At 43.5% G+C, this 144,179-nt stretch overlaps 1 long non-coding RNA gene across 1 annotated transcript; it reads right to left on the bottom strand.

Annotated features, from left to right (window-relative positions):
- Nucleotides 1-43,142: 43,142 nt before the first annotated feature.
- Nucleotides 43,143-124,195, bottom strand: LOC125465550 (uncharacterized). The gene is made up of 2 exons (XR_007250277.2): nucleotides 123,959-124,195; nucleotides 43,143-43,356 (listed from the first exon to the last, which is right to left on the bottom strand). It is a non-coding gene; the product is annotated as an uncharacterized LOC125465550 (long non-coding RNA).
- Nucleotides 124,196-144,179: the final 19,984 nt, after the last annotated feature.

Below are 144,179 nucleotides of genomic sequence, written 5' to 3'. Positions count from 1 at the left end.
AGATACAGTATCATCCCAGCCAATTAAATGTCTTTCCTGCCTCCATGGATGATACCCAAGAGAGCAGAAGACTGCAGTAGAAATGGTATTTTACCCTCTTGGCCCTGGCACAAATAAACAAACTCATTAGCAAACCAGTGCACGTGCCTGGAGGCTATAACTGTCAAATGCTTATGGTGGACAAAATCCAAATGTCATTCTGCAACAACGTCCTTCCATTGGTCTAATGGCCACCATCCTCCACAAACCCTCACCCACTGAGATTGGCATTGACAAATCACTAGCTTCACCACATCAATATGGTAGGCAAATTATTGGAAAGGGTTCTGATAGACAGCATTTATGATCACTTGGAAAGGCATAATTTGATCCGTGATAGTCAGCATGGATTGGTGAGGGGTAGGTCATGCCTCACAAACCATGTTGAATTCTTTGAAGAGGTGACCAAACACGTGGATGAAGGTGGAGCAGTGGATATGGTATACATGGATTTAAGTAAGGTGTTTGATAAGGCTCCCCGTGGTAGGCTCATGCAGAAGGTAAGGAGGCATGAGGTAGTGGGAAATGTAGCAGATTGGATTCAGAATTGGCTGACCCTTAGAAGACAAGGGGTGGTAGCGGACAGAAAATATTTGACATGGTGCTCAGTTATGAGTGGTGTACCACAAGGATCTGTTCTGGGTCCTCTTCTATTTGTGATTTTTGTAAGTGATTTGGATGAAGAAATGGATCGGTGGATTAGCAAGTTCGCGGATGATACAAAGGTGCGGCATGTTCTGGACAGTGCGGAGGGCTGTTCTAGGTTACAAAGGAACATTGATAGAATGCAGAGCTGGGCTAAAAAGTGGAAGATGAAGTTTAACCCTGAAAAGTCTGAGGTGATTCATTTTGGAAGGGCAGGCTTTAAATCAGAATACAGGGTTAATGGAAAGATTCTTGGCAGTGTGGAGGAGTAAATGGGTCTTGGGGTTCATGTCCTCAGCTCCCTGAGAGCTGCCACCCAGGTGGATAGAGTTGTTAAGAAGGTGTATGGTATGTTAGCTTCCATTAATAGAGGGATTGAATTCAAGAGCCGTGAAGTTATGCTCCAGCTATACAAAAGCCTGATTTGGCCACATCTGGAGTATTGTGTCCAGTTGTGGTCGCCCCATTACAGGAAGGATGTGGAAGCATTGGAAAAGGTGCAGAGGAGATTTACCAGGGTGTTGCCTGGAATGGAGGGAAGTTCTTACAAGGAAAGGTTGAGAGAGCTAGGGCTTTTCACTTTAGAACGACGAAGGATGAGAGGTGACTTGATAGAGGTGCACAAAATGATCAGAGGTATAGATAGAGTAGACAGCTAGAGACTTTTTCCTAGGGTGGATGTAGCTTTTATGAGGGGACATAGTTTTAAAGTGATTGGAGGTAGATATCGGGGAGATGTCAGAGGTAGGTTCGTTACTCAGAGAGTGGTAGAGGGGTGCATTGCTGGAGAGGGTAGCCTCATTAGGGGCATTTAAGCGGTTATTAGATAGGCATATGGATGATAGTATAAGGTAGGGGTGGAGGTTAGATAGACCTTAGGTTTAGATTAGATTAGGTTAGATTAGGTTTCCTACAGTGTGGAAACAGGCTCTTCAGCCCAACAAGTCCACACCCCCACCTTGAAACATCCCACCCAGACCCGTTCCCCTATAACCCACACATCCCTGAACACTATGGACAATTTAGCATGGCCAATCCACCTAGCCTGCACATGTTTGGGCTGTGGGAGGAAACCGGAGCACCCGGAGAAACCCCCGCAGACATGGGGAGAATGTGCAAACTCTGCACAGACAGTCACCTGAGGCTGGAATCGAACTGGTGCTGTGAGGTTGCAGTGCTAACCACTGACCCACCGTTTAGGGCAAAAGTTCAGTACAACATCGTGGGCTGAAGAGCCTGTACTGTTCTATGTTCTATGTTCTATGTTCTATGTTCTATGTTCTGTGTTCTGTGTTCTGTGTTCTATGTTCTATCTCCTTGATGCAGTTGGGCACCAGTTCAAGCCTTCAGCACTTCACTCTGAAGATCAGGCATACCCGGGACTTGAAAACTTCTGCCAGTCACTTTGCTTATAGAGATATGCAAACACATTCTGCATTTGCATGAATGCTGATATTTAGACCCTATTTGTTTGTCTGTGTGTAACGAGGAATTTGTAAGGGATTAGAGATTTAATTCACAGTGTTATATTCCAATGGTTTCTAAATGCTTAACCTAGCTGGTCTAAATATTTGAAATAAATAATAATTCTTATTAAATGTGGGATCATTGTCTGTGCTTCCCATCAAACTGAAAATCAGATAAATTGGAGAGTTTGCATTCTTTTCAAAATCTTTAATTCTTCTTTGTACTTTGGGGCTTTATTCTCAGGGTACCAGCCTAGTGAATTGTAACATGTGTAATAAAGGGCAAAAGACTCTTTAAATTCTGAATTGCTTTCCTCAGCTGCGTATTAACTTTCAGTGATTCATGAACAAAGATACCCAAGTTCCACTGAAGTTATGCCACATATGACAAGCCTGAGCAATTTCACATTGTCAGACAGGTTCACAGTATGATATACAGACATGTACTGAAAGCTGCATATATATTAATAGACAGGGCATTGGTCTATGCAAACAGAAAGAACACATACACACATTGCCCATTTCAAATCAATGAAATTGATGATAGCTGTTCACTGTTTCATTTCACAGGGCAATATCTTCACTAATTCGAGTGATCCTGCTTGGTTTAAAGTTGAGGCAAAGACGGCAGCTAATGTGAATAATCATGAGTGGATGCTTTTTCCATGGCAACACTTTTACTCATCGAAGTCCATTTTCCAACCAATCTGAGCTCTCCTTTAACATTGTACAAATATTGTTTTTTCCTTGAATTTGTAATCTTGTGATTTGTCCCATTGAGTACAAGACAAAATTCTTCAAGCAATTAGCACCTCATTAGACTACTTGTTGACTATCCGTAAAACATAGAAACATAAAAGATAGGAGCAGGAGGAAGCATTCAGCCCGTCGAGCCTGCTCCGCCAATCTGATAATGCAACTCAATCGTGTAATCCTGCTTTCTCCGCATAGCCTCTGATCCCATTCGCCCCAAGTGCTATATCTGGTCAGCTCTTGAATACATTCAATTGTATGTCACCAACTACTTCCTGTGGTAATGAATTCCACAGGCTCACCACTCTTTGGGTGAAAAAATGTCTCCTCATCTCCATTCTAAATGGTCTATCTTGTATCCTCATATTGTGACCCCGGATTCTGGACGCACCCACCATCGGGAACATCCTCCCTGCATCTCCCCTGTCCAGTCCTTTTAGAATTTTATAAGTTTCTATGAGATCCTCCCTCATTTATCTGAACTCTCACGAAAACAATCCTAACCCAGTCAATCTCTCTTCACACATCAGACCTGCCATTCCCAGAATCAGCCTGGTAAACCTTCACTGCACTTCCTCGAGAGCAAGAGCACCTTTCCTCAGAAAAGGATAACAAAACTATTCACCAAGTCTCTGTATATATCCCTGCTCCTGTGCTCAAAACCTCTCGCAATGAAGGCCAACTGTTTCTCTTCTTTACCACCTACTGCAACTGCATGCTTACCTTCAGCGACTGGTGCACAGGTCGTGCTGCATATTCGCCTCTCTCAAATTACAGCCATTCAAGTAATAATCTGTTTTCATGGTTTTGCTTCCAATGTGAATAACTTCACATTTATCCAAATTATACCGTATCTGCCATTGATTTGCCCAATCACCCGACCGGTTGAGATCATGCTGAAGATCTCTCCATCCTTGTCACAATTTACTCTCCCACCCAAATTGGCATCATCTGCAAACTTGAAGATGTTACATTTTGTTCCCTCATCTAAATCATTAATACATATTGTGAATAGCTGGGATCCCAGCAACGGTCCATGTGGCTCCCCACTTGTTACTGCCTACTAATTAATTTCTACTCTTTGTTTCCTCTCTGACAACCAGTTTCCTGTCCATCTCAGCATGCTTCCCCCAATCCCATGAGCTTTAATCCTGCACATTAATCTCTTATGTGGGACTTTGTCAAATGCTTTCTGATAGTCGAAATATACTAGATCAACCGGTGCCCCCTTGTCAACTCTACTAGTTACATCTTCATAGAATTCCAACAGATTTGACAAGCATGGTTTCCACTTCATAAATGCATGCTGCCACTGTCTGATCCTACCACTGCTTTCTAAATGCTCTGCTAAAAACTCATAGATGATGGGTTCAAGAATTTTCCCTACTACTGATGTTAGGATCACCAGTATATAATGTTCTGTTTTCTCTCTACCTCCCTTTTTGAATATTGGAGGGACATTAGCTGCCCTCCAAATTTTATGGACTGTTCTAGAGTCTATAGAATCAAGGAAGATGACCACCAAAGCATCCATTATTTCTAGAACTACTTCCTTAACTACTCTGGGATGCAGATTATCAGGCCCTGGGGATTTATTGACCTTCAATCTCAACAATTATCCCAGCAGCATTTCTTTACTAATATTGATCTCTCTCAGTTGTTCCCACATGCTAAGCCTTGCATCCTCCAATAATTCTTGTATTCGACTAGTGTCCTCTTTTGTGAAGACAGAACCAAAGTATATATTTAGTTCCTCAGCCACTTCCTTGTGCCCCATTTTACATTGCCTGTCTCTGTCTGAAGGAGACATACATTTGTCTTTACCAATCACTTTCTCTTCACGAACCTATAGAAACTCATTTTACATGCCTGCAGTATCAAAATGAGACCACACGTAAACTGGAGGAACAACACCTTATACCTCACCACAGGGTCTTACAGCCCAAAGGCCTCAATATAGAGTTAACCAGCTTCATAACTTCCCCAACTGTGGCCTCGTCTCATGTCTGGCCGTTCCTGTCATCCCCACCTCCTTGACCTGACACACCCTGTCCATATTCCTTCTCACCCACCTGCTCCACCTTTTCCACTGGCTAATCTCTGCAACCCCTTACCTGCATTCACCTGTCACCATCCCACTTACCTTCCCCCAGCTCCACCCCTCCTTCTATTTATTTATGAGCTCCCTTTCCCTGCTCAACCTTGATGGAGGGTCCAGGCCTGAAACGTTGACTTTCCTGCTCCTCTGATGTTATTTGACCTGCTGTGCTCCTCCAGCTCTACATTTTATTGACTATGGCTTCCAGCATATTCAGTCCTTACTATCTCCTAATCAATTATAATCAGGTTGGACTCATACTTGGCATAGCTAGAGATGGTAATTGTTGGAGGTCAGTCAAACCAGCTCCAGAACATCACTGCAAGAATTTGTCAGGAGAGTGCCAACACCCAATCATCTTCAGTTGCTTTATCAATGAGGTTCTCTCCATCAAAAGTCAGAATGGGGATGTTCACCAATGATTGGACAACGTTCATTGCCATTGGCAATTCCTCAGACACTGAAGCAGTCCATCTCCAAATGCAGCAAGACATGGATGATATCCAGATTTGGCCTGACAAATGGTGAGTGACATTGCATCACACAAATGCCAGGTATGACCGTCTCCAATAAGAAACAATCTAACCACTGTCATTTGATATTCATTTGCATCACCATCACAGATTCCTATCCTACCAACATCCTTGGGTTACTATTGACCAGAAATTGAATTAGACAAGCTATGTAAATACAATGGCTACAAGAAGAAGTCAGAGTCTAGGAATACTGCAATGTGTAACTCACCTCTTGACTCCCCAAAGTCTGCCCATTAAGGCATAAGTTAGGATTATGATGGAATATGCCTCAATTACCTGTGTGAGGACCGCTCCAGAACAAAACCGTTCTTTTGATTGACACCAGATCCACAAACACCCATGCCCTGTACCACAGAAGCGCAGTAGCAGCAGTGTGTACCATCTGCAATGTGCATTCCAAAGAATCTTTTACAGTACTTCAAAACCCATGATCACTTCAATCTAGAAAAACAAAAGCACTGGATACATGGAATCACCACCCTCTGTAAGTTTCCCTCCAAGCCACTGACCATCCTGACTTGGAAATATATTGCCATTCCTTCTCAGCTGCTGGATCAAAATCCAGGAACTCCCTCCCTAGGGCATTACAGGCCTATCTGGAGCACATGGACTACAGTGGTTTAAGAAGGCAGCTCACCACCACCTTATCAAAGACAGCTAGGGATGGGAAAGAAATACTGGACAAGCCAGTGATGGCCACATCCTGAGAATAGATAAACAAATCTAAAAACATAAATCATAGGATTTTCATTGAAATGCACCCAAAATTCCAATTGTCGTAAATCTTCTTAAACAGTTCAGACTCAAGAAAATGCTGAAACCATGACATTATATTTCATCTTTGAATCTTGAAACTTTCAATTTATTTATTCATCATTCAAGCACATCAGACACAGCAGGTTAAAGAATCTTCAATCAGCGAAGCATTTCCATTTCAAATGTACCTTATACTTGGCAATAAAAACACATGAAAGGAAATTGAAAATGCAGAGCAGAAGGCAGTGGGTCTAAGGATTTAAAAACGATCAAAGAATCACAACTAATAGGACAGAAGATTGATTTTGTTTTTTGCTTTACTTGGAATCTGGATTTGACCTCACTCGATCCCTGCAACTAGTGGGATCATGTTCCGTAGTGACCGAGATCGGTGAGTAGTGAAAATCGCCCCTTTATTGAGCATCTATAGTAGCACAGATCAAGGTGCTATTGAAATCCAAGGTACAGTGTTACAGTAGCCTCTTCATACACAGTTTTTACATACGTTATTATTTTAGCACTGCGGTGTCATACAAGTGTATTGTGCGCAAGTTTGTGTGACATCTGTCCTGAGGAAGCAGGAGATAGTTTAAGCTTTTGTTAAATGCTGACCATTACTCCTGATGGAATTACATTGTCTGTCTGGTCTGAGCTTGCATAATTAAGAGGTGCTGGTCCTTCTGTCTTTAAAGTTAGTAATATTAGTGAAAATGCTAGACCTACATGATCTAAATAAGAGAGAAATTATACGTGTATTAAATAAAACTATAGAAGACATTAAACTGAGCTCCCGCAGCTGGGTCATGAGATCTCATCTACTATTACACATTCATTCATGCAGCTTCATGGAAGTGCTGTTTTGATAGTAAGTTTCATAAAGCGGGTAGTGGCCCTATTTAATAAGTATTAGAAAAGCATAAATCTGTACAATAGTACATGATGGTAGTCCTAAGTAAAAGTTAGAAATAGGTAGTACAGTGTTTCAGAAATAGGTAGTGTGTAAAGAAATTTCAAACAGATAAAAAGCAGCAGACTGTAGGGACATGATGGTGGAGGAAACTGTTGTCCTGCAGCCGATTCAGGTCCTGAAGGATGGTCACTGAGGACTAATTAATGTTATAATCTTTCCATAGTTTCAAGTGAGGTATGGAGACACAGTTGCGGGGATAGCATTGTTCTGTGTAGGTATTAACACTTATTCAGGTGTAGCCTTTGATACAGAAACAGGTCTAAACACTGCTTGCAGCGCAGGGCCAATAAGAAATGAACGGTGTAAAAAACAGTAATGGGCTGGCAAGTAGGAAGGGATATTTAATTGCGTTTATCTTGTAAGAATAAAATGTGCTGCAAAAATGTGGTTTTATGAATGAATTAATGGAAATGTGGTATAGTAAATATAGAGCACTTGTAAGTGAGTTAGTAAAGAGAATCTTAAGACAATATCTCACAAACGAGAAGACATCCTTTGAGTGGCAATGCTGTATGAGGACTGAGCGTCATTCTAATGAAGAGCTTGGTTAAAAAGTAAAGGCACTGGGAATTGGATATTTGCAGTGACACTCATCAAAAATTGAAATGCTACAATCCACACTCCAAGACTGTGGCAATGGTTTGTAGCTGGATGCCTATTTGGTAAATGATAATGTATAGCACATGTGTACTTGGTATCCACTGTAAGTTTCTATTTTCACTAGAACAAATAGAAAATTTAAGGAATAAAAGCCACAACTCTGTGAAAATGAAGCAAACAACAAGCAAACAAACAAAAAAAACCCAGAAATTGTTTGAATTGTTCCGCAGGTCTGGCAGCATCTGTGGAGACAAGGCAGTTGATGTTTTGGGTCCAGTAACCCTTCCTTTGAATGAAACATATTTAAACTTATTTAAACCTCCTGAAGTACTTCACAAGAACATGTTTAAATAAAATACGACAATTTTCTGCCCAAGGAAGTGTTCAGCCAGGTGATCCAATCATTTCTTTTATTTCTACATGGGATGTGGGCATAACTGACAAGGCCAGCATTTGTTGCCTTCGAGTTGAGGCAACCACATTGCTGTGGGATAACAAAGTGTGGAGCTGGATGAACACAGCAGGCCAAGCAGCATCTCAGGAGCACAAAAGCTGACATTTCGGGCCTAGACCCTTCATCAGAAAAGGGGGGATGGGTAGAGGGAACTGGAATAAATAGGGAGAGAGGGGGAGGCGGACCGAAGATGGATAGATGAGAAGATAGGTGGAGAGGAGAGTATAGGTGGGGAGGTGGGGAGGGGATAGGTCAGTCCAGGGAAGATGGACAGGTCAAGGAGGTGGGATGAGGTTAGTAGGTAGGAAATGGAGGTACGGCTTGAGGTGGGACGAAGGGATGGGTGAGAGGAAGAACAAGTTAGGGAAGCGGAGACAGGCTGGGCTGGTTTTGGGATGCAGTGGGGGAAGGGGATGAGCTGGGCTACCTGCCACCTCATCCCGCCTCCTTGACCTGTCCGTCTTCCCTGGACTGACCTATCCCCTCCCTATCTCCTCACCTATACTCTCCTCTCTACCTATCTTCTTTTCTCTCCATCTTGGGTCCGCCTCCCCCTCTCTCCCTATTTATTCCAGTTCCGTCTCCCCATCCCCCTCTCTGATGAAGGGTCTAGGCCTGAAGCGTCAGCTTTTGTGCTCCTGAGATGCTGCTTGGCCTGCTGTGTTCATCCAGCTTCACACTTTGTTATCTTGGATTCTCCAGCATGTGCAGTTCTCATTATCACTTGCTGTGGGTCTGGAGTCATGTGTAGGCCAGAACAAGTAAGGATGGCAGATTTCCTTCCCTAAGGGGCATTAGCAAAAAAAAATGGGCTTGACAACGATTGATTGTCATTACTAAGGTTTGTTTTCACTTCTAAATTTTTCCATTAATTCATTGAGCTCGAATTCAATCAGCTGCTTTGTGGGACTTGAACGTGTATCATCAGAGAAATGGCCCAGGCATCTGGAGTAAGGCTACCTTAGCAAAAGAAGTAGGTGTGAGAAGTCATAACATAGAACATTGAACAGTACAGGCCTTTCAGCCCACGATATTGTGCCAACCTGTTATCCTACTAAGGTCAATCTACCCTGCATACCCTACATTTTATAAGTCTCTAAAGTATCTGATTCTACTACTACTGCCGGCAGCGCATTCCACATGCCCACCACTCTCTGTGTGAAGAACCTACCTCTGATATCTCCCCTATACCTTCCTCCAGTCACCTTAAAACTATGCCCCCTCATAATAGTCATTTCTGCCCTGGGAAATAAATCTCTGATTATCAACTCTATCGATGCCTCTCATCATCTTGTACACTAGCCTTTTAAAGGAAGAATGTGATTCTAGGGTTAGCCATGTGAGAAAGAAGTTCCGGAACGCAGGATGGAGGGAAGTGAAGGTGTGGCTAACATCAGTGGAGTAACTATAAACAAATTGCATGGAAATTCTCTTAAATAACCGACTTTAAAGAGAAGCCCTGGTCATCTCAGGCAAATATATCCTGGAGTTTCACCAGCTCTTCCACATAAATATATAACCTGAACTGAATGTTTATCAACGGCACTGAATAAACCTTTGTCCATCCACCTTGCATCAACATCAAGTAACCATCTGGGTGTTGCCTGCCTGTTTACACTTAAGAAATTAAACGACCAGCCTGTCTCATGCCTAGATAATCAGGTGTAGAGCTGGATCAGCACAGCAGGCCAAGCAGCATCAGAGGAGCAGGATAGCTGATGTTTCGGGCCTAAACCCTTCCGAAACATCAGCTTTCCTGCTCGGCCTGCTGTGTTCATCCAGCTCTACACCTTGTTATCTCAGATTCTCCAGCACCTGCAGTTCCTACTACCTCTGTCTCATTCCTGTATGGATTATGCCAGTAATTATAAACCTCTCATTAGGATCTGCACAAGCTACTGAATGAATGAATGAATGAATGAATACATTTTTTTTAACTCATTAACAAAGAAGTCAGGCAGGAAAATCATGAATGAACAAATATTTGTTAACCTTACAATGTTAGCAGCCCTGAAACTGGAACATTGACGATGTAAATAATTGATAGATAAGGTTAATGGCAAAATGTTTAACCAAGGTTCCAAAAGTTCAATTCTGTTCCAGTAATTCTATCCTAACTGTTTCGTGATTATATATTTATAGCCGAGATCATTGTCTGTGATTGATGTAAATTAGTAAGATTAATTTAGAATGAGACTCCTTAGATAATTGACAAGTTTGCAGCATTAGATTGCCAGTTTATTGAATAAAGTTGCTGATTGGAATTGAAGATTAGGAGAGAGATGCATAATGAGAGGTTGAATTAATATTATCCATCATGCAACATCCTCCAAATGTCTTTGCTGCTGCTTTTGTTTGTAGAATTTGTGTCATCTGACAATTGGGAGAGGGGAGAAATGCTCAAGTCCATCATATAACATTTACCAGCAAGGGACTGCGAAACATTAGCAGGGCCAGACAGAATCAGTTAGGCTTTACGAAAGGGAAATCATGCTTGATAAATTGACTAGTCTTTTTCAAGGAAGTAAACAGGAGAGTATGATGTGGATGAGGATAGCCACTTTTCTGGTTTACCTAGAAGAATCATGTTGAATGAACAATAAAAAAGTTTATTGTATCACTGCAAATGCCTACAGTTTACATGAATATGACTTACTCGCAGTCAGAGACCTTTAAGAGCACTCTGGTGTCACATCTGTCCCCTAATAGCTTCTTCTTGACTCTAACCAAATCCTTGAGACGCCATTACAGTTGTTGGTGCTTACAGTACTCTATCAAGTACTAACCTTTTCAGATCCATGTACATCATTAACCACTATCCCACCTCATTATGTTACTGCAACACAATTGTTTATATGTTCATATTTATCATGCCCTATCTCTCCCTATGTCCTTGACATTACCTGATTCAGACAATTAAGGAGTTTCATTATGCTCCCCGATCATATTATCTTTGAATTTCAGAGAATAGTAGTTTGTTGGGTAGAGGTTGTTGGACTGTCTTCTTGATAGCCTGATGCCTGCACTTCTCTCTTGAACTGGAGAATCTTTAACCTCTTGCATTTGTTTTGTACAGATCTTCAAAAATTTACACTCATTTTTACAAAGCATAGAATCACAGAATCCTTACATTGTGGAAGAAGGCAATTTGGCCCATCGCGTCCACACCAACCCTCTGAAGAACATCTCGCCCAGACCCACCCCCTATCCTATCCCTGTAAACCTGAATTTCTCATGGCTAATCCATCTACACATCCCTGGATACGATGGGCAATTAGCATGGCCAATCCACCTAGCCTGCACGCCTTTGAACTGTGGGATGATTCCAGAGCACCTGGAGGAAACCCATGCAAAGACGGGCAGAATCTGCAAACTCCATACAAACTATTGGCCAAGGCAGGAATTGAATGTGGTTCACTGGTTCTGTGAGGCAGCAGTGTTAACCACTGAGAAAACTTTATTCTTATTCCCTGATCTGTGCTGAAGAATGTAATCTTATTGCTTTAACTCCTTGGATAATTTGGGCTTCGTCCTTTTGTCTTAGTGATTGAATTGGTTTAGAAAGGCAATTTGGAAGCTTGCTGGGCTAAAGGGCCTGTTCCTATGCTGCACTGTTCTTTGTTCTCTGCATTGCATTGATACAGCACCTTCCCCCTTTAAGTCTATAAGTGCTTCATCGCAAATGAAGTGCTTTTTAAGAGTGTTCACTATAGTGATGTAGGAAAAACTGCAGCCAATTTCTGCACTGCCAGCTTCCACAAACACCAGAGAGAAAGTTGATCAGACAAAACTATTCTAGAAAAGCTGATTAAGAGATAATTATTGGCCAGGATGCCAAGAAGGATTTCCTCCCTCTATTTCTATTAATACCTTTCACATTCAGCCAAAAGAACTGATGTGGTCTTGATCAACATGATACCATGAAAGCCACCACCTCCATCAATGTTTCACTCCCAGGGCACTACGGTGAAGCCAAAACTTTGAGCTAAGTTTTCCAAAGCAGCTCTTGATTCCATAAGATTCAGACTCAGTAGTGAGAATCGAGTGCAATTGAGCTAATGCTGACAAGCTGGTTGAATATTATAGAAGAAAAAACCTCAGGAACAAGAAATAATCTTAACAATGTCAACATTTAATGGGAACTTCAGAACCTGATGGCCACACAAGATGTGACAAACACATTAATTATCAACCTGTAAATCCTTTCCACGTGGAAGGTTATGTGATGAGGCAGTATTAGTGAGAATCTTTTCTGGTTAGCCAGAAGCACATCGTGATTAATGGTGGCAGCAAAAAGGCCTGCCCTATATTAAAAACTTCTGCATAAAGGTTCTTGCTATGACGAGGAATCAACGTTGTTCTGAGGGTCTAGCAATCATACTCTGATTATTTGTGTTAACTGTGTTAGAAAGTGCAGTGATGAATGCTCCCATACATTATCAATTGAAGAATTTGCACTGAAATACCACATTCAACTTGACCAAAATTGAGAACATGTGGACTCCCATTTTTTAACCCTTTTCATTAACTTGAAGATTGAATAGCCAATCAATGAGATCGTTGTAGCTGTGTTATGTCAGTGGCTAGCTTCAAAAGCCTGAATTCAAACTATGTATCTCTCAAACAACTTGGACAGCATTCAAGTGAATATATCCAGCATGTCGAACTGTACAAACCATCATTTGCAAGATCACAAACTGTGTAAAATGCATTATTGCTGAACAATTGATTGCCTAGTGCTGTGTGGAACATTTAACAGATTCACATATGAAGTCTTAAAAATAAAATGCAAACTGATTTGGATTATCAACAGGGTCCATGAGAAGCAGTGCACTGCCTTCTAAATTGTAAATGACATTGCACTGCCTAAATAAGAATGCAATGCGTGGTATCAGATGGGGAAAAAAATACATTTTCTTTCCTTAGAAAATCCAATTTGGAACACATGCCACTCGGTGATCTTCTGTTCTCAACTGAGAATGGACTGGAAGATGGAGCCTCTGATTACTTCTGAAGGATTCTGCTCATGTTTGACAGGGGACCTGCACAGCTCGAACCCAGGAGATCTGAAACCTCATCAATCATCAGCCACTTGTTAGGTCCTAGCAATAGAGGGAAGAAAAGAAACTGAATTGATTTTAGAGTGGCTGAAAGATTGGTTTTTATATCAAAAAAATTGCTCTTACCTTGTAGCAGTTTGCACCACTCTAGAACTAATGGTAGTAATGAAAGATGTATGTTGATTGAAAGTATGGAGTACATTTAGAATAAAGCTTTAAAGTGGCAACACTTTCACATAATAAATAGATAAGGCACAGTATAATGCATTTAGAATGAGTTTTTTTTGAGACAAGAGAATTCAGTTACTAACAGCATGAAGTGTTTTCTAGGTTCAGAATATTGACTTGAGTAGAACCCACTGAAGTTAAGTTGTGGCTGTTATGTAAGACAAAACAGTGCACCATGGCCATGGGCTTTAGTCAGAGTGAAAGAATTCCTGTACCCATTTTTTTCCTCTTCCTCTTCAAGAGCCCCCTTCTCCTCCAAAACAAGCACTGATGCTGAATTTCCTTTCAAGGTAACAGTCACCAATCTGGAATCAAGGACTTAGAAGTGGAAGAGGTGATTTGGCCCATCAAACCTATTCCGCCCTGCAATAATATCAAGGTTGTGTATGGTCGTGATTTCAACTCCACATTCCATTCTGCACCCCATAATCATTGATTCCCTTTTCATTCTTTTCAGAGAATGATTATAGGTGAATTGCTCTGGCGATGAAGCACAATCTACCCAATGGGAGAAGCAAAAACTCCAATTTCTCTCTTAGATGCACAAAAAGGATTCCATTGAATAATTCAGTTGACTTCCCCTCGGTGTCCTGAACAATACTTGTCTTTCTCACAGCGTCAGCACATCAGGTTGATTGAATATGGGGAGTACTATTACACCAGAACTGACAGACACAGAGAAAGCTGTTTTCATTCGCAGTTTCAACTACAACTACAGAGATGCCAACAATACAGAATTCCTAGGCATACTGAAGACCAACAGCTTCAATGGAGAAACACAACAAACCGTAAGATAGTGATTCCGACACAGACAAAGAAAAAGTGAACTCAATACTCTCAACACATCTGAAAGGAATGCCCTAGAAGGGCTAAAAAAGGACAAGAACATCACAACACTACCAGCAGACAAAGGGCTTATTGACAGGAGTACTGAATAAACAGGACTTCCTCTCCAAGGCACATGCACTACTAGCCAACAAGAACATATACTGGCAAGTGCAGACAGACCCTATACAACGGCTGGGCAACCAGATTCTCAGCACTCCAAAGACACTCAACCAGACTGGACGAATCAACAAAACAGATTTCTTAAGAATGAAACCTGAAGGAACTAATGCCCCCCGATTCTACGGTCCCCCGAAGGTACGCAAGCTGGAAGTACCCCTCAGACCCATATTCTCCCTGCCAGACACACCATCACATAATCTAGCCAAGGAGATACAAAGGAGACTAAAGCACCTTGTCAGCAAGTTGCCCCACTCAATCCACTCAGCCTGAGAGTTCCTCAATTCCATCAAGGATATAAACATAGACGACAATGAGGCCGTGGTATCATTTGATGTTACTGCCTTATTCACGCAAACGTCGATAGACATAACACTAGCAAGAGAAACACTGACAACACTACTAAAGCAAGCATAAGACCCCAATGACACCATCTCCACAGGCAATATGCTGAAGCTACTGGACCTATGCCTCACCACCCACTTCACCTTTAACGGCCGAATATATGAGCAGATCAATAGGGCACCCATGAGATCACCCATCTCTGGACTAATAGCCGAAGCAGTGAAGCAGAGATTTGAAAGTACGGCCCTTCTGCCAAACCAACTAAAACTATGGATACGCTACGTAGATAACACCTTTGCTATTATTAAACAGACCAAACTCGAGGAGACACATGAGCTAATAAACAACACCCTCACCGGAATGAAATTCACCAGAGAAGAGGAGAAGAACAAATATCTCCCATTCCTGGATGTCATGGTGGAGCACAGGGCCAATGGGGAATTCCTAACAAAGGTACACAGGAAAGCCACACATACTGACCAAGTATTGAATTTCAACAACAACTACTCTAACACACACAAACAAGTTGCACCATAACATTATTTAAGCAGGCAACAACACACTGCAGCAGAACAGAGCCACACCAAGAAGAAGAATACCTCTTCCAGGTATTCAAGGACAATGGATATCCAAACAACTGGGTCAGAAGATGCCTATTGCACGAACAACAGGAAGATACCACACGCCCTGACGCACTCATCATGCTACCTTACATCAGGAACACAAGGCTCCAATGGGCATCAGAGTGGCACACAAACACACATCAATATCTTATCTGCTCATGCAGACCAAAGACCCACTACCCACTATGGACAGGACTAATGTCGCGCACAAGATTCCCTGCAAAGATTGCAATAAGCACTACATTGGACAAACAGGAAGGAAATTAACCAGAAGGATGTACAAACATCAACTGGCAACAAAAAGATACAACCAACACTCACTCATCTCCATCCACATGGATGAGGAGAACCACCAATTCGATTGGGACAACAACAGAATCCTGGGACAGGCAAAGCAGAGACAAGCATGAGAGTTCCTAAAAGCCTGATACCGCACTTAGAAAGCCATCAATAAACACATAGAGCTTGCCCCTGTGTACACTCCATTATGAAGGAAAACTGGAAGAGAGGCAATCCAGCTCAACGGACACCAAAGTTTAAATAACTGGTGGAAAACACAACAGCACTTCATTGGAGGCTGCACTGATGTTATTACCCAGCAGTATAATGAAACATCTGTGGAACAATGAACCAGCTCGGCAAGCCAAACAACCACAACACCCATAACCCAAGCTACAAATCTGCTCTAAAATCTTACAGAATCTATTTCCTGTTTCTAATTTCCCTGGAGAAGGTGTGGAGCTGTGTTCTTGATCACCTGCAGTCCATGTGCTTTAGCAACACCCACGCTGTTGTTACAGTGGAATTTCAGGATTCTGACCTAGTATCAGTGAAAGGGCGTCAATATATTTCCAACTCAGGATGGTGTGCAGCTTGAAAGGGACTTGCATGTGGTAGTATTCCTATCTACCTGTTGCCCTTGTCCTTCTAATCCAAGCAGGTAAAACTTCCAGTGACCTGACTGAAGGGCAGGGATGCCAATGTGCACAAAGTGCTTAACTTCTGTATACAGAGCATCGGAGAGATCAAACAGAGAGAATAAAAACCCTGAACTATTCAAACAAAAAGGAGTAAGAGATGATTTATCTTCATTTATCCCTTTTGACCAATGCACGACACGTCTTTGTTCAGTTTTGTGTTTATCTTAACGCATTTAAACATATCTGTACTGCTGTAATCTTTTACATCCAGTGCTCAATCATATTTACAGTTATATCCAATACCCTGACACTACATTTTCACACTCAGCCCACTATCTCTGCACAAAAACAGAGGTTGCTGGAAAATCTCAGCAGGTCTGACAGCATCTGTGAAGAAAAATCAGAGTTAACATTTTGGGTCCGGTGAGCCTTTCTCAGGGCTGATGGTAATTAGGAAAATGTCATGCTGTGGTTGGTTCACTCACCAAGCTGGTTTGTTACTTTGCAGACGTTTCATTACCCTGCTGTGTGACATCGACAGTGCAGCCTCCAAAGAAACGCCGTTGTGTTATCCCACGTGTTATTTAAATTCTGCGGCCCGTTGGAGTTGATTACCTCATTTCCAATTTTACTATGTAGTGGTGTGTGTATTATGGGCCTAATTCTAAGTGTTTATTGATGGCCTTTTTGGTGGACAACCAGGCCTCTAGAAACTGCCATGCTTGTCTCTGTCTGGTTGCCCTGGGATTCTGATGTTGTCCCAATCAAACTGTTGGTTCTTCTTGTGCATTAGTGAGGTAGACTTGTTTGTTATGTATTACTTTCATGTGCCCTTTGTCTGTGTGTATGGAAATGATTGAGCATTGGTCATGTCTTTTGTTGCTAGTTGATGTTCATGTATTCTTGTAGCCAGTTTCCTTCCTGTCTGTCCAATGTAATGTTTGTTACTGTCCTTGCACAGAATTGTATACATTGATTCTATCTACAGTGGGTAAGGGGTCTTTGGAACAAAAACAAAGTTGCTGGAAAAGCTCAGCTAGTCTGGCAGCATCTGTGGAGGAGAAAATATAGTTAAAGTTTTGGGTCTGATGACCCTTCCTCTTTGGTGCTTGTTAGCAGCTGGCGTGGAGTTGAGAGACAATGGGAACTGCAGATGCTGGAGAATCCGAGATAACAAAGTGGATGAACACAGCAGACCAAGCAGCTCTCTGATGAAGGGTCTAGGCCCGAAACGTCAGCTTTTGTACTCCTAAGATGCTGCTTGGCCTGCTGTGTTCATCCAGCTCCACACTTTGTTATGTGGCATAGAGTTGATATAGGTTTGTGTGCTACTCTGATGCCAGTGGCCATAGGAGGCTTGTGGTCAGTTCAGATACATTCTTGACGTACAGTAATATGACAAGTGTTTTGGGGCGTATTGTATCTTCCTGTTATTTGTGTGACAGGCATCATCGGACCCAGCTGTCTGGGAATCTGCTGTCTCTAAGTACTTCGTGGAAGTATTCTTCATTTTGGCATAGTTCTGGGTTGCTGTAGTGTGTTGTGGCTCATTTGAACAGTGTTTTTATGCATCTCTGTTTATGGGTGTTGGATGGTTAATGTTGAAATGTAGGACTTGATCCAAGCGTGTGTGGCCTTTCTGTTTCCTTTGGTCAGAAATTCTCTGTTGGCCTTGTGTTCTACTATCCTGTCCAGGGATGGGAGCTGTTTGTTCTTTTCTTCTTCCCTGGTGAATTTGATTTCGGTGAAAATGTTGTTTATAAGTTTGTGCGTTTCTTCTAGTTTAGTCCATTTGATGATGACGAAGGGCCGCTGGTGTTTCTCTTGGTAGCGATCGATGTGAATAGGGCTGGAACATCAAAGTAGACCATGGTCTCGTCCTTATCTATTCTAATGCCTTTGAGGGTTTTGAGGAAATCCTGAACCTAGTGGATTGAGTGGGGTGAGTAGTTGATGAGGTGTTTTAGTCTTCGTTGTAACCCCTTGGATAATCTATGTGCCGGTGTGCCTGGGAGAGAGGCGATGGGCCTGAGGGGTACTTCTGATTTTTGTACCTTTGGGAGGCCATAGAACCCCGGGGGTGTTTGTACCTTCAGCTTTCATTTTGACATTGTCTGCTCTGTTGATTTGTCTGGTCTGTTTGATATTAATTATAAATGATATTTTTCTCAGTTGCAGCGTCAAGTCTGTTTCCACTTGTTGGTATGTATTTTTATCTGTGCATTAGTGATTCCTCTATCTCTGTCCACTGTCACATTCAGCCCTCTATCCCTGTCCGTTTGTACAGTATTATTGTCATGTGCCCTTAATCGGCTTGTAGGGTTATGATGTTTTTGTCCTTTTTCAGTCCTTCGAGGGACTTTCTTTCTGCTGTGTTGAGTGTGTGAAGTTTGTGGCTTCTGGTCAGTGTCAGGAAAACTGTCTGCCTGCTGTCAAACCCAGCCCTCTACCTCGGTACACTCTCACACCCAGCACTCTACCTCGGTACACTGTCACTCCCAGCCCTCTACTTCGGTACACTCTCACACCCAGCACTCTACCTCGGTACACTGTCACTCCCAGCCCTCTATCTCCATACACTGTCCACTCCCAGCCCACTATCTATGTACACTCTAATGCCCAGCCCTCTATCTCCATACACTCTCACGCACAGCCCTCTATCTCCATACACTCTCACAACCCAGCCCCCTACCTCAGTACACTGTCACTCCCAGCCCTCTACCTCGGTACACTGTCACTCCCAGCCATCTACCTCAGTACACTGTCAAACCCAGCCCTCTACCTCAGTACACTGTCACTCCCCGCCCTCTACCTCCGTACACTCTCACTCCCAGCCCTCTACCTCAGTACATTGTCACACCCAGCCCTCTAACTCGGTACACTGTCACTCCCAGCCCTCTACCTCAGTACACTGCCACACCCAGCCCTCTACCTCGGTACACCCTCACTCCCAGCCCTCTACCTCGGTACACTGTCACTCCCAGCCCTCTATCTCCATACACTGTCCACTCCCAGCCCTCTATCTCTGTACAATCTCACGCCCACCCCTCTATCTCCATACACTCTCACGCACAGCCCTCTATCTCCATACACTCTCACACCTAGCCCCCTACCTCGGTACACCCTCACTCCCAGCCTTCTACCTCGGTACACTGTCACTCCCAGCCCTCTATCTCTGTACACTGTCACGCCCAGCCCTCTACCTCGGTACACTGTTACTTCCAGCCCTCTACCTCGGTACACTGTCACACCTAGGCCTCTACCTCAGTACACTGTCACTCCCAGCCCTCTATCTCTGTACACTGTCACTCCCAGCCCTCTACCTCAGTACACTGTCAAACCCAGCCGTCTACCTCAGTACACTGTCACTCCCAGCCCTTTACCTCAGTACGCTGTCACGCTGAGCCCTCTATCTCTGTACACTGTCACGCCCAGCCCTCTATCTTTATACACTCTCACGCACAGCCCTCTATCTCCATACACTCTCACACCCAGCCCCCTACCTCAGTACACTGTCATTCTCAGCGCTCTACCTCTGTACGCTGTCACTCCCAGCCCTCTACCTCTGTACACTGCCACTCCCAGCCCTCTACCTTGGTACACTGTCACTCTCAGCCCTCTACCTTGGTAAACTGTCACTCTCAACCCTCTACCTCTGTACACTGTCACGCCCAGCCCTTTACCTCAGTACGCTGTCACGCTGAGCCCTCTAACTCTGTACACTGTCACGACCTGCCCTCTATCTCTCTACACTCACAAACCCAGCCCTCAATCTCCGTGCACTCTGACGTGCAGCCCTCTACCTCCGTGCACACTCAGACCCAGCTCTCTACCTCGGTACACTGTCACTCCCAGCCCTCTACCTCAGTACGCTGTCACTCCCAGCCCTCTACCTCGGTACGCTGTCACTCCCAGCCCTCTACCTCAGTATACTGTCACTCCCAGCCCTCTATCTCGGTACACTGTCACTCCCAGCCCTCTACCTCAGTACACTGTCAAACCCAGCCCTCTACCTCGGTCAACTGTCACTCTCAACCCTCTACCTCAGTACACTGTCGCTCCCACCCCTCTATCTCTGACACTCTCACTCCCAGCCCTCTACCTAAGTACACTGTCAAACCCAGCCCTCGACCTCGGAATGCTGTCACTCTCAGCCCTCTACCTCAGTACACTGTCACTCTCAGCCTTCTATCTCTGTACACTGTCACTCCCAGCCCTCTACCTCAGTACACTGTCACTCCCAGCCCTCTACCTCAGTACACAGTCACACACAGCCCTCTACCTCGGTACACTGTCACTCCCAGCCCTCTACCTCAGTACACTGCCACTCCCAGCCCTCTACCTTGGTACACTGTCACTCTCAGCCCTCTACCTCGGTAAACTGTCACTCTCAACCCTCTACCTCTGTACACTGTCACACCCAGCCCTTTACCTCAGTACGATGTCACGCTGAGCCCTCTAACTCTGCACACTGTCACGACCTGCCCTCTATCTCTCTACACTCACACACCCAGCCCTCAATCTCCGTGCACTCTGACATGCAGTCCTCTACCTCCATACACTCTCACACCCAGCTCTCTACCTCGGTACACTGTCACTCCCAGCCCTCTACCTCAGTACGCTGTCACTCCCAGCCCTCTACCTCAATACACTGTCACTCCCAGCCCTCTATCTCGGTACACTGTCACTCCCAGCCCTCTACCTCAGTACACTGTCAAAGCCAGCCCTCTACCTCGGAACGCTGTCACTCCTAGCCCTCTACCTCAGTACATGTCACTCCCACCCCTCTATCTCTGACACTCTCACTCCCAGCCCTCTACCTCAGTACACTGTCACACCCAGTCCTCTACCTTGGTACACTGTCACTCCCAGCCCTCTATCTCCATACACTGTCCACTCCCAGCCCTCTATCTCTGTACACTCTCACGCACAGCCCTCTATCTCCATAAACTCTCACACCCAGCCCCCTACCTCAGTACACTGTCACTCTCAGCCCTCTACCTCTGTACGCTGTCACTCTCAACCCTCTACCTCTGTACACTATCACACCCAGCCCTTTACCTTGGAACGCTGACACGCCCAGCCCTCTATCTCTGCACACACACAAACCCAGCCCTCAATCTCCGTGCAGTCTCACACGCAGCCCTCTACATTGGCAACTCTCACACCCAGTCCTCTACCTCGGTACACTGTCACTTCCAGCCCTTTACCTCAGTACGCTGTCATGCCGAGCCCTCTACTTCGGTACACTGTCACTCCCAGCCCTCTATCGCTGTACACTGTCACTCCCAGCCCTCTACCTCGGTACGCTGTCACACCCAGCCCTCTACCTCAGTACACTGTCAAACCCAGCCCTCTATCTCTGTACACTCTCACTCCCAGCCCTCTACCTCAGTACACTGTCACACCCAGCCCTCTAACTCGGTACACTGTCACTCCCAGCCCTCTACCTCAGTACAATGCCGCACAAAGCCCTCTACCTCGGTACACCCTCACTGCCAGCCCTCTACCTCGGTACACTGTCACTCCCAGCCCTCTATCTCCATACAGTGTCCACTCCCAGCCCTCTATCTCTACCCCTCTCACGCCCAGCCCTCTATCTCCATACACTCTCACGCACAGCCCTCTATCTCCATACACTCTCACACCTAGCCCACTACCTCGGTACGCCCTCACTCCCACCCCTCTACCTCGGTACACTGTCACTCCCACCCCTCTACCTCGGTACACTGTCACTCCCAGCCCTCTACCTCAGTACAATGCCGCACCCAGCCCTCTACCTCGGTACACCCTCACTGCCAGCCCTCTACCTCGGTACACTGTCACTCCCAGCCCTCTATCTCCATACAGTGTCCACACCCAGCCCTCTATCTCTGTCTCCTCTCACGCCCAGCCCTCTATCTCCATACACTCTCACGCACAGCCCTCTATCTCAGTACACTCTCACACCTAACCCACTACCTCGGTACGCCCTCACTCCCAGCCCTCTACCTCGGTACACTGTCACTCCCAGCCCTCTATGTCCATACACTGTCCACTCCTAGCCCTCTATCTCTGTACACTCTCACGCCCAGCCCTCTATCTCCATACACTCTCACGCACAGCCCTCTATCTCCATACACTCTCACACCTAGCCCCCTACCTCTGTACACCCTCACTTCCACCCTCTACCTCGGTACACTGTCACTCCCAGCCCTCTATCTCCATACACTGTCCACTCCCAGCCCTCTATCTCTGTACACTGTCACGCCCAGCCCTCTATCTCCATACACTCTCACACCTAGCCCCCTACCTCAGTACACTGTCATTCTCAGCCCTCTACCTCTGTACGCTGTCACTCCCAGCCCTCTACCTCTGTACACTGTCACTGCCAGCCCTCTACCTTGGTACACTGTCACTCTCAGCCCTCTACCTCGGTAAACTGTCACTCTCAACCCTCTAACTCTGTACACTGTCACACCCAGCCCTTTACATCAGTACGCTGTCACGCCGAGCCCTCTATCTCTTTACACTGTCACGACCAGCCCTCTATCTCTGTACACTCACAAACCTAGCCCTCAACCTCCGTGCACTCTCACACGCAGCCCTCTACCTCCGTACACTCTCACACCCAGCTCTCTACCTCGGTACACTGTCACTCCCAACCCTCTACCTCGGTACGCTGTCACTCCCAGCCCTCTACCTCAGTACACTGTCACTCCCAGCCCTCTATCTCTGTACATTGTCACTCCCAGCCCTCTAACTCAGTACACTGTCACTCCCAGCCCTCTACCTCAGTACACTATCACTCCCAGCCCTCTACCCCAGTACACTGTCACTCCCAGCCCTCTATCTCTGTACACTGTCACGCCCAGCCCTCTATCTTCATACACTCTCACGCACAGCCCTCTATCTCCATACACTCTCACACCCAGCCCCCTACCTCAGTACACTGTCATTCTCAGCGCTCTACCTCTGTACGCTGTCACTCCCAGCCCTCTACATCTGTACACTGCCACTCCCAGCCCTCTACCTTGGTACACTGTCACTCTCAGCCCTCTACCTCGGTAAACTGTCACTCTCAACCCTCTACCTCTGTACACTGTCACACCCAGCCCTTTACCTCAGTACGATGTCACGCTGAGCCCTCTAACTCTGTACACTGTCACTCCCAGCCCTCTACCTCAGTACGCTGTCACTCCCAGCCCTCTACCTTAATACACTGTCACTCCCAGCCCTCTATCTCGGTACACTGTCACTCCCAGCCCTCTACCTCAGTACACTGTCAAAGCCAGCCCTCTACCTCGGAACGCTGTCACTCCCAGCCCTCTACCTCAGTACATGTCACTCCCACCCCTCTATCTCTGACACTCTCACTCCCAGCCCTCTACCTCAGTACACTGTCACACCCAGCCCTCTACCTTGGTACACTGTCACTCCCAGCCCTCTATCTCCATACACTGTCCACTCCCAGCCCTCTATCTCTGTACACTCTCACGCACAGCCCTCTATCTCCATAAACTCTCACACCCAGCCCCCTACCTCAGTACACTGTCACTCTCAGCCCTCCACCTCTGTACGCTGTCACTCTCAACCCTCTACCTCTGTACACTATCACACCCAGCCCTTTACCTTGGAACGCTGACACGCCCAGCCCTCTATCTCTGCACACACACAAACCCAGCCCTCAATCTCCGTGCAGTCTCACACGCAGCCCTCCACATTGGCAACTCTCACACCCAGTCCTCTACCTCGGTACACTGTCATTTCCAGCCCTTTACCTCAGTACGCTGTCACGCCGAGCCCTCTACTTCGGTACACTGTCACTCCCAGCCCTCTATCGCTGTACACTGTCACTCCCAGCCCTCTACCTCGGTACGCTGTCACACCCAGCCCTCTACCTCAGTACACTGTCAAACCCAGCCCTCTATCTCTGTACACTCTCACTCCCAGCCCTCTACCTCAGTACACTGTCACACCCAGCCCTCTAACTCGGTACACTGTCACTCCCAGCCCTCTACCTCAGTACAATGCCGCACCCAGCCCTCTACCTCGGTACACCCTCACTGCCAGCCCTCTACCTCGGTACACTGTCACTCCCAGCCCTCTATCTCTGTACACTGTCACATCCAGCCCTCTACCTCAGTACACTGTCACTCCCAGCCCTCTACCTCAGTACACTGTCAAACCCAGCCCTCTACCTCGGAACGCTGTCACTCCCAGCCCTCTACCTCAGTACACTGTCAAACCCAGCCCTCTACCTCAGAACGCTTTCACTCTCAGCCCTCTACCTCAGTACACTGTCACTCTCAGCCTTCTATCTCTGTACACTGTCACTCCCAGCCCTCTACCTCAGTACACTGTCACACCCAGCCCTCTACCTCAGTACACTGTCACTCCCAGCCCTCTACCTCGGTACACTGTCACTCCCAGCCCTCTACCTCTGTACACTGTCAAACCCAGCCCTCTACCTCAGTACACTGTCACTCCCAGCCCTCTATCTCTGTACACTCTCACTCCCAGCCCTCTACCTCAGGACACTGTCAGACCCAGCCCTCTAACTTGGTACACTGTCACTCCCAGCCCTCTACCTGAGTACACTGCCACACCCAGCCCTCTACCTCCGTACACCCTCACTCCCAGCCCTCTACCTCGGTACACTGTCACTCCCAGCCCTCCACCTCAGTACACTGTCACTCCCAGCCACCTACAGCCACATACAACTCTCTGTCATTCTGCACTTTCACCTGCAGCTCTCTAACAATGTATACCAACACACCCAGCCCTTTTATTTTATGCATGTTCCCCTGTTGCACTGTTTACTCTTTTACCGATTGATCTGTTTCATTTTACGCTCATATCTTTCTTGCTCACACGCTTTATATTTATAGCTATTTCTGTCTCGAAGTTCCACCCAGTGTTGTGTGTCACTTGATCATCTGTCTTTTTGCCTGATTTTGTAATTTCTTGTCCAGCTATGTCTGTTTCTAACTTGCTGTTACATCTCGCTTCATGTTTTTCTCATCTGGAAGTGATAAAATTGAGGAACTAATTATTAGGTTACAGTCCACAGGGGATGCATTGTCCACTGGCAGCAGACTGAGTCACTCTCATCTTAATGTAACAAATGACTGTCTGTCAGAATCAGTGAGGGAGAGCTTCACTGGCTGATTTCCAGCAAATGTAAGGATAACTGTTAGGAATGCACAATGCTGGAAAAAGTCTAGGCCTGGATTGCAGTTTTACTTCTTGTTGAGGAGCCAAAACCCAAAAATAACAAAATTTAACACAACAGAACAATCAAGGGCTGGGGACTTCAAGGTAGATATTAAGCTTCAACAGGAAACAAATGAGGTGATAATGGGAACTGCAGATGCTGGAGAATCCAAGATAACAAAGTGTGAAGCTGGATGAACACAGCAGGCCAAGCAACATCTCAGGAGCACAAAAGCTGACGTTTCGGGCCTACACTCTTCATCAGAGGGTGGGTGGGGAGAGGGTTCTGGAATAAATAGGGAGAATGGGGAAGGCGGACCGAAGACAGAGAGAAAACAAGATAGGTGGAGAGGAGAGTATAGGTGGGGAGGTAGGGAGGGGATAGGTCAATCCGGGTAGGACGGACAGGTCAAGGAGGTGGGATGAGGTTAGTAGGTAGGAAATGGAGGTGCGGCTTGGGGTGGGAGGAAGGGATGGGTGAGAGGAAGAACAGGTTAGGGAAGCAGAGACAGGCTGGGCTGGTTTTGGGATGCAGTGGGGGGAGGGGAAGAGCTGGGCTGGTTTGGGGATGCAGTGGGGGGAGGAGAAGAACTAGGCTGGTTTTGGGATGCAGTGGGGGAAGGGGAGATCCTATTCCCAATTCCTCTGCCTCCGCCGCATCTGCTCCCAGGATGAGGCATTCCACTCCCGCACATCCCAGATGACCATGTTCTTCAAGGACCGCAACTTTCCCCCCACAGTGGTCGAGAATACCCTTGACCACGTCTCCCGCATTTCCCGCAACACGTCCCTCACACCCCGCCCCCGCCACAACCGCCCCCAGAGGATCCCCCTCATTCTTCCATACCACCCCACCAACCTCCGGATACAACGTATCATCCTCCGACACTTCCGCCATCTCCAATCTGACCCCACCACCCAAGCTATTTTTCCATCCCCACCCTTGTCTGCTTTCCGGAGAGACCACTCTCTCCGCGACTCCCTTATTCGCTCCACACTCCCCTCCAACCCCACCACACCCGGCACCTTCCCCTGCAACCGCAGGAAGTGCTACACTTGTCCCCACACCTCCTCCCTCACCCCTATCCCAAGCCCCAAGATGACCTTCCATATCAAGCAGATGTTCACCTGCACATCTGCTAACGTGGTATATTGTATCCATTGCACCCGGTGTGGCTTCCTCTACATTGGGGAAACCAAACGGAGGCTTGGGGACTGCTTTGCAGAGCACCTCCGCTCGGTTCGCAACAAACAACTGCACCTCCCAGTCGCGAACCATTTCAGCTCCCCCTCCCATTCCTCAGACGACATGTCCATCCTGCTCCTGCAGTGCCACAATGATGCCACCCGAAGGTTGCAGGAACAGCAACTCATATTCCGCTTGGGAACCCTGCAGCCCAATGGTGTCATTGTGGACTTCACAAACTTCAAAATATCCCCTTCCCCCACCGCATCCCAAAACCAGCCCAGCCTGTCTCTGCCTCCCTAACCTGTTCTTCCTCTCACCCACCCATTGCTCCCTCCCACCTCAAACCGCACCTCCATTTCCTACCTACCACCTCATTCCCACCTCCTTGACCTGTCCATCTTCCCTGGACTGACCTATCCCCTCCCTACCTTCTCACCTCTACTCTCCTCTCCACCTATCTTGTTTTCCCTCCATCTTCGATCCGCCTCCCCCTCTCTCCCTATTTATTCCAGAACACTCACCCCATCCCCCTCTCTGATGAAGGGTCTAGGCCTGAAACGTCAGCTTTTGTGCTCCTGAGATGCTGCTTGGCCTGCTGTGTTCATCCAGCTCCACATTTTGTTTTCTAGGAAACAAATGAGGGATTGTTTTTGGAATAATAACATACAGTTATTTACCATGTTCATCTGGAAATATCAAAACCTGTGGTGGACATGTTTTATGTTATGCCAGGATGTATGGAGTTACAGGAGAGACCGGGCTGAGGTCTGTTTCCTTGAAACTGTGAAATTCATGGGATAGAAATTAGCACCAGTTGAGAAGTGAGCTGTGATGCTGAGTCATTAAGGCCCCAATACAGTTTAACAGAATCATGATTGAACCCCACTATGGCTTCACCAAGGTCTTGTTCCCTGCTTTAGTTCACACACCTGCTCACAAAGGTACAGTGTTCCATTTGTTGTTCAGTGCTACGTTTATTTGCGCGCACTTCAAAAGGTTCACAGTCAAGTTACTGTGCCACAGCAAAACTCCTTTTCAATAAGAAATAATTCACAGCGCACGGGCTTCACAGCTTTTGTTGCTTATTCCTAATTGTCCTTGAGAATGAGCCTCCTCAGTGAACCATCACACTCCAATTGGCACAGGCAGATCCACTGTGTCGTGGCCCTTTGAGCCTGCTCGGCCATTCAATATGATCATGGCTGATCATCTAACTCCATGTCTTGTTCCTGCTTTCTCCAAGAACCTTTTGATCTCTTCAGTCCTAAGAACGATATTACTCAACTACTTTCTGTTGTAGAAAATTCCACAGGATCCCCACTGTCTGGTGAAATTTCGCCTCTTCTCAGGCCTAATTGGCTTCCTTTGTGGCCTTAGACTGTGTTCTAGGTTCTGGACTCCATAGTTATTGGGAACATTCTTTCTGCATTTATGCTGTCCAGTCCTGTTATACCTTTATAGGTTGCATGAGATTCCTCTGAGAGGTTTAAAATTCTCTATCTCACTGAGGTAGCACAAGCTGCTAGCTCATCTTCATTGATGCCACTTTTAGCACGTAGCTGAATAAATCTGAACAGTGAGTCCCTGAAGACCAGGTACTCCTCATCTGAACTCTAACCTGCCTGGTTAATAGAAGCAAAAGTCAACGCTGATCAATCAAACCACAAAGACCTCTTCTAATCTCGGAAGAAAATGGATTGCCGTGGCTATGCTGGGAACTTTTTTAACACTCAAGGGCTTTAAGGGATTGTAAATGTGTTTGTGAAATCTTCTCTGTCCAACATTCCTCATAATGTTTCAGACATGTGTCATAGTTTGCAAAGTGTTTCGGGTTGCCTTGAAATTATGAAAAGTGCTGTAGTATAGGGAAAGTCTTTCTTTTAAACAGATTCTCGCGGAGCAGTATTTGGAGTTTGCAGTACCCAGTACACTGGAAACTTGATCCAGTGCAAGCAGTCTCAAATTGTTTAAATAGTCCAGAAAACCAGTATTTAACACGTTAGTGTGCTGACACTGTAAAATATGGGGCATGGACCCTGGTAAACACTTAGTGAGCAATGTCATAAATAGACTAACTTCAAGCAACTCATTTAGTAAGAGAAACCGAAAAGAACCGCGGATGCTGTAAATCAGGAGCGAAATCAGAAGTTGCTGGAAAAGCTCAGCAGGTCTGGCAGCACCTGTGAAGAAAAAAGATCAGAATCAATGCCTTGGGTCCGGTAGCCCTTCGTCAGGACCTGGCTCTGTTCTGAGGAAGGGTCAATAGGCCCAAAGTCCTGACGAAGGGCTACCGGACCCAACGCGTTAACTTTGATTTTTTTTCCTCTCAGATGTTGCCAGACCTGCGGAGGTTTTCCAGCAACTTCTGTCATTTATTACGAGGTTGCTTGCAACATTCACCAGTTAAAGTTTATCATTTGCTGGCTATGTATACGCAGCAAAGTTTGTTTTAACTGGCATCTTAATGAACCAGTCTTCTTGAGTGGCTGAGTCTGGGTGGGATGCTCTGAAGGTCAGCGTGGACTTGTTGGGCCGACCGGCCTGCTTCCACATAAGAGGGATTCTATGATATCAATGATATGACGTGGAATTTGTAAAGTTCCTCAGCCAACATAACAGATCGCAATGAGCACTTTGCATCTATGATCGAGAAAAGAAGAAATGTCCATTTTATTTGCGCTTGAATTCAGGAGGGAATCAGGTTAGGGATGCAGGAGATGTGGGGAGAATATCGGAAAAACATTGTCACACAGCAATTGGCATTGATTTGGAGCTCATTATTGATGAGAGTGATGAAAATGCAGATGATTAATGATCTCAAAAGAAAATTGGATGGGTGCTTCAAGGCATGGGACAAGAGAATTGGTACTAACAGGATATCTTTTCGGAGGGCCAACAGAAACTGGGAGTAGGGGTGTGAAGGGACTCGTCTGTGTTATATTACATGTATATACACCCAAATCTCCCGAGCAGAGTCAGAAACCCTACTTCTGGCCCAGATTAGACAATAAATGAGTGAATGGTGCATTGTGCCAGGTTGGTAAGGGAGTCAAATGATCGCTACGTACTGGAGGTAAGGTAGATGAGAGAGTAGGATGACTGGTGGGAATGGGTGAGAGGATAATGTGGCAGGTTGGGTGAAAGGGCAAGGTTGTACATGTGTAAGATGGTACTGTGGAAAGTGGCATTGGAGGAAAAGTGCCAGGTAGTTCAGTTCAATGGGTCAGCCATTGGAGAATTGAGGCATAGCTTGATGGGACTGATGGATAGGATGTTGACAGATTACCTTTGGGGTCGGATCCTGGCCCTGACAAGATATATCCAAGAACCCTGCAAGAGACAAGAGAAGAAATTGCAGGAGCCCAGGCTGATATATTTGCATCAACTTTAGCCATAGGTGAGGTCCTAGAAGGCTGGAGGGTAGCCAATGTTGTGTCCCTTGTTCAAAGAGGGCTGCAAAGAAAAACCTGGTAACTATAGACCATTCTACCTAACATGTGTGGCAGGCAAGTTACTTGAGAGGAATTTTAGGGATAAGATATGCATGCATTTAGAAAGACAGGGTTTGATTAGGAGTAGTCAGCATGGCTTCATGGATGGGAGATCATGCCTGACAAAATTATTAGAGTTCTTTGACAAAAAGACCTGGGAGGTTGATTGGGGCAGGGTGGTAGATAGAGCCTACATGGATTTCAGTCAGGCCTTTGGCAAAATTCCACACCGTAGGCTGCTTTGGGAGGTGAGATCACATCGAATCCAGGCAGAGCTGGCAAATTGGACACACAATTGGCTTGGAAGTAAGAAGCACAAGGTAATAGTGGAAGGATGCTTGTCAGACCGGACACCTGTGATTAGTGGTGCACCTCAGGGGTCACTGCTGTGCCCACTGCAGTTTGTTATCTATGTCAATGATTTGGATGAGAATGGACAAGACATGATTACTAAGTTTGCAGATGATACTAAAATAGGCAGTACCATAGCCAGCGAGGAGGGTTATGAGAAATTATGGACAACAAGGTGTAGAGCTGGATGAACACAGCAGGCCAAGCAGCATCAGAGGAGCAGGAAAGCTGACGTTTCGGGCCTAGACCCTTCTTCAAAGAAAGGCTTAGGCCTGAAGCATCAGCTCTACTGCTCCTTTGATGCAGCTGGGCCAGCTGCGTTCATACAGCTCTACACCTTGTTGTCTCAGATTCTCCAGCATCTGCAGTTCCTACTATCTATGAGAAATTACAGCAGGATCTGAATCATCTGGGGATGTGGGCCGAAATTTGGCAAATGGAGTTTAATATAGATAAGTGTGAGGTGTGTTTTGCAAAGTTAAATCAAAGTGGGAGTTTCATGGTGAGTGGGAGGGCCTTTAGGACTGTAGTGGAATGGAAGGACCTGGGAATTCAGGTGCACAGTTCTCTGAAAGTGGAGTCACAGGTAGACAGGACAGTGAAGAAGGCTTTTGGCACACTGTCCTTCATCAGTCACGGCATTGGATATGGAAGTTGGGAAGTTATGCTGCAGCTGTACAGGACATTGGTGAGGCCGCATTTGGAGCATTGGAGTACTGTGTTCAGTTTTAGTCAGCTTGCTATCAGAAGAATGTTATTAAATTGGAAAGAATGCAGGAGAAATTTACAAGGATGTTGCCAGGACTCAAGGGATTGAGTTATAGGGAGACGTTGAGCAACTAGGATTTTTTTTAAGGGAGTTGGAGATTGAGGGGTTTCTTAAAGACGTGTATAAGATCACGAGAGGCACGGATAGGGTGAATGCACTCAGTTTCCCAGGTTTACGGAGCCAAGAACTAGAGGGCATCAGTTTAAGGCAAGAGAGGAAAGAATACATGGGAGCGTGGGGGGCAGCTTTTTTATACAAAGGGTGGTTCGCATATGGAATGAGCTGCGAGCAGAAGTGGTGGAGGCGGGTACATTAACAACATTTAAAAGGCATTTAGATAAACACATGGATAGGAAACGTTTAGAACAATAGGGCCAAGTGCAGGGAAAGGGGGTTGGCGTGGATGGACATTTTGATCGACATGGACCAGCTTGGACTGAAGGGCCTGTCTCCGTGCTGTAGGACTCAATGACTTCATGACTCTATGAGTCATTCACTGGCCCCATACAGAGTGATACTGAGTTATGTGTTTATTCCCTGCTTGCTGTGGAGTTAATAATCTATAGCCGAGATTCAGAGAAAACCTGCTTGCAATCAGCACCTTTAAGGTAGAGAGGGGACGTGGGCTGGAGATATGACTTATAAACACAATGCAGAATGAAGCTTCTGGCTCCATGTTTGCTTCTGATTGCCTTCCTGCGACTGCTGTTGGGAAGTACACAGATATGGGTAATAAATCATGAATAAATAAAACCCAGTTGTGAAAGCTCTTGTGGTGCAGAGGTAATGTCCCTGCCTTTGATACAGGAGGCCTTGGTTGAAATCCCACCTGCTCTAGAAATGTGTAATAGTATCCCTAAGCAGGTTGGTTGGAAAATACATACGTTGCCTTCCCAGGGCGTTACATTGGGAACTGAAAATATTACATTAGGTATGGTCTAACAAGGGTTTTAAGCCCGTTGGAGCACAGTGGTAATGTCCCTACCCCGAAGCTAGGAGACCAAAATTCAAGGCCGATCTGCTGTAGAGGTGTGCAATGACATCAGTGAACAGGTTAGTTAGAAACAATCACAGATCCTGTGCTGAAAACGTCTGCAGTCATCTAGGTCACTAATACTGAATGATGAGATTCGCACATGACAAATTCACGTTAGGTGTGGCATAACAGTGTCATTTAGGGCATATTATACCAAACAGGAATCAGAGGAAGGATGGAGGAAAAGCTATATGCTCTGCAGATTGGGTCCGTCAGTGAGCAGGTGGCAAAAGGAGACTACCTTCTTCAGTGCAGATTTATTGTCAGTGCGCCGTGTCTGCACATTAACCATCGGACTCTGTTGGAGGCAATGGGTGAAGTTGCCTGAAAGTTGGAGGGCCCATTGGAGACCTATGTTTCCTCCAATGGGGAGGTGCTGCTGAACAACAAGCCATTCAGGCAGTTGAGAGGCCTACAATAGGCCTTTGCCCAGGAGCAGGGCCTGAGGGGGCAGTGGCCTAGCCAATCAAGAGCTGCCTACCAACTTGCTGTTCACAGCAGAAACCCTTTTTTTGGGGTCTAGGCCTAAAACGTCAGCTTTCCTGTTCCTAAGATGCTGCTTGGCCTGCTGTGTTCATCCAGCTCCTCACCTTGTTATCAACTTGCTGAGCAGTGTCACTGGGAGGTGGTCACTATTGTTGGATTGACAGCCACTGGAGGCCCAGGATTCCAGAGTAACTCAGAGCCATAAGTAAGTAATGGCAGGAAGAGTTTCCCAGGCGGGAGGTTTGTGGGGCATGTGGCCATGGATGTCAGAAGCGAGGACATTGATGTGCTGCACTCTCCCGTCCAATCATGTGCCCATCCCAGGTCCAAACACATCAGTAGAGAGGACAGAGGAAGGAGAGAGACAAGAAGAGAAAAAGAGAGAAGAAGGAAAAGAGAGAGAGAGAGGACAGAGAAGGAAAGACAGTAAGAAAGAAAGAAAGAGACGCTCAAATTAAATAACCACCAGTTTGTCTCTCACTAATCTGACTGTGGTGACTTTACCTTTTTGACATTTCCTTTATTATCTAATGAACTGATACATCATATCTAAACTACTGCTTCTCAATAAACTCTTAATCTTTCAGAACTCCCACAAATACTTCTCACTTTTCTTGAATCTTTTCCTTTGTGTCGCCTTCTCTCATAGATTTGCTCACAAATGCTTTTTGTTCATCTAACATCTTTCATAGCCTCACTAAGATGACCTTTTAAAATCCTTCGATAGTTTTCTATTAAACAGTTTGGGACTCATTAACTGAAGCTAATTGACCCACTCTGCTTTGTCAGCAGTTTTCCTTCCTCTAAGTTTGTTTTGATTCAACCAATTAAATATACAGGAGACCCAAAAATGACTGGCCATTCTCGTGTGCGGAATAACAGAATAGTGACAGCACAGGAGGAAGCAACTCCAGACGGAGAATGCTTATAAAGTAAACACAAACTGCTTTTCATTCAGTATTATTCATCCCTCTGCCAGTGATCTTAAATTAAGAATAAACCCAGACTTAACCCAAGAACTAGAAGTAACATCAAACCATCTGTCCACTCAACGCTGCGAAGGCCCTACTTGCTAACTTCTGCACCAAAACTGGGAGAGCCGTCTCTCAGTCTCATCAAACAACAGCCTGAATTTGTCATACTTGCACAATCACTGAAAAAGAGCCGATGGTGCACAGGGCTACGGGACATCCAACAACTTGTGGAGGTCAATGTTGGAAATTGAGACGTCACCCTCTTAAAATTAAACTGTTTTGGTATTCCATATTTAGTATTTCTTGTGTGCCATGAGACCTCATTTATCTGTGTCACAATAGTAACAAGCCTTCTCTCAGAATGCAAATCTCCAGCATATGTGAACAAAGGAAAACACAAAGGAATTACTGAGGACATAATGTTCCATCGATTGGGCATTGAGGATTTACTAGGCCTGCAGTTAGAAGGAGGTGGGCAAGGGGATAGCGGTCACCCCGGCATCATGAGTTACTGTCCATGGTCCATGGCCGAAAGGGTTAACATAGTCGATTGGTGCAGGATAGATTGTCAGCATCAAAATAATGTATATCATGAGAGAGAGAAAAGAAAGAAAGTGTCAGAGATAAATAAATAAATAATTGGACAGATAAATAGATAGATAGATAGATAGATCGATCGATCAATTGACCAACCTCAGCCTTTGCCTCAGGCGTGGTGACCCTCAAGTTAAACCATCACCATTTTCTGTCTCTCTGATCAGACTATGGTGATTTTATCTTTTTGTTCATACCTTCTTTACAGTCTAATTTCTGGTTGCAGCAGCAGCGCGAGCGGGAGCTTGGACCAGGGGCCTGGTGGGAAGCCGGCGAGTCAGAGATTTTGAATTTTTAAAAAGCTTACCTCGTGAATAGGCGGAGCGTACGCTGAGCAGGAGCGGACACGGGACTGCTGAGTAAGTGAAGTAATATATTTTTGTGGTTACGTCAGATTGGTAAGGTAACTAGTTTATTTTTTATTCTTTAATTTTCAACAGTCTCTTTGGGAATTTAGAATAATGGGAATGGAGGTCAGGGCAGTTGAATGTTCCTCCTGCAGAATGTGGGAGGTAATGGTCACCGCTAGTGTCCCTGCTGACTACATCTGTGGGAAGTGCACCCAACGACAGCTCCTCGAAAACGGCGTTAGGGAACTGGAGCTGGAGCTGGATGAACTTTGGATCATTTGGGAGGCAGAGAGGGTTATTGAGAGGAGTTACAGGGAGGTAGTCACTCCTCAGGGACAAGAAGAAGGCAGATGGATTACAGTCAGAGGACGGAAAGGGAACCGGCAGGCAGTGCAGGGATCCCCTGTGGCCATTCCCCTCAACAATAAGTATACCGTTTTGGATACTGTTGGGGGAGACGACTTACCAGGGGAAAGCAGCGGGCCACAGGTCTCTGGCACAGAGTCTGCCCCTGCTGCTCAGAAGGGAAGGGGAAGAGGAGCAGAGCAGTAGTCATTGGGGACTCCATAGTTAGGGGGACAGATAGGAGGTTCTGTGGGGATGAGAGAGACTCACGGCTGGTGTGTTGCCTCCCAGGTGCCAGGGTGCGTGATGTCTCTGATCGTGTTTTTGGGATCCTTAAGGGGGATGGGGAGCAGCCCCAAGTTGTGGTCCACATTGGCACCAATGACATAGGTAGGAAGAGAGATGGGGATTTAAGGCAGAAATTCAGGGAGCTAGGATGGAAGCTTAGAGCTAGGACGAACAGAGTTGTTGTCTCTGGTTTGTTGCCCGTGCCACGTGCTAGTGAGGCGAGGAATAGGGAGAGAGAGGAGTTGAACACGTGGCTACAGGGATGGTGCAGGAGGGAGGGTTTTGGATTCTTGGATAATTGGGGCTCTTTCTGGGGTAAGTGGGGCCTTGACAAGCAGGATGGCCTTCACCTGAACCAGAGGGGTACCGATATCCTTGTGTTTGGGAATTTGCTAAGGCTGTTCGGGTGGGTTTAAACTAATTCAGCAGGGAGATGGGCACCAAAATTGTAGTTCGACTATAGAAAAGGTTGAGAGTAGGGTGGTCCGAAATAAAGTTTCAGGGACACAAGATAGCACCGACAAGCAAGAAGTTGGTTTGAAGTGTGTCTACTTCAACGCCAGGAGCGTCCAGAATAAGGTGGGTGAGCTTGCAGCATGGGTTGGTACCTGGGACTTCGATGTTGTGGCCATTTCGGAGACACGGATAGAGCAGGAACAGGAAAGGTTGTTGCAGGTTCCGGGATTTAGATGTTTCAGTAAGAACAGAGAAGATGGTAAAAGGGGGGAGGTGTGGCATTGTTGGTCAAGGACAGTATCACAGTTGCAGAAAGGATGTTTGGGGACTCGTCAACTGAGGTAGTATGGCCTGAGATTAGAAACAGGAAAGGAGAGGTCACCCTGTTGGGAGTTTTCTGTAGGCCTCAGAATAGTTCCAGAGATGTAGAGGAAAGGATAGCAAAGATGATTCTCGATAGGAGTGAGAGAGACAGGGTAGTTGTCATGGGGGACTTCAACTTTCCAAGTATTGCCTGTGAACACTATAGTTCGAGTGCTATAGATGGGTCAGTTTTTGTCAAGTGTGTGCAGGAGGGCTTCCTGACACAGTATGTAGACAGGCCAACAAGGGGCGAAGCCACATTAGATTTGGTACTGGGTAATGAGCCTGGCCAGGTGTTAGATTTGGAAGTAGGTGAGCACTTTGGTGATAGCGATCACAATTCTGTTATGTTTACTTTAGTGATGGAAAGGGATAGGTGTATACCACTGGGCAAGAGTTGTAGCTGAGGGAAAGGCAATTACGATGAGATTAGAAGATAATAAAGTGTGAAGCTGGATGAACACAGCAGGCCAAGCAGCATCTCAGGAGCACAAAAGCTGACATTTCGGGCCTAGACCCTTCATCAGAGAATGATGAAGGATCTAGGCCCGAAACGTCAGCTTTTGTGCTCCTGAGATGCTGCTTGGCCTGCTGTGTTCATCCAGCTTCACACTTTATTATTTTGGATTCTCCAGCATCTGCAGTTCCCATTATCACTGATACGATGAGATTAGGCAAGATTTAGGGAGCATTGGATGGGGAAGGAAACTGCAGGGGATGGGCACATTAGAAATGTGGAGCCTATTCAAGGAAAAGCTCCTGTGTGTCCTAGATAAGTATGTACCGGTCAGGCAGGGAGGAAGCTGTAGAGCGCCGGAGCCGTGGTTTATGAAGGAAGTGGAATCTCTGGTCATGAGGAAGAAGAAGGTTTATGTTAGGATGAGATGTGAAGGCTCAGTTAGGGTGCTTGAGGGCTACGAGGTAGCCAGGAAAGACCTAAACAGAGAGCTCAGAAGAGCCAGGAGGAGACATGAGAAGTTGTTGTCGCATAGGATCAGGGTAAACCCTAAGGCTTTCTATAGGTATTTTAAGGAATAAAAGAATGACAAGAGTAAGATTAGGGCCAATCAAGGATAGCAGTGGGAAGTTGTGTGTGGAGTCAGAGGAGATAGGGGAAGCACTAAATGAATATTTTTCAACACTCTAGAAAACGACAATGTTGTCGAGGAGAATACTGAGATACAGGCTACTAGACTAGGTGGGATTGAGGTTCACAAGGAAGAGGTATTAGAAATCCTACAGAGTGTGAAGATAGATAAGTCCCCTGGGCCGGATGGGATTTATCCTCGGATCCTCTGGGAAGCCAGGGAGGAGATTGCTGAGCCTTTGACATTGATCTTTAACTCATCACTGTCTACAGGAATAGTGCCAGACGACTGGAGGATAGCAAATGTGGTTCCCCTGTTCAAGAAGGGGATTAGAGACATCCCTGGTAATTATAGACCAGTGAGCCTTACCTCAGTTGTTGGTAAAGTGTTGGAAAAGGTTATAAGGGATAGGATTTATAATTAACTAGAAAAGAATAAATTGATTAGGGATAGTCAGCACGGTTTTGTGAACGGAAGGTCGTGCCTCACAAACCTTATTGAGCTCTTTGAGAAGGTGACCAAACAGGTAGATGAGAGTAAACCGGTTGATGTGGTGTATATGGATTTCAGCAAGGCGTTCGATAAGGTTCCCCACAATAAGCTATTGTACAAAATGCGGAGGAATGGAATTGTGGGAGATATAGCAGTTTGGATCAGAAATTGGCTTGCTGAAAGAAGACAGAGGGTGGTAGTTGATGGGAAATGTTCATCCTGGAGACCAGTTACTAGTGGTGTACCGCAAGGGTCGGTGTTGGGTCCACTGCTGTTTGTCATTTTTATAAATGACCTGGATGAGGGCGTAGAAGGATGGGTTAGTAAATTTGCAGACGACACTAAGGTCGGTGGAGTTGTTTATAGTGACGAAGGATGCTGTAAGTTGCAGAGAGACATAGATAAGCTGCAGAGCTGGGCTGAGAGGTGGCAAATGGAGTTTAATGTGGACAAGTGTGAGATGATGCACTTTGGTAGGAGTAACCGGAATGTAAAGTACAGGGCTAATGGTAAGTTTCTTGGTAGTGTAGATGAGCAGAGAGATCTCGGTGTCCATGTACATAGATCCTTGAAAGTTGCCACGCAGGTCGACAGGTCTGTTAAGAAGGCATACAGCGTTTTAGCTTTTATTAATAGAGGGATCGAGTTCCAGAACCAAGAGGTTATGCTGCAGCTGTACAAAACTCTGGTGCGGCCGCACTTGGAGTATTGCGTACGGTTCTAGTCACCACACTAGAGGAAGAATGTGGAAGCTTTGGAAAGGGTGCAGAGGAGATTTACTGGGATGTGGCCTGGTCTGGAGAGAAGGGCTTATGAGGAAAGGCTGTCGGTCTTGAGGCTGTTTTCGTTAGAGAGAAGAAGGTTGAGAGGTGACTTAATTGAGACATATAAAACAATCAGAGGGCTAGATAGGGTGGATAGGGAGAGCCTTTTTCCTAGGATGGTGATGGCGAGCACGAGGGGGCATAGCTTTAAATTGAGGGGTGAAAGATATAGGACAGATGTCAGAGGTAGTTTCTTTACTCAGACAGTAGTAAGGGAATGGAACGCTTTGCCTGCAACGGTAGTAGATTCGCCAACTTTAGGTACATTTAAGTCATCATTGGACAAGCACATGGACGTACATGGAATAGTGTAGGTTAGATGGACTTGAGATCGTTATGACAGGTCGGCACAACATTGAGGGCCGAAGGGCCTGTACTGTGCTGTAATGTTCTATGTTCTATGTTCTAATGAACTGGTACATCATATCTAAACTATTGCATCTCAACAAACTATCTGGAAATTTCTTCCAAAGGTTGACTGCCTATATTAGGCAACACTGATCACAAATAGCCCCAAAATGGAACACCAATGACTTGCAAACTTTCTCCACAGATATCCAACCATCTGGGTGGATTCCATGGACAGCCAAGCATTACAAGGTCATAGTGGCAGTCTGTACTCATGAGAGTCACAGGGACATCAAAGTCTGCACCACAGATAAAGATCCTTTGGCCTCTTAACTTTGTGCTAGTCTGAACAAACACCTAACTATTTTATACTCATAACAAGTCTAGCAATAATAATCTGGTACTAAATATGAATCTGATTATTCAAATGATTATCCTCTTATTCACAGTCAGATTTATTCTCCAGCCTCTATGCAACACATTATTTGATCATTATCACATTGCTGTGTGAGGGAGCTTGCTGTATGCCAATTCGCACTCAACTTTCCTGCCTTACAGCAGTAAATAATTCATTGGCTATCAAGTACTTTGGGATATCACTTGCACTATATCAATGCAACTGTCCCTTTCTTTCTTGAGAAATCCAAGTGACTCACTCATTTTGTTCTAACTTGATCAAACCCATTGAGATTCCAATTCCACATTGACATGCTCCCCTCATCGCTGCCATCTGAAGTAAGCCAGCAAGTCATTCGGTTAAGGCAACTAGAGATGGACAATATGTTTTGCCCTGATCAGCAACACCCACATTCTCAAAATGAATCTCCTTATAGTGATAACAAAGTGTGAAGCTGGATGAACACAGCAGGCCAAGCAGCATCTTTGGAGCACAAAAACTGACGTTTTGGGCCTAGACCCTTCATCAGAGATGGGGTTGGGGAGAGGGTTCTGGAATAAATAGGGAGAGAGGGGGAGGCGGACCGAAGATGAAGAGAAAAGAAGATAGGTGGAGAGGAGAGCATAGGTGGGGAGGTAGGGAGGGGATAGGTCAGATTACAAGAGAGTTGCAGTGGGAGAGAGATTGCCTGAGGTTGGTCCGGAGGGAGGGGGGTAACTTCTTCAGGTTAGGCATCCCTGGAAGAGGCTTTGCAGTGAAGTTAAAATTGTATCAGTTATAATGGGAACTGCACATGCTGGAGAATCCAAGATAACAAAGTGTGAAGCTAGATGAACACAGCAGGCCAAGCAGCATCTCAGGAGCACAAAAGCTGATGTTTTGGGCCTAGACCCTTCATCAGAGAGGGAGATGGGGAGAGGGTTCTGGAATAAATAGGGAGAGAGGGGGAGGCAGACTGAAGATGGAGAGGAAAGAAGATAGGTGGAGAGGAGAGTATAGGTGGGGAGGTAGGGAGGGGATAGGTCAGATTACAAGAGAGTTGCAGTGGGAGAGAGATTCTCCTCTCCACCTATTTTCTTTTGTCTCCATCTTCGGTCCACCTCCCCCTCTCTCCCTATTTATTCCAGAATCCTCTCCCCATCCCCCTATCTGACGAAGAGTCTTGGCCCGAAACGTCAGCTTTTGTGCTTTGGAGATGCTGCTTGTGTTCATCCAGCTTCACACTTTGTTATCTTGGATTCTCCAGCATCTGCAGTTCCCATTATCACAACCTCCTTATAGTGATACAACGTTGTTGGACCTAATGGCAGGAGAGGTGTGTTTCTAGGATTCATTAAGCTGCATGTAGCATAGGCTGAAACATCAGTATGGCAAGTGAGTTAGAGTTTCCCAGGCTTGAGATAAACAATAACACTCCAATGAACCCTTCTCCCACCCCCGATAGAGATCTGGGCCATGAAATAATTGAGAGAAGTCCTTCCAATGGACAATTAAGGGAGTTAATAAAGTGCCTTTTGGTGGGGTGTTCAGCAGACAGGAGAAGCCACTGCTTCCAGTTGATGGAATTGATAGCTATTCACAATGCATATGGAATGGTTTGGTACAATCTTTGCTTGATTCATTCAAATAAGAAGGTTGTCCTGGTCCTATACCAGAGCCTCAGACTCTATTGTCCACAAAGGTAATGATTTATTTTTCTAATCATTTGTGCGATATGGGCATCGCTGACTGGCCAGCATTTCTTGCCGATCCCTAGTGGCCCTTGAGAACGTAGTGGTGAGCTGCCTTCTTGAACTGCTGCAGTCCACCTGCTGTAGGTTGACCCACAATGCTATTGGGGTGGGAATCCCAGGATTTTGAGCCAGTGACAGTGAAGGAACGGCAATATATTTCCAAGTCAGCATGTGGCTTGGAGGGGAACTTGGATGTAATGGTGTTTCCATGTGTCAGCTGCCCTTGTCCTTCTAGATGGAACTAGTCATGGGGTTGGAAGATGCCTGTCTGAGCATCTTTGGTGAATTTCTGCAGTGCACCTTGTAGAGAGTATACACTGCTGCAACTGGGGGTTGGTGGTGGAAGGAGTGAAAGCTTGTTGGTGTAGTGCCAATCAAGCAAGTTGCTTTGTCTTGGATGGTGTCAAGCTACTTGGGTGTTGTTGAGTCTGCACTCATCTGTGTAAGTGGGGAGTATTCCTTCACACTCCTGACTTGTGCCTTGTAAATGGTGGACAGGCTTTGAGGAGTCAGGAGGTGAGCTACTCATGGCAGAATTCTTAGCTTCTGACCTGTTCTTGTAGCTGCTGTGTTTATGCGGTGAGTCCAATTGAGTTTCTGGTCAATGATATGGCATGGATTGAAGCCTGAGAAATCTTGGAGCTTAGTTTTTCTGCATGATTCATGTCATCAGGTTTGATCTGCCTCGTGGAGCTTGCACTGAACTAAAAGGACATAAAAGACTATTAGTTGACGTGACATTTATAGCTAATGCAGAATTAAGCTTCACATTACATTTCATGCTTTTCCAAGCTCGGCTGGCAGCCTGGAGGTCACTGGTAGGGCAGTGCTGCTCACAAGGTTAACACTATAATGGATCATATCTTTATGGTGAAGAAATAGCAAACTGGAACAAGTGAATAAAAAGAACATTGAACAACTGGAGCAGGCAAACTTGTCAAGAGAGCTGCGTGGAAGAATACAGCTAAATCTTTAGAATGCAAACCTGACAAATGTAGTGAAAACTATTGAGTAGAACTTTCAATGAGTCACTGAAGGGAAGAACACTGTCTTTCCCAATGGGTTAACAATGATTTCCTTACTTTGAATCCTGAAAGTAGTCAGAAAAGTCAGAGCTGTAGAGCTGGATGAGCACAACAGGACAAGCAGCATAGAGGGGCAGGAAGGCTTGCACTTCGGGCGTCGACTCTTCTTAAGAAAAAAGAATAAAAAAACAGGAGAGGTCCTTTGCAGGTCTGAGTGAGGGAGGCCCTGAGCTGGGGTAGGCTTGATTGTACTGCCAGGAGATACTGCAACATTACTGTGAGTGTGTGCTTCAGGAGTCGCTGGGACTAAAGCTTCTGAAGGATCTCAATGTTCTGAATGTAGACATTGTCATGGTTGGGGAAAAATTGGGAAGGCCTGAATGTGGACTGTAGCCCATTGGGGATAATCTTGTTCTGTAGGCAGGTACTAAGAAAGCTGATGTGGCTGTAGTGCCTGGTTTGCTTCAGGATGTGGTCGAGCAGTTTCAACGCCGAAGAAATTACAAGAGAGTTGCAGTGGGAGAGAGATCCACTGAGGTTTTTCCGGAGGGAGGAGGGTAACTTCTCTGAACATTTTCTGAAGAAAGGCCTAGGTTTGAAACGTCAGCTTTCCTGCTCCTTTGATGCTGCTTGGCCTGTTGTGTTCATCCAGCTCTACACCTTATCTCAGATTCTCCAGCATCTGCAGTTCCTACTATCTCAGAAAAGTCAGAGAAGCTCGAGGATGGAAAACTGCCTACTCCCATTTTGAGTGGGTCGTTTGAAGAGGGCCATGATGGTCAACAAAATGTTTGCTTACTTTTCCTTGTTAAATGCCAGTTCTTATTATTAAAGCAAACTACAGAACTCATTTGTTACTTTCTTTTACATGGCTTGCTGGTCTGAGATTTTAATTTTCCTTGTTTTGATTCCATGTTTTTAAAAAAAAGTTTTCATTGCTTTGATTCCATCTTCTCACCGTAGGGCCAGGAGTTTCAGAAATAAAGGCCAGTAGGAGCAGGTACCATCCACTGGGTAGTGTTTGTGCAAAATAAGGAGTGAGGACATTATTCTTCGACACCAAACTGAAAAGACAAAAATGGCATAATTAACAAAAACAAAATCTGACATTGCTGGTAAAGCTCAGCAGGTCAGGCAACATTTGTGGAGAGAAATCAGAGTTAATGTTTCTGGTTGAGTGCCCCTTCTCCAGTTAACACACCTCTGCATGGAGGTAAACTTCTTCAATTCGGAAACTGCTCTTTAATAATTTTTAAAGGTAACTTCTCTACAAACAGGAAGGTTCTGTGTTGAAACAGTATATATCCTTTAACTGCCGTTTTTACTTTTAAGTCTCTAAGAAGCAGGCTGCTACTTTTTAAATAAACAAGAGGAAGGACAATTGGTTTGAAAGGACTGAAATTTTAGGTAGAAAGAAGATAAGTCTGCCCTGAGTTTTTAATTTGCAGGTACACTTTCATAAACTTGATGCATTATTACTCTGAATATTTTGAATTTCAGGGCTGACTAATCTTCCATGAAGGTTCCAAGTAGCTGCAAATGAGATCTTGGAGACTTTTATAAACTGTGCAAGTAACTGCAGTTTATTGTCTGTTGTGACCATGATCTGATCTGCCCGCATTATCTGTGGATACAATTATGAGCTTTTTGCTTTCAGCAGGGTATTTGTACGTGAAGAGTCAATATTTATGCTAGTTTCCATAACATAAGAACTAGAATTGGGTAATGCAGTACTGAAAGATTTAATAGACATTTATTACACCACTTGGTATTATTAACTATTACAATCGCAGGCAATGTCATTTCTGGGCTAGTACTGATCAATCAATTTCAAATTGTAGCACTCTCCTCTCAGCATGCCATACTGCAAAGTAGCCCCAGTAAGATAGAGATAAGATTGAAAAATGTTGGATTCTCAAGGGGCTTGGACGGGGTAAATGCTGAGAAGATGTTTCCCCTCATGGCGGAGTCTAAGACCAGAGGTCATAGTCTCAGAATAAAGCAGTGACAATTTAAGAGTGAGATGAGATGGAAATTCTTCTCTCAGAAGGTTGTGAGTCTTGGGAACTCCTAGCTACAGAGAGCTGTTGGGTAGCATCCCTGTGTATGTTGCATACAGAGACATTGCATATAGAGACATTGCATACAGCGTGCTCCTCTTATAAGGGAGTTCCATTGAATCTTAAGAGCTTGTCACTGAACACAGTTACTGTCATTCTACAGCAGAGGAAATAAAATGCCACGTTGAGGACTCTCAGGTTAATTGCTGCAGCAGTGAAAACTCTTACTCATGGTGGTGAATAGAGAGAGGGTGGGAATCCCACAAGTCATTCAAAGGGAATAGAAGAAGGTCACAAATGAGGTCAGTATATGGAGTCAGGCTCTGAGGACCTGACAGCATTGCCACAAGGTGATGACTGATCTCATGCTGAGCAATGCTTGGCGATTTAACTTCTTTCATCTTTGGGAAGTTTGAAGACGCTGCTCATCTCTCAATGCTTTCACTCCTCCTGGACTAAAAAGCATTTGCAGGCCACAGGGGCTGGCAGTCTGTTGCTGAGCACTGAAGGCTCAGTGAGCTGAGAAAACAACATGAGCCACACAGAGACTGGCAGTTTCAAAGTCAGTGCTGAAGCCAGTGAGTATGCTCAGGATGCAAAGTGAAGCAAACAGAGGCAGGCAGTCTCCAAGTAGGTGCAGAATGAGTGACCACCATTAAACAAGCCATCAGCCGTGAGATGCATCCTGTACAGCTGCACGAGATACATGTAGGTCCCTGCTTGCAAAATGATCTGCCATAAGCATTCACGTCATTGGTGTCCCTTAGCTCCAGAGTAAAGTGGGTGGCTTGGTGGCGAGCACTGCTGCCTCACAATGTCAGGGACCTGGGTTCAAGCCCAGCCCTTGATGGCTGTCTGCGTGAACTTAGTATGCTCTCCCTGTGTCTGTGTAGGTTTCCTCCTGGTGCTCCAGTTTCGTCCCACAATCAAAAGTTTAGATGGGATTAGCATAGTAAATATGGGGTTACAGGGATAGAATCTTGGAGTGGGATGCCCTTCAGAGGGTCAGTGTGGACTCAGTCTGAATGGCCTCTTTCCACACTGTAGGGATTCTATGATTTTTAAAGCATTGACAGCGTGAAGTGGTGTCTGAATTGCTCTGGGAGCAAGCATCATCATCAAAATGTGGTGAGCCCAGTGGCTTGGTCAATGAGGACGTGTGTGGACAAAATGTTAAGAAGGATGTTCTCCAGGGAATATATTTTTACACCATTCTTGCCATTCCTTGTGGCACACCAAAAGAAACTCTATTATTTCAGGTCAAGCTGACTTTCAGTCAGAATAAATTCTTGTTTTGCTCGTGATTCTTATATCCTATGAATTAATTTCAAAGGAGCATTTTGAGCTGGTGTCTTTTCACAATCCTGATATCTCAGTAAAAAACTCCAAGATGAGAATGTTACCACTGGAAAGTTGACACATATATTAACATAGAATCTATTAAACAAAATTTAATGCTTATTTTCTGCAATATCATTGCAAGACGGCAGAGTGTCCTGGTGATTTTCATACTGATTTAAATGGTGCTCTGGGAAAGACTTGAGCATGCTTGATGAATGGCACTCTGTGCTTGATCCATTGCTGCACAAAGCTTGGACAATATAACAATCAATCACAGAATCAATTCCATCAGGTGAGGACAGATTAGTTTGATCAGGAATGTGGTCACAACAGTTCATCACTCTCACTGAAATAGCATTTGGGACCACATTGATGTCACATGCGAAGAAGAGTATAGTGAAAGCTGTAATCACTGAATATAACTGTTCGATTCTTCATGAGGTAGACTGTCAGAGGCTCTGAACAACAGACACGGTGGAAGCAACAATGAACCATGTTTCTAGAAGGCAAAAATATACCAAAACAGACAAAGGAGTGTAGTCAGTAAGGGAGATAATCAGCAGCAACTAGAATATTTTTACCAAATCAAGGGCTATATCTTTTACAACTGAGTAGCAGCACACTGCAAGTGGGAGGAGCAAAAGAAAATGTGGTGGAAATGGGAGACTGTTTAGTGATGGGGATTGACACCTTTCTCTGCAGATATGAGTGTAAGGTCAATCGGTTGTGTTGCTGCCCTGTGTCGTGCTTCAGGGCATTCACTCCGAGCTGAAGAGAAAGTGGGAGAACGAGGGCCCAGTTGTCATTCAGGCACCAATGTCATAGGCAGAACGAATACAGAGATTCTGCACAGTCTGTATGAGGGGCTAGATACCAAATTTAAAAGCAGAAACTCAATGGTCGTAACCTCTGGATTATAACTTGAGCCACATGCAAATTGCCACAAGTCAATTAACGAGCTGGATGCATCATTCAAGAACTGATGTGGGAGGAATAGCTTCTAGTTCATGGAGTTATGGTTGAAGAAAGTTGATCTATCCCGATGGGATGGTCTCCACCTGAACTGTCCTGAGACTGGTACATAACCTCACATTTTCCCACGTTACATGTCCACTTACTCAACTTGCCTATAGATTTATTACTTTAGAACATTAATTTTGTCATCTTGAAACATTAATTCTGCTTCTGTCTTCACAGGTGCAGCCAGTCCATCTCCTGCACTTTCTATCCTTACTATGAGTTAAGTGATACAACTTAGATGCTTCCATTGATATTCAAGCAGGAGGTAGCTGACGAAGATCATAGACTCCCTATAGTGTGGAAACAGGCCCTTTGGCCCAACAAGTCCACACTGACCCTCAAAGCATCCCACCCTGACCAACCTAATCTCCACATCCCTGTACACTACGGGCACTTTAACATTGCCAATCCACCTATCCTGCACATCTTTTTACCGAGGGAGGAAACCAGAGCACCCGGAGGAAACCCACGCAGGCATGGGGAGAATGTGCAAACTCCACACAGACAGTCGCCCGAGGGTAGAATCGAAACTAGGTCCCTGGCACTGTGAGGCACCAATGCTAACCACCAAGCGGCCGTGCTACCCGTTTGCAAGCTCCCATGTTAAAACAAATACAAATTCTGATCATCACATTGCAATATGATTAACTTCAGCGGGATTGAGGCGAGATTGTACTGACTCTTAGTTTAAAAAACACTGGTTTATTGTTTTCTGTGTCTGGTTCTCAGCCTGATTACTTTGAATCTACAAGCGTACGCATTGTGTCGTACTATTTTAGTTACTGATGATCCTTACAGACTCAAAAATTCTACATGAGCTTTGCAAATGAGCCTTCAAAATCCCTAATAGGCAGCACTTCTGAGGCATGAAGCTAATCCTCCAACTGGTGATGTACACTATGTACAAGTATCTAACGACAGTTATAATCAAAGCAAATATAACAACATAGAAAAACACAAGAAAAAGTAAGAGTTTAAACAGATTACACCGACATGTATATCTCATTCCACCGTGTATGGTTTCCTAAGGTATAATTCCATTATAGAGTCATAGAGTCACACAGCAGCATGGAAACAGACCCTTCGGTCCAATGAACCCATGCTGACCATGCTCCCAAACTAAACTAATCCCACTTGCCTGATCTTGACCCATATCCCTCCAAACATTTCTTATTTATGTACTTAATCGCTTCCTCCGTCAGTTCATTGTTGTTTTGCACTGCAGGCACCTTCCAGACATAGAGGACAACTTCTCACAGGACAGGAGATAGATAGAAACAACAGTTGAGCTATTTGATTTATCCACACTCTCACAATGCTCTTTGTTTGCTGTGGAGGATGTCTGCACACGCTCTGAACTATCCACAATGCTGAAACAGAAAAAAACAGCACATCACACCTTTTCATGCTCCAGATCAACAAAGCTTCCAAACTGTTTGAAGTTTTACTTTGCACTGCTGATCATATCTTTCCATCCCCACCATCCATGTCAATATACATCTTGTACAGCGCTGCTCTGAATTTGCTACTGTCAGCCAAACATCTAGCTTTGCAAAGAAACATCCAAAAATGTACGCAGAGTGTTGAATCCCAAAATTCACACTGGGGCAATCAATTGAAGAAGCCAACTCTCCTTGGTAGTCTAATTCCTTGTTTTCCAGAGTTTAATCTGTAATGACCACAACAGATTCAAAAGATATAGTAAGAACTGCCAATGCTGGAGTCTGAGATAACAAGGTGTGGAGCTGGAGGAACACAGCAGGCCAGGCAGAATCAGAAGAGCAAAAATGCTGACAGAAAACATAGAACAAAGAACATGGAACATAGAACAGTGCAGCACAGTACAGGCCCTTCAGCCCACGATGTTGTGCCAAACTTTTACCCTAAACCTAAGGTCTATCTAACCTCCACCCCTACCTTATACTATCATCCATATGCCTATCTAATAGCTGCTTAAATGCCCCTAATGAAGCCGTCTCCACTTTACCCTCTCTGGCAATGCATTCCACGCCCCTACCACTCTCTGAATAAAGGACCTACTTCTGTTGTCTCCCCTATATCTATCTCCACTCACTTTCAAACTATATCCCCCCGTAATAACTACCTCCACCCGAGGAATAGTCTCTGGCTGCCCACTCTACCTATACTTCTGATCATTTTGTATACCTCTATCAAGTCACCCTTCATCCTTCATCATTCTAAAGAGAAAAACTCTCTTAACCTTTCCTTGTAAGACCTTCCCTCCATACCAGGCAACATCCTGGTAAATCTCCTCTGCACCTTTTCCAATGCTTCCACATCTTTCCTGTAATAAAGCAACCAGAACTGGACACAAAATTCCAGACACGGCTGAACCAGGTTTTGTACAGCTGGAGCACATTTCAGGCCGCGACCCTTCTTCAGAAAAAGACTCAAAAATATGCTCAGAAATTAGCTATTTTGACACACATCCATTGTTGCCAGCAAAGACAGGGAAATTCTTCCTATTTTCTTTACTTGAGATGTCCATTGCAACACAGACAAAAGGGCACAGTGTTAAGATTCAGAGTCATGCAAATCAGAAACCAAGTCTGCCAAGTTCAGCTTGAAGCTATTCCTCCTCAAACGTACATTGGATAGAATGCCATGAATCTTAGGAATATGAAATGTCTCAATGACTTGGGCTATATGGGACATGTGGCAGAATTGTACAAGGAATCCCACAAGACTTACTGCAGCCTGAGGAGCAACTCGTTGCACCTTTTAAGTACATCATGGCGTGATTCGCTCCAGGCAATAGCAAATAAGTCTATCACGGGGTTTGCTGCTTGTTAATGCGCTTATTAACTGTCCAGCGCACCCCATTAATATGAAAGATGCCCCATTCTCCCTCCCACCATGATGTGACTAGGCACCATGATTCCTGACATGGATGGCAGAGCAGGTGCTTAGTGACTTCAGCTCACTACTACCTGAAAGAACGCCCATTTTACTCACCACATGACAGCATTTCAGGGCACCATCTGCAACCAACCTTCATCCATAGGCATTGGCATCTGATATTTGACAAACCCCCTGGATTATCAAGGCACCTCTCTGCTCCATTTGCAAAATACTTACAAAGTACAGAGCTGCTTTGCAGGCAGACAATAGATAATAGACAATAGGTGCTGGAGTGGGCCATTCGGCCCTTCGAGCCACCACCACCATTCATTATGATCATGCCTGATCGTCCACAATCAGTATCCTATACCTGCCTTATCCCCATAATCCTTGATTCCACTATCTGTAGGAGCTCTATCCATCTCTTTCTTGAAAGTATCCAGAGGCTTAGCGTCCACTGCCCTCTGGGGCAGAGCATTCCATATATCCACCACTCTCCGGGTGAAGAGGTTTCTCCTCAACTCTGTTCTAAATGGCCTACTCCTTATTTTTAAACTGTGTCCTCTGATTCTGGACTCACCCATCAGCGAAAACATGCTTCCTGCCTCCAGAGTGTCCAATCCCTTAATAACCTTACACGCCTCAATCGGATCCCCTGTCATCCTTCCAAACTCAAGTGTATACAAGCCCAGTCGCTCCAATCTTTCAACATATGATAGTCCCGCCATTCTGGGAATTGACCTTGTGAACCTACGCTGCACTCCCTCAATAGCCAGAATGTCCTTCCTCAAATTGGGAGACCAAAACTGCACACAATACTCTAGGTGCGGTCTCACCAGGGCCCTATATAGCAGTAGAAGGACCTCTTTGCTCCGATACTCAACTCCTCTTGTGATGAAGGCCAGCATGCTATTAGCTTTCTTCACTACCTGCTGTACCTGCATGCTTGCTTTCATTGACTGATGTACAAGAACACCTAGATCTCGTTGTGCTATCCCTTTACCTAACTTGACTCCATTGAGATAGTAACCTGCCTTCCTGTTCTTGCCACCAAAGTGTATAACCGCATATTTATCCACATTAAACTGCATCTGTCATGCATCCGTCCACTCACGTAGCCTGTCCAAGTCACCCTGTATTCTCATAACATCCTCCTCACATTTCACACTGCTACCCAGCTTTGTGTCATCAGCAAATTTGCTAATATTACTTTTAATGCCTTCATCTCTATCATTAATATATATCGTAAACATCTGCGGTCCCAGCACCGAACCTTGTGGTAACCCACCCGTCACTGCCGGTTATTCCGTAAGGGACCCGTTTATCACTACTCTTTGCTTCCTGTCAGCCAGTCAATTTTCAATCAAACTCAGTATTTTGCCCCCAACACCATGCGCCCTAATTTTGCTCACCAATCTCCTGTGCGGGACTTTATCAAAGGCTTGCTGAAAGTCTAGGTACACTACATCCACTGGTTCTCCCTTATCCATCTTCATAGCTATAACCTCAAAAAATTCCAGAAGATTAGTCAAGCACGATTTCCCCTTCGTAAATCCATGCTGACTCTGACCTATCCTGTTACTGCTACCCAGATGAGTCATAATTTCATCTTTTATAATTGACTCCAGCATCTTTCCCACCACTGACGTCAGGCTAACTGGTCTGTAATCTCCTGTTTTCTCTCTCCCTCCTTTCTTGAAAAGTGGGACAACATTTGCCACCCTCCAGTCTGCAGGAACTGTTCCTGAATCTATAGAACATTGGAAAATAATTACCAACGCATCCACGATTTCTAGAGCCACCTCCTTAAGTACCCTGGGATGCAGACCATCAGGTCCCGGGGACTTATCGGCCTTCAGACCTAACAGTCTATCCAACACCATTTCCTGCCAAATATAAATACCCTTCAGTTCGTCCATTACCCTAGGTCCTTCAGCCACTACTGCATCTGGGAGATTGCTTGTGTCTTCCCTAGTGAAGACAGATCCAAAGTACCTATTCAACTCTTCAGCATTTCCTTGTTCCCCATAATAAATTCACCCGTCAGTAAAAGCTGCCCCTCAGGTCTCTTTTAAATCTTTCCCCTCTCAGCTAAATCCATATCCCCTAGTTTTGGACTTCACTACCGTGGAGAAAGGACCTTGGCAATTCACCTTGTCCATGCCCCTCAAGATTTGCGATGTTTTACTTCTTCTTTTTTATCTTTATACAGTCCTCAACTTCCCTCGTCAGCCACGGCTGCCCCTGCCTCCCCTTAGGATCTTTCTTCCTCTTTGGAATGAACTGATCCTGCACCTTCTGCATTATATCCAGAAATACCTGCCATTGTTGTTCCACTGCCATCCCTGCTAGGGTATTGAACCATTGAACTTCTGCCAGCTCCTCCCTCATAGCTCCATAGTTCCCTTTGTTCAACTGCAATACTGACATTTCCGATTGTCCCTTCTCCCTCTCAAACTGCAGATTAAAACTTTTCATATTATGGCCAACAGTTAGGATTGAATAGCTGCTGCAAAGACACTTTAGGCAAACGGACAGGCATCAAGTGTACAGCATCTCAGGGCTGTTCCCTTGCTCACTTAGCCCTCACCCACTTAGCACCTATCTGCATGTTCACAGTCTTCGTATCTTGCCATACCTGTTAACGCATTGGCATTTCAGCCAGGGCCTAAAGTGTATCAGTACTGCTGGGGTCTTTAAAGCAGAGACACTGCTTGTCAGTAAGGATCTGTCCAGTGTAATGGGTGGGGTGTATATCTTGCTATATGGCACACAGGGACATTAATCTACCAGTCACAGCATGTGACAGCTGCCTGTATAGTAAACATACTGCACTTCCATTCAATTCACTGACCATGTTGGAAAGTGAGTGAGGGGACTCCTCAGTCCAGTAAAGGGGCTGGTTCCTGTATGTTAACCATATACACAGCCCACATACAGTCCAGGGGTCAGTCCATAGTTAGTCATCCACTCAGACTGGCCATGGTCAGAGGATATGTCTGACGATAGCCTGGAGGATGGGCAGCGGTCAGTCTTGTAGGACCATCGCACACTCACAAGGGAATCACATTTTGTCAGTCAGGAAACTGCAAGGACTTTGGTCAGGAGGTCTGGTCTGTCTGACAAGGCTTTGCCCATCAAAGTCAGCCAAAGATCTGGAGAATGTATGGACCTCGCTATTCCAACATTGATTATAAAAAAAAACAAAACCTCAATTTATATTGGGAAGTTTGAAAATGCAGTGATTGCAATGTTTGAGGAAAGCTAGAAGTGTGTTAACACAGCAATCATGACTCAAATTGAAACAATTAATTGGTACCTTTTGTTCTTCAGAGCCTAACTCCTAATTGCAGCAAACCAGGTCTGGAATAAACGTAGCAAACTGAAATACTTATGTGTACATGGACTACCATTGCCAATCAAGTTCAGACATTGAGATATGCAAACAGAGCAATGATGATGAAGAGCAATCTCAATGGTAGTCAAGCCACAGAGTCATAGAGATGTACAGCAAAGAGACAGATCCTTGGTCCAACCCATCCATGCTGCCAGATATTCTAAACTAATCTACTCTTATCTGCCAGCATTTGGCCAATATCCCTCTAAATCTTTCCTATTCACGTGCCCATCCAGATGCCTTTTAAATGTCATAATCATACCAGTCTCCACCACTTTCTCTGGCAGCTCATTCAGTACATGTACCACCCTCGGTGTGTAAAAGCTGCCCCTCAGGTCTCTTTTAAATCTTTCCCCTCTCAGCTAAATCCATATCCTCTAGTTTTGGACTTCACTACCGTGGAGAAAGGACCTTGGCAATTCACCTTGTCCATGCCCCTCAAGATTTTATAAATGTCTATAAGGTCACCCCTCAGCTTCTGACACTCCAGGGAAAATAGCCCCTTCAGCTTTTCTCTGTAGCCGAAACCCTCCAAATCTAGCAACATCCTGGTAGTTCTTTTCTGAATGTTTTCAAGTTTAACAACATCTTTCCTATGGCAGAGAGACCAGAGCTGCATGCAGTATTCCAAAAATGGCCTAACCAATGTCCTGTACCGCTACAACTTGACCTCTCAACTCCTATGCTCAATGCACTGACTAATAACACTTATGAAGATATTTAGTATAATCTTGCCGTCCTTTGAGGGAGTGATTGTATTGAAGGAATCCAAAAGAGATTCACCAAGGTATTTGCTGAGATGGTGCATCTCAGCTTTGAAGACAGGCTGGATAAATGTGGGTTGTTTTCTTTCGAGTGGAGAAGGTTCAGGGGGCACTTGATTGAGATGGAGAATGTTATGAGGGGCATGGACAGGGTGAGTAGAAAGTAGCCATTTGCCTTAGTCAAAGGGTCATCAACAAGGGGACATACTTTTCAAGTGAAAGGCAGGAAAATTGGAAGGGATCAGAGGAAAATACTTATCATCCTGCAATGCATCAAGTGTAGTTGAGGTGTGAAACCACACCACATTTAGAAAGTACTTTTTGAGCACTTGAAGTATTATAACATTCAAGGCTTTGGCCAGGTGTGAGAAAATGGGACTAGAGTAGGTAATAGTGTTGGTGGTACAGACTTGATGGGCCAAAGGGCCACTTCTGTTCTATATAGTCCAATGATTCCATGTGGGCAATAGCAGAAGTTTGTGAGAACACAGCGAAAATGAAAAGACTAAATTATTGAAGGAAAAATAGTCTGATTTTCCCCATAAGGTTTCAACTCCAAGATAAATATCTCAGTAGTAACTTGTCCATAATGCTAACTTGTCCATAGTATTCAGGGATGTGTAGCTTAGGTGGGCTTATAGAGGGGTGAGTCTGGGTGGGATACTCTGTGGTTTGGTGTGGAATTGTTGGGCCGAACGGCCTGTTTCCACACTGTAGGCATTCAATGATTCAGTGAGGACCTTATTGCCATGCACTTACGCCTCACTATTAACTAATATGGCCTCAATAACATGGCATCCACAATCCTCTCAGGCACTGATGCAAAATTAAACAACATCAATATTGACATCAATACCCGACTTGAAAGTCAGTGATGTGACTTGACCTGGAGGTGCTGAGGGAGTTAGGAAGAAGGGGACAAAAAACAAAGTTGCTGGAAAAGCTCAACAGGCCTGGTAGCATCTGAAGGAGAAAACAGAGTTAACGTTTCGGGTCCAGTGACGCTTTCTCAAAACTGAGGAAGAAGGGAGTTCAGAAGAAGGGTCACTGGACTTGAAGCTTTAACTCTGCTTTTTTCACACAGATGCTACCAGACCTGCTGAGTTTCTCCAGCAATTTCTGCTTTTGTGTAGAAATCATGGGGTGAGTTGACTATGGCAAAACATTCACCCCCTTCTCATCACCGAGGCAGTTAAATGCTGGAGAAAAAGACCCAGACAGGACTTCCATGACTCTCTAACAATTAAAGCTCTTCAGTGGTTAATTCGTGGCTACTTCAGGGCTTCAAAACCCCCACCTTCCTGCTTGCTGCTGGGAGGACATTTCCCTTGTTTTGCCTGCTCTTGCTGCAGTATTGTTCGGGGGAAATTTTCCAGTTACTGGTCTCCACAACAATCCTTTCACACAGCAATCAGCTTAAAGTTCATTCCCTTACAGTGTCAGCCCTGAGCCTTCTTGCTGGTAAATTTAGTGCATTTGAATGGTTCAAGGCAGAGTTTACCTCCCACTGTGTTCACACCTTATGGTACTTCCTGAAAATTCAGGTTGCTTGGCAAAATGACTCATTAACTGGCTCATTTAACCATTTCAAATCGGAGATTGCCATTGGCCAGCAGATTCCTGATACCACAAGGGAGGCAATGGCCTAATGGTATTATCTCAGGACTGTTAATCCAGAGACCCATAATGTTCTGGGATGGACACTCAAGTTCACAGCAGATAGTGGAATTTGAATTCAATAAATGTCTGGAATTAAGAATCTAATGATGACTATGAATCCATTGTCGATTATTTAAAAACCACATCTGATTCACTAATGCCCTTTAGGGAAGCTGGCCTCCATGTGACTCCAGACCCACAGCAATGTGGTTGGCTCTTAACTGCCCTCTGGGTAATTAGGGACAGGCAATAAATGTTGCCTAGCCAGCGAAGCCCGTCATCCCATGAATGAATAAAGAATAAGAACTTGTTCTAGCTACAGCTGGGAGTCCCAGCGGTAATATAGGAATCGAGAGGTGGGTTTCTAATTAATGCCCTGAGAGTATTGGTTCAAATGCATCAAAGCAATTGCAGGAATTTAAACTCAGTTATTAAAAATAAAAGTGCACGGCAGTGCAAAACATGTGTATTACAGACAGAAAGGACACATTTTGTTGAAAATTTCCATCTGTCTGTACTGTAAATGATTATTCTTACAGCTTTCATAGAAATTCCTGGACTTTAAGGAAAAATTTAGTCTCATGGTAACAACGACAACTATCATTGCTGGCTTAAAAAAAGACACTAACATTGTCCAGGTAAAGAAATTTTACCTGGCCTGGCCTATATGTGACTTCAAGCTCACACCAGTACCTTAATTGCCCTCTGAAATGGCTGAGTAAGCCATTCAGTTTCAGGGAAATCCAAGAGTTGGCCTTGCCGTTAATTCCCAAATCTCATGAAAGAATTTCTTTAAAAAATGGATGACTACATCGACTTTATGGTGCCTTTTCCGGGGTCTAAAGTTTTCTTGGATAGATTGTTTTTACTTTCTTTCCTTTGAGAGAGAAATAGTTTGCTACTTTTTCATTTACTAGAATGGTAGTTTATCAATCAGCCTTTCTCCAAGGCTTTAATTTGTTGGGTACAGTACGACTAGCACACATAACTAGCTGTGCTTGAGTGGGCACCAACTGAGTAGGTGTTAACTTTTTTGTTTGTGCTTTTAAAATTGTGTGTAGGTGTAAATATCCATCATGCACTGATGCACTTTTCAAGTGTTCTTAAAGGATTGTTGAACAGGAATTAACAATGAGTAGCAAAGTTAGGCCTAAATATTCCAGAATCATAAAATCCCTACTTTATGGAAATAGGGCATTCAGCCCATTGAGCCCACACTGACCATCCAGAAAGCATCTCACCTAGACCCACCCCCTTCTTCCCTAATTTCCCATGAGCAATCCACATGACCTGAAGATCCCCGGAGAATGTGGGCAATTTAGCAGAGCCAACCCATCTAACCCGCACATCTTTGGACTGTGAGAGGAAACAGGAGCACCAGAAGGAAACCCACGCAGAGACGGGGACAACATGCAAACTCCATGTAGACAGTCGCCCACAGGTGGAATTGAATCCATGTCCCCCGTGCTGGGAGGAAGCAGTGCTAACCAATGAGCCACCGTTCCACCCCAATTCTGCTATGGATCTCTGGGCCTTCTGCAATGACACTGGTAGGAAACTGCTGAAGCCCCATGAAACTGACCAAGGTCCATAAGGATTTGAGGTGTTCCACTTGTCACCCCTTAGAAGTTTAGGAGAGGTAGCATGGAATTTCAGGGCTATAATCCAGACAGTAAAGCACTATGCAGCATGGAGACGAAGGTGAAGTGGTTAAAGGAGAATTTTTCTTTTGTTCAACTGTCAGCATGGCAGCAACATCAGGTGCTGCATCCTGTGAAGGGGAAGAGGCTGCAGCATTCGGAGACCATCATGTCTCTCGAGGCTGAACCCCTGAGATGGGCAGGATCAGGGATAATGAGGGAGGTGCCAGGTTCTGGAAGGGCATCCAGCACACCCAAGGGTGGGTTGGGCATGAGAGGTGGGGTACATACCTCGTGAGGGAGAAATGTTGTCAATAAAAGGCCCAGGCTACTACTAGGTGGGTCTGAGGAGGTGGAGTGTGAGAAACCGTGACACAGACCAGGGTCTCCTACAACCTTGGCAAGAACAACAACCTCACCCCAGCGAAGAGTCAAATATTCTTGTTGATTAGACTGAATGATAATTGTATGTGGTAGGAATGTTCACCTTAGAAGGTAATTCATTTTAAGAAAGCGTTCACAACAGCTGTTAAACAGCGATGTTGTGTGCAGGTCAGTCTTTGTGGTAGTGGAGTTATGCTGCCTGTGTTTCCGTACATTTGTACTACTTTAGTCATTGCTCTTCAAAGTAACCAATTCATGGCCTTTGAAATGTTTCTAATAGGTTTTAGATAATTCTAAGTCTTTACTTTCGTCTTCTACTCTTGGGGGCGTCTTGCATGCTGCAGTTTGACACCCCACTTATCCAAATACGATAAGTGTGCTTTAATAAAGTATCAATGGTTATGACTCCTTTCTAAGCAAAGGAACAATGACATTTGATTCCATTGAAGTCTCCACTGCCACTGGCCATTTACTTTCCTGGGTCTGTGTTAGAAATAAATGCTCCCGCATCTGAATGTGCCTCTGAGGGAAGCAGCATCAAACTGAAGTAACACAGACTTGCAGCGTCGCCTTGAACTGCTTGTTATTTTGTACAGTTCTGTGAACAAATTGGAAGAGACAGCAGCAGCAGCTTTCCTGGAAAACTGATTTCCTCCGTCCCGATATCCCACCTGCAGGGTCCAATTTGCAATAAATCCTGACTTGATGCGCACACGGTTTGTACAGATGATGCTTGTGCCTTTATGCTTCCTTTTACACAGGCAAACAAAACCTTCCACTCCCTGCACATCAATGAAATCGGCAGAAGTAATCTGCCATGAAAAGAATAAGGTGTACATTCAAAACCGGATGCCACTGATTATGGAAGATATGTGAATGAGAGAGTGAATGGAAGAGAAACAGAAAGAAAGAAAATGAAAGGTGGTGCATTTAGATAGCACTGTTTGCATCCTCGAGATGCCCCACAGCACTTCACAAACAATGAAATATGTTTGAACTTCGGCCATTGTTAATGTAGGAAACACAGCAGGAAATTTTCAGACAGCAGCTTCACATAAATGGCAATGTGACAATGACCAATGACCTATCATCTGTCCTCGTTGTGTTTGGTTGAGGACTGAATATTGGCCAAGAGCAGATGCTGGAGAATCTGAGATAACAAGGTGTGGAGCTGGATGTACACAGCAGACTAAGCAGCATTTTAGGAGCATAAAAGCTGACGTTTGGGGCCTAGGGTCTAGAGTCTAGGCCCCAAACGTCAGCTTTCCCACTCCTAAGATGCTGCTTGGCCTGCTGTGTTCACCCAGCTCCACACCTTGTTAGCTCGGATTCTCCAGCATCTGCAGTTCCCATTATCTCTGAGGACTCTCCTGCTGTTCTTCAAATAAAGTGTTGCACCCAGCTGAGAGATCAGGCAGTGCAATGATACGTGTCATAAACTGTTACTTCACACAGAGGGTCATGGAAATCAAGGAATGTTTCCATTGATGGAGAGCCCAGAATCAGGGTCACAGGCCAATGGTACAGGGTAAATCATTTAGAACTGAGAAATGAAGTCATTTCTTCACCCAGAGAAGTGGAATTCTACCATGGAAATCAGCCATGGTCAAAATATTGTATAATTTGAACAGGGAGTTGGAAACAGTTTTTTAAATAGCTTTTTATACACTTTTTTGTGCCAGTATGTGGATAGTCCTAAGAGAGATGGGGCAATGCTAACCCTTGGGAATGAAGCCAGTCAACAGGTTGAAGCATCAGTGGATGAACATTTTGAGCATAGTGACTGTAACTCTGTTAGTTTCCAAGTCGTTGTGGGAAGGGACAAAGATAATGAAGAAGTTACGCATGTAAATTGGAGGAAGGCTGATTTCAGTATCATTAAACATATCGCTCCACCCACCACATCCACAGCCAGCAGCTCCCAGCCCTGCCAAGTCTTCACTCTCCCCGCAGACCTTCCCCTTACTGAGGACAAACAGTCAGGCCTCAGTAAGAGGCTCACCTTTGTACCCCTCCCACCACACATCAACGAATACCGCTCATGCTTGGACGTTGAGCTGTTTTTCTACTGCCTCCACGCTTACTTCTTCAATCGTGACCCTAACCCTCCCTCTACTGACCCCATCACCTACCTCCAACACACCCCCTCCTCCTCCTGGACACCACCCCAAGGCCTCCTACCCTTCCTCGACCTCTTCAGTTCTAATTGCCATCGAGACATCAATCGCCTCAACCTCTCCACCCCTCTCATCCATTCCAACCTCTCCCCCACAGAACGTACAGCCATCCACTCCCTCCGTTCCAATCCCAACCTCACCATAAAATGCATGGAGAAGGGAGGCACAGTTGTAGTATGGCGCACTGACCTTTACATCGCTGAGGCCAGGTGTCAGCTCTCTGAAACCTCCTCCTACCGCCCCCTTGATCATGACCCCATCCCTGAGCACCAAACCATCATCTCCCAAACCACCCACAACCTCATCACCTCAGGTGACCTCCCATCCAAAGCCTCCAACCTTATCGTTCCCCAACCATGCACCGCCCATTTCTATCTCCTTCCCAAAATCCACAAACCTGACTTTCCTGGCCCATTGTCTCCACCTGCTCCTGCCCCACTGAACTTATCTCTACTTATCTCGACTGCATTTTCTCTCCCTTGGTCCAGGATCTGCCCATCTACATCTCTGCTCCGCTATCCACCTCCTCCAGAACTTCCAATTCCCTGGTCCCCAACACCTTATCTTTACCATGGACGTCCAGTCCCTATACACTTGCATTCCTGATGCAGATGGCCTAAAGACCCTCCACTTCTTCCTGTCCTGCAGACCCGACCAGTCCCCCTCCACTGACACCCCCATCTGCTAAGCTAAACTCGTCCTGACTCTCAACAACTACTCTATCAAATCATCCTACTTCCTATAGACAAAGTGGGTGGCCATGGGTACTTGCACGGGCCCAAGCTATGCCTGCTTCTTTGTAGGATACGTGGAACAATCCTGTTCCGTACCTACACTGGCCCTAAACCCCACCTCTTCCTCCGTTACATTGATGATTGTATCGATGCTGCCTCGTGCTCCCACGAGGAGCTCGAACAGTTCATCCACTTCACCTACACCTTCCACCCCAACCATAGGTTAATCTGGACCATCTCTGTTACATCTCTCTCCTTCCTGGACCTCTCTGTTTCCATCTCTGGCAACCACCTGGAAACAGATATCCATTTCAAGCTCATGGTCTCCCACAGCTACCGAGAATACACCTCCTCCCACCCACATCCCTGCAAAAATGCCTTACTCATTTCCAATTCCTTCACCTCCACCACATCTGCTCAGTGAATGGTCATTCCACTCCTGAAAATCTTAGATGTCCTTATTTTTCAAGGACCGCAACATCCACCCTTCAGTAGCCAAGAACCCACCCCGCCACTATGACCCCACATTTCCCACAACTCATCCTTCACACCTGCTCCCCGCAATAACAACCAAAACAGAATCCCCGTCATCCTCATGTACCATCCCAACAACCTCCGGATCCAACGCATCATCCTCTGACACTTCTGCCATCTACAATCCGACCCCACCACCCAAGACATTTTTCCCTCCCCACCCTTAGCGCGTTTCTGGAGAGGCACTCTCTCCATGACTCCCCTGTCCAGTCCATGCTCCCCTCCAGCCCCACCACACCCGGCACTTTTCCCTGCAACCTCAGGAAGTGCTACACCTGCCCCCATTCCTCCTCCCTCACCCCTATCCCAGGCCCCAAGAAAACTTTCCACATCAAGCAGATGTTCACCTGCAAGTCTGCTGATGTGGTATACTGCATCCGCTGTACCTGTTGTGGCTTCCTCTACATTGGGGAAACCAAGTGGAGGCTTGGGGACCGCTTTGCAGCGCACCTGTGCTCGGTTCACAATAAACAACTGCATCTCCCAGCTGCAAACCATTTCAACTCCACCTCCCACTCATTAGATGACATGTCTTGTCCTGGGCCTCCTACAGTGCAACAACAATGTTACCTGAAGGTTGCAGGAACAGCAACTCATATTTCGCTTGGGAACCGTGCAGCCCAATGGTATCAATGTGGACTTCATAAGCTTCAAAATCTCCCCTTCCCCCACTGCATCGCAAAGCCAGCCCAGCTTGTTCCCACCTCCCTAACCCGCCCTTCCTCCCACCTATTCCCTCCTCCCACCTCAAGCCACACCCCCATCTTCTACCCAATAGCCTCATCCTGCCCCCTTGACCTGTCCATGCTCCCTGGACTGGACCTAACTCCCCACCTACTCTCACCTTTACTGGCTCCATCCCCGCCTCTTTGACCTGTGAGTCTCCTCTCCACCTATCTTCTCCTCTAACCATCTTCTCCCCACCTCCCCCTCTCTCCCTATTTATTTCAGAATCTCCTTCTCCTCCCCCATTTCTGAAGAAGGGTCTAGGCCCAAAATGTCAGCCTTCCTGCTCCTCTGATGCTGCTTGGTCTGCTGTGTTCATCAAGATCTACACCTTGTCTTAATTAAACATGATTTGGCAAACATAGACTGGGAGTAGCTACTTGCAGGTAAGTCAATGTTTGGTAAATGGGAATCTTTTAAAAATAGTATGGTAAGAATTCAAGGCCAGTGTGTTCTCTAAGGGTGAAGGGCAAGGGTGGCACATTCAGGGAACCCTAGATGTCAAGGCATATCAAGATTTTGATGAAGAAAATAAAGGAAGCATAGATCAAGTACGGTGCGTTAAAAAATAGGGGAGGCACTTCAAATACAGGAGGTTAAAAAGGAAATTAGGAGGGCAAAGAGGGGCAATGAAATATCTTTGGCAGCTGGGATCAAGGAAAACCCCAAAGCTTTTAATAAACATATAGAGATCAAGAGGTCCCTATTAGACACCAAAGGGACAACCTGTTCATGGAGCCAGTGAATGTTGGTGAGTTTTTAAATGAATATTTCTCATCTGTATTTACAGACAAAAAAGATATTGTATCTGGGGATTTCATGGGGTTTTAGAGGTCTAGAACACTGTAATGTTAATAAGGAGGAGGTATTAGCTGTTTTAGCTGGCATATAAGCACAAACATCCCCAGGATCTGATTAAATGTGTCTCAGGCTGTTATGGGTAGCAAAGAAGGATATAGCTGGGGCCCTGGTAGAGATATTTAATACTTCACCGTCCACAGATGAAGTGCCAGTTGGCTGGAGATAGCTAATGTGGTTCTTTAGTTCAGGAAGGGAAGCAGGGATGGGCCAGGTAATTACAGACCAATTAATCTGACATAAGTGGTAGGAAAATCCTGGAAAAAATTCTGTGGGATAGGATTAATCTGCCCGTGGAAAGGCAGGGATTGATCACGGATAGCCAGTATCGATTAGTTAGAGGGATGTCCTGACTGACTAATTGAGTTCAGTTTTTTGAAAAGGTAATAAAATAAATTGACGATGGTAGCACAGTTGATGTGGTTTACTTGGACGTCAATAGGACATTTAACAATGCCCAACATTTGATTGATTTATTGTCCCTAGGGAGTACTGAGGAACAACAGGACCTTGGTGTATAAGTCCATAGGTCACTAAATATTCCAGTACTGTTAGAAGGCTTGGTGAAGAAGATATACTGGATGCTTGCCTTCATTAGCCAGGGTGTAGGTTATAGGAAGTCTTGTTACAACTTTATAAAACATTTGTTATGCAACAGTTCTGGTCACCAGACTTTTGGAAAGATGTGATTGCACTGGAGAGGTTGCAGAGGAGATTCACTAGGATATTGCACGTGATAAAAAGTTTCAGTTGTGAGGAGAAACTGGATACATTGGACTTGTTTTCTCTGGGGCAGAGGAAGCTGAGACGGGATCTGATAGGTGTGCACAAAATCATGAGAGATGTAGATAGAGTAGACCATGAGAATAAAAACCAAAAGAACTGCGGGTAGCCACTGGACCCGAAACATTAATTCTGTTTTCTCCTTCACAGATGCTGCCAGACCCGCTGTGCTTTTCCAGCAATCTTGTTTTTGTTGTTGTAGACCAATGGAATCATTTCCACATGCAGACAGGCCTCTTAGACCTGAGGGCAGTCATTTAAGGTGGAGTGGCATGGTGGCTCAGTGGCTAGCAATGCAGCCTCACAGTGCCAGGGACCCAGGTGCAATTCCACCCTCAGGCGACAGTCTGTGTGAAGTTTGCACATCTTCTTCATGTCTTTATGGGTTTCCTCCCACAGTCCAAAGGTTTTCAGGCTAGATAAATTGACCATGCTAAATTGCCCGTAGTGTTCAAGGATATGTAGATTAAGGGGATGAGTCTGGGTGGGATGCTCTGAGGGTTGGTGTGGACTTGTTGGGCTGAAGGGCCTGAATCCACACTGTAGTGATTCTATATAAAAAAACTGAAAAAGGATGTTTTTCACCCGCTGCACGATAGAAATATGGAAAGTGCTGCTGAGATGGTGGTGGAGGCAGGTAATCTTGCAATGTTTAAGAAGCATATGATGAGTATTTAAAATACCAGGGCATAGGATGTTATTGACCAAGTGCAAGTACATGGGATTGGCGTAGTTTGTTGCCTATTGGTCAGCATAGACATTGTGAGCAGAAGGGCCTGTTTCCCTGTTGTAGGACTCTCTTACTCTGTGACTCTATTGCACTTGGGGCAAAAGGGATTAAAGGAAATAAGGGAAAACGGGAACTGGTAATTGAGCTGGATGATTAGCTATGATCAGAATGAAAAACAGTGCTGGTTTGAAGGGCTGATTGGCATTTTCCATACCTCTATGTAAGCACTTTGTTCCCAAATGATAGTGAGGTCCAGGCTTAATTGAATTAAATATCAAAACTAAGACTGAGATTAATGTTAGGCAAAACTATTAAGCCTTATGGAAACAATGCAGATCAATTGAATTCAGGTTGTGATTAACCATTCAGTTAGCAAAACAGATCAGAAGGGTTTAAGGGCAACCCCTCCCATGCTTTTTCTATGGTTAGGTACAGGATCATATGATTGAAACAAGGGATTAAGAGGGATAAGAGAGGACATGAGATATTGCTGGCAAATATAGCTAAGGAAAATCCGAAAGCCTTTAATTCATATATAAAGAGCAAGAGGGTAACTAGAGAAAGGATTGGCCCACTTAAGGACAAAGAAGGAAAGTTATGCGCTGATTCGGAGAAAATGGGTGACATCCTTAATGAGTACTTTGCATCGGTATTCACCAAGGAGAGGGACATGACAGATGTTGAGGTTGGGAATAGATGTTTGCTTACTCTAGGTCAAGTTGACATCAGGAAGGAGGAAGTGTTAGGTATCCTAAAAGACATGAAGTTGGACAAGTCCCCAGGTCTGGATGGGATCTTTCCCAGGTTTCTGAGGGAAGCAAGAGAGGAAATAGCCGTGGCCTTAGCAGATATCTTTGCAGCATCCTTAGACACGGGTGAGGTCCCAGAGGACTGGAGACTTGCTAATGTTGTCCCCTTGTTAAAGAAGGGCAGCAAGGATAATCCAGGCAATTATCGACCGGGGAGCCTAACGTCAGTGGTAGGGAAGCTACTGGAGAAGATACTAAGGGATAGGATCTATTCCCATTTGGAAGAAAATGGGCTTATCAGTGATAGGTAACATGGTTTTGTGCAGGGAAGGTCATGTCTTACCAACTTAATAGAATTCTTTGAGGACGTGACAAAGTTGATTGATGAGGGGAAGGCTGTAGATGTCATATACATGGACTTCAGTAAGGCGTTTAATAAGGTTCCCCATGGCAGGCTGATGGAGAAAGTGAAGTCACATGGGGTCCAGGGTGTGCTAGCTAGATGGATAAAAAAACTGGCTGGGCAACAGAAGACAGAGGGTAGTAGTAGAAGGGAGTTTCTCAAATTGGAGACCTGTGACCAGTGGTGTTCCAAAGGGATCTGTGCTGGGACCACTGTTGTTTGTGATATATGTAAATGATTTGTAGGAAGGTGTAGGTGGTCTGATCAGCAAGTTTGCTGATGACACTAAGATTGGTGGAGTAGCAGATAATGAAGGGGACTGTCAGAGATTACAGCAGAATACAGATAGACTGGAGAGTTGGGCAGATAAATGGCAGATGGCGTTCAACCCGGGCAAATGCGAGGTGATGCATTTTGGAAGATAAAATTCAAGGGCGAACTATACAGTAAATGGAAAAGTCCTAGGGAAAATTGATGAACAGAGAGATCTGGGTGTTCAGGTCCATTGTTCCCTGAAGGTGACAACGCAGGTCAATAGGGTGGTCAAGAAGGCATACGGCATGCTTTCCTTCATTGGGCGGGGTATTCAGTACAAGAGTTGGCAGGTCATGTTACAGTTGTATAGAACTTTGGTTCGGCCACATTTGGAGTACTAAGTGCAGTTCTGGTCGCCACATTACCAAAAGGATGTGGATGCTTTGAAGATGGTGCAGAGGAGGTTCACCAGGATGTTGCCTGGTATGGAGGGTGCTAGCTATGAAGAGAGGTTGAATAGATTAGGATTATTTTCATTAGAAAGATGGAGATTGAGGGGGGGACCTGATTGAGGTCTACAAAATCATGAGGGGTATAGACAGGGTGGATAACAAAAAACTTTTTCCCCAGAGTGGGGGACTCAATTACTAGGGGTCATGAGTTCAAAGTGAGAGGAGGAAAGTTTAAGGGAGATATGTGTGGAAAGTTTTTTACACAGAGGGTGGTGGGTGCCTGGAACATGTTGCCAGCGGAGGTGGTAGACGCAGACGCGTTAGCGTCTTTTAAGATATATTTGGACAGGTACATGGATGGGCTGGGAGCAAATGGACACGGAGTGTTAGAAAATAGATGACAGGTTAGACAGAGGATCTTGATCGGCACAGGCTTGGAGGGCCGAAGGGCCTGTTCCTGTGCTGTAGGTTTCTTTGTTCTTTGAACTAATCATTATCTGATTTAATCCTGATCCTTATCACATGCACTCCAGTATGTAGCACTTACAGCCCGTACTGTTAAAGCAGGTATGGTAATTGTTTGCCAATAGCTAGCACACCTCTTGAAAACAAGAGATGGAGCTCCAATTTTTACTGAAAGCCTCTGATTTCAGATGTTTGAAGTTGACAGCTATACAAATGCCAATGAGAAAGAGAAGCTTTTTGAAGGACCAATCACAAGCCAACTCTAATTTGACCTAAAAGTAATCATTGTTTTATTCAGAGGAAAAAAATCCCTCAGATCATAAGGCCTCAGGGCAAATGGATATTTAACAGATCAAGATCAAAAATAGAAAATGTAATTATAATATGGCGTCAGATGTTTTGCTGCAAGCCATGCTCCGGACGTGTTAGTATTCTGTCTATATAATGAGCAAAATCTCATCTTCAATTCCTCACATACTGTCAGTTTTGGCTGAGAGTATGTTTCATTGCAGAGAAACCAGGCACCAAGTTTATTAACTGTTCCCAATTACACTTCTTTCAGAATTAAGTGTGTTTGCCTTATTCCCCAAGATGCTTTTTGCAACCCTTTCCCTTTCCATTTGGTTCCATCTGGGATTCATTCATCGTCCTCATTGCAGATTGTTGGTCATGTTTTGTCACAAATAGTTGGCTTCAGGGCTCATTCGAGAAGGCAAGGTAGATCCTGTATGGCACTCATACACTTATTGGCAGCTGCTTCTGGATAGACTTCATCCCCTCGCTACCCTATGGAAAATACTGAAATAAACTTTAGCTGGTTGAATATTGAATTAAATGCAAAGTGTTGCATTTTGTTAAGATACACGAGGACAGGAATTACACAGTTAATGGTAAGTCCCTGGGGAGTGTTGTTGAGTGGTGAAGAAGGCATTTGGCACACTTGCCTTCATTGATCTGAGCACTGAGTGGGTACATCATGTTATTGCTGTACTAGACAGTGGTACGGCCACATTTGGAATACTATGTACAATTCTGTCCACCCTACCATAGGAAGGATGTTTTTAAACTGGAAAGAGTGCAATAAAGATTTACAAGGAAATTACCGAGTCTGGAGGGTTTGATTTATAAAGACAGGCTGGATAAGCTGGGACCTTATTCCCTGGAGTGTAGGAGGCTGAGGGGTGACCTTATAGAAGTTTATAAAATCATGAGGGGCATAGATAAGATGTATGACTAAGGTCTCCTTTTACCCCAGGGAAGGGGAATCCAAAACTAGAGGACATAGTTATAAGGTGAGTAGGGAAAGATTTAAAAGGGAATTAAGGGGCAACATTTTCACATAGAGGGCAGTGTGTATATGGAACTATTAAGCCTTATGGAAACAATGCAGATAAATCGAGTTAATGTTGTGATTAACTATACTCCACGCAGTTGGCAAAACAGATCAGAAGGGCTAAAGGGACAACCCTCCCATGCTTTTCCTGTGGTTATGTACAAGATCATATGATTGAACTAATCATTATCTGATTTAATCCTGATCCTTATCACATGCACTCCAGTATGTAGCACTTACAGCCCGTACTGTTAAAGCAGGTATGGTAATTGTTTGCCAATAGCTAGCACACCTCTTGAAAACAAGAGATGGAGCTCCAATTTTTACTGAAAGCCTCTGATTTCAGATGTTTGAAGTTGACAGCTACACAAATGCCAATGAGAAAGTGAAACTTTTTGAAGGATCAATTGTAAGCCGATTCCTGTTTCACCTAAAAGTAATCATTGTTTTATTCAAAAGAGAAAAAAAATCCCTCAGATCATAAGGCCTCAGGGCAAATGGATATTTAACAGATCAAGATCAAAATAGAAAATGTAATTATATTAGACCATAAGACCATGAGACATAGGAGTGGAAGTAAGGCCATTCAGCCCATCAAGTCCACTCTGCCATTTAAATCATGGCTGATGGGCATTTCAACACCACTTCCCTGCACTCTCTCCGTAGACCTTGATTCCTTCTGAGATCAAGAATTTGTCGATCTCTGCCTTGAAGGCATCCAAAGTCCCGATATTGGTATGGTATCAGACATTCTGCTACCAACCATGCTCCAGAGGTGTTAATATTCTGTCTATTCTGCCAGAGAAAGTGGTAGAGATGTGTAGATTTAAAACATTTCAAAGATATTTGGACAGATACATGGATAGGAATGGTTTAGTCGGATATGGTCAAATGATGGCAAATGGGAATATCTCAGTTTTGGATGAACTGACCTAAAGACTCTGCTTCCATGTTGCTTGACTCTATTGTCAATCAAGAAAAGACTAGTGCTAACCAGCCAAGCACAGAGAATATTGATTAAAAAAATGAGAGAAAAAGAGAAAACTAGTTTTGAAAGGGTGTTTTGCAGGAGGCACAGTGATTTTGGAAGCTCCTATGCTGGCTATTCTGTTTTGTTCTTTCTATTTTTTGCTCCAGTTATCAAAATGTTGAATGTTCTGAGAAAAGAACCAGTCTGCAAGAAACAAGTTAATATTACTGGAAAGCTATCAGCATTCACTGATGACTTCGAAATTTGAGAAAAAAAATAGTATTATGTGCCAACTCATTGCCCAAGGATTTCGTGAAGATTCGGTTTAGATAATAGATATAATTATATTACCACTTTGTTTATCTCTGTTCTGCTAAAGTTGCATTATTCATAATAATTTGCTAATTTTTATTTAATTTATAAACTTTGTATTCAATATCTGTTATTTGGAAAGCCTAGTTAGGAACAATTAGGCATTGACAGTCATTGAATGTTTTAATTCTAGTTTGTTGAGAATCCGAGATAGCGAGGCTGATTTATTTTGGCTTGCTGTTGATCTGCTGTACTATGTAAGAGATCAGAAGGCACAATCCCCATAGGAATAAGTGCTAGTGCCCTGACAAATAGTTATTGCTCAACTAATACCATCAAAACAGATTATCTAGTTATGTCACATTGCTCTTTGTAGAATCTTGCTGTGCACAAATTGGCTATAAAATACTATGCAACATCCAGAGGATCTGTATAAATATGCATCTATCCACCAAGCAATACACACATCTTTCAGCGGACAAATGCAGACTAAGACATGGCCTTGTCCACAAATTATATTGATCTGCATCGTGATGGTCATACCTATATCAAATCACAACTTTCTCAGAGACCTCCTTTTAGTTACACACTACCATTTCAGATGTTCTCTATCATGAGGAGCTATTTAATGCTCCTTAAGCTGAACTGATATCAGAAGGTATGAATCCAATACACAACTAAGTATTATATCTCATTATGTTTTGTTCATTGTCGCATAAAAGCAATGAACTAATAGAGAAAAGGCCATTGCCCTTGAAGCCCTGTGCCAGCCACTTTACAACAATCTAGCCTGTCCCATTTCCCTGTTGTATCCCATATATGTTGATTTCCATCAAGAGCCCATTCAATTTTCTTTTGAAATTGTATAATATTTCTGCTTCTAATGCTATTGTAGATAGAAATGTCTAGATTATTACATCCCTCTACTTAGAAAAATGGCCTTTCTCTTGACCCCTTGCCCTAAATTTTATATTTTTCTGACATAATTTTTGTACTTAATGAATGGAATTTCTTCACCCAGAGAATGGTGAATCTGTGGAACTCCTCGGTCAAATGGCATAGCAGACTTAATGAGCCGAATGACATAATTCTGCTCCTATATCTTATCATCTTATAGTCCTTATGGTTAACTCTCCCAGGGTGGCATAGTAGTTCAGTGGTTAGCATTGCTGCCTCACAGCACCAGAGGCCTGGGTTTGATTCCACCTTGGTTGACTGTGTCGAGTTTGCACATTCTCCCCGTGTCTGCATGGTTTAGGATACTAATTGTGGATGATCAGCCATGATCATAATGAATAGTGGTGCTGGCTCAAAGGGCCGAATGGCCTACTCCAGCACCTATTGTATATTGTCTATTGTCTATTTGTTTCCTCTGGGTGCGCTGGGTTTCTCCCACAGTCCGAAGATGTACAGTTTAGGTGGATTGGCTGTGCTAAATTGTCCATAGTGTTCAGGCTAGGTGGGTTAGCAAGTTCACAGGGATTGGCTGAGGGGAGTTGGGTCTTGCTGGGATGCTCTTTGGAAACTTGCTGTGGACTCAATGAGCCAAATGGCCTGCTTCCACACTGTAGAGATTCTATGATTCTCCCCTTACTTTCCCTTCCCTGAAGAGAAGTACCCTGGCCTCCTTAATAAGAACTGAAGTCCCTCATTCATGGCATTATTCCATCAAAGCTTTTCTGCTCCATTACCAAGCTTTTGATGTCCATTCTGAAATGTGGTGCTCAGAATTGGATAAAATGAACCAGCTCTGGCCTAATAAGGTCTAAACATCTGAAGCTACCTTGAGAAGAGAAGTGCAGCGATGATTGTCACCAGGGGGATAAAAGTTCTTAACGTAAATAAAACAAGAAATTCAATAAATACCAAGTTTATTAGAGCTAATTTAGAGTCACAATTGCTGTAGGAATAGCAATATGTGAATCTTTTAACTTTCTTTCCTGTTTAAATGCTGGTTTAATTGCAGTTCTCAGATACATTGAAAAAAGCTGGAAGCAAAAGTCTTGATAATGAAAGCTGGAAAATCTGAAAATAAAGGTAACTCACATTTGACTGCTAATAAATTTTGAAAAACTTAATAAGATAGCTTTGCCTGTGGTCAAAGTGCGTCAGATTTCAGCCAGAATCTCAGTTGAAAACTTTTAAAGAGAAATGGCCTCCAAACACAATGAAAGTGTAATTACATTATCAGTTTTCAATAATTGAACAATTTGCAAACTACAGGCATTTATTTTCTTGAAAAACCAGAGTTTCATCTTCCAAGTGCTCGTTTGGAGTTGTCCACATGAGATTGTAAGTGTTCCCTACAAATGACTCCTCCTCAAAGACAAGGGGAGATGAACAACTTATGTTATTCTGGTTTGCTATTTGTTATTTACACTTACTGTCCTTGCAGAACGAAAAACATCAATTATTAAGTTCGTCGATGATTTGAATACATCGTGATTTTTTCATTTAGATTTCTCCCAAAGGTGAAACGGGTTCCTGTGCAGACTTGAAATCATCTCAAAGGCAAAGTATTGAAGTTGCTTTTGTGCGATATTCTTGTGTGAAAGTTTAATGAGTTTGCATCATGTTCATTTGTTCCCTATAATAATGGATATGAGCTCCTTCATAATGTTAGCACTCCCCTTGATGTAACTGATTATTGAACGTGATGCACTTATCATAGCCAAACTTCTTTTGGTGCAGTCATAATGTCCTTAGTTCTGATCTAGAAGGCTCGAGCTCAAAGTCCTATGTGTTTCAGTAGGTGTGTCATAACACATCTGAACAGGTTGGTTACCTACAAATGCAGTGGAGATCTGTAAAACATAATGATAGAAGTCACTTGTTGACCTGATAAGCAATGCTGTAGCTTTTTAGATTTTCTTTCAAACTGAGAAGTCGGCAGGTGAAGATCTGTTATAGTGCCACAGCTTGTGTCAAGGGAAATTCATTCAGTTTCTTGGTGATGAAAGCTGTGCTATGTAATTCAATGTGATGTTGCTTGAAATGAGTGCAGCAAAAAAGTATGTCCACAGTAGCTAATTTAAAGAGACAGGAAATTCATCCACAACTACCTGATACAGAAGGAAGTGAGACAGAAGGAAAGGTAGCAGAGGAGGCCATTGTCTTCAAGGCAAAACAGCTTGTTTTTATTCTTAATGGATTTAAATTAACTTAATGAACTTAAATTAAGCAGATAGATTGAAGAAGTTATGATTGTTCTCCTTGGAGAGGAGTCTGAGATGAACACAGACAGAAATTACTGGAGAAACTCAATGCGTCTGGCAGCATATGTAGAGAGAGAAACAGGGGCAATGTTTCAAGTCCAGTGATCCTTTGTCAGAATGTTCTCCAGAGATACTGTCTTACCTGCTAAGTTTGTCCAGAAATTTTTGTTTTTGCTTCAGATTTCCAGCATCCACAGTTTTTATTTGTTTTATTCTTAGTTTGAGAGGCCATTTTATAGAGGTTTCCTAAACCAAGAGCAGACTAGACAGATTAGATAAGGAGATGCTGTCCCTGCTTGTAACAAGGCAGCATAGATATAAAGTGATGTGCAAAAATAGCAAGGGTGATATGAGGAAAAACTTTTTCACTGAGTTGTTAGGTATGGAATGCATTGCCTGGAAACGTGGCAGAGACAGATTTGATTGAGGCATTCAAGAGAACATTGGATGATTGCTTTTTCCTTTATTCATCCATAGGATGAGGGTGTCACTGGCTAGGCTGCATTTATTGTTTATCCTTAATTGCCCAGAAGGTACTTTAGAGTCGCCAACATTGCTGTGGATCTGGAGTTACGTATAGGCCAGACCAGGGAAGGATGGCAGTTTCCTTCCCTAAAGGACATTAGTGAACCAGATGGGTTTTTCCCAAAAGTTCGCAATGGATTCATGGTCATCATTGGATTCTTTATTCCAGATATTTATTGAATTCAAATTTCACCATCTGTAATGGCAGGAATCAAATCCAGATGTCCAGAACATTATCCGGATCTCTGGATTAACAGTCCAGTGATGATACCACAAGGCAGTTGCCTCCCCTTTATTTGGATAGAAATTGTGTACAAGGTTATGCGGGAAATGGAGAAGATTGGCACTAGTTAATAATGCTCATTTGAAGAGGCAGTGCAGGCACAATGGACCAAACAGACTCCTTCTATGCTTCACTAATTCTGTGAAATTGCTCCTTTCACCACCTCAGGACACGAACCCATGCTGTTTTTAGTGATATCGGTGGGGGGTAACTATTAGCCAGGACACCATGGAAACCCTGCCTTCTGCTTCTTCCTAATTTACTTTCATAGGAACTTTTATGTCTACCCAAGAGGACTGGTGAGCCATATCCAAAAGATGGCACAAGGGACATTGACCACGTAAAGGGTATGATCATTGTGGAAGCTACCCTTGGCTGTGAGTACCACCTCGGGTAGATCCAGGGAGATGTTCCTGATGGTGAGTGTGTCCAGAGCTGGGGCTCATAGTCTGAGAATTCGAGGCAGGCCATTTAGGACAGAGATGAGGAGACATTTCATTAGCCAAAAAGTGGTGAGCCTGTGGAAGTCATTACCACAGGAAGTAGTTGATACTGCAACATTGAATGTATTAAAGGTACGGTGGGAACTAGCACCTGGGGTGAATGGGGTCACGGGTTACAGGGAGAAAACAAGATTCGGCTATTGAGTTGGACAATCTGTCATGATCATGATAAATGGCAGAGCAGGCTCAAAGGGCTGAATGGCCTTCTCCTATCTTCAATGTTTCTATCCACTGTAAGGCACACCTCAACCTTGTGTGTAGGCTGAATATAATAGTGAATACATAGATTTATTTAAAAGCTGAGGGGAATGATCAAGAAAAAAGCAAGGGAAAACTGTTATGATGAAAGGATGATGGAAACAGTGAAATTGAAGGAGATGGGTTTCCTGCATTGCAAGGCAAGTGTTAAAGGAAAAAGGCAGGGCAGTTGGTCTGAAGAGATAGCACTGACAAATATGAGCCTAATGGCCATCTTCTGTGTTGTATGTTTGTATATGCCCGTCAAACATTTGGATTTTAGTTTTGACAACTGCTGTAGGACAGCGGGGAATTTGGAATGCAATGTGTAGTTGCAGAATACAAATATTTCTGTCTACTTAACCATCAGAACAAACATCTCCTTTCATCATCAGCAATTAGGACAGTTTAGGAAAAGTGTAGTTTTACATAAGGAGACAGCTAGTTAATGAGACTGACAGCAGCAGAGGCTAATACACGACAACTACAGCAAGCATAGAATTTCTGCTTGGCTCTCCTTCAACTTTCAGCATCATTGCAGGAAGCGACTGGAAAATCTACACAGATATTGGTGTATAAATAGCAGCTCCGAATGTTTCCTTGCAGAATTATCATCCACATGTACCTCCTGAAACTCAGTGTTTCATGTTTACATGAGTAGCCCTCTCAGGGCTCCCATCGCAAACTTTGCTATCATGTCCCTGACAGCCAGGTTAATTCTAAAGGAGCAGGGATTCATACTGTGGAAACTCGATGGAGTTACAAACAGGACTACCTGTATGCCAAGCAACATATGCTGCAAGTGACACAGCATTTCAGTCTCAGGATCTGGTTGAAGTTGCCCCAGTTAGCATGGTGATAATCATGGAACCATAGAAGCCCTATAGTGTGGAATCGGGCCATTTAGCTATAGAGTTATAGAATCATACAGATGTACAGCATGGAAACAGACCCTTCGGCCCAACTCGCCCATGCCGACCAGATAGCCTAAATAAATCTAGTCCTGTCTGCCAGTATTTGGCCCATATCCCCAGCAAATCCTTTCCATTCATTTACCCATACAGATGCATTTTAAATGTTGTAAACGTACCAGCCTCCACCACTTCGTCTGGCAGCTAATTCTATACAGCAGCGCTCTCTGTGTGAAAAAATTATCCCTCAGGTCCCTTTTAAATCTTTATCCTCTCACCTGAAACCAATGCACTCTGGCTTTGTATTCTGCTACCCTGGGGAAAAGACCTTGGCTACTCACCCTATCTATGCTCCTCATGATTTTATAATCCTGTATGAGGTCACTCCAGCCCACACCTACCCTCCAAAGAGCATCACACCCAGAACCACGCCATCCTTATAACCCACTGCTAATCCACCCAGCCTGTGCATCCCTGGACACTGGGACAATGTAGCATGGCCAATCCATCTAACCTGCACATCTTTGGACTGTGGGAGGAAACTGGAGCACCCGGAAGAAACCCACGCAGACACAAGGAGAATGTGCAAACTCCACACAGACAGTTGCCCGAGGCTGGAATTGACCCCGGGTCCCTGGCACGGTGAGGCAGCAGTGCTAACCACTGAACCACCATGCCTCACAAGGTCACGGAGGGTATTCTCACTCTGAAGCCAGGAGTTTGTCACCACAAGGAGACAATACTCAGCCTTGAATACAATTAAGAACTAGCCTCAATGGTGCTCTAAATTTCCACAGATTGACTAGAAAAGTCAGTGTAGATACATGCAAGTTAAAGGGAAGTTAAAAATGCCCTTTCCTAAAGGGCATTAATGAATCAGATGGGTTTTTTAAGTTATCATTTAGGTCGTCACTAGACTTTTAATTACGGATAATTTACAAATTCAAATTCCAAGTCTGCCATGGTGAGATGTGAACCTGTATCCCTGGAACAATATTGGGTTGTTGACTACAAAAATATTAAATAAACGTACGACAATACAATCACTTCCTGTGCTCATGATACTGCTGCTATATCATAGCATAGCCAGAGGGTATAAAGGTCTCAAACTTGATCTTAAATACAGCCACTTAAAGCATGACCTGGTAATGAAAGCATACTACTATTTGTTGCAGAATAGCCAAATACTCGCCCAGATTGGGCATACAGGTTACTCTGCATAGGGGGTGCACAAAACAAGGTCAACATTAACAAGATCAACTTTATTGGAAGTTGGAGAGTCCATTCAGCAGTCTAATGACAGCAGGGAAGAAGCTGTTCTTGAACCTGTTGGTGCGCGTGTTCAAGCTTCTGTATCTTCTCCTTGATGGAAGACATTGTAGGAGAGCATTACCAGGGTGGGAGGGGTCTTTGATGATATTAGCAGTCTTCCTGCGGCATCAAGAGGTGTAAATGGAGTCCATGGATGGGAAGTTGGCTTCCATGGTCTGGGCTGTGCACACCACCTTCTGTAGTTTCTTACGGTCCTGGGCAGAAGAGTTGCCGCACCAGGCCGTTATGCTCCCGGACAGTTTGCTTTCACCGGTGCATCTGTAGAAGTTGGTAAGGGACATTATGGACTTGCCAAATTTCTTGTGCTGTCTGAGGAAGAACAGGTGTTGTTGTTCCTTCTTGAGTGTTTCATCAACAGATTATTGGTTGTCGTCACTCCGAGGAACTTGACATTCTCCATGCTCTCAACCTCCCCTCTGTCGATGTAGATGGGGCCGTGTTCGCCTCCTTTCTTTCTGAAGTCAATCATCAGTTCTTTAGTTTTGCTGACACCAAGCCCTCCACGACACCAAGCCCTCTACTTCCTTTCTCTATTCTGGCTCTTTGTTGTTAGATATCCATCCGACCACAGAGGTGTTGTTTGTAAACCTGTAGATGGTGTTCATTTGGAATTTGGCGACACAGTTTTGGGTGAACAGAAAATACAGGTGGGGGCTTAGAACATATTCCTGGGGGACTCCAATGTTGAGGGCTATCATGGAGGAGATGTAGTCATCTATTTTCACCGATTGCAGTCTATTGGTCAGGAAGCTGAAGATCTGGATGCACAGGCTGGATCATGGAGTTTTGAGATTAGTCTGGAGGGGATTATGGTCTTGAAAATGGAACATCCTAGTCAATGATTAGGAGCCCAATCAGGCCTGTGGTTCATAACCCCAGCCTTCCATCCCCCCAGGCTCAGGGCACAGCCCCCAGACCCCGCCTCCCATCACTCTCTTCCAGGTTCAGGACTCATCAACTCTCTCATCACCAGTACAACCCCTACTCCCCACATTTTCCTCCTCCCCCCCACAGACTTGCGGCTCACCATCACCCAGTCATTGCATCCCAAGCTACTCCCCAAGTCTCAGGGCTCAGTGTTGCCTACAATCTCTCCTCTCTTGCCCTCAGGCTCAGGAATTACCACAATCCCACCTCCCTCCAGACTTGGGCTCCCTCCCACCCTGCCCTAACCTGACCTGTCCATCCTTGGGGGAGGGGAGATTTTGAAGCTGGTGAAATCCACGTTAATAACTTATGGATTTCACAAGCTTCAAAATCTCTCCTCCTCCCACTGCATCCCAAAACCAGCCTGGCTCGTCCTTGCCTTCCTGACCTGTTCTTCCTCTCACCTATCCCCTCCTCCCACCTCAAGCCGCACCTCCATTTCCTACCTACTAACCTCATCCCGCCTCCTTGACCTGTCCATCCTCCCCGGACTGGCCTATCCCCTCCCTATCTCCCCACCTGTACTCTCCTCTCCACCTATCTTCTCCTCTATCTATCTTCGTTCCGCCTCCCACTCTCTCCCTATTTATTTCAGAATCGTGTCCCCATTCCCCTTTTCTGATGAAGGGTCTAGGCCTGAAACATCAGCTTTTGTGCTCCTAAGATGCTGCTTGTCCTGCTGTTTTCATCCAGCTCCACACTTTGTTATCTCGAATTCCATGTTTAGGCCATCGAGCTGTAGGCTCCTGAGGTGAAATATGAGGTGTTGCTCCTCCAGTTTACGGGTGGTGTCATTCCCATGTCCAACCCTCCCTCTCATCCTTGCCTCCTTGACCTGCCCATCTTCTCTCCCCTACCTGCATGCACCTATCACGATCCCACCTGTGTTCCCCACCCCCACCCCTACTCTCTTCATTTATTTCCCAGCACCCTTTCTGTTCCCCATTTCTGAAGAAGGGCCCGGACCTGAAATGTCAGCTTCCCTGCTCCTCTGATGCTGCCTGGCCTGCTGTGTTCCTCCAGTTCCATAAAGCATCTGCAATTCTTTCTATCTGACTCTTGCCTGTTGCTGGGTCAACATCCTAGAGTTGCACCATGCCAGCACTATAGTTATCCCTACACCACTCAGACTGCAACAGCTCAAGGAGGCAGCTCACTATCTTCTCAAAGACAATTTGGGATTGACAACAAAACTTGAACTTGCTGAAGCTGCCTTGGAGGAGGGCAAAGTCATCTTTTAGTGGTTTTTAAACCAGATAATTCTTGCTTGGAAAATGAAGTTGCTTTTAAGAGGGATCTAAAAGGAACGGAGAAAGACAGAGTATCTAGGGTGAATGTGAAGATGTGAAGCTGCTTAAAGTGCAGCTTCCCCATTCTGGAGTAAATTGAAGATACTCAAGGAGAGGAATAGATGGGGCAGAGGGATCTAATGGAATTTTAGAACTGGCGAAGACTACGAGCTAAACTAGCACAAGCACGATCATTTTAAATTTGAGATGTTAATCTCCTTTAACAAACGATAGACTTGTGTTTGACATTAATCAGGTAGCAACCTACCCACAGCCTAAATGGTGGTCCCAATATGGCAAGATAATATTTCTGTTACGTTGTGGGCAGAAAAATGAGTTCCAAAATTCCCTTTCCATTGCTTTGATAATTTGGCCGATAATCATTCCCAACCTATAGTCTTCATTCTTACCAAGGGCCCATTTTCAAACATATCTTTAAATCTCTGGTACTAGGAGATAATTGTACCTCATATTAATCTCTTAAAATACATCATTATAAATTTGTATTGAGGATTTTTTTTAAAAGAGGGGGATGTAAAACTGGTTTGCTGGTAGTTTGAATAATTAATTCAAATTGTTCTGCTGATATCTACCATAATAAGCCTTTTTATTAAGCATCAAGATAGATTGTCTTTCTGAAATTAAACATGTGAGTTGTCAACTCAATAATTTAAATAAAGATCCACTTGCTCTCGTGTCAACGTTAATGGGTAAAGTTTGTCAGGTCATTAATGATTGTCACAGAGAGGCGTTGGCAGTTTCATTGTCCCAGGAGGGCAATGGCTATGTAATAAACAGGTTTATTGAGTGACAATAGTTTAAATGGACTTCACAGGCAGTAAACTGACCTTCTCGAAGCTAAAATCTTTGCAGAACACTTCCTTAGTCAGCTTTTCCTACCAGGAGTCAATAACACATTCTTATTCATGGGCTGCCTTCTCACTCGGCAGGCACGCCAAGGTGAGTTGGACTTGATTCAATGACTTTCTTCTAATTATATTGTCTTGCCTTGTTACTGTTTTCAGTCTCCTGCAGTTAAATGCAACTGGTATATTGATAGATCCCACGTCCATTACATTCTACCATATCTGTGCGGTCTAGATGATACGACAGCATATGCCTGAGCACCCCTTGAAACTCCAGTAGGTAAACTATGCTTTGACACTCAATCAAACAAGCCACATGCTTTTAAGCTCTTTAAGTCAATCTTTGGCTTGTGTTCTGCAGTCTGATCTCAACTAAGGCGACGAATTAAGGAACAATAAAGAGCTTCCACCCCATAATAGGAGCTGGGGAATATCAGACAAAGTATAACCACTACAGCTCAATAGGCAGTACAGGTACTATAGCCCCATAGGAGGGAGATGATCGATGGTGCCTTCACCTCAGACAAGGAGAAAGTTTGCAAAAGCAGCACCTTCACAGTAACCTCACCCAGCTTGGGAGTTGGACCCACACTGTTAGTATCACTTTACATTAAAGAACAGGCTTCCAACCAACTGAGGTAATCAGAGTGTAGGTGTGTAAATAGAATTAGGCTTTACTTCCTTGAGATTGACGGTTTGGTTTTATTGGTTAATTCTTTAGATCAGAAATCACATGTGTGCTGCAAGAAGCTATTCTAAGTTGGCTATCTTGGTGTTAAGGCACAACAGAAAATTGTTTCCAAACATTTCCAATTGAAAATGGAATGATTCAGGTGAATGGACTTTCCATACTTTCCTAACATTTTCTGCGAACTGCTGTCTCCAAGAGATCACCACAAAATAACTGCTACTGTGTCAGCTATTGTTGCTACAAAAATGCAGCTTGTTTTTTGTTTCCCATTCCTTGGCATGACTATTATGGTGCACTTTATCTTTAACCTTGCCCTATGAACGTAAGGCACAGCTTTCGCTCTTCAATCAGTAATGAATTTGAATTTAATCAATTTTCTCAGCATGCCTTCTGATTTTGGCCAACTTACCAGACCCAAGGCTTCCCTTCAAGCATTGGAAGTCCACTTTGAAATGTTGAACATCATTCAGCAGTCAGAGTTTGAAGCAGCTAATAAGATCAGCTGATACCCACCAATCTACCAGGTTCATTCCACTTTCTCCCCAATTGTATTTGAATGAAGGCAAAATATTGCAGATGCTGGAAATCTGATACAAACACAGAGAACATTGGAGAGACTCAACAAGTCTGGCAGCATCAGTGGAGAGAAAAAAAATTAATGTTTTTCATCCTGCGTGGCTCTTCTTTGCAGTGTTCACTTTACTGAGGAAGAATCATAGACGATTCAAAACATTAACTTTGTTTTTCTCTCCACAGATGCAGTCAGATATGTTGAATATGTTGGCTTTTCTGATGAAGGGTCTAGGCCCGAAACGTCAGCTTTTGTGCTCCTGAGATGCTGCTTGTGTTCATCCAGCTCCACACTTTGTTATCTTGGATTCTCCAGCATCTGCAGTTCCCATTACCTCTGTTGAATTTCAGTGTTTGTTACAGGTAAATATTGTTTGCTGCTCCAAAGTAAGTTTGAGTAGAGAGATACATTCGGATGCATGGACTTGCAGAATTAGAAGTTAGATTATTGAAACATTTTGGATTCTTAAGGGGCTTGGCAGGGTAAATGCTGAGAGGATGATTCCCCTCATGGGAGATTCTAGGACCAGAGAGCATAGTCTTAGAATTAAGGAGCATCAATGGAAGACTGAGATGAAGAGGAATTTTCTTCTTTCAGAGAGTCTTTGAAACTCCTGACCACAGAGGGATAGAGTCCTTCTGTACATTTAAGGCTGAAATAGATAGATTCCTGATCAGGAGGGAAATCAAAGGTTATGGTGACAGGGCAGGAATGTGGATGTGAGGAATGTCAAACCAGCCATGGTCCTATTGAATAGAGAATCAGGGTCAAGGGGCTGAATGGCCTACTCCTGTTTCTATTTCTTATGCTGTTATGGATCCTTTTAAACCCCTTCTGATTCCGTTTGCTGGTACCTGCGCGAATGGTAGCCTTTGGTGCACAAAATGTGTAATGACATTTTCAATACATGCATCCCTCTCCTTGTTAGAAAATTGAGAAATACAACACATTTCAATGGGTAAATTAATGGGCCTGAAAATTGATAACACCCTGGGACCTGATAATTTATATCCCAGAGCGTTGAAAGAGATGGCTATAAAGTTAATCGATGCACTGGTGATTATACTCCAAAATTGTATAGATTCTGAAATGATTCCTGCAGATTGAATGCTTGCAGATGCTACCCTACTACGTATGAAAGAAGCGAGGGAAAACAAACGGGGAATCAACAGACTATCAGACATAGATTAGTCATGGGGGAATCTCGATTGATATAATAAATAGGTACTTAGATAAAAATGTGATCAGAGATAATGGGAACTGCAGATGCTGGAGGATCCAAAATAACAAAGTGTGAAGCTGGATGAACACAGCAGGCCAAGCAGCATCTCAGGAGCACAAAAGCTGACGTTTTGGGCCTAAACCCTTCATCAGAGATTTTTTTTATGGTGACCACTCAGCTAGTTCCAATTGCCTGCATTTGGTCCATAGACCTCTAAACCCTTCCCATCCTATCCGACTACTTTTTAAAATGTTATTATTGTACCTGCCTCAACCAGTTTCTCTGACAGCCCATTTCATACACAGACTACTCTCTGTGTGAAGAAATTGCCCCGCTTAAATCTTTCCACTTTCACCTTAAACCTGTGCTCTCAAGTTTTCAATTCCCCATCCCTGGGAAAAAGACTATGTGCATTCATCCTACCTTTGCCTCTCATGATTTATACACCTCAATAAGGTCAGCCAATTTCTTCTTCAACGCAAGGAATAAAGTCTTATCCTGGCCAATCTCTTCCTATAACTCAAGCCTACTAGTCTGGCAACATCTTCATAAATAACAAAGTGTGAAGCTGGATGAACACAGCAGGCCAAACAGCATCTCAGGAGCTCAAAAGCTGCCTGATCAAGGGTCTAGGCCTGAAACACCAGCTTTTGTGCTCCTGAGAAGCTGCTCGGCCTGCTGTGTTCATCCAACTTCACACTTTGTTAACTTAGATAAAAATGATTTGATCCTGGATTTGTCAATGGAAATAATGATTGACAAACTTATTGATTTTCTTGGGGATGCTACAAACATCTACCAAGAAGAGTGATTGAATGCAGTCTATTTGGATTTGCAGAAGGTTTTTGATAAGACCTCACACAGGAGGTTGGCCAGCAGAGTTAAAGCACATGGTATGGGTGGTAATGTACTGAAATGGATTAATAATAGGCTCTCTGATAGGAAGCTGAGCAGAGGAATGAATGGGGGTGAACTTTGTCTTGGTAGATTGTGACTAGCAGGGTACCCCTGCAGTTCACAATATATATTAATGACTTGGATGTCCAGGCTAAATATAAAATTTCCAAATTTGCCTGATTGTATGTTATGTAGAAGATGTAAATTGTTTTCTGGAGGATTTGGACTCAAGCCCAACGAGAATTTAAGGGGCTGGTAAAATGATGTTTTTTATCGTGCTGATAAAATGGGGGGAGAAGTGAATGAAACAGATTGGAAAAGTACCCAGAGAAAAAAAAACACAACATGACTGTGACTGGTAGTAAAGAACTAGTATAGAAAAGGAGTAGTTGTTAATGGCAGGTGATAACAGCAGAAAATAGGTCAACTCTGCAAAGAGCAAATCTTACGTAAACAAAACACTGGGAGCACTCCACACTCTGGGGAGAAATGGGGTAGGATTGGGGGGATGTTGTTGTGAATCAGGTCATAAAGAGAGTAAATTAAAATTGAAGGCAGAGTTCAAGTTGTCTAATTCAATGCTGAGATCTGAAGAAGTTGCAAAGTGCCTATGCTGAAAGTGAGGTGCAGGTCCTCTCGTTTATGTTGTGTATCACTAGAAAGGTGTAACAGACCTAAAACAAAATATTTAGCATAAGAGCAGGATGGTGCATTGAAATGACAAGGGCCTGGACATTTAGGGCCATGTGTGGTGGAAAGAAGTGGATTCCTTAAAGCAGTTATCTAGTCTGTGTTTCATCTGGCCACAGAGAAGAGGTCACATACTGAATCATCAATATCATTAGAATGAATGGATTTACAAACAAGTCACTGTTTCTCCAAGCAGTTGGGCATTGGACAAAGAGGAGAGAGGAGCTAAAGGGAAAATATATTACCTCTATGATTGCAAGAGATGGTGGATTTGTAAAGAATAATTGTGAACCTCTCATTCTTAAAAATAGAAATAGAGAATCACAGAAGGGAAAAGTCAGAAACAAAAGCAGAAATTGCTAGAAAAGCTCAGCAGCTCTGTCAGTATAGAACATAGAACGTTACAGCACAGTACAGGGCCTTCGGCCCTCGATGTTGTGCCGACCTGTCATACCGATCTTAAGTCCATCTAACCTACACTATTCCATGTACGTCCATATGCTTGTCCAATGACGACTTAAATGTACCTAAAGTTGGCGAATCTACTACCGTTGCAGGCAAAATGTGGTGACCAGAACTGTACACAATAATACTCCAAGTGCAGCCACACCAGAGTTTTGTACAGCTTCACCATAATCTCTTGGTCCCGGAACTCGATCCCTCTATTAATAAAAGCTAAAATACTGTATGCCTTCTAAACAGCCCTGTCAACCTGGGTGGCAACTTTCAAGGATCTGTGTACATGGACACCGAGATCTCTCTGCTCATCTACACTACTAAGAATCTTACCATTAGCCCAGTACTTTGCCTTCCGGTTACTCCTACCAAAGTGCATCACCTCACACTTGTCTGCATTAAACTCCATTTGCCACCTCTCAGCCCAGCTCTGCAGCTTATCTATGTCTCTCTGCAACCTACAGCATCCTTCGTCACCATCCACAACTCCACCGACCTTAGTGTAGTCTGCAAATTAATTAATGCATCCTTCTACGCCCTCATCCAGGTCATTTATAAAAATGACAAACAGCAGTGGAGCCAACACCGACCCTTGCGGTACACCACTAGTAACTGGTCTCCAGGATGAACATTTCCCATCAACTACCACCCTCTGTCTTCATTCAGCAAGCCAATTTCCGATCCAAACTGCTATATCTCCCACAATTCCATTCCTCCGCATTCTGTACAATAGCTTATTGTGAGGAACCTTGTCGAACGCCTTGCTGAAATCCATATACACCACATCAACCGGTTTACTCTCATCTACCTGTTTGTTCACCTTCTCAAAGAACTCAATAAGGTTTGTGAGGCACGACCTTCCCTTTACAAAATCGTGCTGACTATCCCTAATCAATTTATTCTTTTCTAGTTAATTATAAATCCTATCCCTTATAACCTTTTCCAACACTTTACCAACAACTGAGGTAAGGCTCACTGGTCTATAATTACTAGGGTTGTCTCCACTCCCCTTCTTGAACAGGGGAACCACATTTGCTATCCTCCAGTCATCTGGCACTATTCCTGTAGACAATGACGAGTTAAAGATCAATGCCAAAGGCTCGGCAATCTCCTCTCTGGCTTCCCAGAGGATCCGAGGATAAATCCACCCGGCCCAGGGGACTTACCTACCTTCATCCTCTGAAGGATTTCTAATACCTCTTCCTTGTGAACCTCAATCCCACCTAGTCTAGTAGCCTGTATCTCAGTATTCTCCTCGACAACATTGTCGTTTTCTAGAGTGAATACTGTTGAAAAATATTCATTTAGCACTTCCCCTATCTCATCTGACTCCACACACAACTTACCACTACTATCCTTGATTGGCCTAATCTTACTTTTGTCATTCTTTTATTCCTTAAATACCTATAGAAAGCCTTAGGGTTTAGCCTGATCCTATCCACCAACAACTTCTCATGTCTCCTCCTGGCTCTTCCGAGATCTCTCTTTAGGTCATTCCTGGCTGCCTCGTAGCCCTCAAGTGCCCTAACTGAGCCTTCACATCTCATCCTAACATAAGCCTTCATCTTCCTCTTGACCAGAGATTCCACCTCCTTCGTAAACCATGGCTCCCGCACTCTACAGCTTCCTCTCTGCCTGACAGGTACATACTTATCAAGGACACACAGGAGCTTTTCCTTGAATAAGCTCCACATTTCTAATGTGCCCATCCCCTGCAGTTTCCTTCCCCATCCTATGCTCCCTAAATCTTGCCTAATCTCATCGTAATTGCCTTTCCCCCAGCTATAACTCTTGTCCAGTGGTATACACCTATCCCTTTCCATCATTCAAGTAAACATAACAGAATTGTGATCGCTATCACCAAAGTGCTCACCTACTTCCAAATCTAACATCTGGCCAGGCTCATTATCCAGTACCAAATCTAATGTGGCTTCGCCCCTTGTTGGCCTATCTACATACTGTGTCAGGAAGCCCTCCTGCACACGCTGGGCAAAACTGACCCATCTGTAGTATTTGAACTATAGTGTTCCCAGTCAATATTTGGAAAGTTGAAGTCCCCCATGACAACTACCCTGTCTCTCTCACTCCTATCGAGAATCATCTTTGCTATCCTTTCCTCTACATCTCTGGAGCTATTCGGAGGCCTACAGAAAACTCCCAACAGGGTGACCACTCCTTTCCTGTTTCTAACCTCAGTCCATACTACCTCAGTTGACGAGTGCCCAAACATCCTTTCTGCAACTGTAATACTGTCCTGGACCAACAATGCCACACCTCCGCCCCTTTTACCATCTTCTCTGTTCTTACTGAAACATCTAAATCCCGGAACCTGCAACAACCATTCCTGTCCCTGCTCTATCCATGTCTCCGAAATGGCCACAATATCGAAGTCCCAGGTACTAACCCATGCTGCAAGTTCACCCACCTTATTCTGGATGCTCCTGGAATTGAAGTAGACACACTTCAAACCAACTTCTTGCTTGCCGGTGTCATCTTGCTTCCCTGAAACTTTATTTCGGACCACCCTACTCTCAACCTTTTCTATAGTCGAACTACAATTTTGGTGCCCTTCCCCCTACTGAAATAGTTTAAACTCACCCGAATAGCCTTAGCAAATTCCGCTCCCCCCCCCCACCCCCCCCCGCAGGATATCGGTACCCCTCTGGTTCAGGTGAAGACCATCTTGCTTGTAGAGGTCCCTACTACCCCAGAAAGAGCCCCAATTATCCAAGAATCCAAAACCCTCCCTCCTGCACCATCTCTGTAGCCACGTGTTCAACTCCTCTCTCTCCCTATTCCTCGCCTCACTAGCACGTGGCATGGGCAACAAACCAGAGACAACAACTCTGTTCGTCCTAGCTCTCAGCTTCCATCCAACTCCCTGAATTTCTGCCTTAAATCCCCATCTCTCTTCCTACCTATGTCATTGGTGCCAATGTGGACCACGACTTGGGGCTGCTCCCCCTCCCCCTTAAGGATCCCAAAAACACGATCAGAGACATCACGCACCCTGGCACCTGGGAGGCAACACACCAACCGTGAGTCTCTCTCGTCCACCCAGAACCTCCTATCTGTCCCCCTAACTATGGAGTCCCCAAAGACTGATGCTCTGCTCACCTTCCCCCTTCCCTTCTGAGCAGCAGGGACAGACTCTGTGCCAGAGACCTGTGCCCCACTGCTTTCCCCTGATAAGTCGTCCCCACCAACAGTATCCAAAATGGTATACTTATTGTTGAGGGGAATGGCCAAGGGGATCCCTGCACTGCTTGCCGGTTCCCTTTCCGTCCTCTGACCATAACCCATCTGCCTTTTTCCTGTACTTGAGGAGTGACTACCTCCCTGTAACTCCTCTCAATAACCTCCTCTGCCTCCCGAATGATCCGAAGTTCATCCAGCTCCAGCTCCAGTTCCCTAACACGGTTTTCAAGGATCTGGAGTTGGGTGCACTTCCCGCAGATGTAGTCAGTAGGGACACTCGTGGTGACCCTTACCTCCCACATTCTGCAGGAGGAACATTCAACTGCCCTGACCTCCGTTCCCATTATTCTAAATTCCCAAAGACTATCTGAGGAGAGAAAACAGAGCTAACATTTCAGGTTCAGTGACCTTCTACAGAAGAGTCAGAGATGGACCAGGTGAAGGTGAGGGAAGGATGGGAACTAGGATCTAAGGTCACATCTTCAGGGTAAAGGTCTGATCCTTGAAAATTGAGATCAAGAGGAATTTCTTCATACTGAGGATTACTAATCTTTGGAGCCCGTTGTGACTGAAAGCTGTGGAGGCCAAATCACTGAGAGCATTTAAGACAGAGATAAGTCAGTTCTCGAATAGTAAAGGGGTCAAGCGTCCTAGGGTTAAGGCAGGAGAATACTGTTGAGAAAAATATCAGCCATGATCGAATGGCAGACCAGATTCAGTGGGCCAAATGGCTTAATTCTGCTCCTATGTATTACAGTGTTATAGAAATTGGAATGAAAATTGATTAACATTTTTTCAATTCCAGATGAGAGCAGGAAGCAGTACTAATGATAGCTTCAGTGGACCAGAGAAAATGTTGTGGGAAGTGCTTGGAATAGGACTGGCTGAAGGAATGTTCTACCATGTGGGAATTGACGTGAACCATTTCAAACAGCAGTTGATAAGAGTTCAGAAAATGAAGGATAGGTATAGCAAGTCACGCCAACTGTGGATGACCAGGGAAGCTATGACCTTGGTCATACAGGAAAAGGAAGCATATGTATGGTCTAGGAGGATGGGACCAGATGTGTCCCTTGAAGTATATAAAGAAAGTAGGAAAGAACTTAACAAGAAATTAGAAGGGCTAAAAAGGATTACAAAAAGTCACTAACAAACAAGATTTTGCAGAATCCCAAGACTTTTTATACTTACATAAAAAGCAAGAAAGTTAACCAGGGAATGCGTTGGCCCACTCAAGGACAAAGGAGGGAATCTGTGTGTGGAGCCAGAAGATGTAGGTGAGGCCTTAAATGAATGCTGTGTCGGTATTCACCACAGAGAAGGAATTGGTGGAGGATGATCTCAGGGAAGGCAGTGTTGAATTTCTAAGCCAAGCCACTATAAAAGGAAGAGGTGATGTGTAATATAAGATAGATAAGTTATTGTACCCTGATGGGATCTATCCCAGTATATTGAGACAGGAAAGAGACAAATTGCTGAACATTGACAGACATCTTTCTATCTTTTATGGCCAGAGGTGGGTCCCAGAGGACTGGGGAATAACTAATGTTGGTACATTATTTAAAAAGACTAGCAGAGATAATTCAAAAAATTACAGGTCCGTGAGCTGCATATCAGTGGTAGGGAAAATTATTGGAAAAGATTATTGCGTACAAGATCTATGAGCATTAAGAAGCAAATGGAGTGATCAGCTATAGACCCCCAGCATGGTTGGTTTTATCTGGGGAGGTTGTGCCTCACTAACTTGATTGAGTTTTTTGAAGAGGTGATAAAGATGATTGATGAGGGAAAAATGGTTGATGACGTTTACGTGGACTTCAGTAAAGCCCTTGACAAGGTCCCTCCTGGCAGACTCGTGCAAAAAGTGAAGTCACATGGTAATGGGGTGAGCTGGCAAGATGGATACAGAACTAGCTTGGTCACAGGAGACAATGATGGAAGGATGCTTTTTGGAATGGAGTGCTGGGATCTCTGCTGTTTGTGATCTACATAAATAATTTGGAGGAAAACATGGCTGGTCTAAGTAGTATGTTCTTCGATGATACAAAGATTGGCAGAGTTGTGGATAGTGAGGAGGACTGTTGGAGGACATAGTAGATCAGTTGGAGCATGGGCAGAAAAATAGCAGATGGAGTTTAATCCAGACAAATGTCAGGTAATGCATTTTGGAAGGTCAAGGAAATTATACAGTGAATGGCAGAGCCCTTAGGAACTTTGATATGTAGAAATAGCTGGGCATGCAGGCCCACAGATTACTGAAGGTGCAGCACAGGTAGATAAGGTGAGCAGTGTGATGGTCTAGTGGTATTATCACTGGATTGTTAATCCAGAGATCCAAATAACATTCTAGGGACCTGGGTTCAAATCCGCCCACAGAAAGTGGTCAAATTTGTAGTCAATAAAAATATCTGGGATTAAGAAGCTAATGCTGATTGGCAGGGAAAACCCCATCTGGTTCACCCATATCCTTTTAAGGAAGGAAGCTGGCATCCTTGCCTGGCCTACATGTGACTACAGACCCACAGCAATGTGGTTGAGTCTTAACTGCGCTCTGGGCAATTAGGGATGGGCAGTAAATGCTGCCTGTTTAGCGACATCCTCATCCTGTGAATGAATAAAGAAAAAAAGGCCTATGGCATGCTTGCCTTCATTGGAAGGGACATTGAGTATGAAGATAAGCAAGTTATGCTGCAGCGTTACAGAAGTTTAATTAAGCCACACTTGGAACATTGTGTACAGTTCTGACCGCCATACTACTACAAAGATGCGGATGCTTTGGAGAGGGTACAGAACAGGTGTACCAGGATGTTGCCTGATGTGGAGGATTTTAGCCATGAAGAAAGTTTGGATAGACTGGATTTGTTTTCACTGGATGACCTGATAGAAGTTTATAAATTGTGAATGGCATGGATAGTGTGGAAAGTATGAAGCTTTTTCCCAGGGTAGAGGGCTTAATTACTAGGGGACACAGGTGCAAGGTGCGGTGGGGGGATATTTAAAAGAGATGTGCGCGGCATGTTTTGCACACAACGGGTGCTAAGTGCCTTGTGCGTGCTGCCTGAGGAGGTGTTGGAAGCAGAGACAATAGCCGCATTCCAGAAGCACCTGGGCAAATCCATAAGTAGGAAGGGAAAAGAAGGATACACATTCTGAAGAAGGATCCTGACCTGAAATGTTAACTTTCCTGCTCCTCTGATGCTGCCTGGCCTATAGAGTTCCACCAGCTCCGCACAGCGTTATTTCCGACCCCAGCATCTGCAGTCCTTACTATCTCCTGTAAGTGAAGACAGTTTTAAAGTGGAAGGGCAAAATGTTTCAATGTAGGCCTGGAGGGCTGAAGGACCTGTTTCTATGCTATACTGTTCTTTGTCCTTTGTTTATTGCATACCCCACAGAAAGGACAGGTATTACTTATGCAGGTACCCATAGTCAGTTTTCTCATGTTGGAGAAAGTGATAAAAATTGAAGGAGAAGTTGTTCAAAGTGAGAACGAGCTCAGGAATATGATTCAGGAGCTTGAATAGGCCATTTGGCCCCTCAACACAACTGTGCCATTTAAAACAATCATATTTGAACTTATTTTAACCCCAAATCCACACTTCCAACTGCCCTTATTAACCTTTCACCTCCTTACTTAACAAGAATGACATGGTGGCTCAGTGGTTAGCACTGCTGCTTCACAGCTCCAGGGCCCTGAGTTCAATTCCATCTGTAGTGACTCCATGTGGAGTTTGCACATTCTCCTTGTGCCTGTGTGGGTGTTTTCCAGCTGCTCCACTTCACTCCCACAGCCCAAAGTTTAGGTGGATTACCCACAGTGTCCAGGGAATTGCAGGCTACTTGATTTCACTGTGGTTCATATGAGTATCAGGTGGGACCATCTTCAGGGGGTCAGTGCAGACTTGATGGGCCAAATTGGCCTCTTTCTGCACTGTTGGGCTTCTAAGAATTTATCTAGCTCTGACTTAAAAACATTCAAGGGCTCCATATCCACCATTTCTTCTGGAAGAGAGTTCAGAAGAATCACAACCTTTGATAACGAAAAAGAAGTCTTCTAATCTCTGTTTTGAACGGGTGATGTCTGGTTTTTAAACAATTACTCCAGTTCCAGATTCTCTCATAAAAGAAAAATCTTCTCCACATCTATCCTGTCAAGACCTTTCAGGATGTCAAATATTTCAATGTAGCACTCTTCAAAACTCCAATGGATACAAGCCTTGTCTGTCCAAGGATGCAAATAAATCAGTCTCACAGGAGATTTGACAGTTGCCAACTGAGAAATCACTTGTAGCTGCGAGAGAGGAGATATACTCCGACTCCCATAACTTGCTCTCAGTTGGAGCTGTGTATATCACCCCTTTCAAAATTTATATAAATCTTGTGGCTGCTCCATTAGATCTTGGCTGTAGGATGTGATTTTTCAGTGAGTGAAGACTAGATAGCTCACAGTTTACTGAATTCATCTTTGCTGAATCAGGGCCCATTGTCATCTCTCACCCTTTGAAGCCCTCTGAACAAAGCAAAAAATCTAGTCAAGCTTTGACATAATTGCTCTTATTGAAGTAGATGGAGCTATTTCTATAACCAGAAATCTGTTGTACTCAGAGATGCTTGTCAGTGTGAAACTGCAAAACTAACACTAACTTCAATCCATGCTCCTGGAGATAGCTCAGAGCCCTTGGCAGGGTCACAAAAATTTGACATTATACTTACTTGACATAGCAAATACTGATTAGTGATCTGCGCTAAACATAAAAGCTAAAGAACTGTAGATATTGGAAATTAGATATACAAATAGAAATTGCTGGAGAATCTCATCAATTCTAACAATATCTGTAGGGAGAAAGCAAAGTTAACATTTCCGGTTTAGTGACCCTTCCTCAGGGCTGATGGTATTTAGGAGAGGGCAGGTATATTTCATTCACAGGATGAGGGCCTTGCTGGCGAGGCAGCATTTATTGTCCATCCCTAATTGTCCAAAGTGCAGTGAAGAGTCAGTCACATTGCTGTGGTCTGGAGTTACATGTAGACCAGACCAGGATGGCAGATTCCTTTCCTAAAGACATTTGTGAATCAGATTGATTTTTCTGACTTTTGCAATGGATTCATGATCATCATTAGATTCTTGATTCCAGATATTTTTTAAATTCAAATTCCACCGTCTGCTGTGACAGAATTCAAACCTGGATCCCCTGGGTGTTATCTGGGTCTCTGGATTAACAGTCCAGCGATAATACCACTGGGCCAAAATCTCCCCTTAAACATATGCTGAAGGGGAGGTGGTGTGCGTGTTGTGGGGGGTGGGGGTGGGGTGCTAGTAAATGATAGGTGGAACTCAGAGAGAGAGAACAAGCTGAAGAAAGACATCTTGTGGAATTTTCTCATCCTGCACTTATCAGGACAATTTGCTTGAATACTAATGTAAAGGGAAAATAAGAGCTGCCTTCTTGAACTGCTGAATACCATTTGTTGTAGATACAGCCACAATTCTGCTAATGACGGAGCACTAAGATTTTGCTCCAACAAAAGTGAAAGAGCACTGTCTGGGTATCTACAGCCTATGACGACAAACATTACCAGTTTTATTTCCACACTAGAGAGACTCCATCTACCGTGTGTAATTTGGCTCCTGTTCTTCATCCATTGCAAAATTTATTACATCTCAAAAGTGCTCCATTGCCTGGAAACAATTTTGATATGGCATGAGGTAGACAATGTTGCAAATGTGGTTCTTATTTTGAAGATCCAACAGAACATTAATGGGCAAAATGGCCTCATGTGCACTAGGACTTTACACTACCCAACCAACCATCAGTAACTGCATGTCTCACTCTTACTGTGTTCTTGGCAATTTTGTAGACACCCAAAGAAGCATCCCTTTTGCAATATGACTGGATTGATAGATAGATTATACTGATAGAGAGACAGACAACCAAAAGGACTTTCAAAGAGTAGTTGCGATTGCAATGTCAGAAAGGTGGCAGTCCATTTATGCTGAACAAGCCAGATAATTAATTGTTTAGTGATGTTGGCTTATCAAGCAGCATTAACCAGGGCAAAGGAGAGAAGGGTCTAGGCCCGAAACGTCAGCTTTTGTGCTCCTGAGATGCTGCTGGGCCTGCTGTGTTCATCCAGCCTCACATTTTATTGTCTTGGATTCTCCAGCATCTGCAGTTCCCATTATCACTGATACAAAGGAGAGAAGTCCTCTCTTCCAACTTTTGAAATTGTTGCATTTACCCAAGAGGGGTTTGGCATTGGTTCTCATTTAAATGAGGCGTTATGATTTTCCAGATACCATTAATGACACTCAGAACATGGGAATGAAAGAGCAGGAGCAGGCCATTTAGCCCCACCAGCTGGTTCCACCATTCAGTCAGACCACAGCTGATCTTTATTCTAACTCCATGTGCCTGACTTTGGCCCATTTATATCAATACATTTGCTTAACAAAAATTAACAAAAATGGATGAAGCACAGGAGCCAAATTACACTCAGTAGATGGAGCCTCTCTAGTGTGGAAATAAAACTGATAATGTTTGTCATCATAGGCTGAGGATATCCAGACAGTGCTCTTTCACTTTTGTTGGAGCAAAATCTTGGTGATCCTTCATTAGCAGAATTGTGGTTGTATCTACAACAAATGGTATTCATCTTAGGTTTAAGATTCACACCTGATCCACCATCCACTGCCATTTGTGGAAGAGAGTTCCAAACATCTAACATTTGAGTGTAGAAGGGCTTCCTAACATCTCTCCTGAATGATCTGGCCCTAACTCTCAAACTTTGACCCATAGAATTTCCAACCAGTGGAAATAGTTGATATATATCTACCCTGTCTTTTCCTGTCACTATCTTGAAGAGATAACCAGAAATAGAATCATTGCTGCCCTCAGCAAGTGCACATTGTTAATTGTTAATTATCTACTTTTATGAGTAACTATAAAGCAAGATGGAATTTAAAGTTATTCTACACACTGAAAGATATTCTGGGCCTAAAGTATTAATAATTCATCCCAACACCTTGCCCTCTTATTTATCTTGAACATAATTGTATCTAATGATGTTTATTGCATCTGCCTTGGGGATTCCTTGAATGCAGGAAATCATTACCACACTCTACAAGTAGAGCTTATAGGGCAGTAACAGAGGGATCACATCACATCATATTATTCCTCAAAATGAGGGTCTACAAAGGGAACTACTGGACCTGAAAATTATGTTTTGAGACATGGATAAAAATGCTCAGAAACAAGGTGTACATCACAGGAATTTTTAAAGGCCTCATCCCTGAAAAGCAGAAACAGAACTGGCTGGCCAACAGAAGACAGCGAGTGGTAGTAGAAGGAAAATATTCTGCCTGGAAGTCAGTGGTGAGTGGGGTTCCACAGGGCTCTGTCCTTGGGCCTCTACTGTTTGTAATTTTTATTAATGACTTGGACGAGGGAATTGAAGGATGGGTCAGCAAGTTTGCAGACGACACAAAGGTCGGAGGTGTCGTTGACAGTGTAGAGGGCTGTTGTAGGCTGCAGCGGGACATTGACAGGATGCAGAGATGGGCTGAGAGGTGGCAGATGGAGTTCAACCTGGATAAATGCGAGGTGATGCATTTTGGAAGGTCGAATTTGAAAGCTGAGTACAGGATTAAGGATAGGATTCTTGGCAGCGTGGAGGAACAGAGGGATCTTGGTGTGCAGATACATAGATCCCTTAAAATGGCCACCCAAGTGGACAGGGTTGTTAAGAAAGCATATGGTGTTTTGGCTTTCATTAACAGGGGGATTGAGTTTAAGAGTCGTGAGATCTTGTTGCAGCTCTATAAAACTTTGGTTAGACCGCACTTGGAATACTGCGTCCAGTTCTGGGCGCCCTATTATAGGAAAGATGTGGATGCTTTGGAGAGGGTTCAGAGGAGGTTTACCAGGATGCTGCCTGGACTGGAGGGCTTATCTTATGAAGAGAGGTTGACTGAGCTCGGTCTCTTTTCATTGGAGAAAAGGAGGAGGAGAGGTGACCTAATTGAGGTATACAAGATAATGAGAGGCATGGATAGAGTTGATAGCCAGAGACTATTTCCCAGGGCAGAAATGGCTAGCACGAGGGGTCATAGTTTTAAGCTGGTTGGTGGAAAGTATCGAGGGGATGTCAGAGGCAGGTTCTTTACGCAGAGAGTTGTGAGAGCATGGAATGCGTTGCCAGCAGCAGTTGTGGAAGCAAGGTCATTGGGGTCATTTAAGAGACTGCTGGACATGCATATGGTCACAGAAATTTGAGGGTGCATACATGAGGATCAATGGTCGGCACAACATTGTGGGCTGAAGGGCCTGTTCTGTGCTGTACTGTTCTATGTTCTATGTTCTATGTTCTAACTCAGAAAGTTTAATTTCTTTACACCAGGCCAGTTTGGATCACCCAGATCCCTGTTCCTCTCTTCATTTTGTTTATTTGTTCTTGGGATTTGGGTGTTGCTAGCGGGGAGAAGATTCATCGCCTGTTCTAGATTTCTCTTGAGCAGGTGGTGCTGAGCTACCTCTTTGACCTGCTGCATGTAATGCACCTACAACCACAGTTCTGTTAGGGATGGAGCTCCAGGATCAAATTCCAGTGAAATTATTCCCCATAAGGATTTTGTGTGACTTGAAAACATACACACATAGGTAATGGGGTTAAAAATAGACTATTCATCTCCTCAAGCCTACTATGTCATTCAATAAGATCGTGGCAGATCTGTCTGCATTTCAAATTCCCCATTCCCACTACATAATGTTGTGAATGCAACAAGGTCAAGCAAGTGGCCCTCATAGAATATGAGGCTGTTAACCTGGTCCAATTAGGGAACTCATATTTGATGTGGTCCACCTGACTGACCTTGTTGCAATCTCTACAATAGGGGCATAGGAATAGGAACAGGCCATTCAGCCCCTTGAGTTCCTCTGTTCCATGGTCAGCTAGATAGACGTCATTGAATATGAGGCTGTTAACCTTGTCCAGTCAGGGAACTCATACTCTATGCGGTCCATCCAGCTGACCTTGTTACAATCACTACAATAGGGACATAGGAACAGGAACAGGCCATTCAGCCCCTTGAGCCTGTTCCACCATATAATGAGATCGTGACTGATCTGTGGCCTAACTCTATCACCCTGTCCATGTCCCTTAATGTTGGACAGTCCACCACTAATTGAGTTTCCCTATCCTATTGAGGGCTGGTGTCCACCTCAACTGAGAGACGGGCAAGTAATACAAGAGGTGAAAGTGACTGGTACAACCATTCCTGCCAGTGTGGGAGGGAGGTGCTCCAAACATGTGAGCAGACAGTGCAGAGAGCATGCAGGATTAGTGGTGTCAGGGGTTGGAGTGGATGACACACAATGAGTGAAAATGTTACAGATAAGAGTGAAAGTGATAAAGCATAATGAAGGTGAGTGCAAAAGCAGAGATGGAGTGAGTGTGAAGTGTCAGAGAGAAGATGGTGGAAATTTGTTGACAGATGATGTGGAAGTGCTGGTGTTGGACTGGGATGGACAAGGTCAGAAATCACACTTATAGTCTAACAGGTTTATTTGAAAACGCAAGCTTTCAGAGCCTCAGTCCTTTTTCAGGTGTTAGTGAGAGACATAGTGTCAGGCACAGAATTTATAAGTTAGAGATCAAAGGGTCACACCACTGATAAGGATGCATTAAACAAACCTAAGATACTGTTAAATCTTTAATCAGTTAGAAGGTTTTAAATGATTAATATCTATATGTAAATCCCCAAATTCTTTTCAAGTCACGGTCCTGAGAGAACTAAAAGTTTCATCAGTTTAAAGAAGAGATAACATTTTAGAACTGACATTGTTTAGAATCTGTTTGTGTTTTAGTTTGGAGTCAAACTGGTTTTATTTCTAAAGTAGATATTTATAAAAACCCCATATTGACTGACTGTCTATAAATTGTGTGCTTTTTGAACAGAATAAAATGTATCTACAAATGCACATTCACCCCCATAGATTCACATGTGTGTGTTGGGGGTGGAGGCTGGGTGGGGAGAGAGACAGAATGTGTGTGAGAGTGTGTGTGAGGGAGAGAGAGTAGAGAGAGGAAGAGAGAGAGAGAGAGAGAGAGAGAGAGAGAGAGAGAGAGAGTGTGTGTGTGTGTGTGTGTGTGTGTATGTGTGTGTGTGTGTGTGTGTGTGTGTGTGTGTGTGTGTGTGTGTGTGTGTGTGTGTGTGTGTGTGTGAGAAACAGAGTGTACAGTGCGGTGGGGTCACCTGCAGTGCGACATGAACCCAAGATCCCGGTTGAGGCTATCCGCATAGGTACGGAACTTGCCAATCAGCCTCTGCTCGGGGAGTCTGCATTGTTGTGTATCCCAAAGTCCGCTTTGGAGGACATTTACCGAAAGAGCCAAGGAAGAATGAAAGTGTCATTCTCACCTGGTTTGGCCTACATGTGACCCACAGCAATGTGATTGATGCTTAACTGCCCTCTGAAATGCCCCTAGCAGACATTCACTGGGGAGGTGATGACCTAGTGGAGTTATCGCTGGACTATTAATTCTGAAAATCAGTTAATGTTCTGGGACAGCCTGGTCCAAATCCCACCATGGCAGACGGTGATCAGAGATAATGGGAACTGCAGATGCTGGAGAATCCAAGATAACAAAGTGTGAAGCTGGATGAACACAGCAGGCCAAGCAGCATCTCAGGAGCACAAAAGCTGATGTTTCGGGCCTAGACCCTTCATTGAAACATCAGCTTTTGTGGTCCTGAGATGCTGCTTGGCCTGCTGTGTTCATGCAGCTTCACACTTTGTTGTCATGGCAGACGCCGAAATGTGAATTAAGGGTCTACTGACAACCGTTAAGCAATTGTTGGAAAAACCCATGTGGATTTACCAATGTCCTTCAGAGAGGACAGTCTGCTGTCCTTATCTGGCCTGGCCTAGATATGTGCACAGATCCACAGCAATGTAACCACATTCTTAACTGCCATCTGGGCGATTAGGAATGGGCATTAAAATGTTGGCTTATCCAGAGGTGCCCACATTCTGTGAGTGGACAAGAAATAAATTCCATGGCAGAGATAGGCAACAAATGCTGGCCTTGCCAGTGGCACCAGTATGATGCCATGCAAAGAATAAAATAAAAATTTTGGCACCTTTGAATAGAGTGTGGGAAAGTCAGCAAGCGCTCTTTCTCTAATTCCTATCAAATGATATTTGTGCAGGTGTATGTCTGCCTGAATTTTCAATGGCGTAATGCGAAGAGGATTTGTAACACCCACTGTCAAATTGCTTTCAGCCTCTCAATACTTACACAGATGTTTTGATACTGATAAGTAGATACACTGCCATATTTAGAATAATGTATTGTCTTACAGAAGGAGGAGAGAAAATTATCAGGTGGTTTGAAAAGTCATTATCAATGTCTGTGTCATTAACTGACTAGCGATCCATCATCACATCCTGATATAGTTCAGAAAATTGCAGTTTTATCTCACCTGAACAAGTTATAGGTGATTTTCAACAACAAAAACAAAGTTGCTGGAAAAGCTCAGCAGGTCTGGCAGCATCTGTGAAGGAAGAAACAGAGTTAACGTTTCGGGTCCGGTGACCCTTCCTCAGAACTGGGGGAGTGTCACTCGACCTGAAATGTTAACTCTAATTTTTTCCTTCACAGATGCTGCCAGACCTGCTGAGCTTTTCCAGCAACCTTGTTTTTGTTCCTGATTTGTGGCATCCGCAGTACTTTTGGTTTTTATTAGAGGTGATTTTTCACTCAGACAATCATATCATGACCTCTTTGGGGTTTTCTGTTCAATATTCATTGTTTACTTCCAAAGTGAAGCTCATGCCACATGTGTACCTTACAACCTGAATAGCATCATGGGACAGAGGGGTAGGAAGGCTGCCCACAGGTTGTTCTGCTCTGGAACTATTTGGAGCAGAGATGGTTGGGCACTTGGTACCCATCTGTCACCCTCCCACCCAATTAAATGCCCGTTGCCACCAAGATTGTCTTGGAAGAAGAGCACCATGCTTGTGTTGTGTCATTGAAGATGTGATCCACATTGTCTGCTCTCTCACTAACTGCCCTCTGAAATGGCCTTGTGAGTATTCATTTCCAGGACACTTAGAAATGGTGAACAAAAGCTAGCCTTGCCAGTGACATCACATGCAAAGAATAAAATTAATAAAATAACTTATTTTTAATTATAAATCCAATTTCCTTTTGGAAGTTGCTTTTAAATCTGTTTCATCCATCCGGTCAGGTATTCCTGATCATAATGAATTGCTAAATTAAAAACTTCCCCCATCTGGTTCTAACAGAAAGAAATCACCACTGTCAGCTGCTTTCTGAATATACCAAGCACCACCAGATGATCTCCTTGTGAACAGACAATTGCACCCCTGTCTCTAAAGAAGAATTAAGCTATAGAGTGATAGATGAATGTCATTAACATTGAACGGGTAAATAGACAGAATCCACCACAAACACTACAGTTGCAATAACTGCAAGTTTACAAAACCTTACCTAGAAGTGCTCAAACAACAGTCTCTTCCTAGCTCTGTAACTATGTGGCTTTAGATAATTATAGACCATCATATGAAGGGATGGTGCCTGGTGGTATTATCACTGGACTGTTAACATAAAGATCCAGCTACTGTTCTACACGCTCAGGCCTGAATCCTGCCACAGCAGATAGGGGGATTTGAATTCAAAAAATAAAATCAAGAATTAAGAGTTTAATGAATCCACTGTTATTGAGTCATACAGTCATAGAGTCCTACAGCACAGAGACAGGCCATTTGGCCCAAACTGGTCCATGCCAACTAAAATGTCCATCCACGCTAACACCATTTCCCAGCACTTGGTGCAAATCCTCTTCATCCTTTTCTTCCATGTATTGGTACAAATGACTTTTAAGTGTTGTAAATGTACCTGCCTCAACCACTTCTGCTGGTAGCTCATTCCATATGTGTACCACCCTCTGTGTAATAAAGTTGCCCCTCAGGTTCCCATGTATTCTTTCCTCTCTTACCTTAAATTGTTTCCCTCTAGTCCTCGATTCCCCAACCCTGGGAAAAAGATTGGGTGCATTCACCCTATCCATGCTTTTTATGATCTTATACACTTCTATAAGGTCTCCCATTAATCTTTTATGCTCTCAACAAAAAAGTCCTAGCTTGTCCAACCTCTGCCTATTACTATATCGCTTGAGTCCTGGCAATAACCTTGCAAATTTCTTCTGCAATCTTTCTAGTTGAACAACATCTTCCAATAGCAAGCTAGCCAAAATTGAACTCAATATTCCAAGTGCAGCCTCACCAACCTCCTTACAGCTGCAATACAACTCCCTAACTTGTACACGCAGTGCCCTGACTGATGAAGGACAGTGTTGCAAAAGCCTTCTTCACTGCCCTGTCTACCTGTGACTCCATTTTCAGAGAACTGTGCACCTGAACTCCAAGGCCCCCCTGTTTCATTACACTCCTTTAGGCCCTACCATTCACCATGAAATTCCTAACTTGATTTGATTTTCCAAAATGCAACACCTCAGACTTATCTATATTAAACTCCATTTGCCATTTCGTGGCCTACATCCCCAGGTGATCACAATCCTGCTGCAACTTCTGTGCCATTTCTTACTGTCCATTGATATGGATAACGAACAGCAATTAGCCCAGAGCATATCCCTGAGGCTCACCACTAGTCACAGACCTCGAGCCAGTTAAGCATTCTTCCGCTATTACTCTCTTCTTCCTACCATCAAGACAACCGTGCATCCAATTTGGTCTATAGTTTACAGATTACTCTTTGCAGTCCTTCTTGAAAAAGGTCGCAACATTTGCTACCTTCCAGTCTTCCAGATTGTCACTTCTGACTAACGATGATGCAAATATATCGGCCAGGGCCCCAGCAATTTCTTTTCTTGCAGGGTTCTTGGATATATCTTGTCAGGGCCAGGAGATTTATCCACCTTCATACCTCCTAATACTTTCAACACCTCTACTGTGATATAGACTGTCCCCACGATATCGCTGTCAACTTCCCTAAGTCCCCAATCTTCATGTGTTTCTCCACAGTAAACACAGAGGAGAAATATTCATTGAGGACCTTGCCCATTTCCTGTGGTCCCACATATACATGTCCACTTTAGTCCTTGAGGGGTCCTATTCTCTCTCTAGTGATTCTTTTTCCTTTAATATACTTAAAAGATCTCTTTGGATTTACCCTAATCTTCTCAGCCAAAGCTATCGCATACCCCCTTTATGTCATCCTGATTTCCTTCTTCAGTAAACTCCTGTATCCCCGATAAAATTTCAGGCATTCCCTTGATCCAAGCTGCCTGTTCCTGAACAATGTCTCCTTCTCATTTGTGGTCAAAGCCTCAATATGTTTTGACCTCCAGGGTTCCCTATTCCTGCCAACCTTGCCCTTCATCATCATAAGAGCATATAGACCTTGAGCTCTAGGTATCATATTTTTAAAGGCCTCCCACTTAGTGCAGGTCACTTTGCCTGGAAAGAAACTACAATCAACCTCAGCAATCTCCTGTCTAATTTCATCAAAATTAACCTTGATCCAACATGGGACTTCAACCTGTGAATCAGTTTTGTGCTTCTCCATAATTATTTTAAAACTAATAGAACAATGGTCACTGGTCCCAAAGTGCTCCCTCACTGTCACCTGTCCTGCCCTATTCCCCAAGAGTAGGTTGAGTTTTGCTCCTTACCAAGTATGACCCTCTAAATACTGCTTGAGGAAACTTTTCTGAACGCATTTAACAAATGCCACCACATCTAAGCCATTAACACTATGGCAGTTCCTGTCTATGTTACGAAAATGAAAATCCCTCATGTTGACAACCCTATTACTCTCCCCGCACATTTGTTCCTCAAATTCCTGTTGACTATTTGGAGGCCATAGTACAATCCCAATAACATCACCACTCCCTTCATATTTCTTAACTCAACTCACAAAGCCTCACTGGATGTTTCCCCAATTATTTCATCTCTGACTACTGCTGTGATACTCCCTGAACAAAAAATGCAACTTCCCCTCCCCTCTTTCCTCCACCTCTGTTCCACCAGTACTCTGGCACATTAAGGTGCCAATCCTGTCCCTCCCTTAGCCACGTTTCTGTAATGACTGTGATATCTCAGTCCCACTTACGTATCCACATCCTGAGTTCATCGATCTTACCTGTCAACCCTCTTGCATTGAAATACATGCAATTTAATCCAACAGTCATTCCTCATTCCTTATTCTGGTTCATCCTGACCTGTCTCTTCAACTTGCTGTTTCTGATTACTGTATTTCCTTCCAGCCTCATACGTGCCTCAATGCTGTTTAGGATTCCACCACCACAGACCATCAATCCCCACCCCGCCAATCTAGTTTAAAGCCTCTCTTGCAGCAACAGCAAATCTGTCAGCCAGGATATTTTGTTTCCCTCCAAATCAGGTGCGTTGTTAGGGAAAACCCGTCTGGTTTGCTAATATTCTTCACATTCTTCTAAACTGAAGCAAGCTAAAGCTTTTCTGATGAAGGGTCTAGGCCTGAAACGTCAGCTTTTGTGCTCCCAAGATGCTGCTTGGCCTGCTGTGTTCATCCAGCTCCACACTTTGCTATCTCCGAATCCCCAACATCCGCAGTCCCCATTATCTCTAAAGCTTTTCAATGTCGCTGTGTCCAATCATAAGAACTTCACATAAACAAATTTCCATTTACACTCCAGGGACTCTTTCTCCCTCATACTGATTTAAAAGAAAACAATATTCTATAACACTAACAAATTAATCAATAAGGCGCCTCCCATACAGACTAAAACCAATATTTCAATAATTTGAAACAAAAACTCCAAAATAAATCACAGCTTACATCACCCTACAATGATCAAGGTCATACTGTCTTGTAGTTTGAAAATGGATTAACAGCTCCAAAGTGTTAAAAGGTCTTTGAAATTAAACTATGAATATAAATGCTTGTTTCTTTAATACATAAAAGGGAGTTAAATGAAATGAATAGTTTTGTTTTCAATCATTACGTGCTTTTTTGTAAAATGGCAAATTCACCCACAGACACATGAACTTTATTCAGTCTCAACAGGGGTGTTGAGGATTGTATATGTACAATACTGAGTTAGCTTCCATTGAAGTTTAGTGGAAAAGGGTGATGGATCGGAGTCATTGTTGGTATGAGTTGGCACATGGGCTATGTAGGGACTTGGATTGGGTAAAGAATCCTAGTTTGGTATAAGGGCTATGAAGGACCATGAATAACAGATAGAGAGGAATTGGTTAGCGTAAAACTAAGCGGATAGAAAATGTGAATTAGGATAGATGGAGCAAGGGGAAGTGATGGGATAAAGGTGTGAAGATAAGAGGGCTGGTTGATGTTTTAGTGTTTGTATTAAAGCTGGGACAAAGTACCAGAAAACAGAGGCAAGTCTTTTGTACAGCATGCTGCTGCTCAATGCAGCTCCATTATGGGATCAGCAGGCCTGATTCCAACTTTATCTGCACCCAATCCTAAAAGAACAATCCATTTCTTTGGCTAAATTTTCCCGGATCAATTTTGCTGCACAGCATTCCCAGCTTGGGAGTGAGAATTCAGGCACATGAGTCAATGATCTTCCAGCCCACCAAATTGATGTCCTCCCAACCTTACAAACACAACAATTTACGAGTGACAATTATGCAAAAAAAGTGCCAAGAAATGTTCTTAAGGCATACTTGAACTCGAAAAGATTCACATGATTTTGGGCACGTGTCTAGATTCATCTCTCAGACGCAACTAATAAGTGCTCCTACATTGTAGACATGAAAACCATGAATGTCATAACTAAAACGAAAAGACCTTATAGGTCACCCAAGTGAGACAATGAAATGCTTTAATCTTGTCACAAATATGCATGAATGTTTGAACAACTTGTCATTTATCGTCTTTTCTTAACAATATGTTGTTCCACATCCTATCAGAAAAGAAGCTGCACACTTTAATTGTGTGGATGGGTGTAGCCAATACCTCTTGGAAAGCTTGGTCCCTCTATTCTAAAAGCCTTCGTGAAGCTGCATTAATGCACATTTCATTAGTAAGAACGCAATTCTAATCTCGTTAGGAAGGAAAGAAAGGTAATAATACAAAGCAATACAAATGAGACATTTTATCTGTGTTGAACAAATGGTGCATTGACATGAGAAATTAGATTAGAAGAGATGATGTTATAGCAAAAGGAGAATGTATATGAGGAAATGTGGGATTTTTGCAGAATATTGTGGGCAGGATTGAAAGGACAATATTGGACAAATATTGAAAATGTCTCATTGGTTATAGAATAGCTTCTTGGATTCATTGTAAAAAAAGTGAGGATCATTGTATTAAAAAGCATATTTCACCATCTCACAATATCCCAGGGCATTTGCAGTTGAAGAATTTAGTTTTGATTGGAACTGTAAGTGCAGTTTATCATTGCCACCTTGTAGACTAATGGAGGGTGACTCCTTTGAGTTTGAGAAAGAGATTGGCCATGATAAGACTTTATTCCTTGGAATGTTGGAGAATGAGGGGTGTTCTTCTCGAGGTGTATAAAATCATCACGGGCATAGATAGGATGAACATGTTTAGTCTTTAACCAGGAATGGGGAATTGAAAACTAGAGGGCACAGGTTTACGGTGAGAGGAGAAAGCTTTAAGAAGGACCTGAGGGGCAACTTCCTCACACAGAGAGTGGTGCATATATGTTATGGGCTGCCAGATAAAGTGGTTGAGCCAGGTACAATAGCACCACTTAAGAAACACCTGGATGGGAAGGATTTAGAGAGATATTGACCAAATGTGGGCAGTTGGAACTAACTGAGTGTGCACCAGTTTGAGCCTGTTTCCACGCTGTATTACTCTATAACTCTTTATCAAAGTTCATTAATAAATTCATAGAATGGGAACAATACAGAAGGAGACCATTCAGCCTGACATACCCATGCTATTTTTCTGTAAGGTTCATTCAGCTAGTCCCACTCAATTGTCTCTTTCCCATGCCCCTTCAACATCATTTTCTTAGATAATTGCCAATTGGATACAAAATTGTCTCGATGGCAGAAGTCAGACAGTGGTGGTGCAGGGTTGATTTTTGGCCTGGGGGATTGATACTAGTGGTGTTCCACAGGGATTGGTGCTTGGTTCACTTTTGTTTGTCATTTATGTAAATAATTTGGATGAAAATATAGAAGGCATGGCGAGTAAGTTTGTGGATCACAGCAAAATTAGTGGCATAATAAACAGTGAAGAAAATTATCTGAGATTACAAAGAGATCTTGATCAAACGGGTCAATTGGCTGAGGAGTGTCAGACGGAATCTACTTTGCAATTGTTCATTAAGTCGCCGAGCTGATTGTTCTGTCATGTGCAGAAGTTTCAATATCTTTGTAGGTAACATCATCAGTGCGACCTCTAATCAAAGCATTAGTGTTTTGCATCTTTCTGGATTAATATGATCCTCTGGTGTGATGGTCTTGTTGTTTCTGGTTCTGTTGTTTTAGCAGACGTCTGTATACAAAGTCTATTTAAATATGTTTGTTAATGGAGTCCTGTGTTGAGAATCAGGCTTCCAGAAATTCCCTTGCATGTCTGGTGTTCTCTTGTCCCAGTATGGTCACTTTGTCCCGGTTGAACTGATGGCCCTTATTGTTTCTGTGTGTTGAGACAAGCGAATATAGGCCTGCCTTTTTACTGCCAGCTGCTGTTCGTGTATCCTGGCATCAGTTTCCTCCCTGTTTGTCCAATGTATTATTTATTGCACTTGCTGCATGGTATTCTGCATATGGCCTTGTTTCCTGTCAGTATGGAGTCTTTAGTCTTCGATAACATTTGGCATAGTGTTGCTGTAGGTTTGTGTGCAATCATGATCTTATGCAGTGTTTGGAGTCTGGTAGTCATTTCAGTTATATTTTTGATTTAGGGTGGTGTCGCTAGTGTCTTCTATTGTACTGTGTCCTCTGATTGTCGTTTGTTTTGTAGGCATCTGCTAACAAAATTTCTTGGGTATCCATTCTCGGTGAAAACTTTGCATCGGTGTTCCTCTTCCATTCTCCAGAGGTCTGGGGTGTTGCAGTGTGATGTGGCTCATTTGAATGGTGCCTTGATGCAGCTCCGTTTGTGTATGAGGGATGCTTGCTATTGAAGATAAGGATTTGGTCCGTCTGTGTGGCCTTCCTGTAAACTTGGTCCCGAATTTGCTGTTAGTCAGTCTCTCTACCACTACGTCAAAGAATGGGATCTGTTTGTTGTTTTCTTCCTCTCTAATGAAATTTATATTTACAAAGATGTTGTTAAGAAGTTGGTGGGTTTCTTCTACTTTTGGGTATTTATTTATTACAAATATGTCGTCCACGCAGCTTACCCACAGTTTCAGTTGGATTTTAGGAAAGATTGTGTGTTCCAATCTCTGCATCACTGTTTCTGCGATGAAACCTGAGATAGGTGGTCCCATTGGTGTGCTGTTGATCTGTTTGCATATCATTGAATTTATTGCATTTTTGTAAAACAAACAAGTGAAGGATGTACACAATTAAAAGTAGGGCCTTGGGTAGTGTTATAGAACTGAGGGATCGAGGAGTTCAGATACATAATTCTTTAAAGTTTGCATCACATGTAGACTGGGTGGTTAAGAAGGCATTTAGCACACTTCCCTTCATTGCTCAGACCTTTGAGTATAGGAATTGGAGCATCATTTGAGGTTGTACAGGACATCGGGTCAGGCCTTTTTAGTGGCACTGCATTGAATACTATATCATGTCTCCTTGCCATAAGAAGGATATTATTAAGCTTGAGAGGGTTCAGAAAAGATTTACTAGGATTGTGACGAGAATGGAGGGCTTGGGCTATAAGGAGACGCTGGATACACTGGGACTATTTTCACTGGAGCACAAGACGTTAAAGGGTGACCTTATAGAGGTTTATAAAACCATGTGGGGTATAGCTAAGGTGAATAGAGGTGTCTTTGCCCCAGTGTGAGGGATTTTACCTCTAAGGTGCCTCTTTTTAGGATGAGAAGATAAAGATTTAAAAAAGACATAAGGCGTAATTTTTTTACACAGAGAGTGGTTCACGTGTGGAATGTACTTCCATAAGAAGTGGTGGATGCAGGTGCAATTACAATGTTTAGAAGATAGTTGGAGAAGTACATGAATAACAAGTGTTTGGAGGGATATGGGGCCAAGCATAGGCAGGTAGGACTGGCTTAGTTTGGGATGATTGGTTGGCTTGGATTGTTTGGACAACAGAGTCTGTTTCCATGCTGTTTGACTTAATGACAGCTATGACTTTATAACTATCCAATTTAATATCCGAAGCATTGACAGCTCCCTTTCTCCAGATGCTGCCTGGCTTGCTGTGTTCTTCCAGCCTCCTGCTTTTCTACCAATTTCCTCTCGAAAGCTTAACTGAACCTGCCTTCATCAATCACTCAGCCTGGGCATTCCAGATCCTAATCTTTCCCTGTGTGAGGAAAGCCAGTGCTAGAAATCAGAAACAAGATAAAAAAATTGCTGGAAAATCTCAGTTGGCCTGGCAATATCTGCAGAGAGAAAGGAGAGTTAACACTTCCTACCTGGTGACTCTTTTTCACAACAGGGTCTATTATCTTCTCTTCCTGAAAAGTTCAGCTAATGTTGTTAAATCTCCTACTATTACTCCCTTTTACTCTTATATTTCTCAGAAATTTGCTTTTCATATCTGCACTTCTATTTCTCTTGGTGTATCAGCATGTCCATAGTACACTCCCAGCAATGTGATAGCATCTTTTTGGTTTTTATGTTCCATCCATACATGACTTCATTTGAGGAGCCTTCTAAGATGTCATCCCTCCTTACAGCTGTAATTGATCTCTTGGTAAATATTACAGTACTTTCTCCACTTTTACCTCCTCCCCTATCTTAAGACCCAGTTGAGACCCAGTATTCTGAAATATTGAACTACCAATTCTGCCTCATTCAGAACCATGTCTCAGTCATTGCAATCACATCATAGCCCCATGTTTTGAGTTGTTATCTCAACTCATCCGCTGAATCCAGTGACATTACCAATGCTCCCTTGCCCTATTAATCCTCCCAAAATCCTCAGCTTTACACAGTTACTCTTGAGAAGCAGGAATGTGTAACAGAGTCAGTTGGAATTAGGATGGTGCATTTAAGTACAACGCCTTCAGTCCTGCACTGGCTAGGCTCCTTCACATACTTGACCCCTTATCTGCTGTGCCTGAAGTTAGATTCCTGACACCTTCTACACTATCTGTTCTATTACTTGCACTGGCAACTTTAATAGCCTGCACTGAACCATTCCCCCACTTTCGATGTTTCTGTAATTTTTCATACCACAGAGCCACCTCCCCACTACAGCCATAATCATATGAATGGCAGAGATATCTTGAAGGGCCAAATGGCCTGCTCCTGTTCTTATTTTCTATGTTGCTACAAGACTGTCATACTGTGGCAGAAAGACATCTGCCAGTCTTAACAAAGTAGTGATCAGAGATAATGTGAACTGCAGATGCTGGAGAATCCAAGACAACAAAGTGTGAAGCTGGATGAACTCAGCAGGCCAAGCAGCATCTCAGGACCACAAAAGTTGACGTTTCGGGCCTAGACCTGATGAGTTAAATTTGTAATGCATTACTATGGACATGCTGATACACCAAGAGAAATAGAAGTGCAGATATGAAAAGCAAATTTCTGATGAAGGAGAAGTTTCAGCATACCGTGAGATCAGCTGTATAAAGGATAGACATTTCTAACAATGTTGAAATTTAACTTGCAATCTCTGCTAGAAGTCCAGAAACAGATAGCTGAAAGACAAAGTGAAGGCTACTGAAGTACCACCCAGACAATAATATATTATGGAGCCTAATTATTCATATTCAATCACTAACACATCCTATAATCTAGGCCAATTTTCCTTTCAAATAGCTTTTAAAGGCTTGGGAATCACAAGAATCACTTTAGCACTTTGAGTTAAATTTGTAATGCAAGGAATTCCTCAGAAATAATCATACAACAATGGTACTCAATTCATATTCAGAGAAAGCAATCAATTTGCTGAGATCAACAGCAACATTTCATCGTATTATCCTAACGGGCATGCTTTCATGGAAAGACGTATCCAGATGAACCAAAGAAACTTAGTGTGAATACTGTGAGACAAAGGGACACCTGAACCTTGCCAATCCATACCTCTGCAAATCACCAGAAGAGATAATGAATAAAAGAAAATAGAAATCTTCCAAGCAAAAGACATCATCCAGGTTACCAGAAGGAAGGGAACCAAGAAACCCATTGAAGCACGGGAAGGAGTAAGACAAGCATGCCAATTCCCTACCTGTAGCCTCGAAAGGATAAATTGCACACATTCTGTCTCCAATCATAAAGTCTGGAAACCAGCAAAAGTTGTTGATAAGACCAAGACACCAAATTCACGCAGAACAGAGACTAAAACTGGTCAGCAATTGAGAAGAAACAGTGTCCACATTTAATCTAGACCATCGCTGGAACAATGGGGAAGACAAACAACAACACGAGGGGATAACTTAATGACAGTAAATACAACTCCTGCACCACAAAAAGTAACAATGCCTGTGTAGTGTGCCAACTCACTACTAAAAGCTGCAAATGTCAAATCTACAGGACAGAAGATCAGCATTTTGCCATCTAAATGATAACACAATTTTCTTTTGAAAAAAGAATTTGAAAGAATTCAACAAAAAATGTAAAGAAAACCAAAGGAGGGCTTTTGTTTATTTTCAAAGAAGTTGCTTGCAGCATTATATTTTATGAGAAAGAAAAAAGAATGTTATGTTTTGGTATATATATATTCAAATGCTTTCGAGCTTGAAACTAAAATGTTATAAAGGAATTTTAGTCAAGATCAGAAGTGGCAGGGTGGCTCATTGGTTAGCACAGCTGCCTCACAATCCTTGAGACCTGGGTTTGATTTTAGCCTCAAGGGACTGTGTGGATTTTGCACATTTGCCCTGTGTTTGTATGGGTTTCCTACTTTTAAGTTTTATTGGCAGAGGGATTCAGTTCCGGAGCCGTGATGTCACGCTGCAACTGTACAAAACACTAGTGCGGCCTCATTTGGAATATTGCGTGCAGTTCCAGTTGCCCCATTACAGGAAGGATGTGGGAGCATTGGAAACGATGCAGAGGAGATTTACCAGGATGTTGCCTGGTCTGGAGCGCAGGCCCTATGAAGAAAGGCTGAGGGACTTGGGTCTGTTCTCATTGGAGAGTAGGAGGCTAAGAGGGGATTTATTAGAGACATACAAGATGATCAGAGGATTAGATAGGGTGGACAGTGAGAGTCTTTTTCCGAGGATGATGACTTCAGCTTGTAGAAGTGGGCATAGCTACAAATTGAGGGGTGGTAGATTTACGACAGATGTCAGAGGCAGGTTCTTTACTCAGAGAGTGGTAAGTGTGTGGAATGCCCTGCCTGCCAATGTAGTTAGCTCAGCCACATTAGGGGCATTTAAACTGCTCTTGGATAAACATATGGATAATGATGGGATAGTGTAGGGGGAGGGGCTTAGATTAGTTTACAGGTTGGCACAACATCGAGGGCCGAAGGGCCTGTTCTGCGCTGTATTGTTCTATGTTCTATATTCTATGTTCTATGTTCTTTTATTTTCCGTGAATAAAAGAAATCATTCACCCATCCCTAACTGACCATTGCTGTGGGCCCGGAGTGACATGTAGGCAAGGATGGCCAGTTTCCTTCCCTAAAGGACATCAGTGAACAATCAACAATGGATTCATGGTCATTATTAGGCTCTTAAATCCAGATATTTTATGGAATTCAAATTCCACTATCTACCATAACAGGATTTGAACCTGGGTACCCAGAACATTATCTGAGTTTCTGGATTAACAGTCCAGCAATAATACCAGAGGCCATTGCTCGCCACCTCCCCCCAAGCCCACCAGCACAATAATCACCATAGAACTATGAGTTAAATTTGCTATGCAAGAACTCCTCAAAAATGATGATGCAAAAATGACACCCAATTTATATTCAGAGAATGTAATGTATTTGCTGAGATCAACAGCTTCATTTTATCATATTATCTTAAGGGACACATATTTATGGAAAGACATATCCAGATGAGGGATATGTTACGAGGGATAGGGTGGCATGGTAGCTCTAGTGGTTAGCACTGCTGCTTCACAGTACCAGTGACCTGTGTTCAATTCACCTTCGGGTGATTGTCGTGTAGAGATTGCACATTCTCCCCATGCCTGTGTGGGTTTCCTCAGGGTTCTCCACTTACCCTCCCACAGTTCAAAGAGGCACAAGATTGGCCATGCTAAATTTCCTGTAGTGTTCAGGGATGTGTAGGTTATAGGGGGGTGTGTCTGGGTAGGATGTTCTTCAGAGGGTCATTATAGACTCAATGGGCTGAGTGGCCTGATTTCACACTGCAGGGATTCTATGATTCTATTTTCACAGCTGTACCCGAGAAGCGTGTCATTTGGAGCAGAGATAATGGGAACTGAAGCTCCTGGAGAATCCGAGATAACAAAGTGTGGAGTTGGATGAACACAGCAGGCCTAGCAGCATCTTAGGACCACAAAAGCTGATGTTTCAGGCCTAGATGCTTCATCAGAAAAGGGGGATGGGGACAGGGTTCTGAAACAACTACACCTCCCAGTCGCGAACCATTTCAACTCCCCCTCCCATTCCTTAGACGACATGTCCATCCTGGGCCTCCTGCAGCGTCATAATGATGCCACCCGAAGGTTGCAGAAACAGCAACTCATATTCCACTTGGGAACCCTGCAGCCCAATGGTATCAATGTGGATTTCACCAGCTTCAAAATCTCTCCTCCCCGCACTGTATCCCAAAACCAGTCTAGCTTGTACCCCGCCTCCCTAACCTGTTCTTCCTCTCACCTATCCGCTCCTCCCACCTCAAGCCGCACCTCCATTTCCTACCTACTAATCTCATTCTACCCCCTTGAGCTGTCCATCCTCCCCAGACTGACTTATCCCCTCCCTCCCTCCCCACCTGTACTCTCCTCTCCACCTATCTTCTCCTCTATCCATCTTCAATCCACTTCCCCCTCTCTCCCTATTTATTTCAGAACCCTCTCCCCATCCCCCTTTTCTGATGAAGGGTCTAGGCCCAAAACGTCAGCTTTTGTGCCCCTAAGATGCTGCTTGTCCTGCTGTGTTTGTCCAGCTCCACACTTTGTTAAGTTTGTCATTTGGACTTGGGGCAGTCTGAACCAGGTGTCACTCCTGTACAAGCAGATTGCAAGAATTAAACAAGACAAAGTTTTCACTTCTTTGTCGTGAGATGTAATTATTCACAAAATAACAGAATATAGAACGAACATCTCACGGGCGGTCATCCCAAATCACAACTTCCCTGGTGTTTATACTCCAAAGGCAGAAAATAAAGTTGAGTATTATCAGATCAGCCATAATTTCATTGAATGATGGCACAGACTTGATGGGAATAATGGCTTACTTCTGCTCCTGTGGTTTATGAATGACACAACTCCCAGATTGACTTTTTCTCACCTTATCAACATAACCTTCCATTTGGCTGATTACTGCTTATACTTACAATGTGGTGATGAGAACACTGGTTGAGTTTCTCCGCTTCCTTTTTTAAAATGGAAACATTTAATTTGTTATCCCTCATCACGATATCGGATCGGAGAAGTAAAACTAATTTTGTTTCAGCTTTTTCTGAATGACATGTCAGCAAGATGTTTTCCATAAAATCCTGTAATGAGCTGTTATTGGACTATAATCAGGGTTCCTGCTGATTTAGAAGCTTTAAGCCACGTCAGAGTGGGTAATCTTTTCTCATTGGAAACTGTCAGAAATCAGATGCTGTCAATTCTCATTTGGAACATTTTGTACAGCACGAGGGCTGGATGCACTTAATGGGTCTGCAATTTGATTATGGGTTTTTTAAAAAAAAGCCTGAATTTTGGAGTAGTAAAAATAACCACAAAGATGTGCTGCCAAAGCTCAACCAGCTTACTGACATCATTCAGGGAAAGGAACCTGCTAACTTCAGCTAGTCTGTGTAATGGTAGCCTGACATTAAGGTGGTTGAGTCTTAAAATTGTCCATTGGAGTGTAATTGGAAATTCTGCCAAACCATTCCAAAGCTCAGTGTTTTGTGGGAACACCATTTATTAAATGGACTGTAGCAGTTTGTGTTGTGTGCGGGTTCCTTCAAGTCCAAATTGGTCTGGTGTGGGTTAGGAAGCTCATCTTTCTGGTCAAACCACAGGAGTCTTGTTGGGTAAACTATATGAGGTTTATTGCATCACTGCAACTATTTACAAGTTGCAGGAGTATGACCTGCGATATGGCAAAGACTGACAGGAATACAATAGGTTCAGACTCATTGCTACAAGCTTATTCTTTACTTAATCAAGTCCATAATACACCAAGTGCATGTCCATATTACAGCATGTGGTGATTACTGCAGTCAATCGTATATTAATTCTTTTAGATCCATATATCAGTTCAAAGGCCCATTACGATCCTTTCTTTCTTTCTTTCTTCCTTTCCAGTATTGTTCAATGTTTGATGTATGATATTTTGAAACACTGAGGATTGCATTTTACAGTACCTCCGCAATAGGTAGACAAATTGGATGAGTAGTTGTGGGAGCGGGAGGTTGGTGGGGCATTTGGGGAGTAGTTGCTATGAGATGCTGTAGTGATGTGTTTACCTTCCATCCCTTACATTTTTACCAGCCTGGTGGAGCCATGGGGAAGCTCACCGAGCTGTATCCCAAGGATGGTCTATAAATGGCCATACCCTAAGACCCTCACCCTACTATACCACTGGAATTTAACTTGCAGCAGGAGGGGACCTCACTGAGTTGTCCAGCTGGCAGCTTTCACTGCATAGTCTCATGGCGAGAAAGGGGAGAGGGCACCTTCCTAATGGGAATCCTTGGCCCATCAGAAGCTGTTGATTGGCTGGCAGCTTGATCTCTATAGTGGGACTTGTTGCCGTGAGACAACCTTCAAATTATTTCGGGGCAAGCAGCTTTTAAGTGCCAACCAAAGGTGGACACTTCAGATCAAACAAAGTGTCACTGGAATCGAGATGTTAACTCTGTTTCCTCCTCACTGCCTGATTTGCTGAGTTTCTCTGGTAATTTCTGTTTTCATTTGTTTCAGATCAGCAGTTCCTTTTTAACTTTACCAGATCTTCTGTGTAGGGACGGGGACACAGTATCCAGCATAAAATACAGCCTATGGACTCCCTCCTGTTTTGAAGCTGAACTGAATTAGGTAATTATTGTGAATAGGCCTGAGATTATGGACCTGAATGCTTTATCTGTTGGCCTGGGAAGATATCAAAGATGAGGAGCAGGCAAACTATCCCCCATGGGCCACATAATATCACAAGCGGACCATGTTTTCCGGTTATTTTCACATTTCAGTTTGCAGCATTTACTGAAAACATACTTCAAAAAAATAAGCCGTAAAATATTTTGAGGCATCCAGTAGTTGTGAAAGATGCAATGCAAATACAAGGCATTTGTTCTTGCCATTGTTAACCCTGGTTTCTTGCACTGGTCAGCTCATAGGGTGAGTTAAGTAAAGGAGGTGCAAATTACCTGAGCGTGCAACGTGAACGCACACTCCTGCTCTCATCACCCTCAGTACGGAAATTAGTCATTTAAGTTGCACTGACTAAATGAGGAGTGAGTGTTGGAGCGTGTGACTTAAGTGACTGGAATTGTGGTGTTAAGAATTGAAGGTGAATGCAGGCCTTGCTTTGTCTCTCCTACTGTGTGCTTACGTGGCAGGATGGGGGAGAGATCGCCCTTACTTTGGAAATGAAGTGAACAAAGTAAAATGCCAAGAGCAAAAACTAATTGCTGGAAATAGCTCGGCAAGGATTGGCAGCATCTGTGAGGAAAAATCAGAGTTAACATTTTGGGTCTGGTGACCCTTCATCAGAAGTAAAATTCCATCCAGCCGACATGATTGTGTTGCATGGACTGGGGTCAGGCTTTCTGTGCTCTTCAGCAACTTTTGGGTTCCCTTTTCCGTCCATAAATACTGGGGTCTATATTTCTAGAATATGAGAATCAGGCACTACAAACAATGACATCCACAGGAATAAAAGAAACACAAAACATTTTACAAAGTAAAGACTGAAACATTTGCAACAATCGTTAGCCAGAAGTATTGAGTGGATTTTCCATCTTGGCCTCCTCTAGAGGTTGCCAGTTTCACAAGTGCCACTCTTCAGCTAATCTGATTCACTCCACGTCATTTCAAGAGATGGTTAGAAGCACTAGATATTGAAAAGGTTATTGGGCCTGACAGCATTGCAGCAAATGTTGTGAAGGTTTGTATCCAGAACTTTCCACACCTGTAGCCAAGCTGTTCCAACACAGTTATAAGACAGGCATCTACATGATAAATGGAACTTAACCATGAAAAGTGTGAGGTAACACATTTTTTCCTTCTTTATTCATTAGAAGGATGAGGGTGTCACTGGCCAGGCAGCATTTATCGCTCATCCCTAATTGCCCAGAGGGCAGTTGAGGGTCAACCACATTGCTGTGGGTCTAGGTCACACGTAGGCCAGGCCAAGTAAGGATGACAGGTTTCCTTCCCTAAAGAACATAGAACATAGAACATAGAACATTACAGCACAGTACAGGCCCTTCGGCCCTCGATGTTGTGCTGACCTGTCATACCGATCTCAAGCCCATCTAAACTACACTATTCCATGTATGTCCATATGCTTATCCAATGACGACTTAAATGTACCTAAAGTTGGCAAATCTACTACCGTTGCAGGCAAAGCGTTCCATTCCCTTACTACTCTCTGAGTAAAGAACCTGAGTGAACCAAATGGGATTTTCCAACAATTGACAATGGTCATCATTAGATTCTTAATTCCAGATTTTATTTAATTCAAATTCTACCATCTGCTGTTGTGGAATTTGAACCTGGGTCCCCAAAACAATACCTGGATCGCTGCATTAATACCCCTAGGCCATCCCCTCCTCTTGGGGAGGCAGGTAGCAAGGAAAAGGATTAGATTATGAATGGTAAGGCACTGGAAAGTGCTGTCGCTCTGAGGGACCAAGTTGTGCATGTCCACAGATCTCTAAAAATAACAGTGAAGGCAGAAACGCTGGTGAAGAAGGCATCTGGAACATTAGAGATAACAAAGTGTGGAGCTGGATGAATATAGCAGGCCAAGCAGCATCTTAGGAGCACAAAGCTAGCTTTTTTTTTTCGCTGCTGCATAGAATACAAGAGCAAGGAGATAATGCTGGAACTGTGTAAAGTGCTTGTTAGAACATAGCTAGAATCTTACAGAGATGATAAGGTGTGGAGCTGGATGAATATTACGGGCCAAGCAGCATCAGAGGAGTAGGAAGGCTGATGTTTCAGGCCTAGACCCTTCTTCAGAAAAATCCCAAATATTACATGTAAATCTTGTTATGGAAAGGATGTGATTGCACCAGAGAGGTCGTAAAGGAGATCTACCAGAATGCTGCCAGGACTGGAGGGACTCAGCTATGAGAAACCATTGGGTAGGTTGGGGTTACATTCCTTGGAACAGAGGGTTGATAGGGGCATCAATAGGGTAAATAAAAAGGCACGTTATCCAACAGTAGAGGGATCCATAACATGAGAAAACTGAAGGTAAAAGGTTGAAGGCTAAGGGGGGATTGAGGAGAAATGATTTCACTTGGAGGGTGGTGAATGTCTGCAATCACTGCCTGCAAGGATAGCTGAGTCGGAAATTCTTGTAATATTTAAGCAGTATTCAGCCAGTCATTTCCATTGCCTTGGCCTCCAGGGCCGTGGGCAAAAAGCTAAAAACTGTGTTGACATTGATCGGGTGACTGGGAGGACTGTATTGTTCATTGCCAAAAGTGTCATCTTATACAATGTATCTTCTGAGAAGTGTCTTGTTTTAGTATCCCATCTGAATAGAAGCACCTCGAGCAGTACAGCATTCGCTCAGTCAATATTTTCATAAGTAGTTTCGATATTCGAGAAGGGTTGTAAATGTAAGCCAGTGAACTACAAACCAATAAATCTTATGTCAGCGAATGGAAAACTATTGGAGACAATTCTGAAGGACAGCATTTATCTTCACTTGGAGAGATAAAACTTAGCCAGGGATAGACAGCAAAACTTTTTCAAAGGGAGGTTATGCCGAACAAATTTGTTTGAATTTTTTGAAGGGGTGACTAGGGATGTAGATAAGGCTAATGTAATTGATGTAGTTTACAGCAATTTCCAAAAAGCCCTTGACCAGGTCCCATAAGGAGACTTATCAGGAAGGAAAATGCACATGGAACATGGCGTAAATCAATAAAGCAGATTCAAAATTGGATCAATTGCAGGAGACGGAGGATGATGACAGAAGGCTACTTCAGTAACCGGAAGCCAGTGTCCAGTGGCATATCAACAGGATCTTGTTGCGTTGTCATTTATATGAATGACGTAAATGACTATGTGGGAGGTTAGATTAGTATGTTAGTAGATGATACAAAGATTGACTGAGTGGTTAACAGTGAAGTTGGAGATAGTAAAAGCTGCCGATGCTAGAGTCTGTGATAACACAGTATGGAGCTGGAGGAATACAGCAGGCCAGGCAGCATCAGAGGAGCAGGAGACCTGACATTTTGTGTGGGATCCTTTTTCCAAAGAAGGGGCCCGATCCAAAGTGTCAGCTTTCCTGCTTCTCTGATGCCACCTGGCCTGCTATATTCCTCCAGCTCCACACTGTGCTGTCTTATAACAGTGCAGTTGGTTGCCTTGGGTTGCAAGAATGGTCAAATGGGCAGAGATGTGGCAAATGGAATTCAACCTTGAAAAGCATGATGTGAAACACATGAGTAGGTGTAATTTGACAAGGAAATAATCAATGAATAGCATGGCACTAGGAGGTTCTGTGGAACAGAGGGAACAGAGAGACCTTGGTGTCTGAAGGTAGAAAGGCATGTTGGTAGGGTGGTGAAAAAAGCATATAGGACAATTACCTTAATCAACTTAGGCAAAGATTGCCAAAGGCAGGGAATTCATGTTCGAGATGTACAGAAATATATACAGTTCTGGTCACCACATTACAGGGAGGTTATGATTGCACTGGAGACGGTGCAAAGGAGATCCACCAGAATGCTGCCTGGATGGAAAATTTAAGCTATGAGGCAAGTTTGGATAAACTGGAGTTGTTGTTATTGGAACAGAGAAGATTGAGGGACAATCTGATCGAAGTCTACCAGATTATGAGGATCATGGACAGAGTGGATGAGGAGAAGCTGCTTCCCTTAGTGAAGGGTCAGTCATGAGAGGACAGAGGTTCAAGGTGAGGGGCAGGATGTTTAGGGGAGATATGAGAAAAAAAATCTTCTTACCCAGAGGGTAGTGACTGTCTGAAATAAGCTGTTTGGGAGGGACGGTAGCGGCGCGTTGCCTCATATCCTTTAAAAAGTATCTGGATGGACACTGGATGACATTCAAGGCTATGGGCCAAGTGCTGATAAATGACATTAGGTTGAAAGTCAGGCGTTTCACATGTGTTGCTGTAGACTCCAAGATAGCAAAGTGTGAAGCTGGGTGAACACAGCAGGCCAAGCAGCATCTCAGGAGCACAAAAGTTAACGTTTTGGGCCTAGACCCTTCTTCAGAGAGATGTCAGCTTTTGTGCTCCTGAGATGCTGCTTGGCCTGCTGTGTTCATCCAGCTTCACACTTTGCTATCTTGGATTCTCCAGCATCTGCAGTTCACATTATCTCAATCCTTGGTGCAGACTCAATGGGCCAAAGGGCCTCTCTGCATTGTATGATTCTAAGATTCTATCTAAGATTCTAAGTATTACTCTGTACTGTCAGCCCAGATCACACTCACATTTCCGGTGTATATCCTTACACCTGAGCCGAAAGGTCTGGGTTCAAATTCCACCTGTTCCAGAGGTGTGTAATAACATCTCTGAACAGGTTGCTTAGACAATCGTTTTTTTTTGTCACTTAAACCACAACCTTCTATGATAGGGACAAGAATACTGCCACAATGTCACAGCTGGCTCCCATAGCTCAGCAAAGCAGACTTTGCATTGAAATAGCTGCTAACAATTAATTGTAAGCTCTTTAGAAGCAGTTGTAATGTAAATTGCAATCTTGTCCAATCCAAAGCACTGTATCAGTGCCAATTCATTGGGCTGATGGCTACTAATTTGCAAACCACGTACTTCACGACTCTGTTGCCTTTATCAGTGAAACCCTTAATTAACAACTTAATCCAAAGTACTTTATGCTTGCTAAAGGGCAGTCAATGAGAGACTTAAATACAATTAGACAGACCAAGATGCTATTTCAAAAATAAGTTTTTAACCCCACGTTAGAACTGACATTTTCTTACAACGCTGTACCATCAATAGAAATGGATGTGAGAGAAGTTCAGTGCTCACTGCATTGGCTATAGTTAGAGTTGTCAACTCTCCAGCAGTTGAAGTTAATCTTCTGGATATCTACCAGGAAACCCAGAGAGAACTATCATAGTGCCATTAAAAAAAACAAAAGGTTTTTCAGCGTCTGAGGCGTTGCAAATGGCGTAATCCTCACTTTCAACCCCATGTCTTTTTCTTTATTGTCTTTGAACATTGTGTTGGACAAATAGTGGAAATTGGAGAATTGGTTTAGTAATTGGCATGGATAAGCAAGACACTGTGAAGATGGATACATTGTGTGACCAATGGTGGAATCCACTGGGGCTCAAACAGTTGAATGCAAGAGATGATATGTTGAAACCTTAGGGAATGCCTGTGACCAAAGTTGCCAACTCCTTGTCCCAGGGAGTAGAAAGGGCCTACCAGATCTATACATATCCCCAGAATAGTTCCTTCATCTGAGCATAATGAAGGAAGTGTACTTAAGGAGGCCCAGGCTCTGCATGCAGACTATGATTGGTGTGTGCTAACTTCTGTGACATTGGATAGGTTAAGGTATTGGTCGTGGTTTTGGATTTTGTAATCTTGAAGTTTATGAATTCAAATCCCACTATGGAATATTGTAAAATTCAATGAAACTATTAATTTGCAAGTTGAAAGCAAGAATAAGTTAACAGCAAGAACTGTGGGCTCATCCTAAACGTCTGAATCATTCACTGAAATGATCATTTCTAGTCTGTCACACACAAGGTTCTGATCCCATCTATAGTTACCTTTTAGAACACTTGAAGTGTTTCAGCAAAGGAGTTTGAACACCTATAGAGGACAAACCACCACCATAGCCTATATCTGGGCTGCAAGAAATTTGAAATGTGTGTCTTTTCCAGTATTGCCCAAATGCTGAGGACCAGTCAAATCACTACATTATAACTGGAGAAAACATTGCTCCTGCTGATGCTGCGGAGATCCTCCAGGCATTCATAGGATATAGGCATCACTGGTCAGGACAGTATTTACCACCCCATCCTTAATTGCCCAGAAAGCATTTAAAAATCAACAACATCACCATGGGTCTGGAACCATGTGTAGGCCAGATCAGATGAGGGTAGCAAATTTGCTTCCCTGAAGGGGATTAATGAACCAGATAGGTTTTTCCTGACAATCAGAAGCAATTGCTTGGTCATCGTTTGACTCTTAATCATGGACTTTTAATGAGCTCAAATTCCAACATTTGTTAGGGATGGGATTTGAACCTGGTTCTGGACTAAAAGTCTAAGAATAATGCCACTAAGCCATCGCCTGGCCTTAGATACCGAACATGATTTCGGCATTTTCCTACCCATTATTTCCACATCAAAATGGGAGGCCACAAAGAGAAGACCTTGTGGCCTAGTGAATCTACTATAAGAGCATAAGAAAAAAGAACAAGGGTAGGTCAAATGACTCTCTAAAGCCTGCTCTGCCATTCAATAAGATCATGATTGAACGAGCATTCCTCACGTCTGCTTTCCTGCCCTTTTCCTTTGGCTTCTCGACTAATCTATCTTTCTCAGCCTTAAACGTACACAAGGACTCACACCCCCTCAGGTATTTGTGGCAAGGAGATGCAAAGACAGACAATTCTCTGAAAGAAGAAATTTTTTCTCATCTCAGTCTAAAATTGGCACCCCTTTATTGTGATAGATTCTCTCATATCCAGTCAATCCCCTTAAGAATCCCATATCACTGCAATATCCTCTCATTCTTCTAAACTCCAGTGCATAGAGACCCAATATTTTTACCTTTTCTCATAAGACAAACCGTCTATGCCTGGGATCATTCTCATGAACTTCTCTGAACTGCCTCAAATGAAATAATATCTGTGAACTACTTCTTTTGAAATACTACCTAAGTGATCAGCCTCACCATGGGCATTTTTAGGGAATGGCTTCTTCGCTTAAACTCACCAACATTTCAACAATCACAACAGTAGAAGAGGCAATACAATCTTTTCTAAATTTCTGGTGTTTTCCAAAGGCCCTATGCATCATTGACTTTATTCCTTTATTCAGCCATGAACACTCCGATATATTAAAGGGGAAGAACAAGTAGTCCATCAACACAGAATGTAAGAAATGGAAACAGAGGAGAAAATATGATCCTTTGAGACTGTCCACAATTGATACCATCATACCTTGAGGGAAAGGTGGTGGTAATGCGAGACACACAGTATCCCTACATTGTGACCCACCAGGTCCACACTGACACTCTGGAGAGAAACCTACCCAGACCGATCCCATCAACCCTGCATTTCCCATGGTTAATCTGCCTAGCCCACACATCCTAGACACGATGGGCAATTTAACTTGGCCATTCCATCTAACCTGCACATCTTTGGACTGTGGGAAGAAACCTACACAGGCACAGGGAGAACATGGAAACTCTGCACAGACAGTTGTCCGAGGCTGGAATTGATCCTAGGTCCCCAGCAATGTTAGGTTGCATGCCGTGCCTCCCTATGCTAGTAATCCAATGTTTCAGGTTAATATTTTGAGGATAACGTTTCAAGTCCCACCATGGTAGACACTGAGATATACATTCAATAGAAATCTGGAATAAAAGCTAATGTAATAGTGACCATGTGATCACTGTTAATTGTTGCAAAAAGCTATTTGGTATATTACATCCTATTAGGGAAGGATCTAGCCTACGTGTGACTCCAAACTAACAGGAGGGTAGTTGAATCTTAACCATTCTCCAAGCAATTAGGAATGAGCAATAAATGCTGGCCCAGCTAATGACACCCACATCCCATGAATGGAAATACATTGAAAAACATTCTGCCTCAATTTCGCTTTCAAGTTACTTCCCTCACCTCACTAAACCTGTGCATTCACTGAATAGAGTGCATAATAAATGCAACAGAACAGCTCAATGGTTTGAATGTTCAGATTGCTACTACATTAATGGCAATATCCACGCTTAAAATAAATGGTAAAAGATAAAATCAGTTGAAACAATTTAGACTAATTATTCCTGTTCAACTCAGGCTCTATGAAGAAACAAAAAACTGAAAGAACAGCAGATGCTGGAGGTCATAAGCACAAACAGAAATTGCTGGAAAGACTCAGCAGGTCTGGCAGCATCTGTGAACAAAGAGCAGAGTTAACACTTTGGAGCTAGTTACTCCTTTTCAGAATACAGTTTGGAGCCCTTTGAGGGAATCTTTCCAAATGAAAACGGAGCACAGCTTGCAGATGAGCTTGTAACCAAGTGAATCTTCTGAAACAAATATCAACATCATCTCAAGCCATAGCACTATCCTCAGAGAGAGGTGACTGGTGGTGGCCTAACCTGAGGGTGACCAGAAATGGGGAAAGGTTGAGAAGGAGAGACCTTCATGGTAAGGTCAGCTATTACAGGAACTGGCCCTACACTGTTGGCTTCATTTTGCATCAAAAACCAGCCGTGGAGCCAAGTGAGCCAACCAAACTGTCTTCTGCAATGCCATTTAAGAGATTAATCTCACCAGCGTGTTCAAATATATCACGGCACATCTTTGGTGCTGGACACACTTTCTGGCCCAGAGGTAGGAACACTAGCTGTCTTTATGGGATTTGAATCTGTATCCAACAACTTTAAACTTGGTGCTTGGATCACTGACCCAAATGGCATTACCACTGTTGTTCTCATATCAAAACTATCATACAATTCCCATGGCTTATGGGCTTCTTGCAGTCCCTTGATTTCTTGAATTCCTCAAAATTGACTGAAAAGAAATTACATGGATTGAAAATGCTATAGCAACCTGCTAGTTTGTATATTTTTGTTGATGGATGAGCACTGGTAACTTTAATTCATGAACGTTTCTGCTGTTCTCCATGTAATGCCCTGTGGTTTGTCTTAGAAACTTGTGTGAAGGACGGCACCTCTAACAATGCTGCACTTCCCCAACACAACTGCAGTAAACTCAAGTAAATGTTGTGCTTTTTTAAAAAAAGAAACAAAAAAAGGGTAGTCTTTTACATGCGGAAAACTTTTGAGAGATTCCGAACATATTGATGATACCAATGGCCGTTGACCGTGGACTTGAAATCATCTGGGAACAGCTGTCTCAGGTTGCAGCAACCTGCCAGTGTCTCTTAAAGTTTTAATGATACAAAAGCGATGGTGATGGAGGATCACTAGACTGGTCCTGCCAATCCTCCTCCTAAAATTATCACAAGTTAAACGGCAACAAGGGACTTGGAGTTCAAAAGTCGACTTACAATATAAAATATCTGGAGAAGCCAAACATTTTGGACCCAAAAGTCGAGAGTTAACTCTGAAGTAATAACATAGTGTGGATGTGGAGGAACACAACAGGCCAGGCAGCATCAGAGGATCAGGAAAGTTGATGCTTCAGATTGGGAGCCCTCTTAATTTTTCTGAAGAGGGGTCTTGAAATGAAATGTCAACTTTCCTGTTCCTCCGATGCTGCTTGGCCTACAGTGTTCCTCCAGCTCCACGTTGCATTATCTCTGACTCCAACATCTGCAGTTCTTACTGTCTCTGACTTTGACGTGAGTTATTGAGTATTACCTGAGTAAATAGAGTACTTGCTGTACCATCATGTTAAATTCTTGTGCTTTATACACAAGGACAGAATGTGATAATCTGAATGTCCCCTCACACTGCAGGAGTTTCTATTGGGTACAGCAATTCCTCCTCTTCCCTCTCTAACTACAGCCGTGAGGTACAGGTGCAGTGTTGGCCATCATTTGCAACAAGATACATCTATGTGGTCTGGATGACCTTCACTCTATATTACATGCTTACCACTTCCAACTGCCAAGGCGTCATTGCTGGAGTGAGTTCGAAAGGCTATGTTGTGGCCTTGCTTGTCTTGCAGGGATGGGGAGTTTTGCCAAGTCCTCTGCTTTCCTGTTCGAAACCATCTTCCAATTCATTCTCGCACAAAAAAGAAGACGCATATTTGCAGCTTCCTTCACATTTGAAGGAAAGACAGGCTTTATATTTTGAAGGGACATGGAAGCATATACCCTGCAGGTGACTTGTGGGAATAGGCAACAGTCTGGCAAGGATCAATACACGCTTTGCTTTTCTTGACTGATGCAAATGCTGCCCTTTGTGGTGCTTACAAGCTGTCAGGAGAATAGAGCAGCATATGGAAATAGGACAGACTGAGCAACATATGGCATGCATCTCCTAATGCGCCTGCTTTATCTCAACGGGGCAGCAGTCTCCTCTCTGATTAGCAAACATTGATTTTGAATGTACGCTGCCTCTTTTATTGATTATGCAAAGCTTTCCTTTCTACTTGAGAAGAGAAAATGCACTATCCCATTTCTGATTGGAATACCAATTTGCATCAGCTGCTAATGTAGTATCTTAGTAATTGTAGAGTTGGGTTTTCAGGACCATTGCATCAACCTCAGGTGGATATTTTATCTTCCACTTCATGCAGTTTCTGTTACACAAACGATTTCTGGTCCCATTAACAAGTAGCTTGATGTAGTTGCTTGTGTTTTTAAATGTCAACCAAAATTATGCCAACAGCCAGAATTGGAGTTTCAAATCTCTGAAGAAGGTAGAGAATGGCAGCATAAAGTAATGTGACATTTATATGCAGGCTTGAGTTTGCACAAATTTTGAAATGTGGGAATTGAAGGGAAGCAGTCACAGACCATTGGAAAATGTAGAACTTGTAACCCTTCCAGTCCTGGTGTTTAAATAAAAAAAAGATTTTGTTCACCAAAATAAGCAACAATTGGTTCAAATGTTGTCATGCTATCATTTTTTAATAGCAATAGTAGTCTGGTCTGATTTAATAAACATCAGCTGAGCTCAATGATTGCATTCTCCTTTCTTGAGTATGAGAGACTCCTGTGTCGCAATTGTAGTGTCCTTACCTCTGAGCCAGGAGGTCTGGGCTCAAGACTTACCCGATCCAGAGGTGTGACATAACATCTTTGAGCAGATTGGTTAGGAAGTATCTACTCTGATTCCAAATATCATGGGTTCCAAAGCCTCAGTCTGAGCTGAAACCTTGGCTGTCCCTTCAGAAGTTGTAACACAAGTAGTTCAAAAAATATTATCAGCAAAACAAAGTGTATATTAGTCTTTTGTAACTTAAGGCAGACTAAATGCAAATATGCAAGTTTCCAGTAAGGCCACACAAAATTACTTGGCCATGGCATTGTCTTAATTACTTCAATAGTAACAAAGCAGGTGCTAAATATTTGGACAGTCTAGAACAAGGATATGCTAGATTCATAGGAATGTACAAATTGTGGCCAGGAGTAAGTCACTGGATGCCTCAAACATGGTCTGCCATTCAATAAGATCATGCTAAGGGTCAGAAATTTACAATCTGAGTTGAGGAGAAATTTCACTCAGGGGATTATGTGCTTGGAATTCTATATTCCAGAGCTCTGTAGGTGTTCATTTCAAATCTGTGACTGATTAATGTTTGGATACCACAGGACTGGACATATACACAGAGATGGCTGCAGGGCCTGTTCCTGTGCTGTTCTGTTCTGTGCTCTGTATGTACTATCTCCATCGAGCATCAACTCAAAAGATTTAGTAATAATTCAGAAAGAGGGACAGATCGAAAAACAGTTCTTATTTATTGAAAGAAAGAGCATATTTGAAGGACCAAGCAACCTGGTCTTGCTGCTCTTTCTTTTATCTAGCACAATTACAGGTGAGGAGAAAAGTGACTGGTAATAAAATTTGGAACATCTAGGCTGGTATTCTCTATTATGTACAGAAAGACAGGCAATATTGAAGATGTAAGATTGTGGCGTGATCTCGATCAAGATAGTTAAAATGTCATAAGAATTTAATAAGATTGATATCGATTCACAATTCCTTCAATGAGATCATAAGACACAGGAGTGTCAGTGGATCATTCAGCTGATCAGGTCTGCTTTGCTACTCAATGAGATTGTGGCTGATCAGATAATCTTCAACTCCATTTTCCTGCCCTTTCTCCATAAACTTGATTCTCTTACTGATTAAAAAGCTAAATAAAAACCGAAAGAACTGTGGATGCTGTAAATCAGGAACAAAAACAAAATTGCTGGAAAAGCTCAACAGGTCTGACAGCATCTGTGAAGGAGAAAACAGAGTTAACATTTCGGGTCCGGTGACCCTTCCTCAGAACAGAGTCAGTTCTGAGGAAGGGTCGCCGGACCCTAAATGTTAACTCTGTTTTTTCCTTCACAGATGCTGCCAGACCTGCTGAACATTTCCAGCAACTTTGTTTTTTGTTCCTGATTAAAAAGCTGTCAATCTCAGCCTTGAATATATTTAACATTCCAGCCTCAACAGCCCTCAATGGTACATCAATTCTACCAATTGATTAGCCTCAGAGAAGAAACTCCCTCCCCATATCTGTCTTGAATGGTTGAGGTCTTACACTGAAATTATGTCCCCTGATCTTAGACTCTCCCACAAGGCAAAACAACCTCCCTGCATCTAAACTATCAAGCCCTCAAAGACACTAACTAGTTTCAGTATAATCATGTTTCATTCTTTTGACATCCAACATACACAGTGTCTCTTGACTAGAAACGTGGGATTAACCAAATTAATCTTCTCTGAACTGTCTACAGTGTGAGCTTTTCTTTCCTGAGGCACATGGGCCATATCTGTGACTGATCTATATCCCACTGTGTCCTTTGACAACCTTCTTTGTTCATTCATGAGATGAGGGAGTCGCTGGCTAGGCAGCATTTATTGCCCATCTCTAATTGTCCTGAGGACATGTATGAGTCAACCACATTGCTGTAAGTCTGGAGTCACATGTAGGCCAGATTTGGTAAGGATGGCAATTTCCTTTCCTAAAGGACATTAGTGAACCAGATGGGTTTTTCCGACAATCACCAATGGATTCACTGTCATCACTAGATTCTTAATTCCAGATATTTTTTGAATTAGAATTCCACCATCTGCTATGGCAGGATTTGAACCCAGCTCTCCAGAACGTTATCTGGGTCTCTGGATTAACAGTCCAGCAATAATACCACTAGGTCACCCCCTACCCTGATCCACAATTCCACTGATCTTTGTATTGTCTCCAAATGTAAGAACCAATCCACCTATATTTTCATCTAAGTCACTTATATATATCACAAACATCGGAGGTTCCATTACAGGTCCCTGCGGAACACCATTAGTCATTGACTTCCAGCCTGAAAAACGCTCTTCCAACAATACCTTCTGTATTCTGTAGGCAAACCAATTCTGAATCCATGCGGCCAAGTCACCATGGATCCCATGCATCTTAATCTTCTGAATGAGCTTAAAATGAGGGACGTTGTCGAAAGCTTTATTAAAATCCACGTAACTAACATCAACTGCTCTCCCCTCATTGGTTACATTTGTCACCTCCTCTAAAAATTCCATCAAGTTAGTAGGACATGATTTTCCCTTATTAAGCCATGCTACTCTAAATGTGTAGAAATCCTATCACTAAGAATTCTCTCCAATAGTATCCAAACCACTGATGTGAGGCTCGTCGGTTTACAGTTTCCTGTATTATCCCTATATCCCTTGTACACAGCCACAATGTTATCTACTCCCCAGTCCTCTGGGATATCTCCTGTGGCTAATGAGGATACAAACATCTTGGTAAAGGCCACAGCAACCTCTTCTTTTGTTTTGTTCAATAACCTAGGGTAGATACCTTGGGACGTATCCACCTAAGTGCTTTTCAAGAGATCCAACACCACTTCTTTCTGGAACTCAAAAAACCCTAGAATAATAGCACGCTCCTCCCAATTAATACTTTCTGGCTCCTGTCTAATACTGATGTCATTTGTCCTATCTCAATTTAGTATCTTTTTGCAAGGTCCTGCTGTATCCTTGTCCATAGCTATATTAAAACTTAAGAAGTTGTGATCACTGTTTCCAAAATGCTCTCCCACTGAAAGGTCAGTCACCTGGCCAAGCTCATTAGTAAATGCAAGGTCCAGTATGGCCCCTTCTCTAGTTCAACTATCCACATAGTATTTCAAGAAATATCTTGGAAGCATTTAACAAGTTCTGGTCCAACTAAGACCCTTGTTCTAAATGAGTCCCAGTCAATATTGGGACTCTATGACAACTCTGTTTTTATTGAGCCTTTCCATAATCTGCCTCTATATTTGTTCCTTAAAGTCTCAGTGACTGTCGAGTGGTCAATTGTATAATCGTATCAGAGTGATTGCATCCATCTTATTTTCGAGTTCTACTCATATTGCCTCAGTGGATAAACCCTCCAGCATATCCTCTCTGCATGCGGATGTAACATTCTAAATAAAATCGGAAAGAACTATGGATGCTGTAAATAAGGACTAAAAACAGAAGTTGCTGGAAAAACTTGGTAGGCCTGACAGCATGTGTGAAGAAAACTCAGAGTTAATGTTCCGCGTCCAGTGACTGTTCCTTGGAACTTTCCGAGGAAAGGTCACCAGACTCAAAACGTTAAATCTAATGTTTCTCCAAAGATGCTGTCAGACCTGCTGAGCTTTTCCAAATGTAACATTCTCCCTGATTAATAATGTGACTCCACAACCTCTTTTACCTTGTTTTCTATCTTGTCTAAAACTCGAAACCCTGGGACATTGAGCAGCCAGTCTTACCCTCCTCTCATCCAAGTCTCTGTTAAGGCCACCACATCATAATCCCATAGACCCAGGTTCTAAGCTCATCTGCCTCACCTGCAACGCTCCTTACATTGAAACAAACACACTTCATTCCATTAGTACCATTGTGTTCCTTTATTTATCTCTGCTTGTCCTTTCTTTCTGATTTACATAACATCGACCTTCCCTCTAATTATTCTACTTGTTGACCCTCTGCTCTGGTTCCCAGCCCCCTGCAACTCTAGTTTAAACCATCCCGAGTAGCACTCTCCTCCAGTTTATATGCAACCTGTCCCTCTTGTACAGGTTACCCCTGCCCCAGAAGAGGTCCCAATGATGCAAGAACCTGAAACACTGCCCCATGCACCAGCTCCTTAGCCACACTTTCATCTGCCTTCTCTTTCTATTCCTAGCCTAACTTGCATGTGGCACTGGTGGTAATTCAGGAATTACTACCCTTGAGGTCCTTCATACTCTTGATGGTGTAGTAATGTTATTGCTGGACTAGTAATTCAAAAACTCAGGTTCATTTCTCAATATGGTCGAATGAATTTGTATTTAACAAAGTATTCTGGAAGTGCAAATCTAATGATAATGGTGAAGAAATGGTGAAAAAATCATTAATACAATTGCAGTTAGACTGCCTCAGGAGAAATGCCAAGGATAGAACAAGGACACCTATACCATGCTTGTTGACTTGGTCAAGGTTTTTAACACCGTCCACATGAATGCATTTGGAAGGTAACGGAGGAATTCTGCTGTGTTGAGAGTTTGAAAACAATAGCTCAATAGTTTTATGATGGTATGACCACGAGTAACTGAAGAATTGAGAGTCTTCTGGCCCATTCCCATTCACTAATGAAATTAATCCAGAATGTAGACTGCAAACTGATTCTACAAAGTAAGATTCTCAGCCTCATGGTTTTACTGATCTCATCCTTTCTTATCATAGCTACTCCACCGTTTTTTTTCCCAACTTCCTGTCCTTCCGAATAATATCTTTAAATATTACATGCTGGCCAATTTGCAATCTCACCCTTATCTTTCTAATTTTTTCTTCCATTTGTTCCAAAAATGCTTCTGTTTTATGATGAACAACATGTGTTTTGCTATTAAGAATTTCTAATCCTGCTTTTTTAAAACTGTATCATTACTCTGACCTGATTTGCTAATGCACCTTTATGCTTGTAAGCTCTGACCCTCCCTATCACACACTGTGGCAATTGGTATCCTTGTCGCCAATCTGGACTATTGCCTTGACCTTCCTCTTTAACTTTCCAAGTAGCCCTTCGTATGAATGCTCTCACTACAGTTAGCTTGCTGCCTCTCTGCAGCCCAGGAAAAAGGCCAGGACACTGATCCCAGCGTAATTGAGATGAAGCCTGTCCCAGTGATACAGCTCCCATTTAACCCCATACTGGCTCCAGTGCCTTGTGAATTGAAACTCATTTACCCCATAGCAATCTTTGCAGCATACGGTTCTGATGAAATCTTAAATGTTAGCTGTGTTTCTCTATCCAAACAGATTTTGCACAACCTTTGAATTTTGCCCAATATTTTCTGATTTTATTTTTTGTGTTATGACATGATTGTTGGAAGAAATATGTATGCAAACTTTTGACTTTCATGTGATCTTTGATACTGTAATGGAAACAATTCATAACCTTGGAGTGAAGCTGGATGAACATAGCAGGCCAAACAGCATCAGAGGAGCAGGAAAGTTTGATATTTCAGAAACGTCAAACTTTCTTGGTCCTCTGATGCAGCTTGGTCAGCTATGTTCATCCAGCTTCACACTGTGTTATCTCAGATTCTCCAGCATCGGCAGTTCCTACTATCTCCATAACCTTCATTTTAACAACAGAACAATACATAGCATATAATATAGTCAAAAGCCCTGTCTTCATAAAAGGCTTTTTGTATGATTCAGGGTAAAAATGGAGTTCTAGCAGAATTCATTCTAAATGTGGCTAACCAACACTTAACAAATCTTTTGAAAAATGTCAAACTACATAATTGAAACAAAAGAATACAAATCAGCAGAGGTCACAAATATACAGGGTTCATACATTCTTCAGAACACTGATTCCAAGATATGTCCTCCTGATTCAAGAACCACTACACTATGAAAGCAATAGGAATGCTCCTGGAATTTTGCAAAATTAATTGTCTCAAATTTAAGGATTTTCAAGACTTTGTGATAATTCAAATCTGAGAAGAGTTTGATCACTGGGGAGCCTGTATTTAAATGGTAGAGCATTAATGTAGCACAGGTTTAAATCTATTCAAACATACTTCAATACATTTGTAGCTGAGCAAGTTACTAATTAGACCTCTCAGGGAATCTCATCAAGTAATAAAGTGCATCTTTTGACAGTTAAGGCCCAATTTACAAATTTCTAGAGCAGAGGCATTGATGATAACAAAAAAAATCTTCATGGAGAATTTAATTTTGGCAAGAAATAATAGAAATGGTGAAAAAAAATCTTACATTACACCAGCAGCGGAACCAAACTACCCTCGGCGTAAGGTTAACCAAGAAGTAATGAAAGGCACTCTCCATGATCTCAGGATGGCCTGACCCTCCCTATCACTCACTGTGGCTATTGATATCCTTATTGCCAAACTGGACTATTGCCTTGACCTTCCACTTTATTGGTAAACAAAACTTCTTTTGAAGTGTAGTTGCTGTTGCAATATTGGAAATGTGGCAGCCAGCATATTCACAGCAAGATCCCATGAGTAGAATGATGATAACCAGGTAATCTGTGCTTTGATTCTGGCTGAGAGCTAAATATTGACCCTGACAGAGCGCTGGTATTCTGGATCCACTTTAACCTTGACCCAGAAGACCTACTTCCACATTAAATTGAGAGAAGAAACCTCTCCTGTAGTTTTATATGACTGAGGCAAATCTCTACATGCACTTCCTAAGGTTTTCCCAGCTAATGATTGTGAAGGTAGGGTCCCAGTAGCTAGGAAAACTCATGCTGGCCTGTAAGTTAAAGAGAGGGGCATTTCACATTCTCTCAGGCACTGGTGGAACTCCCTAATGCAGAACCCTTCTCAATTATTTTACATTGTAGGAAGGAACCCCGATTGAATGTCCTGAGTAGGGAGTTAGAAATTCAAACAGGGAAAGGAGTTAGCAGCTTGATTCGGCAATTAAATTCAGTCTTGAATTTGATTGGATGTGAGTAAAGACGGAAGACAGCCATGAGAAACGATGCTGGAAGTGAATTCTTGTTCCCTCCTCAACTGCTGTAACTTTAGTGAAAAAAAAACGAAAGTACTGGTTATATAATTGTGACTTTTTCCTCTGAAGTAATGATAGACAAGCAAGAGAAGAAACGCCAGTGGCAATTTATTCCCATTATGACATTTTTCAGGAGAGCACATCTATTCCCAAAGTGCTGTGGGATCTTACTCTTCCATTGTTTGTTAGCATCTCCAACACTAAAATTGTTAGTATACGCAGGGTAGATTCACCTTAGTAAGATAATAGGTTGGCAAAACATTGTGGGCTAAAGGGCCTGTACGGTGCTCTACTGTTCTATGTTCTATGTTCTAAAACTTCCTCATACTTTCTAACATGCTATGCTGGATCATGAGATTAAGCCATGGCTTCAGATTTGAACCCATGATCTACTGAATCCAGACACCAATGCTGCCTACTGATACTTGTTAATGCAACGTGGTCAAATAATAAACTAGTGCAACAGGAATGACAAATCATCTAACTAAGCCTATGTCCTCAGTCATGAATTTATCCATTTGCTGATAAGGCATACAGTGAACATATAGAACATATAACATTACAGCACAGTACAGGCCCTTCGGCCCTCGATGTTGTGCCGACCTGTCATAACCGATCTCAAGCCCATCTAACCTACACTATTCCATGTACGTTCATATGCTGGTCCAATGACGCCTTAAATGTAAAGTTGGCGAATCTACTACCATTGCAGGCAAAGTGTTCCATTCCTTTACTACTCTCTGAGTAAAGGAAATACCTCTGACATCTGTCCTATATCTTTCACCCCTCAATTTAAAGCTATGCCTCCTCGTGCTTGCCGTCACCATCCTAGGAAAAAGGCTCTCCCTATCCACCCTATCTAACCCTCCGATTATTTTATATGTTTCAATTAAGTTGCCTCTCAACCTTCTTCTCTCTAACGAAAACAGCCTCAAGTGCCTCAGCCTTTCCTCGTAAGACCTTCCCTCTATACCAGGCAACATCCGAGTAAATCTCCTCTGCACCCTTTCCAAAGCTTCCACATCCTTCTTATAATGCGGTGACCAGAATTGTACACAATACTCCAAGTGTGGCTGCACCAGAGTTTTGTACAGCTGTAGCATGACCTCTTGGTTCCGGAACTCGATCCCTCTATTAATAAAAGCTAAAACACTGTATGCCTTCTTAACAGCCCTGTCAACCTGGGTGGCAACTTTCAAGGATAGTGTTTTAGCTTTTATTAATAAAGGGATCGAGTTCCGGAATCAAGAGGTTATGCTGCAGCTGTACAAAACTCTGGTGCGGCCGCACTTGGAGTATTGTGTACAGTTCTGGTCACCGCATTATAAGAAGGATGTGGAAACTTTGGAAAGGGTGCTGAGGAGATTTACTAGAATGTTGCCTGGTATGGAGGGAAGGTCTTACGAGGAAAGGCTGAGGGACTTGAGGCTGTTTTCGTTAGAGAGAAGAAGGCTGAGAGGTGACTTAATTGAGACATATAAAATAATCAGAGGGTTAGATAGGGTGGATAGGGAGAGCCTTTTTTCTAGGATGGTGACGGCGAGCATGAGGGGGCATAGCTTTAAATTGAGGGGTGAAAGGTATAGGACAGATGTCAGAGGTAGTTTCTTTATTCAGAGAGTAGTAAGGGAATGGAACGCTTTGCCTGTAACAGTAGTAGATTCGCCAACTTTAAGTACATTTAAGTCATCATTGGACAAGCATATGGACGTACATGGAATAGCGTAGGTTAGATGGGCTTCAGATTGGTATGACAGGTCGACACAATATCGAGGGCCGAAGGGCCTGTACTGTGCTGTAGTGTTCTATGTTCTATGTTCATCTACAAGTTTTCTGAGATCTTTTGCAAGGCACTGTTTTAATTGAGCCACCCGCTGAGGAGTAGCCAATATTTTCCAGTCCTTCCAGTATACTGGTTAATGGCTTTACAGCGCTGGTGCAGTGGGCAACCATAAATGTAAAAATATAGATGCGAAACAGAAGTTTGCAGCTAAAATGTAGTGTTCTTTAGAATGACAGAACTCAGATTCATATCAAGAATGTAATTAATGAATTCTTAATATCAACCAAGCCTCTACAGACTTTTGCGGTGCAAAACACAGCTCTCCTCAGAGCAGAGAAGGTTAAGAAGAGATTTATGAGTGGAATTCACAATTATGTAGACGTTTGATAGAGCAGAGAGGGAGAAATTGTTTCCATTGGCAGGATGATTGATAACTGAAGAATTCCCAATTTAAGATAATTGGCATAAGAATGAAGAGGAGAGCAGTTGGGATGCATTTTTTTTAGCACAGTGAGTTGTTTTGCTGTAGAGTGTGCTGCCTGTAAAGGAAAAAAAAAACGAGCTATGGGGAAGTAACAGGGCAATTCACAGATTGGATCACTCCTTCAATGAGGTGCAAACAAATAAATTAGGAACAGGAAGAGGTCATTTGGTCGACGGGGCCTGCTGTGCCACTCCCAATAGGATTGTGACTGACTAAAAACCGAGAGCTGCAGATGCTATAACTCGAGGACAAAAACAGAAGTTGCTGGAAAAAGAGATAATGGGAACTGCAGATGCTGGAGAATCCAAGATAACAAAGTGTGGAGCTGGATGAACACAGCAGACCAAGCAGCATCTCAGGAGCACAAAAGCTGACGTTTCGGGATGAAGGGTCGAGGCCCGAAACGTCAGCTTTTGTGCTCCTGAGAAGTTGCTGGAAAAGGGTCTGCAGGTCTGGCAGCCTCTGTGAAGGGAAAATAAAAATCAGAGTTAATGTTTCAGAACTGTGGCTGACCCAATCTAGGCCTCAAATCCACATTCCTACTTCCCCCAATAGTCATTTGTTCTGCCGTTAGTCAACAATAATTATTCAAAAACCTCCCATCTAGGCTTGAAACGTCAGCTTTTGTGCTCCTAAGATGCTGCTTGGCCTGCTGTGCTCATTCAGCTCCACACTTTGTTACCCTATTGCTGTTTGGAGAAGAGTTGTCCACAGGCCCGCTAAGAGAAAAGAGAAATTCTCCTCATCTCAGCGTTAAATAGGAATTTTCTCCTCCCTGTTGTAGTGAGAGTCATGGTGATTGAAATAACTAAATGAAATGAACTGCGGATGCTGTAAATCAGGAACAAAAACAGAAGTTGTTGGAAAAATACAGAGAGTCTGGCAGCATCTGTGAAGAAAAAAAAAACCAGAGCCTTTGGTTCTGATATTTTCTTCACAGATGCTGCCAGACCTGCTGAGCTTTTCCAGCAACTTCTGTTTTTGTGCCTCTTCTGCACATTATGCCTGTATTGTCCAAGGCCACCATCATCCTTGATCCTACATCCATACAGCTTGGTATCAGCACAACAACAGCCTCACTACATCACAATACCTGCTCTCAGATCAACTCAGCCACCACCTCAGGACTGAACGTCTCTACTTTGGAGCTGACAGACATCTGGGGCTTGCATGCTTTTTCCAGATTATTTTGTGCACAGGGACAGCCACGCACCTAATACATCTACACAAGATGTGTTTGCACTGACATAGACACATGCATCCTACATGTGTCCTTGCTTTATTACTGCTCACTGACTTATGTGCTTACTTGGAGGCATTCAGCCTTTGTATGGGTGACGCTGCTTTATTAATGCACATGGTCTTGCGCAGTTACAAACTTTGTTATTTAACAAACTTTGTTATTTAGCTTTCTGTTCAACAGACAGGGGGAGAAATGTGATGGTGTAAAGCTTTGAACAGATATGTGCTGGACGTGTCACATATGACAAACACAATGTGTTCAATTAAGCAGATTGCTGTGCCTGGAAGTGAAAAGAAAGAGTCCTTAGTTTTTTAAAGGTCCTTTGTAATGTGTGGGTGCTATGGTTAATGCCATGACAGTGTCGCTGACTAGGCTAGCATTTACTGGCCACCACTAATTACCCAGAGGGCAGTTAAGTGGCAATCACATTGCCGTTGGTCTGAAGTCACATGTAGGCCAAACCAACCATCTCTGATGAAGGGTCGAGGCCTGAAACGTCAGCTTTTGTGCTCCTGAGATGCTGCTTGGCCTGCTGTGTTCATTCAGCTCCACACTTTGTTATCCCTCAACAACATTGGTTGGCATTGTGCCTCAGTGGTTAGCACTACTGCCTCACAGTGTCAGGGAACGGGCTTTGATTCCAGCCTCAGGTGACTGTCTGTATGGAGCCGACATATTCTCCCTGTGTTTACATGGGTTTCTTCCCACGGTCCAAAGATGTTTAGGTTAGATAGATTGGTCCTGTGGAATGCAGGGTGGCAGAGATGGGTCTGGATGGGATGCTGTTCGGAGGATCGGTGTGGTCCTGATGGGCTGAATGGCCTCTTTCTGCACTGTTAAGATTAGTGAAAAGACAGATTTTTTTTTTCTGATAATCCTTCAGGTGAGCTCACTTTAAAGTATCTGCACGAAACCTATGCTAAATGAATGGTAGGGGAGAAAACAAAAGCATCAGTGAGACATTCTAGCAACATCAAATGGCAGTAACATTATGTAACTCCAGTGACAAGTGGTGTCCCACAGGGTTCAGTGTTGGGGCCGCAGCTGTTCACTTTATATATTAATGATCTGGATGAAGGGACTGGGGGCATTCTGGCGAAGTTTGCCGATGATACGAAGATAGGTGAACAGGCTGGTAGTACTGAGGAGGTGGAGAGGCTGCAGAAAGATTTAGACAGTTTAGGAGAGTGGTCCAGGAAATGGCTGATGAAATTCAACGTGAGCAAATGTGACGTTTTGCACTTTGGATAAAAGAATACAGGCATGGACTATTTTCTAAACAGTGAGAAAACTCATAAAGCAGAAGTACAAAGGGATCTGGGAATGTTGGTCCAGGATTCTCTAAAGGTTAACTTGCAGGTAGAGTCCGTAATTAAGAAAGTGAATGTAATGCTGTCGTTTATCTCATGAGGGTTGGAATATAAAAGCAGCGATGTGCTTCTGAGGCTTTATAAAGCCCTAGTTAGGCCCCATTTAGAATACTATGTCCAATTTTGGGCCCCACACCTCAAGAAGGACATACTAGCCCTGGAGCGTGTCCAGCAGAGATTCACACGGATGATCCCTGGAATGGTAAGTTTAACATACGATGAATGGCTGAAGATTCCGGGATTGTATTCATTAGAGTTTAGAAGGTTGAGGGGAGATCTAATAGAAACTTACAAGATAATGTTTAGCTTAGAAAGGGTGGACGCTGGGAAGTTGTTTCTGTTAGGTGGGGAGACTAGGATTCATGGGCACAGCCTTAGAATTAGCGGGGGTAAATTTAAAACGGAAATGACACGACATTTCTTCAGCCAGAGAGTGGCGGGCTTGTGGAATTCATTGCCACGGAGCGCAGTGGAGGCCAGGATATTAAACGTCTTCAAGACAGAGATTGATAAATTCTTGATCTCACAAGGAATCAAGGGCTATGGGGAGAGTGCAGGGAAGTGGAGTTGAAATGCCCATCAGCCATGATTAAATGGCAGAGTGGGCTCGATGGGCCAAATGGCTTTACTTCCACTCCTATGTCTTATGGTCTTATGATCTTAAAGCATCCATTGGGGATATGACATCTGTGTGATGTGTAGTGAAGTCTCTCATGAAAGACAGTAGGTTGACTGAAATCTTGAAGCGTCTGTTTTTGACCTGTCCGCCCTCAATAATCCTTTAATACCTTGACATGCAAAGATTGATAAGTTGTCCTTGAACAATCCTGTAGGAAAGCATTGAACGTGGAAGCGGCAGTGGGCCAAATGATATGAGGAACAGTGAACATATGAGATGCTCATCTGTACCTCTGTTGTGAAGAAAGGTCTCTTTAACTAAGACATTTACTTTCTCTCCACAGATGCTGCTAGACCATCTGGTACTTTTCCAGAAATTTCTGTTTTTGTTTGTCATTGTACGTCTCCCAGTCTTGAATGCCTTTACGTTCCTTTGAAAAACTCATGGAATGAATATTCTTCACAAATAAGATGGGGAATCCTTATTAATTCTGTAGTTGCACTCATAAGTTGTGTGTAAGTATGGAATGATGTGTGCAGGTTTAGCCTGAGCACATTTCCTGCACATTGTGTGGACCTTAATTATTGCCCAGATTAAAGTGTGACTCTTAGCTGTAGTTCCCCATGTGCATGGCTTGAAATTCCCTGATGTCTGACGTTACCTGCAGTCAAGGAGCCAGTAGCTTGTAAGAGGTGAATGTTAGTACTTATTTCATCCTTGGGATGTCTAAAGAGGTTGCTCATTTCTCACATGAGTGTGACTTAACCCGGACAAACAACAAAGATTATGCCAAAGCAGACATTGTCACAGTGCAAGTGAAAATATATTGTCAAAGGTAATAGGTACCTCACAATGATGGATTACCCAGGTAGCACCTATGCACTCACCTTATATTGTCTTCCTCTTTGTTGAGATGATTGCCTGACCCATTCTGGAGGTGGTGGAAGGACCGTGCGTTATGGTGGGCTCCATTGACCATGGAAGATTGGGGTGGTCACTCCCTGGTGTCTTTGGGCTGAGAGTGGCCAGACATACTGAGATTCTCCTGCCTACCATCCTCATCCTGAACTGGCAGTGTCCTAGCGGCTTATTGGTTCCTGTTTGAGGTGCTCCTGGGGGCCCTGTGTTAGATTTCTCCATCCTGTAGATGTCTAATGGTGCCACCTTGTCTCCCTGAGAGAATTGGGCACAAGAGGAGTGAGCTCAAGTTCCAACATGCCCTCTCACTTTGCCGCTGATTGCTGAGTACCAATGTCCACAGAAATGGAATGCAAGTCCATGGACATACCCAGCAAAATCTGAACATCTATGTTTAAAACAGGGGCACACCGTCTTCCTGGGCCTGAGCAGGGACCTGGGTTCCAGCAGTCCTCTGAGTGTTAAAAACCTACTGAGGCATTTCATTTTGATTGACTGCAGAGGCATAGACCAAACTGCCATAAAATGTGGGAGAAAACTTTGGCCATTTGGCCCATCAAGTCTGCTTTGCCATTCGATCATGACTGATATGGTTCTTAACTCCATCTCCCAGTAATCCTGGATCCCCTTACTAATCAAGAATCTATCTATTACTGTCCTAAACACAATCAATGTCTTGATCTCCACAGCCCTCTGCAAAAATGAGTTTCACAGATTCACCACCCTCTGGCTGAAGAAATTTCTCCTCATCTCAGTTCTCAAGGTTATCTCTTCACTCGTGACCTCGGGTCCTAGTCGTTCCTAATAGTGGAAACATCTTTTCCATGTCCACCCCATGTCCATTCAACCCAGGCCCCTCAGTATTCTTTAAGTTTCAGTCAGTTCCTCCTCATCCTTCTAAACTCCACCTTGTACAGACTGAGGGTCCTCAACTACTCCTCACCTGACAAGCCTGTGGCAGTGATGTGCTCACTGGATTGTGCTCCTGCAACTAATGTAGAATGATTATCCACTGAGGTGACATTTTAGGAGTTGTTGGAGCATACAAATGTCTGCCTTCCTCCAATGCTTCACTGATTTCCTCATCAGAGGTGGAAGTGAGGCTGTAGGTCACAGGTCCTGGCTTCTGGCTAGTGAAGGTTTCTGGTTGCCTCTCATGTTTCCATAAAAGAAGAGGAGAAATTAAATGGCAAAGAAAAGTAAAAGCTTGTGTATAAAGAAAAGAAAATTAGTTAATGCTGGTTCTAATGGAAGACCAGCACAGCACAATGGAAGTTACTGTGTTGGCTGTCCATTAGTGTCTCTCCATGAGTAGTTCTTCTCTTTGTTGGACAATCTGACTCTCTTCTCCTGTACTAACTGAGAAAAGTGGTATCCAGCTCTCCTGCACTTGTAGGCAGGAGAATCTCAGTATGCCTGGCCACTCTCAGCCCAAAGACACGAGGGAGTGACCACCCACATCTTCAATGGTCAACAGAGCCCACCATAACACAAGCTCCTTCCACCCCCTCCAGAATGGGTCAGGTAATCATCTCACCAAAGGCCAGTTGTGTGGCAGGTTTTGGGACAAATGGAAGAACTGTGAGTGATGGGTGGGGATGGGCAAGCTGACTGTGGCAGTGCAGGAGCAGGAGATGTTGTGAGGTGCTCCTTGTGAGTGATTGAGTGGGAAGCACAGAGAGAAGAAGTTGAGACAACATAGTGTGGAGCTGGATGAACACAACGGGCCAAGCAGCATCTTAGGAGCAGTTCATGGTTTGTGATGATCAGTGATACATATGACACTGATGGTTGGAATCCATCCATTGATGAGAAGCATGTGCAGTAGCTGAGCTGGAGTGAGTGATGATGATTTGAGAGTGATGTAGCAGAGTGGCTTGCTTATGTGCTACACCGAAGATCATTGATCTTCTTCCTGCACTGCTGGATGTTCCCTTCTGGCTTGTGATACAGTTCAGAAATTTTCTACATGTTTTGCCTAGGCTGGCCAGGTCTGGGGCATGCCGCACCTGCCATCGCTCTTGAATAATAAATAAAGTGAACGGTGCAAGATTGTGCAAGAAAATTCACCCTGAGCCAAAGCTGATTGGACGGCTTGTCACCATAGTTTGACCGCAAAGGAAATCCAGTCCTTTATTCTAGTTCTTCCCACAAGGCGAAAAATTCTTTTACCATCGACCCTGTGAATCTCATCAGTATCTTAAATACTTCAATTAAATCACATCTCACTCTGCTCAGCTTGAATGGAGACAGTTTGAATGGTGCCACTTACCCCTGTAAGATAACTCATGCGAGGTGTCAGTTAAATGAATTGCTTCAAATGAATTTACACCCTTCCTCCATCCTGTTCACAGTACTTCAGATGTAGGCAAAACTAATAACCTGTACGATTATGGTAAGCCATTCATAATTTTATAAACCATCGTTTCCATAGATGATAACATTCTATTCGAATTCTTAATCACTTTCAGTACCTGCACACTCACCTTTTCGGAATTCATGTGCAGGGATGCTCGGGTGCCTCTTCATCTCTGAGTTTTGCTCCCTCTCAAGATTGAAATAACCCACTGTTCTCCCATTCTTCCTGCGAAAGTGAACAAAATCACTTTTGTCCTGCATTACACTCCATCTGCGATTCCACATCCCTCTCTACTCAATAAACCTAATTATACCCCTTTGCAGACACCTCTGCCCAAATATTGTGTTATGGGGAAACTTCACAATCATACATTCGGTTCCTTCATTCAAGTCATTGGTATAAATTGTAATTATTTGGGGCCCTAACATTGATCTGTCATTTGTCATGTTGCCAAACTGAAAAAAAATCTAATTATGCCTACTCTCAATTTCCTGTCAGCCAGCCAATCTCTACTCATCCTAATATGTTACCCCTACATCACAAGCTCTTATTTTCACGGAATCTCTACAGTGTAGAAGCAAGCCATTTGGCCCATCGAGTCCACACTGACCTTCTGAACAGCATCCCATCCACACCCACCTCATTCCAGTAATGATGCATTTCCCATGGCAATCCAGTTATCCAAACTAACTAATGTGCACAGGTTTGGACTACAGGAGGATCCATTGCACCTGGAAGAAACCCATGCAGACATGGTGAGAATGTACAAACTGCACACAATTGCCCAAGGCTAGAATCAAATCCAAGTTCCTGACTCTGTAAGGCAGCAGTGCTAGCCACTGAGCCACTGTATCACCGTATTTTGTTCAGTAAACTTTGAATGCTTTTATTGCCTTCTTATACCAACCTATATCATTCCAAGGGTTGGATTTTCAAGGCAGGGCCAGAAACCCAGAGCCCAGTTAAATTCCAGGTGATGACTGTAACCTCAGTTACATTCTCCAATAGATTTCAAATGTTCATGCCCCGATTGTGCAAGAAGTGAGTCTGGTACCCAATTAATGGTGCTGTGTATTTCGTGGAGATAGTGCATGTTGTTATCTTGCCAATGAGAGCCAGCTGTCCCTCAAAAGGCCAGCACTATTAACTCAAATACAAATGACCTCGCGGTCAGGGTGAAGGGCTTGCACATGTCCTCCTTTTATTCATTCACGGGATGAGGACGTTGCTGACTAGGCAGTATTTATTGCCCATCCCTAGAGGGAGGTTAAGAGTCAACTACATTGCTGTGGATCTGGAGTCACATGTAGGCCAGACCAGGTAAGGATTACAGTTTCCTTCCCTAGAGGACATTCACGAACCAGATGGGTTTTCCCCCAACAATTGACAATGTATTCATGGTCATCATTAGACTCTCAATTCCAGATATTTTATTGAATTCAAATTCCAACTATTTGCTATGGCAGGATTTGAACCCAGGGCCCCAGGATATTTTCTGGGTCTACTGGATGAACAGTCCAGTGATAATACCACTAGGGCACCGCCTCCCTGAACAGCATCCTTCATGTACAGACATTTTCTGATCATAAAAACTACTTTTCAGTTCTCCCCACATTGAATCTGACAACTGTACACAAAGATTCTCCTGACTTGAATGTCGCTGAAAACGCATTGTCTTTTTCAGCAGCACTGAAACTCATTACTCCCTCTTCATAAAACTCAACTTCCCACCACTCTCAGGACTGTTAACAAACTACTAAAGAAGTTTAATGGGCCATTGATATAGAGAGAGTAAGTTTCACATTTTTACCCCATACCTAGCCCAATGAAAATTTTGAATTTGAGACAGTGGGATCCAGGGTTGACCTTTGGGACTGTGAAATCAAATTGCGCCCTTATTGGGCCTCCAACCTTCCAGCAATTCAAAATCCAACTGAATGTTAAGGCAGAAGATAAGATCATCTGTGAAAGGCAGGTACATTTTTAAATCATGGGCTACAGAACAGAATTGACAGTGGGCTGACTGTAGGCTTGCTGTTGTACTTACTGGAAATATATCACACAGGGAGAACCAAAGAAAGGAACATAACCATGAGAAGTCAAACTGACAGATATGAAAGGCTACGGCCTTGAAATTATGTGCTGCAAATGAGAAATTACATTCAATATAAAGGAAATTCCTTCATCCATTATTTCAACAAAGGCAGTAACCCATTTATTTTCATTTATACGCTAATATTTATAATAATTTCAAGGTCTGTAAGTATATGCATCAAAGGAGCCATCCATTTCATGCTACTGTGGAGCTTGTAATTGCCTTTACCACTGGCTGCAACACAAATTATGTGTAAATAAAATTTACATCCCGTGACCATAATTTCTCCTCACAACTCACAAGCCGAGGGAACACTTCTGCAAAGCCTTTGCTTTGAAAGAAAGCTGTGTCCTGGTGTGTCATTCAACACAATGCTTTTTACCAGGCAGATAAAAACTCATTTGAATTGTCACTTCTCTGTCTGAATCCTTTGAAGCCATGGGGAGGTGCAGGAATCTAGTCTGTCATTCAGGTACACTCATAGGAACATTGGAACAGAACTGGGCCATTCAGCCCCTCAAGCCTGTTCTATCACTTAATAAGATCATGGCTAAGATGTGGCCTAACTCTTTTAACTTTGGCCCATATCCCTTAATAGCTTTTGCTTAGCAAAGAAAATATTTCATTTTTAAAATTAACTCATAGATGGACAGGATCAATATGAAGGTTGCTTATATTTGATTCTTCAGGGTGGAGGTGTGGGGTACGGAAGGGCTAGTGGTTGTAGTCACTTTCCCATTGGCTAAATGATAGTCTAGACATACCATTTGTTGTACAAGCCCTACCCTCCAAAAATCTCGCACCTATTTGAAATGTGATATTGTCAACTGTGATATTGCTGCCCAGATATTTAGTTAAAAACACCTTCCACTGCCATGTTATTTTCTCCCCATTTAGGCAGGGACAACTAATATCCTGTGCCCTGCAGTCCAGTATGAAATTGAACAAAGAGAAAATGAGATGCTAAAACAAAGGCAGAGACTTTGTACACATGCTACAGTTAAGATGTTTTCACTTGTTTGATTTTGGATGTTTATTAGTTCTCTTGATTACAGAGTGCAAAACTGTTATTCGGCATTATTAATTATTCATCATTAAAGTGCACTCACTGTCTGTATCTTCACAAGTGTCGACACTATAATTACAACAGTTATTACTGTCAGGAATTTTCTTACCTTCTTTGTTGGTATAACGTTTTCAGAGGTGTTTTAGAAATCTCAGTTGTGTAGTCCCTCCAGTGAAATTGTGGCAGAGTATCAGAAGTTGTTCTGAGAAAG

The sequence above is a fragment of the Stegostoma tigrinum genome, chromosome 1, assembly GCF_030684315.1.
Source record: "Stegostoma tigrinum isolate sSteTig4 chromosome 1, sSteTig4.hap1, whole genome shotgun sequence".
Lineage (NCBI taxonomy): Eukaryota > Metazoa > Chordata > Chondrichthyes > Orectolobiformes > Stegostomatidae > Stegostoma > Stegostoma tigrinum.
This window is presented reverse-complemented; position numbering and strand designations above follow the sequence as displayed.